At 47.5% G+C, this 114,563-nt stretch overlaps 1 protein-coding gene and 1 non-coding gene across 4 annotated transcripts; both read right to left on the bottom strand.

Moving 5' to 3' along the window:
• Positions 1–8,065: 8,065 nt before the first annotated feature.
• Positions 8,066–93,199, bottom strand: LOC132567104 (transducin-like enhancer protein 1). 3 transcript variants are annotated; one of them, XM_060232722.1, is made up of 21 exons: positions 93,079–93,199; positions 91,136–91,233; positions 89,744–89,904; positions 87,631–87,694; positions 85,850–85,894; positions 71,022–71,084; positions 69,919–69,993; positions 62,367–62,562; positions 59,975–59,991; positions 58,521–58,625; positions 57,722–57,766; positions 55,712–55,870; positions 48,244–48,379; positions 46,949–47,130; positions 46,783–46,862; positions 23,985–24,234; positions 21,858–22,105; positions 20,204–20,351; positions 18,167–18,317; positions 12,179–12,255; positions 8,882–9,347 (listed from the first exon to the last, which is right to left on the bottom strand). In XM_060232722.1, exons 2-21 carry the CDS (start codon positions 91,157–91,159, stop codon positions 9,240–9,242), a joined length of 2,334 nt encoding a protein of 777 aa, XP_060088705.1. In that variant the 5' UTR covers positions 91,160–91,233; positions 93,079–93,199; the 3' UTR covers positions 8,882–9,239. The 3 variants fall into 3 exon arrangements, with proteins under 3 accessions (XP_060088706.1, XP_060088705.1, XP_060088707.1); XM_060232724.1 differs by having other exon boundaries at positions 69,952–69,993; XM_060232723.1 differs by lacking the exon at positions 59,975–59,991 and having other exon boundaries at positions 8,066–9,347; positions 62,350–62,562.
• On the bottom strand, positions 87,215–87,281 carry TRNAN-GUU (transfer RNA asparagine (anticodon GUU)). Its single transcript has one exon. It is a non-coding gene; the product is annotated as a tRNA-Asn (tRNA).
• Positions 93,200–114,563: the final 21,364 nt, after the last annotated feature.

The raw sequence follows: 114,563 nt of genomic DNA, 5'->3' as shown, positions 1-114,563 counted from the left end.
CCACCAGCTTAAGGAACAAGTTCTGACCGTATAACAGGAAGGTCAGATGGCTTTAAATGGATTCTCTTTACCGGATGCAGCAACGAGTGCTTTCACACATGCTGAATAATGTAGTTTCACGGCACTTAAGTGACCATTTGCAAGTGGATTTTGCGAAAATCCAGTTGCAAAGTGGATTGAAAGTGCGCTATTTAGTGTGGGTAAAAGCACGCAAATTTCTGGTAGGAATGACTTCTATGCTGGGATGGAAACAGAGGGTGGTGTTTTTAAAATCTGCCCTGACTTGGATGGCCCAGACTAGCCCAATCTCATCGCACCTTGGGGACTAAGTAGGGTTGTCCCTCAATCAGTCCAAGATCATGGGATCATCAGATCGTTAAATAAAGGATTCTCCTCGAGATTTTGGTGGTGGGGTTAGGGAGGAAGAGAAAATGAATTGGGTCAGATGGGGATAGGAGATGAATGTCTGGGCTTTACCATAACATCTCCATTTGGCACAGGACACTATATGAACAGGCCTGTGAACAGATTTGTCTTCACTTACCATGAAGCTTCTTTCTTGGTGGTCCAACAGCAGGGCAGTCTTTACTCCTGGGATCACAGTTCCTTCTCTGAAGCTAGGGCTGGCCTGGCTGACCATTTCTGGTGCCTGAGGGGAGGAGCTTGTCCTCTGCTTCTCCAGTTGTTGTCCAAGCCATGACTCCATGTACCAACTACATAGAAAAGAACACAACACGCTTCCCCCCGAACGGGGGTGCTAAATGGCCAATGGGACCTTTCATAACCCAGTTTAAACAGAGGTTCTAGAAGACACAATGTATATGGCCATCCTACACAGACCCCTATCCACTATTCCATTCCAGCACTCCCCTCCCCTCTTTTTAACTATGAAAAAACTTATCTGGGTACCCAACTCTCTATTCATAAAGTAGAATCCGACGGCTACTCGGGTGGGAAGGACTGCCCCACTCCCTAACCACTAAGAAGGAAGCTTCATGGTAACTGAAGACAAATCTTTCATTCTCTGGTGGTCCTCGGAGGGGGCAGTCTTTTGGAAATTAAAAAAGCAGTCCCAGGAGCTTCCTAATCTGAACAGCGTGCTGCAAAACTCTCCTACTGAATGCTGCCTCTGCAGAGGCTAATTTATCAATTCAGTAGTATCTTGTAAATGAGTGGACCGACTTCCAGGTAGCCACTCTTCAACCTGTCTCTACAGATAGAAAAGCCCTAGAGGCGACAGGTGCACTTGCCCCCTTCAAAGAATGTGCTATAATCAACTGGGGCAGCCCTAAACCCTGGGCCTTGTACGCCACTAATACCTGAGCCGCCTACTCAAGACAAGAGGTTGAAATTCTCTTGCCCAGAGATGCTATTCAGAAGGAAACAACCAAAGGATCAGCAGTTCTTTGCCGTTTAGTTCTATCCAAGTAAAAACTAAGTGCTCTATGCATGTCTAGGCAGTGCCATTCCTTTTCATAAGAACATAAGGGAAGCCATGTTGGATCAGGCCAACGGCCCATCAAGTCCAACACTCTGTGTCACACAGTGGCAAAAAATTTTATATACACACATACACTGTGGCTAATAGCCACTGATGGACCTGTGCTCCATATTTTTATCTAAACCCTTCTTGAAGGTGGCTATACTTGTGGCCGCCACCACCTCCTGTGGCAGTGAATTCCACATGTTACTTCCTTTTATCCGTTTTAACCTGTCTGCTCAGCAATTTCATCGAATGCCCACGAGTTCTTGTATTGTGAGAAAGGGAGAAAAGTACTTCTTTCTCTACTTTCTCCATCCCATGCATTATCTTGTAAACCTCTATCATGTCACCCCGCAGTTGACGTTTCTCCAAGCTAAAGAGTCCCAAGCGTTTCAACCTTTCTTCATAGGGAAAGTGCTCCAGCCCTTTAATCATTCTAGTTGCCCTTCTCTGGACTTTCTCCAATGCTATAATATCCTTTTTGAGGTGCGGCGACCAGAACTGCACACAGTACTCCAAATGAGACCGCACCATTGATTTATACAATTTCCTCCTCATGGGGGCAAAAAGATGGCAACACTAAGTCTTCCAACCTATGGAACACTGAATTCACCTTAGGGATGAAAGCTGGATCTGGGTGGAGAACCACCCTGTTGTTATGAAAAACACACATTTCCTCATCCATTGATAATGCCCTTAATTCAGACACTTGCCTGGCTGACGTAATCCCTACAGGAAAGGCTGTTTTAAAGGAAAGATCCTTCAGACTGCAAGAAGCCATAGGTTCAAAAGGTGCTTTGCATAGAGGTCTTAAAACCACATTGAGATTCCAAGTCAGAAAACTTTGGGGGGGAATGGATTCAGCGGCGATCTCCCCCTTAAGAATAATTTAACTTCAGTGTACTGGTACTGAGCCCTGTTGCAAAAAAGGACAAGATATTGCCCACCGGAACTGTCAGAGAATCTGATCCTCTCCCAGTACTGTCCAGGTACTGTTGTATACCCTATTAGTAGACCCCTTTCTGGAGGCCAACATCGTCTCTACCACCTCCTGCAAATAAATCATAGAACTCGATTGTTTCCACTCAACCTCCAAGCAGTAAAGCTGAGCATCTCTGGTCGAGGATGAAGCGCCTCCCCCGAGACAACAGATTGTCTCTCTTGGCAGCCACCATGGTTCTGAGTCTCTTAAAATCCTGGAAACATGCTCTCCATGACCAGAATGGTGCCACCAGTATAATCTCTGCTGTTATCTTCTGTATTACTCTCTGTAGCAGCTGGAATGGAGGAAAGGCACGCAGCAGTGTTCTTGGCCATTCAGCTTAACGCATCTGTTCCTATTGCACTTGGATGGCTTGTCTTTTGACATGAATCGAGGCAGTTGTCAGTTGTTTCCTATGGCAAACAGATCTACTTCCACCTTTCTAAACCAATGGCAAATCTGGAGAAATACTTCTCTGCACAACATCCATTCCGGCTGATTCACCTTCCAGTGGCTCAGCTGGTCCGCTATAATGTTGTCTCGACCTGCTATGTGAATTGCCTTCACCGATCACAGGCATTTCTCTGTCCACTGTATCAGGAGAGCTATTTCCTGGTGAAGAGATTTGAACTGGGTCCTTCCCTGTCTGCTGATGTATGCCTTGGCAGTTGTGTTGTCTGTCATGATGCTCTTTCAGGACATCTCTGAACCAAAATAGGGCTAGATGTATAGCCCTGAGATCGAGAAAATTTATACTCCTGTGACCAAGTCCCCAAGGCCATCCTGTATGCATTCCCCAGTTGTATGCAGTCCTAGGAGGAAGAGACTTGTATCTGTCATCACTACCACCCTGTGTGGACCCTGTAGAGGTTCCTGTTTTAAGGACACTGTGCCTTCTCTTGTGTGCAATCATGTCCTGAAAAGACAATAAGAACCTCCGGAGAACCTGGCAAGATCTCCAGGTACAACATCAACACAGTTGATCACGATTTTTATTGTCATTTCCCCCAGGACCTGTGTCGTCAGGTGCTGTATCTTCTGTTGTCTTTCACACGAAAGGAACACTCTGTCTTTTACCATGTCAATCTGAACACCCAAAATCAACGGTGCTGGTAGTAGGTTGCTCTTCTCAAGGTTGATGACAAAACCATGCTCCCTGAGCACCTTCATTGTAAGATCCAACTACTCTAGTTTGATTAAATGAAGGAGCCTTGATTAGAATGTCATCTAGGTACAGGTATGTGACACCAGGACCCTAGTAAAGACGCCGTCTGATCTGATCGGTATATGCAAATATGTCTCGGATAGGCTGATGGAACTCATGCAGTCTCCATGTTGGATGGCTGATACTATGAATTTTAACGTCTCCATTTCGGTTTTTTTGGTTTCTCCCCCTCCCCCCAATATTTTTATTATCATGAAAATCAGAGATACAGTGAATACTGCAATATAACTTCATAACAAAGAAGAGCAATAACGAAGACACAGTATACTTCAATGCAAATATAAAAGGCACAAGATTGCATACATACAATTGATCATTAAAGCTGCACTAAAGAGCAAAAGCATAACCGAAAATATACAGTTATATATCCTAAGCCAACTGAAGTATTAAAACTGTACAGTAAAGGCATTAAGAAGTATAATTCCATACTCACAAAATCCCAGGCAATCCACAAACATTAAGAAAAGTAGACAAAAATAATTGAAAATAAGTCTGTCAAGACTAGCAAGTGAGAGATAAATAAGAATCGTGACTAGAAGTGAAGCAGGTCATGGACATATGAAGCTGCCTTATACTGAATCAGACCCTGGGTCCATCATAGTCAGTATTGTCTACTCAGACTGGCAGTGGCTCTCCAGGGTCTCAAGCTGAGGTTTTTCACATCTATTTGCCTGGACCCTTTTTTGGAGATGCCAGGGATTGAACCTGGGACCTTCTGCTTACCAAGCAGATGCTCTACCACTGAGCCACCCTCCCTCCTCTGATAGTATCTATTTTTTTTTTTAAGAATATCATGGTTGGTAAGATATTCTACTATTTGGACCAGAATTTTTTTTCTTGAGCGGATGAGCGCTTTCTATCCTGTTAACATTGTAGGGGGAGACCTTACTTAGCAGACAGTAATCCCAGAGGGAGTTCCTCCAGGAGTATATTGAGGGCAAAGCTTGATCTTTCCAATGCGCAGCAATCTCCAGTCTGGCTATAGCTTGCAAGAGGGCAATTCTATCTCCAGCAATTTTATTTGCAAGGGCAGAAGGCCATCAACCTAATAAGACAGGAAGGAGGTTAACCAGTGGGAGGCAGGGAGGAGGTGATTTTTAAAAACTTCTTTAATGTTGTGTTGGAAGCCACCCTGAGTCCACTATGGGAAAGGGCGGCCTATAAATCTATGGAAATAAATAAAGTTTCCAAAAGGATTGGATATCAGGGCAGGACCACCACAAATGAAGGAAACTCTCCTCTTGCCCACGATTTTGCAAGCAGGAAGGATTATCTATGACTTTCATTTTGTAAAGTTATGTTGGAGTATAGTACCATCTAGTAGCCATTTTCAGAGTCAGAAACCTGATATTAAATATTTTAGATGTGAAACTATATGTATTCTATAAAGAGTCCCAGTCTCCTGCTTAGAATCTATGTTGGCAATCAGATTGTCAAAGAAAATGCTGTGTTTTATCTTTAGTGTCTTCCCTGAGTATTTCGTATAATTTAGATACCAGACCAGTATCCATAGAACTTCTATTTTCCAGTAATGCTATCGGGGCCTAATGGAGTTTTCATGGAGCACAGTTGAAGTGCCTAAATCCCGAAGCTGAAGGTATTTGTACCAAGGAATTGGTTTTCAGTATCTCCATTTTGAACTTTCTTGTAGGATCCGTTGTAACTTTGTCTGGAGTGGCGGCTAGAGTCGTGAAAGGGCTGAAAATGTTTCTTGAATTTACCCCCTTTTCTTCGGAGGAAAAAAATTTCTTATCTTTGTCTTCCACTAGGTATCTCTTGAAACTCTCACTGAAGAGGTTGCTTCCTTTAGATGGAAAACTGAGATCCCAAGTCAGAAATTTTTGGGGGGAGAGGTGGATTCAGTAGTAATGTCCCCCTTAAGAATAATATGATGTGTGAATAGTGAACTAAGGACTTTCCTTTGCTCTGGGCCAGTTTTGAATCCATGTGCTTTTGAATCCATGTGCTTTTTTCAGTCATTGCCCTGGCATCTACAGTAGTTTCTGCTGCAAAAGTTGTAGCCAGGGCAATTTTCTTGAGCTCGTCCTTCAGTTCTCTAGGAATTTTTTTCTATTTGTTTCTGCCAGGTTTGAAGCCCAACCGTAGGCTGCTCTTGGTGAAGAGAGATTCTGTGACTGATGCACAAAGAGAGTTAGCAGAAGCATAAAAAACCCTGCCATACAGCCTGCTCAGTCCATTTGTCACTGTGGTCTTTTGGCGTACCATCAGCTTCCATGGACGCCAGTTCACTTCTGGGAGTTTAGTCTTCTCCGATGCCTCTAGAATAAAGGAGTAGATGTTTGAAAATGTAAGATGGTTAGCTCCTGCAGGTGTAGCAGGATGTTTCAGCTCAGCTTTCATCAGTGAATAAAAAGAGGCTGGCAGGGGTACCCTCGATGATTTTAGCCCCCGTTTTCATTATAATCTGTTCTGATCCTGCTGGAAACCCTGAATCTTCCATGTCTGTGTCTTTAGCAGTATATGACAGTTCAACTTTCCTTTGGCAATAACTTGTGATATACCTCTTGAGGAAAAAGTTTAAACTGAGCCGAGTCTTGCCTTTTTCTCAGAAAATTCCTTTTTTTTTTTTTAATGGAGACAAAGTCTGTAGAATCTGACTCCCCTTCCTGCTCACTCATCAGGGGGCTTTAGCTTCTTTCCTGTCTTTTTTATTTTTGAGCGGAGTGAAGGCTCTGCCATGACTCGTGTCTTTTGTGTCCTGGATGTCTATGGAAATGTCTATTCCACTCAGGGGACGAATCAGGAGATTCACTGCAATGTGACACCTGCCGTAATTCCCTACATTCCTTCCTCATTTCAGATTTCAGCCACAAGAGGAGCTGAATTTTGCATCCTCTCCTGAAAGATCCATGGTCTGACTCTCTGAGTGGGGTTAGCAGTTGGTGAATTGTCCAAATCAAATTCACAGGTTCCACTATCCAGAAGAGAACTGGAGAGGTCCGTCTGTGCTGCCATTTTCTCTCATTGTGACAATGAAAGTATCACATAACAAAATGGCTGCTTTTCCCACCTTTCCCCCCCTCAGGATATACAGAAAACCTGAAACTACCGGATGGAAGCATTGCAGCCACCAACTCACAGCCTCAAGCCTTCTCATTGCTGGAAAGAGGACCTTGTGTGTGTGGGGTGGCTCCCAGGATGAAAACTTTCTCACTTAAGGTACCCTGTGATTAGGGCCCATATATCGCCCCCCCCCCCACACTCAATGTAGCCTCACCATGATTCAGGTGGATGGCTCTGTTTGCAGAGGTGCCTCGCCTGCTGTTGACAAAGCACTGGAGTCCTCAGCCACCTGGAGAATCGCTGTGTATTTGCATCTCCCCCAAGCTTGACCACTTCCCAGCCTTTTCTGGCTGTGAAGGAGTGGAGGGATCCTGCCAACATGAAGGCAGGCAGTCTCCACGGGAGCCGGTGCATATTCATGGTGGTGTCAGAAACAAGTCCTGGAGAGTTATACCTAGAGAGGGCACTTCTGATGGTTTTGCTGGTGTTATTATCTTTGCTTACTAATGATCTATTATTATGTTGTTGCCATTGCATTTATATGCTGTACTAACTCCATACTGTGACTGTGTCCATGATTTTTGTAGCTATTTAGTATTTTGTATTTTTGTAGCTATTTAGTATTTTGTTGCGCTGTGGGAGGCTTCAGGCCTGTAGGTAGAAGAGGAGCACAATGCTAGTCTCCTGGGTAACGCTGATAGGAACGTTGATATGGGAAGAGTACGTGGAAGGTGACCTTGGCAGGAAGTCACACTGAGGCATCGGAAAGAACTTTATATTAATTCCAAGGATTTTTGTCGTAACCTGTAAGTGTTAAGGGTCTACCAATTCATTTCAGTCTGGCAAGACCTGGTCTTACAATACAGGCCAGTAATGTTTGTTTTGAGCCACATCATTAAAGCTTCTTTTGAACCAACTCAAGGAGCCTTGTGATTTAACTTGGGCAAAACCTTACCAGCAGCTGTGTGTGTGTGGCGGGGGGGTCTTCTGATGTTGGATCAAGAGGGTCATCCCTGCCACACACTCAGTTCAGCCATAGTCTTCTGAAAACTCCTTTGCCTCCCAGCCTGTTATAGTCTCTTCTTCTGTTCCTGTTTTGTAGACTGTGCTTTCAAGCACCATCGACCTGCAGCCTGCTCCAAAGATAGGGCTGGAGAAGCTGAGGACAAGCCCCTCCCCATCAAGGACCCCAAATGGTCAGCTGGTCCTAGCTTCAGAGGAAGAGCTCTAATCCCAGGAGTAAGGACTGCCCTACTCCCAGGACCACCAGAGAAAGCCAAGTTTACAAGCCAGATATTCAGGTCAAGTGGATGTCAGTTTTAGTCAAATTAGAGCCAGCTGGCAATAGCTCAAAGCGAACACAAAAAGAATCTTTAATTGCATTAAGGATTGTCTGTTTACAGGAGAGGAATCTAGGGTCTAGCATGAACCAATCACCCATTTCTTGGCACTATACCTCAGTGGGGTCTCCGAGCTGTTGTAAGCAGGCAGTTTTCCTCCTCAACAGCAATGTTCTTAAGAGATTTTAAACTAGCTGCCCATCTCTTGGAGTCTAACTAATGGTCAATTGCCACAGACCCTCTGTGCCTTGCCTGCAGCTAAAAGACTTGTATCAGAGCACTGGAGATAGAAATGCCCGCCTCCTGACACTCAGTGAACCTAGCACCCTGCAATTTCATCAGCGTTTGAGGACATGGCATGTAGATGACAATTGTGTATGGGTGAATTGTAAGATATTTAGAAACCATTCACAGAACCTTATGTGTAGATCTGCCCCCAAAGATATAATATTTGTTTATATGTTTCTCCCCTTTTTTAATTAGTTGCTGGATTCTGAGTCTCCTCACTTGGTCTTTTCCCATTTTTAAAAAGAAAGACATAATCTTTTCAAAATGTTTAGAAAACTCTCCTAGGAGAAATAAAGCCCCAGATGAAGGGGAACAGCAGGCCTGTGGGGACAGCTCTCAGGGCTAAGACTCCAGCCAGCTCTTTTTCCCAGCCTGCTTCCCCCTCCTTTTCAGACCTTTCTTCTAAGAACCGAACGCTTGGCTGCCTCACACCGGAAACTCTTTTAAAAAAAATCTCCTCCTGTGAGAGTCATAGCTGCGGCGGACTTTTAAAAAATTAAATACACCTGTCAAAGCAAAAAAACCCCACACTGCAATGGTACCTTTCCATCACAACTAACCCCTTTCCCTTTTTTATTGGCCAGAGCTTTTAAAAAAAAATCAACACACAAAAAAACAGTCCCCCCAAAGATGAAAATGCTCCCGAGGAAAACGAAAACAAAAGACAGGGAGAAACAAAACAGCAGCAGCAGCAGCAGTCCTTTTTGTTTTGTTCTGCAACGAGTGCTTTCTCTCCCTCTCCGGGGTAAAAGGAGGGTGCTCAGCCTGGGGTGGAGTTGGGGCTGCCCCGTTCTCACCGGCCAAGTTCCTGCAAGCTTTATTCTTTGGCTGGAAACTGGGGAGAGAGTGATTAGCTCCTGTCCCAGGAAGGATTCCTGACAAGGCGGCCGCCCTTCTTCAGTAGATGACCTCATACACGGAAGCTTTCTTGTCCCCGGAGCCTGTGACGATGAACTGGTCGTCCATTGAAACATCACAGCTGAGGACGGAGGAGGACTCCTTAGACTGAAACAGCAAAAAAAGCAATGTTAGCTACCCACAAAGGCCCCGAGACCTAGATAGCCAGGCTAGTCTGGTCTTGTCAGATCTCAGCTGCTGAGCTGGGTCAGCCCTGATTACAACTTGGATTGGGAGACCACAAAGGAAACTTGCTATGCAGAGGCAGGCAATGGCAAACCACCTCTGCATGTCTCTTGCCCTGACCTGGTCTGGATGGTCCAGTCTCATCAGACCTTAGAAGATGAAACAGGATTGGCCCTGATTAGTACTTGGCCCGGGCTAGCCCAATCCGGTCAGATCTTGGGAACTAAACAAGGTTGGCCCTGGCAAGTACCTGGAGGGGAGACCACCAAGGAAGTCCAGAGATGCTGTGCTGAACCTCTGAATGTCTCTTGCCTTGAAAACCCTGCCAGGTCACCCTTAGTCATGACTAAGACCACCACCATCCACCTTGGGCGGTCCTATCCTGCCCAGCACCTGCTCCAAGGACAACCAGCCACCTTCATTGAACAGGGATCTCCTCACTCCTAGACCGATAGCTCTAATTATGACACAGTCTTTCTCCAACGTTAAAACTCCATCAGAAGCAAGAATTTCAGCATGGTCTAAAGGCTGCAATCTCCAAAGGCTCTTGAAATGTTCTTGGTCATTGTGATCTCTGCTTGAGAACAAGTTTGGGGGGAGACTTCAGCAGGTATCATAAGCAGCCATTTTCTGCAGGGGAACTGATCTCTGTCACCCGGAGATCAACCGTAATAGCAGGAGAATTCCAGGTGCCACCTGGAGATGGGCAACCCCAAGTTTCTGCACCGATCCCACAACAGACTTCCCTGGAGCCACTGCATTCCATCACAGAATCATAGAGTTGGAAGGGACCTTCAGGGTCATCTAGTCCAACTCCCTGCACAATGCAGGAAACTCGCAAATACCTCCCTCTAAATTCACAGGATCTTCATTGCTGTCAGATGGCCATCTAGCCTCTGTTTAAAAACCTCCATGGAAGGAGAGCCCACCACCTCCTGAGGAAGCCTGTTCCACTGAGGAACTGCTCGAACGGTCAGGAAGATCTTCCTAATGTTGAGCTGGAAACTCTTTTGATTTAATTTCAACCGATTGGTTCTGGTCCGACCACACCATCCTCTATATGACAGTCTTTCAAGTACTTGAAGATGGTGATCATATCGCCTCTCAGCCGGATCCGCATTGTTGTCAGATGGCCATCTAGCCTCTGTTTAAAAATGGTGAACATATAATCTCTCAGCCGCCTCCTCTCCAGGCCAAACATGCCCAGCTCCTTCAACCTTTCTTCATAGGACTTGTTCTCCAGACCCCTCACCATCTTTGTCACCCTCCTCTGAACCCATTCCAGCTTGTCTATATCCTTCTTAAAAGGCGCTGCCCAAAACTAAACACAATATTTCAGGTGAAGGCTTACCAAAGCAGAGTAAAGTGATCTGTACTTTACTTCTGTCAATACAGCCCAAAATTGCATTTGCCTTTTTAGCCACCAAATCACACTGTTGACTTACGTTCAGTGTAAGGTTCACTAAGACTCCTAGATCTTTTTAGCACATACTACTGTCAGGACAGGTCTCCCGTTTGATGCTTTTGATTATTCCTACCTAAATTCATCTTATTGGTTTTAGCCCAGTTTTCCAGCCTGTCAAGATCATCCTGTATCCTGTTTCTGCCTTTTACTGTATTTGCAATCCCTTCCAGTTTAATATCATCTGCAAATTTAATAAGCATTCCCTCTATTCCTTCATCCAAATCATTTATAAAGATGTGGAACAAAACAGGCCCCAAGACAGATCCTTGAGGCACTCCATTTGTCATTCCTCTCCAAGAGGATGAAGAACCATTCACAAGCACTCTTTGGATATATTCTGTCAGCCAGTTACACCTAACGGCAACAGGATCCAAACCACATTTTACCAACTTGTCAACAAGGATATTATGTGGAACCTTATCAAAAGTCTTACTGAAATCAAGATAAACTATGTCTACAGCATTCCCCTGATCCAGCAAGGAAGTAACTTTAAATTCTCAAAAAAAGAGATAAGGTTAGTGTGACATGTCTTCTGAAACCCATGTATTTATTTATTTATTTATTTAGAATTTATATCCCGCCCTTCCCACAAGTGGCTCAGGGCGGCTTCCAGCATTAGATCCAACATAAATTAAACAATATTTAAACATGTAAGGGAATAACTTTAAAACAGATAAAACCATAAAAATTAATAAATATTCCAATATATACAGAGATCTGGCAGGTTGCATTAAAATTCTCAAGCTAGGTGTAGGCTAACCGGAAGAGGGTTGTTTTACAGGCCCTGCGGAACTGAACAAGGTCCCGCAGGGCCCTCACCTCTTCCGGTAGCTGATTCCACCATGTAGGGGCCATAACAGAGAAGGCCCTTTCTCTTGTAGCTTTCAAGCGGGCTTCTTTCGGCCCAGGGACAGTAAGGAAGTTTTGTGATCCCGACCTCAGTACTCTCTGGGGAACATGCGGGGAGAGACGGTCCTTCAGGTAGACAGGTCCCAAGCAATATAGGGCTTTAAAGGTGATGACCTAAAGGTAATCAAAGTTATCAAAGCCATCCTTTCTAAATATTCCATGACTGTTTGATTATTTGTTCTAAAACTTTTCCAGGTATAGACATGCATCTATGTACATCACCTTGTCTGATCAGAGACATCCACAGGTCAAATACAACATGCTTGTGCAAACTGTGAAATGCAACTGTTCTCAATCCACTTTTGGCTGTTCAAAAATATAAGCCCACCAGGGCCAAAGCGTACACTCCCCCCGCCCCACAGTGGTGTCACTCACTTACCTGGAATATACTGGCTCCATACGGGGTTCTCCACGCATTCAAGAGGTTATCCTTTCCCGTACTGACAAACCATTTCCCTTGATTGGGGTACAGCAAAATGAAGAGATTACCCCAAAAGAATTAGTTCATCTCATACACACATACCCCATCACAGAGAAACAAGTTTACCAAGCAGAATTTGCCAATTCATTCATTCCTTTTTACCATCCTTTCCAGACTTCTGAAGCCACTTTATTTAACAAAGTTTGAGTCCAGTGGCACCTTTAAGACCAGCAAAGTTTAATTCAGGGCATAAGCTCCTGTGTGCATGAACACAAAAGCTTATATCCGGAACTAAACTTTGTTTATCTTAAAGGTACATTTGTACTCAAACTTTGTTCTAGAGCTACAGATCAACACAGCTCCCCATCTGATTCTTATTTATTGAAAACATTTATTAGGCACATTTATTCCTTATGAAGTTCAACTCATATAAAATACATTAAAACATAAAAAGCAAAATTATAACTACATCAAATGATCATAGAGTTGGAAGGGACCTCCAGGGTCATCTAGCAACCCCCTGCACATAAGAACATAAGAGAAGCCATGTTGGATCAGGCCAATGGCCCATCCAGTCCAACACTCTGTGTCACACAGTGGCCAAAATTTTTTTTATATATATATATATATGCACACACACACTGCGGCTAATAGCCACTGATGGACCTCTGCTCCGTATTTTTATCTAAACCCCTCTTGAAGGTGGCCATGCTTGTGGCCGCCACCACCTCCTGTGGCAGTGAATTCCACATGCACAATGCAAAAAAAAAAAATCACAAATACCGCACCACCACCACCAGTGAGCCCTGCCCCATGTCCAGAAGATGGCAAAAAACCTCCAGGAGAGGTTGTTGCCGAGAGAGGAGGGACTGTTTGCCTAGGGGTGGTAGCTGGTGGGCTTGAGCCTTTAAATTGCAAGGCTCCTCCTCACCAGGGGCACAAACCTTTGGTGTGAGCCGAAGGGTGAGAGCTAAAGGGCTCTTGGCCTGTGGCTCTTAGCCTGGGGGTCTAGCCTTGGGGTTCTGTAGGAAGGAGAGTAGTTCCTCACAAGTAGCCTCAACAGGCAGTTGGCAGTGGAATTTACAAGGAAGTCAAGAAAAGACTTTGAAATGAATTGCAGCAGCATGGCTGGTGAAGGAGCTGTAGCAGTGACATGTAAAGTCTGTGGGATGTTTGTATTTTTACCCAAGAGTGGCAGCAATTACACTTGCAGAAAGTGTAAGTTGGTAGCACTTCTGGAGAAGATACGGGGACTTGAGGCATAATTGAAGTGCTCTTGAAAGGAGAACAGGAGGAAGAGGAAAAGATATCTTAGCAAGTGGAAGAGAACCCAACTCAGGATGAGGGTGTGTGGAAATATGTAACCCACGGGAGCAGGAAAATCAGGAGATGTTCTGAGCCTCTGCTGCTCAGCAATCAGTTCCAGGATCTCCCTGCAGATACTGATTCTGAACCACTGGAACAAGGGCTACTTCCCCAGCCTCCGCAAAGCTTGAAGGAAGTTTCTTCAGATCCTGTGGTTAAGAAGCCTGGAGCTTCCACTCCCCAGTATAGGAAGAGGAGGGTACTGATCATTGGAGATTCCTTGCTCAGATGGGTACAGCCCAAAGTGTGCCGACCAGACTTGTCGTCTCGAGAGGTCTACTGTTTACCAGGTGCACGCATCCATGATGGGACAGAAAGGATAGAAAGACTTGTCAAGCCCACGGATTATTATCCTTTCTTGCTGATCCATGTGGGAACAAATGAGACTGCCTGGCACAGCCCTAAACCATGTAGCTCTGGGTCAGAAGGTGAAGGAGCTGAATTGCAGGCTATGTTTTCATCAGTTCTTCCTGTTGAAGGCCATGACTTAGGATGAGAAAGAAGAATACTTCAAATAAACAAATGGCTACGTCGATGGTGTAATCAGGAAAGATTTGGATTTCTGGACCATGGGTTATGCTTTCAAGATGGAAGTCTTCTATCAAGAGATGGTTTGCACCTTACAAAGGTAGGAAAAAAGGTGTTTGGTAACAGCTTTGCTAACCTAATAAGGAAGGTGTTAAACTAAATTGTATGGGGGAGCGAGACAATAATTCAAAGCCTCATATGATGCCAATAACTGCAGATAAGAACACTAAAGCTTTGCAGAGAGTGGCACATATGTTAGGTAACATTAACTTGCAGGTATGTACAGAAAATAAACCCTCAGGATGCATAAAACATGGATTCTGATGTCTTTACAGAGTATGGGAAACAAACAGGAGGAACTGGAAGTCCTAATACAGGAAGGAGACTATGACATAATAGGCCTTACTGAAACTTGGTGGGAATATTAGGATTCAACTGGAATATTAGGATTCAGGGGTTCAACTTATTTAAAAGGGACAAATAAGAAAGGGCGGAGGCATAGCATTATATGTGAAAGGGGTATATACTTGTGAGAAGATACATGAATCTGAGCATGGTAGCTCAGTTAAGAGTTTCTGTAAAAAAATAAAAGGAGTAAGAAATAACAGTGATATTATGGTGGGGGTCTGCTATAGACCACCAAGTCAGGCAGAGAACTTGGATGAGATATTCCTAAAACAGATTGCAAAGCTCTCAAAGAGAAGGGACACTGATCGTAGATTTCAATTACCCAGACATCTGTTGGAAGTCCAGCTCTGCTAAAAATGAAAGGTCAAATAAATTACTGACTTGTCTTGCTGACAACTTCCTTTTCCAGAAAGTGGAGAAGGAAACAAGGGGATCTGCTATCTTGGACTTGATTCTCACCTGCAAGGAAGAATTGGTTGATGAGATGGAAATAGTGGGCCCTGGGCACCCCGGGCAGTAGTGACCATGTGATTTTGGAATTTACAGTCTTGGAGAAGGGAAAAGCTGTATGTGGTCAGACATATAGGTTAGACTTCAGAAAGGCAAACTTCCACAAACTTAGAACTATGCTGGGTAAAATCCCATGATCAGAAGTAAAGAAGAAGGGGGTTCAAGAGGCGTGGGAGTTCCTTAAAACTGAAATATTGAAGGCACAATCACAGATGATTCCTATAAGGAGAAAAAAATGAAGGAAGCCTAAAAAAGCCAAGGTGGCTCCATAAATAGCTCTCTAAAGACTTGAGAAATAAAAAAGACTCATTTAGGAAATGGAAGGTGGGCCTTATAACCAAGAATGAATATAAACAAAATAGCCAGTGCTTGTAGAGAAAGAGTTAGGAAAGCTAAAGCTCAGTATGAGCTTAGGCTAGTGAGAGATGCTAAAAACAACAAAAAATCAGCATAGGAGTAGTACATAAACACCTAGTTTCTTTAAATGAAACAAAGTCCTCAGGGACAGATGAACTACACACAAGGGTACTAAAAAAGCTTGTGGATGTAATTTCTGAGTCTCTGGCCTTTATTTTTGAGAATTCTTGGAGAACAGGTGAGGTGCCAGAAGACTGGAGGTGGGCAAATGTTGTCCCCATCTTCAAGAAGGGTAAAAAGGAGAACCTGGGTAACTACCGACCTGTTAGCTTGATGTCTATACTTGGAAAAGTTTTAGAACAAATCATCAGTCAGTCAATCCTGGAACATTTAGAAAGGATGGCAGTGATTACTAAGACCTAGCATGGGTTTCTCAAGAACAAGTCATGTCAGACTAACCTGATCTCTTTTTTGAGAAAGTTACTACCTTGCTGGATCAGGGGAATGCTGTAGACATCATTTATCTTGATTTCAGTAAGGCTTCTGATAAGGTTCCACATACTATCCTTGTTGACAAGTTGGTAAAATGTGGTTTGGCTCCTATTATTGTTAGGTGGATCTGTAACTGGTTGACAGATCACACCCAAAGAGTGCTTGTGAATGGTTTCTCATCCTCTTGGAGAGGAGTGACAAGTGGAGAGCCCGAAGGATCTGTCCTGGGATCCGTTTTGTTCAACATCTTTATGATTTGGATGAAGGAATAAAGAAATTGCTTATTAAATTTGCCGATGATACTAAATTGGGAGGGATTGCAAATACAGTAGAAGAGAGAGTCAGGATACAGGATGATCTTGATAGGCTAAAACTGGGCTTAAACAAAAAAAAAGATTTTGAACAGGGATAAATGTAAAGTTCTGCATTTAGGTAGGAAAAATCCAATGCATGGTTATAGGATGGGGGAGACTTGTCTTGGCAGTAGTTTGTGTGAAAAGGATCTAAGTGTCTTAGTGGATCATACACTGAACATGACTCAACAGTGTGATGTGGCGGCTAAAAAGGCAAATGCAATATTGGGCTGTATTAACAGTAGTGTCCAGATCACGTGAAGCAATGGTATTGTTTTACTCTGCTCTGGCAAGACCTTACCTGGAGTATTGTGTTCAGTTTTGGGCACCACATATGAAGAATGAAATAGACAAACTAGAATGGATCCAGAAGTGGGCGATGAAGATGGTGAGGGGTTTGGCGACCAAGTCCTAAGAAGAAAGGTTGAAGGAGCTGGGCACGTTTAGCCTGAAGAGTAGGCGGCTGAGCGGGGATATAATCACCATCTTTAAGTACTTGCAGGGTTGTCATATACAGGATGGTGTGTGCTCCTTCCTTGGAGGTTTTTAAGCAGAGGCTGGATGGCCACCTGACAGCAATGGTGATCCTGTGAATTTAGGGGGAGGTATTTGTGAATTTCTTGCATTGTGTAGGGAGCTGGACGAGATTACCCTGGAGGTCCCTTCCGGTTCTATGATTCTAAGTGATTGAAGATGGTGATCATATCACCTCTCAGCCGCCTCCTCTCGAGGCTAAATATACCCAGCTCCTTCAACCCTTTGTCATAGGACTTGGTCCTCACAATCTACCTTGCCCTCCTCTGGACACATTCCAGCTTGTATATATCCTTCTGAAATTGTGGTGCCCAAAACTGAAACACAATACTCTAGGTGAGGTCTTACCAGAGCAGTGTAAAGCAATCTGGACATGTGATCTGATCAGTCTAGCTCAGTACTGTCCATTTCAGTCCCAAGGAACCCGCAAGATCTTTCCTGGCACCCATGTCTAGTGATACTTTTAAGTGAAGATGCCCAGGACTGAACTGCAGACCTCCTACATGCCCTTGAGCCAAAGCCCCTCCAGTGATCCCAGCATCATAATTTAGTCAAGTCAATGCAACCTCACCCTGTACAGATCACAAAGCGCCACAGTCTTAAGTTCTGAATACTCCAAATGCCACATATTATTATAACCCCCTGCCAATGAACGCTTGTGGAATGCAGGGGATTTTGAGGTACATTCTATAGTGCACAGTTTATCCAAGGTGTGGTCCTAGCCTGCTGTGCCTTTCTCTGTCACTCTACGAGGGCAAGATGCCCTGGAACTGGTCCAGACTGCCCCTGTCTGAAGCTCATAGAAGAAGAGTAGAATTTGCGGCCAAACTCTTATTTGTGGGGAGAGACCTACCCTGACAGGCAGCAGGGGCATATGGTTCCTCCTCCCCGCTCTTCCCATGAGTACTCTGACCACCTCTGGAGCAGGCCAGGCAGTTTATTGGCAAGAATTCCCAACCTTTTGGAGCTTGTCAGCACCTTTGAAATTTTGACACAAGGTTGAGGGGGGGGGGGGCACAGCCACAAAATGGCTGCCACAGGTAAAACTAACACAAAATAGCAGGGAGTGAGGTTATACATAACTCTAATAGTAACTCTTCAATATTTCAGAAGGTCTGTTTAACAGGATGCCTTTTAAAATGGACGTATTGTTTTAAAATATTTTGTGAATAGACATCCTTCTGTTTTGGTGGCAGCTGCTGCCAAAGCAAAACCAATTAGATCTTCAATGGACAATCAGAAGCCTGCTGGGCAAAGACCAGTTCTATCCACTTTCTAAAAATACTTGGTGGGTACCCCAGTGCCCTCAGGTATCATGTTGGGGACCCAAGTTTAGAGCTTCTGTGGAAGCTGCATTTCCTACCCATGCCCCCCCCCCCCAAAAAAGAACACCACCTACCGCAGGAGGCAAATTTGAGGGACAAGACGCAACTCTCATGAAGGTGGAGCTGGTACTTCTCGGGCTTCGATACATGCAATATTTCTACATTGCTGCTCTCCATCCCAACAGCCAACCATTCACCTGTGGGACAGTAGCCCAGGGAGAAGATCTGGAGAGAGGGTGGAGAAAAAAACGGGGCTGAGAAAGTGGGCAGAGATCTCCTTTGCTGGGGCTGCCTGGACCTGGCCATTCTGTAGAAGCACAGAGACATACAATTCTGAAGAAAGTTTCTAGCTCTCAGGGATGTGCTGTGTTGCTAATTTTTCCAGGAGAATCAGTAGACAGTGGAACTAACAGAGCCATGGAGCAGAAAGAAGGCTTTCAGATCCCTGGCCACCTGCAAACCCAGCACAATAAAAGAGAAAAGTGTGTCAAATTTCGGCAAGCTACATGGCACCATTTTGGTGGCAAGTAGAACATCTTTGTGCCAAAAAAAAAAAAAAGGCTTGGGGTTTTATGACAGCAGGAGCAAGGCTACACACTGATGGCAGCTGAAAGAGGCAGCCAGCCCCCACTAACCCCCAGGTCACAACCAAAGCCCATATTTGCCCCCCACCCAAGTCTCTGCCCCTTGGGCTGCCAGCAGGGTCAACCTCTTCCTTATCCAACAAGCTAACAAGTTTCCATACCCAAGCCCGGCTATAGAGACTTAGGCGCCCCAGGCTGGTGCCTGCCCCAGTGCTGCACTGCTGCCCGCAGGGATGGCAGGTGCAGTGGTGAAACAGGGTAGGGCTGGGTGGGCTCTGGGCGAGCTGCACCTGTGCAGTGCACTCTCTGAAGCACTCCAAGACAGCCCTTCTGAGTTGCAGTCTTGAGCGCCTCCAAGAGTGCACTGAGCAGGTGCAACTCACCCGCAGTCCCTGTTCGGCCTTCTCAGGTAGACCAGAGAAGCCTGAGTGGGGGCTGAGTGTGTGTGCTAACGTCTCACCCAGCTGCTCTCACCTTCAGGGCGACAGCAGCCAGATGGGGCAAGTTGCAAGGGAGGCCAAGCTTGGAGGAGAGCACACGTCCATATGCTGTCCCACCACTCTCAGCTTCCTCAGTGTGCAACCCGGGAAGCCGAGTGTGGCGGGGTGAGGGGAGGGTGCGCCCAGCAGCACCCCTGTAGGCGAGGTGGTGCCCTAAGTGGCCACCTACCGTGCCTACTCCCATGTGCCAGCATTGCCCCCCCCAACAGTCCTTTTCTGTCACTGCAAACAGGTTCCCAGTGCATCTTTCGCTTTATTTTTAAAAAGTTGTATCCCCCCCCAAAAAAAAGAACATTAAAACCAGCAGCACAACAATTAAAAATAAATAAAAGCAGGAACACTGCAAGACAGACTATCTTGCAGCAGAAGATCTACACTAACGAGACCCGGGGTAGGGCACTCCTATCCCTTTTTGGTCTGCCAAGTATTAACCTCCAGGTCACCCAGAATTATAAGATCTGCCAGAATTACAACTAGTCTCTAGATCAGGGGTCCTCAAACTATGGCCCGCGGGCCAGATGCGGCCCGCTGAGGACATTTATGTGGCCCGCCGGGTTATGGCAAAATCAGACTGGAAGTGACGTTCGACCTAAACTTGCGTTAGCAACGCACACTTCCGGCACTGGGCTGAGGCAGCGGAGACAGAGTGTGAGGTGATACCGAGGTGAGGTGAGTTCCCAGGCCGGGGTGTGTGGTGTGGGGAAGGGAGAGAGATGCAGAAGACGGAGAACTGACGGCCTGCGGCCTTGTACAGTAACGGCAGTCCGGCCCTCCAACAGTCTGAGGGACAGTGAACTGGCTCCCTATTTAAAAAGTTTGAGGACCCCTGCTCTAGATGACTGAGATCAGTTCTCAGCCTCCACTTTGCCCTTCCTTCTTACATCCTTCCAGGTTGGATGATAGCCTTAAAGGGTCCCTGCCAGAGAATGGCACAAACTGTCCCCTACCTCAATGGCTCATGTTCATTGTCCAGACTTCAGAGAACCCACCCCTTCCTCTCCTCACAGAAGCCCGGCTCCATTCTCACCTGGGAGCTGAAGTCATGCTGCTGAAGCTGCCGGCCTTCCCTCAGATCCCAGCACCGGACAGTGTTGTCCAGCCCCCCTGTCCAGAGCTTGGTGCCATCATTGGAGATGTCGATGCAGCTGGCGCCATCTGTGTGACCCTGGAACTGTCTGAAGAAGAGGGGAGGTAGGGGGGCACAGACACAAGACTGTAATCAATACAAAATACTGGCATTTCTGAAAACTCCTGGTTGCGTGTCAGGCCAGAAGTTAGGGCTGGAGAAGAAACAAACCTGAGTGGTCTTCAGATGAGGCAGACCCCAGAATATTTCTTCCGAAGACCCAGTTCTGGTTTACAGATATTGTGGGCCACAGAAAAAGCCTCTATGTTCTAAAGATGTGGACGGATTAATAGCTTCCCAGCTTTTAATACAAAAGTCTTCCAAAAGCAAACTTATACCAATTTCGTACGAGGCTTGTTCCGGGTGGAGAGCCCTTTTGCTCCCAGGGCTTCTCTCCGTTTTCGCACCAGTTGCCCCAGAGCTGCGAGTTGTCGCAGTGCTCTTCCGCAGCAAGCAGGATCCTCTTCCGAGTGATTTCTGCTTGCTGCGGGAGAACGGTGCACCATCTCATAGCTCCAGGGCAACTTGTGTGAAAACAGAGAGAAGCGCCGGGATCAAAAAGGGCTCTCTACTCGGAACAAGCCCTAGTTGTGAAATCGGTCTTAGATGTGATACAACATAGGGGATCTTAAACCTAGAAAAAAGCACTGCACAAATTAAACCTAAATAAAAATTCTTATTTCATTAACTATATAGATAACTTCCATTTATGGTTGACTTAAATGCAAGACCCAGCACACAGTTTTAAAGTTTACTATAATCCAGGGGTGGCCAACGGTAGCTCTCCAGATGTTTTTTTGCCTACAACTCCCATCAGCCCCAGCCATTAGCCAAGCTGGCTGGGGCTGATGGGAGTTGTAGGCAAAAAAAAAAAACATATGGAGAGCTACCGTTGGCCACCCCTGCTACAATCGATGTTAGCTTAAAAAGGAGATTAGACAGATTCATGGAGGAGAGGTCTACAAGCCTCTGAATCCCAAAGCCAGGAGACAACATCAGGCCTTTCTGTCCTATTGCTGGCCCTTCAGAGGAACTGGTTTGCCACCGTGTGATGCTGAACTAGATGGACCCTCATTGCTCTGATCCAGAAGGGTTTTTCTTACGTTCTTAACAAAAGATGGTCTTTGTAAAATTTACTGTGATGAACAGTACAATGCAAGTTTCACTAATTATCACAACGTAAGAGTGGCCTGCTGAACTTGTGCTTCTTCTACTGCACTGTGACATCTCATCTCTTAAATCAAAGCTTGAGTTCAGTCACGTGGCACCTTTAAGACCGACAAATTTTAAGCTGGGCGTAAGTGTGTGAAATGAAACTTTGTCGATCTTAAAGGTGCCACTGGGCTCAAACTTTATTCTGCTACTTCAGATCAACAGGGCTACCCATCTGAATCTATCCCATCTTTTAGTACAGTTATGAAAAAAAAATTAATAGAAAAAGATCCAGCACCAGCTGCAAAAGAGGAACTTCCTCAGCCAGTGAACTGGACTGAGTTCTGGAACACCAAGGGTGACAAGGACGTGACCCCCCCCCTGCCCCCTGCACAGTGCTTACCTAACCAGCGTCTGGTTCTGCAGGTCCCACACCACAATGTTCCCATCACTGCAGCAGGAGAAGCAGACCTTGGCGTCGGGGCTGATGGCCAGGGCGTAGCAGGCCGGGGCGGAGGAGGTCAGCTCGGCCTTGATCCGGGGGGTGGGAGATGCCAGGTCCCAGATGGAGAGGGTGCTGGCCTCCCCACCCACAATGAGGCTCCGGCTGTCGGGGAGAAGCTTGCAGGACCGGATGTAGTTCTCACGATTCTAGGGGGAAAAAACAGATACCGAAGCTCTGGCCACCTGTGGGTGCTTATGGGAGTGAGCCTTCCCCTGAGAGTTCAGGCCCCTTCCTTGAATTTAAAAAAAGTATTTTCAAAGTGCATTTCTACACTTTTTTTTCTTAAAAACCAAGTTTCAACTAACAGTGTTTCTTAACCCAATGTGGTGCCCAGGGCGCCTGCTGACACCTTTCCTGGCACCAACCAAGTGTTTCTAGAAAGTGGTGGTGATGGCGGGAGGCAGTTGGGGCACTTGCCCAGCAAGGCTTCTGATTGGCCACTGGAGATGATCAGATGAAAATAATTGGGCGCTTTCACACATACTGAATAATGCACTTTCAATGTACTTTGGCAACGGTTTGCAAGTGGATTTTGCCATTTCACACAGTAAAAGCCAGTTGCAAAGTGCTCTGAATGTGCATTGAGAATGCTTTATTCAGTGTGTGTGAATGTTCTTATTGTTTCAGTGGCAGCTGCCACCACAGTGTTGGGTTTTATTCTCTTTCACACTCCTTTTTCCCCAGAGCATTTTTGAAATTATTCCCCCTTCCCCTCTGCACTTGGACTTCCTCTATGGGTGTGCGGCTCCATCTTCTAAGTTTGCAGATAACACTAAATTGTTCAGAGTGATGAGAACCAGGGAAGATTGTGAGGCACTCCAAAGGGTTCTGTCAAAGCTGGATGAGTAGGCATCAATGTGGCAGATGAGGTTCAACATGGCCAAGTGCAAAGTAATGCACATTGGGGCCAAAAAATGACGGGGTCTGAACTGTCGGAGACTGACTAAGAGAGAAAACTTGGAGTCATGGTAGATAACTCAATGAAAATGTCGTAATCGTGTGCTTCTGCTATAAAAAAGGCCAACGCCATGCTGGGGATTATTAGGAAGGGAACTGAAAACAAATCAGCATCATAATGCCCCCTGTATAAATCGATGGTGCAGCCTCATTTGGAGTACTGTGTTCAATTCTGGTCACCACACCTCAAAAAAGATATTATAACACTGGAAAAAGTGCAGAAAAGGGCAACTAGAATGATTAAGGGGTTGGAACACTTTCCTATGAAGAAAAATTTAAACTCTTGGGGCTCTTTAGCTTGGGGAAATGTCAACTGAGGGGTGACAAGATAGTGGTTTACAAGATGGGATAGAGAAGGTAGAGAAATAAGTACTTTTCTCCCTTTCTCACAATACAAGAACTCGTGGGCACTCAAGGAAATTGCTGAGCAGTCAGGATAGAACAGATAATAGGAAGTACTTCTTCACCCAAAGAGTGATTAACACATGGAATTCACTGCCACAGGAGGTGGTGGCAGCTACAAGCATAGCCAGCTTCAAGAGGTGACTGGATAAACATATGGAGGAGAGGTCCATCAGTGGCTATCAGCCACAAGATATAGATAGAGCTCTCTCTGTCTGGGACATGTGATGCTCTTTATCCTTGGTGCTTGGGGGGCTGCAGTGGGAGGGCTTCTAGTGTTCTGTCTCCACTGGTGGACCTCCTGATGGCACCTGGGTTTTTTGGCCACTGTGTGACACCAAGTATTGGACTGAATGGGCCATTGGCCTGATCCAGAATGGCTTCTTTTATGTTCTTATGTTTATGTACTTCTGCTGCAGCCATTTTGTGGTTGGCTTTTCCTCCTGTGGCTGCTGCTTTTTGGCTGGCACCACGTCCTAAAGCAGCCATCTTGTAGGAGTGTCCATCACCCTATGCCCGCAGGCTCAAAAAGGTTGGGGACCCTGACATAGGTTGTCACTTTTCAATGCCCAACTGTAGTCCCCAGTAGTGCACTTCCCACACTGGCTGCTGAAGTTTCCAAAGCAAAACCTGCCTGAAAGGCCCTGATCCCTTTCCTCCACTTACCAGGCAGTCCAACTGCGCGACAGGTGTCTTGGCTCCAGGCTGCCCCACGTCCCACACCTTGACACAGCCCTTCCCTCCCGTGTAGACATGCTGGGTGGAGTTGCTGATGGTCACGGCGCAGACCACCTCACCGTGGGTCAACGTGTGGAGCTGGCGCGCGTGTCGTGGGATGCCGGAGCCGATGAGGGCATCAGGGGGGAAGGGGACTGGCTGCATTTGACCGTCGGCACTCACGTGGAAGGAGTAGGCACTGGATATGGGGTGGGCAGAAATTTTAAAAAATGTGCTTCAAATAGAACAGCCAAGTTTGCAAACCAAAAAAGACCCTACAGTAACCAGGCAAAGCCTCCACAAATACCAGCAAATTGTCTGAGCTGCTTTGGCAAACAGAAGGTTTGGCATTCTTTTGAAGAAGAAGAAGATAAAAGATATTGGATTTATATCCCGCCCTCCACTCCAAAGAGTCTCAGAGCGGCTCACAATCTCCTTTACCTTCCTTCCCCACAACAGACACCCTGTGAGGTGGGTGGGGCTGGAGAGGGCTCTCACAGCAGCTGCACTTTCAAGGACAACCTCTGCCAGAGCTATGGCTGACCCAAGGCCATGCTAGCAGGTGCAAGTGGAGGAGTGGGGAATCAAACCCGGTTCTCCCAGATAAGAGTCCGCACACTTAACCACTACACCAAACTGGCTCTCATGCTTCCTCTAAAAACATCTCTCCTCATTCTCTCTGCTCCTCACAGATGTAGTTTCCATTGCCCTGGTTCTCTCATACCTTTTTGCATGCCTAGCAACCAACACCCTGGGGATAAAGATTGCTGAAGCACAGTTAAAGAGTTAATAACAAAAGTACACACAGAATCAGAACAGTCATGCTTCTTGTACTTTACATTTTGGTGGACAAAACACATTAGTTTCAATCTCTGTCTCAACACACACACAGCAGTTCTGTAAGGACTTTGCATAGCTTTACAACAGCCTTGTAAGGCGGGCCACTATTATCAGCTTCTCCTTGATTGTGCAAACATGCGGCTGTGTATGCAAAAGGAAAAAAAAAACTTTTTTTTCAAAATCAACAGGGAGTAAATCCAACTGTCCCCTGTGGTTTATTCCATGTTCACCCCCCTTTTTGCAAACACAGCCTCCGTGACTGCTTTATCAAAGGGGAGGGATAAAATCATAAGAGCTGGAAGGGATCTCCAGGGCCATCTAATCCAAGCCCCTGCACAATGTAGAAAGTTCCCAAGTACCTCTACCACCCCACCCCCAATGACCCCTGTTCCATGTTCTGAAGATGGCAAAAAAACTCCAGGATCCCCGGGCAAAACGGCCTAGAGAAAAATTGCTGCCTGATCCCAAAGTAGCAAACAGCATTTCACTAAGGATGTAAGGAGGAGCCACAAGAACTAAGGACTGATGCAACCTTTCCTCTCATGAATTATTAGGAAGGGAACTGAAATAAAATCAGCCAGTATCATAATGCCCCTGTATAAATCGATGGTGCGGTTTCATTTGGAGTACTGTGTGCAGTTCTGGTCGCCGCACCTCAAAAAGGATATTATAGCATTGGAGAAAGTCCAGAAAAGGGCAACTAGAATGATTAAAGGGCTGGAACACTTTCCCTATGAAGAAAGGTTGAAACGCTTGGGACTCTTTAGCTTGGAGAAACGTCGATTGCAGGGTGACATGATAGAGGTTTACAAGATAATGCATGGTATGGAGAAAGTAGAGAAAGAAGTACTTTTCTCCCTTTCTCACAATACAAGAACTCGTGGGCATTTGATGAAATTGCTGAGCAGACCGGTTAAAACGGATAAAAGGAAGTACTTCTTCACCCAAAGGGTGATTAACATGTGGAATTCACTGCCACAGGAGGTGGTGGCGGCCACAAGCATAGCCAGCTTCAAGAGGGGTTTAGATAAAAACATGGAGCAGTGGCTATTAGCCACAGTGTGTGTGTATATATAAAATTTTTTTGCCACTGTGTGACACAAAGTGTTGGACTGGATGGGCCATTGGCCTGTTCTAACATGGCTTCTCTTATGTTCTTATGATCTTCACAGAATCAGCATTGCTATAAGATGGCCATCTAACTTCTCTTTAAAAACCTCCAAAGAAGGAGAGATCACCATCTTGTGAAGAAGCCTGTTCCACTGAGAAACTACTCTGTCAGGAAGTTCTTCCTAATGTTTAGTCAAAAACTCTTTGAGTTTTTCTTTTCAACCCACTGGCTCTGGTCCAACCTTCTGGGGCAACAGAAAACAACTATGCACCTTCCTCTATATGACAGCCCTTCAAGTACTTGAAGATGGTGATCATATCACCTCTCAGTTGTCTCCTCTCCAGGGTAAGCATACCCAGTTCCTTCAGGCTTTCCTCACAGGACTTGATCTCCAGACCCCTCACCATCTTTGTTGCCCTCCTCTGGACACATTCCAAGTTGTCTATATCCTTCTTAAATTGTGGTGCCCAAAACATCTACTTTCTTAACAAACACCTTCTATCCACAACTGAAGAGACATGAGGACCCAAGCAGTACAACAGTTTTATTATAAGTGTTCAGGAAGAAACAAGTGGGTTGTAAAAACTTTTAGTGCAACCTCAACCTAGGTGAAGCCTAACCAGAATATACCATCACTTTGTGCGATCTGGACACTATACTTCTATTGATACAGCCCAAAATTGCATTTGCCTTTTACACTACTGCATCACACTGCTGACTCATGTTCAGTATATGGTCCCTCTCTCTCGGCTTGGCTTCGCGAACGAAGATTTAAGAAGGGTGCAATAGCCCACGTTTGCTGCAGGCTCGCTGGTGGCTGACAAGACCAATGCGGGACAGGCAGGTCCGGCCACAGCGGCTGCAGGGAAAAGTCTGATTTAGGGTTGGTCCTGTAGCAGTGCGATTCTTCCTCAATCTCCTTTTGTCCTCAAGACCAGCTATGCGTGCGTTCTCAAAGGAAGAGACAGCCTGGTGGATGGTGTGCCTCCATGCTTTGCGATCTGAGGCTAGGTCAGACCACTGGTGATGGTTGATGTGACAGGTGCTAAGGGATTTCTTCAAGGAGTCCTTGTACCTCTTCTTTGGTGCCCCTCTATTTCGATGGCCGGTGGAGAGTTTGCCATACAGGGCAATCTTGGGAAGGCGGTGGTTTTCCATCCTAGAAATATGCCCTGCCCAGCGCAGCTGCGTCTTCAACAGCAGTGCCTTATCAAAAGTATATGGTCCACTAAGACCCCATAGATCCTTTTCTCACAGACTACGGCCAGGACAAATCTCCCCCATCCTACAATGATGCGTTGGATTTTTCCTACCTAAATGAAGAACTTTACATTTATCCCTGTTAAAATTCATCTTATTGGTTTTAGCCCAGTTTTCCATCCTGTCAAGATCATCTTGTATCCTGTTTCTGTCTTCTACTGTGTTTGCAACCCCTCCCAATTTAGTATCATCTGCAAATTTAATAAGCATTCCCTCTATTCCTTCATCCAAATCATTTATAAAGATGTGGAACAAAACAGGCCCCAAGACAGATCCTTGAGGCACTTCATTTGTCATTCCTCTCCAAGAGGATGAAGAACCATTCACAAGCACTCTTTGGGTATATTCTGTCAGCCAGTTACACCTAACGGTAACAGGATCCAAACCACATTTTACCAACTTGTCAACAAGGAAAGTATGTGGAACCTTATCAAAAGCCTTACTGAAATCAAGTTAAACGATGTCTACAGCATTCCCCTGATCCAGCAAGGTAGTCACTTTCTCAAAAAAAGAGATCAGGTTAGTCTGACATTACTTGTTCTTGAGAAATCCATGCTGGGTCTTAGTAATCACAGCCTTTCTAAATGTTCCATGACTGACTGTTTCATGATATGTTCTAAAACTTTTCCAGTGATAGACATCAAGCTGATGGGTTGGTAGTTACCTGGATACTCCTTTTTCCCCTTCTTGAAGATAGGGACAACATTCACCTGCCTCCAATCTTCCGGCATCTCTCCTGTTCTCCAAGAATTCTCAAAAATAATAGCCAGATGCTCAGAAATTACATCCGCAAGCTCTTTTAGAGCCCTTGGATGCAGTTCATCTGGCCCTGAGGATTTAGTTTCATTTAAAGAAAGTAGGTGTTTAAGTATTACCCCTACACTGATCTTAGGTTGGAACTTCATGCCCTCATTATTTTGTTTTTGCCATGTTGAGCACTGTTTCCCTCAGAAGAGAAGACTGAGGAAAAGTAGGAATTGAGCAGTTCCGCCCTCTTGTCATTACCTGTTACAATTTCACTTTCCTGCCCTTGCAATGGGCCTACCATGTCCTTGCTCTTTTTCTTACTCTGAACATAAGAACCCTTTTCTGTTGTTTTTAGAATCTTTGGTCAGCCTACGCTCATACTGAGCTTTAGCTTTCCTAACTTTTTCTCTACAAGCACTGGTGATTTGTTTATATTCATTCTTGGTTATAAGGCCCTCCTTCCAATTCCAAAAGGAGTCTTTTTTTATTTCTCAAGTCTTAAGAGAGTTTTATTTCTCAAGTCTTTAGAGAACATGGCCACATTTGCAGCCAAACTGTAAGCTGTAGTAAAACAGCAAGGGAGGAAAGTCTTTCATTCAGCCAGCTGGGCTGAGCCAAGGGTCTGCTCTGACCCAGTTATGGGAATTTAGCATGGGTGTGGTCAGAGGCATGCACTGAAGGGATCTTGGCGCCAGGCTCACATCCTGTGGCCCTGCATGGCCGAGCCCGGAAAATCTAGCACCACAGTGCCTTTTCCTTCCTTTGTTTATAGTTTTTCTAACCAATGGAGAGAAAAGCAATACATAAATATCTAAAGAAATAGACAAAACACAGTTGAGGAAGCTCTGGACAGGCGTACTGAAGACAGACGGAAATGTTCTGCAGCGCCTCAACCCTATAACCCAAATCCTGTTGACTTGTCTGCCCTTCTGAAACATCAATTTATGTATTTTTTTCCATGAATGGACTCAGGGCAAGTTTCAGTATTGATTTTAAAAAGAATAATCAAATCATTACAATCGATAAACAGTAAAAACTTAAACTTCGGCTCACCGGTGATGAAGTTGGTAAGATCCTGGCAGCTGTAAGGCCTACCACATGTTCTCTTGACCTGTGCCCCTCCTGGGTCATTAAAACTTGAGGGGATGGAGTTCAGGTCCCCTTGGGAGACACTGTCAATTTATCCCTTTCTTCAGGAGTATTCTCAAAGAGTCTGAAGAAGGCAGGGGTATGTCCACTCCTTAAAAAAACGATCACTTGTCAACTACTGTCTGGTCTTGAATCTTTCATTTCTGAGAAAGATAGTTGAGCAGGTGGTGGCTGAGCAGCTACAAGTGTCCTTAAGAGGATGCTTCCATGCTGAACCCCTTCCAGTCCGGCTTCTGCCCTAGTCATGGGGTGGAGACTGTGCTGGATGCCCTCACAGATGACCTCTGCAGACACCTGGATCAAGGTGGTTCCACGTTGCTTTTAGACCTGACAGCGGTGTTTGACACTGTTGACTATGGCCTGTTCATCCACTGCCTTGCCGTTGAGATATGTGGGACTACTTTACAGTGGCTTCCCTCCTTCCTTCCTTCAGTGGCTTCCCTCCTTCCTACTATTGGAAGCCGCCCTGAGCCACTTGTGGGAAGGGCGGGATATAAATCTTAAATAAATAAATAAATAAATAAATAAATGGTCTGTGGGAGGATCATGCAATCAGCACACCAACCTGCTTCCCTATAATTCTGATAACACAAGAGCACAAGATCCTTACACTCGTGTTCAAAACCGCATTTCTGCTTCCTCAGATAAATCTATTTCTGACAACTGCTGAGCTGGTATTAGTTTTCGTAGATGCAGACACGACCTCATGGTAGCTGGGGTGAGGTCTTCCTGTTAGTGCTTTGTCTGTTGCGATGCGGTAAGCTGAATTATTTTTGGTGCGAGTGGAACAGGAATAAATAAACCCTTGCTCAGAGAGGCAAGGCAGAACTTTTTCTTCTCCCAAAACACTCGTGTCAGTGATCATTCCTACAAGTGGCGCCCCGAAGCAGGGGCAGCTCAGCTCCCGGGACAAGGGAGTGCTCCTGCTTTCAGGTATCGCCTGGCACAGCCCAGCATAGGCCCCGAAGTGCTCACTCCGTTGTTCTCAATCGACCCCTTTCATTTGGTAAGTAATGGGTGGACACTTCTCTCAGGCTGAGCAGAAACATTTAGGGGAGTTAAAGTTTTTGCTCTAAAAGTCCGGCGGGTCCGTGACTTCTGGCCAACTTAAGACTCGGTTACAAGAGATCAGTAAGCAATGCCCCTGGTATCCGGAGGGAGGTTCTCTTAAACTTCGGGACTGGGAGAAGATAGGAAAGACCTTTCACACAGAGCCCCGAGCTTCTATTGAACTGCTGCAAGTCTGGCATAAACATAGGTATGCAGTAGAGAAATGTATGCCCGTTTCTAACCCAAGCCAGCTCTCCAAAGATTGTCCCTTAAAAGGCACTGTTGTCCAACTTGTGCCCCCTGCCCCTCCTCTTCTTCCTCCTCCTTCTCCCCCTCCTCCACCAACAGATCCACCCGTGGGCCCACCATCTAATGCCCCGGGACGCATGGTCTGTGAAGTTTTGGAGAAGGAACTTGATCAGGCTAAATTGGAAAATGTCCCAGAATTGGCAGAAATGTTATCTATTTGCCCTGACAGGGGAAGAGTTGCCTGACCATTTATCGGTAAAGGCTATCAGAGATATGGGCATAGGGGGAACCAATGTGCAAAGTCTTTTAGAAGGACTCTCTAATGGATACACTGTGAAATGTGCTTTACAGGCCTTTGTCAAGGTACCTACAGAAGGGAAACCAGCCCATAGTTTTGCAACTGTCTGTCAAAAGCTACAAGAGCCCTACTTAGACCTTATCAATTGTCTTCAGGCGGCAATCAGAAGACAGATTGATAATCCTGATGCAGCAGCAGAATTGATGATAAAATTGGCCAAGGAAAATGCTAATTTGGATTCAAAAAGAGCCCCGTGGTGCAGTGTTAAAGCTGCAGTATTGCAGTCTTGAGCTCTGCTTACGGCCTGAGTTTGATCCCGGCGGAAGCTGGATTCAGGTAGCTGCCTCAAGGTTACTCAGCCTTCCATTTTTCTGAGGTTGGTCAAATGAGTACTCAATTTGCTGGGGGGAAAGTGTAAAAGACACACTTTACTTTGCGGCAGTGCTCAGTGCAGCAGGCTGAAATTGTTATTATTCACATAGGCTTTCAACTTAATAGGCTACCTTATATGCACTTAATTTGATTCATCAACTTCCAGGTGCATGTATCTCTCCAAATTGACCTTGATTTGATTGGCTATATTTTTAATCTTGCAGGTTTTAATTTCTTGTTGTTACTTTTTCTCATTGCTCACTATTTAAAGCCATTTTAATCTTCCTGGTGTGATTGCTCAGGGCAATGCATTTGCTGATAAGACTTTGAAAGATGTTATTTCTCTATTTATGCTGTTAACCTGTGTGGTTTGCAAACTAACATAAGAGAAGCTGTGTTGGATCAGACCAACAGCCCATCCAGTCCAGCACTCTGTGTCATCCAGTGACCAATAAATGTGTCAGTTTGGTGTAGTGATTAAGTGTGCAGGCTCTTATCTGGGAGAACTGGGTTTGATTCCCCACTCCTCCACTTACAACTGCTGGAGTGACCTTGGGCGGTCATAGCCCTCTCAGAGGTTGTTCTGGTTAAGAGCAATTTCTGTCAGTGCTCTCTCGGCCCCACCCACCTCACAGGGTGTCTGTTGTGAAGGAGGGCAGAATACAGATCCAATATCTTCTTCTATGCATACACACATGCACATATATATGTATATCTATACTGTGGCTAATAGCAACTGATGGACCTCTGCTCTATATTTTTATCTAGTCCCCTCTTGGGACTGGCTATGCTTGTAGCTGCCATCACCTCCTGTAGCAGTGAATTCCACATGTTAATCACCCTTCTGGTGAAGAAGTACTTCCTTTTATCTATTTTAGCCTGACTGCTCAGCAATTTCATTGAATGATCACAAGTTTTTGTATTGTGAGAAAGGGAGAAAAATACTTCTTTCTCTGCTTTCTCCATCCCATGCATAATCTTGTAAACCTTTATCATGTCACCCTGCAGTCAATGTTTCTCCAAGCCAAAGAGCCTCAAGTGTTTTAACCTTTCCTCATAGGGAAAGTGCTTCCTAACAAACTTTGGCAAATGGATTTCTGCCTTCGTGGTAATGGGTCATCTACAACTGTTGAAAACTGACAACACCCCAGCATATAGTTTTTCTGAATCTATTGATCTTTATACACAATGGGACATTCAAATCCAACATAGCATTGCATATAATTCCACAGGTCAAGCTATTGTGCAACATGCTAATCAGACATTGAAAACCACTCTTAAAAAACAATTAAAAGGAGTGAAAATGAAGGTTCCTATCCAAATGCAGGTTCAGGAACAATTGAATTTGGTCTTTGGGCTTATTAACTTGGCATGGTCCAGCTCCCCTTACCTGGGGGTGCAGGCATGCTGCTGTGTTTTCTCTTTCAGGTCTTTTGTGGGTTCTAGCACATTGTATTCACCCGGCTAAAGATGGCATGGCATCAGGGTCTCCCAAATCTGATTCCTAATTTCAATCTCAGCCTCAAGCGCTGGAAGAGGCTGAGCAAGAGCCTTCTCCAGAGAATTTGGTGGCTGCTGTTTTTGCAACTCACAATGAAACTTTTAATTTGTTGTAATTGGTACCACTTAAGCTTGTCCTGCAATTCTTCTGCCGGTTTTAGTTCCAACTTGCCTCCCTGTATTTTTAGCAGTTGTTTATATGACGACCATTTGTCTTCCTGTGGATCTAAGGACAACTTTATGACTTCAGTTGGCATAATCCATAATGGCTTTCTCTCATAACCATATTTAGTGTATTTTTTCCAAGTATTCAACAGATTTCTTCTTATGTAATGGTGTGCAAAAAATCCATCCATCTTCCCTTTTCCATAATACATATAGGCATGCCAACCAAAAACATTCCCATGGCTTTCTAATGCCAATAACGTCCTGTTATGCAAGGTTATCCAGTCCTTAATCCATGCCAAACAAATTGCGTCATGATATAACTTAAAATCAGGCAGCTGGAAACCACCCCTTTCTTTCGCATCTGTCAGAATTTTCATTTTAATTCTTGGCTTTTTCCCCACCCATACAAATTCTGAAATCTTTTTTTGCCAATGATTAAATTGTTTGTTATCTTTCACTATTGGAATTGTTTGAAAAAGAAACATAATTCTTGGTAGAACATTCATTTTGATTGCAGAAATCCTACCCAGCATAGACAAATTCAAGTTATTCCACTTTAACATATCTTCTTCAATTTTATGCCAAAGCTTTTCATAGTTGTTTTTGTACAAATCAATATTTTTCATCGTAATCTCTACTCCTAAATATTTTACCTTCGAGGTAACTTCACATCCAGTTATACTCTGTAGTTCTTTCTGTTTGCTCAATGACAGATTCTTGCTTAAAATTTTCGATTTTTCCTTATTTATATGGAAGCCTGCCAGCTCTCCATATTCATTAATAACAGGAAGTACTTCTTCACCCAAAGGGTGATTAACATGTGGAATTCACTGCCACAGGAGGTGGTGGCGGCCACAAGTATAGCCACCTTCAAGAGGGCTTTAGATAAAAATATGGAGCACAGGTCCATCAGTGGCTATTAGCCACAGTGTGTGTGTATATATAAAATTCTTTGCCACTGTGTGACACAGAGTGTTGGACTGGATGGGCCGTTGGCCTGATCCAACATGGCTTCTCTTACGTTCTAATTTTATTTAACAGCAAGGGCATCACTTGTAATGGGTTTTCACTAATGAACATCACATCATCTGCAAATGCTCTATATTTATAAGAAAAACCTTTCAGTTTCAGCCCCTCTATTTCTTTGTCCTCTTTAACTTGCATCAGCAAAATCTCTTACATCATTATGAATACCAATGGAGATAGATGGCAACCTTGTCTTGTTCCTTTGCTAATTATCATTTGCTCTGTCAAGTCTGCATTTACACAAAGTTTCGCTTGTTGTTCTGTATAGATTGCCTTGACCATTTTTATAAAATCACCTCCCAATTTCAGTTTCTCCACCACCGCAAACATAAAGTCCGAATTAAGATTGTCAAAAGCTTTCTCTGCATCAGCAAAAAAACAATGCTACCTCTTTTTCTGGATGCTTTCCGTAATACTCTACAATGTTTATTACTGTTCTGATGTTGTCTCTTATTTGCCTTCTGGGGAGGAAGCCTGCTTGCTCCTCTTGAATAAAGATGTTTAAGTGCTGTTTGAGTTGTTCTGCAAGTATCCTAGCAAAGAGTTTATAGTCATTGTTAAGCAATGAAATCGGTCTATAATTTTTAACATTCGTGGCATCTCTGTCTTCCTTTGCTATCAATGAAACAACTGCTTCCTTCCATGTATTTGGCACTTTCCCATCTTGTCTGATATTGTTAATCAGTTTTTGGAGTTTCAGTACTAATACGTCTGCCAGTACTTTATAAAATTTTGCTGAAAAACCATCAGGACCCGGTGCTTTACCTAATTTTAATGAGGTAATTGCTGCTTCTACTTCAACTTTTTCAATTGGTTCATTTAAAGTTTTTTCCCATGGTTTCTGTTAATGGCTTTACTTTTATTCTCTGCAGGTATACTTCAATTTTCTCTTTATCTACTTGTTGGCCTTTAAATAGTTTAGCATAGTATTTATAAAATTCCCTTTTAATTCCTGCTTGATCCACAATATCTTTGCCTCCAACTATAATTTTATTAATAAATTGGTTTTCCCTTTTTTTCTTCATTTGCCACGCCAGATATTTCCCAGGCTTGTTCGCACCCTCAAAAGATTTCTGCTGCAGTCTTTTTAAGTTCTATTCCATCTCCTTATTCAATAGATGTCTCACTTGACTCTGTAATACTGTAATCTCCCGCAAGATTTTTTTCTTTCCTGGTCTTTTTCTCAGTTTTCTTTCTTTTTTGCCAATTTCTTTTTGTAAGTCCTTTTTCTTTATCCCTTCTATCTTTGTTGTTCAATGTAATTAAAATTCCTCTCATTACTGCTTTATACGCGTCTCACACGGTTTGATATTGAACGTCTGGATTTTCATTTATTTGGAAGAATGCTTTAGTTTCTTTTTCAAGAGAGGCCACTATTTCTGTATTCTGCAGTAAGTCCTCGTTTAATCTCCATCTCCTCACTTTTTTCCTGTCTTTAGCCAACCATAATAATGGATTATGGTCTGCACCTATTTTCGGAAGAATCTCTGTCTTATTTGTAATGTCCCAGATCTTTAGTAGTCCATAACATATCAATTCTTGAGAAGGAGTTATGCCTTGCTGAAAAAAAAGTATAGTCACGTACATTGGGATTGAACTTTCTCCATACATCTTCCCGAGTTTCTTGTTTTATTAATTCAAAAAATGACTTTGGCAGCTTGCCATCTGTATTTTTTTTCCCGGATCTATCCAAATAACTTTTAATAGTTCCGTTAAAGTCTCCCATTAACATTATTTGGTCATATGTCAGTTGGTCTATTTGTTGCATAATATCTTTGAAAAAGGATTTGCCCCACGTTTTTTTCTCATTCATCAACACCTCCACTGCAACATATCTGCCTTCACTATCCTTAAAAATCAATTTTGGCTCCAATTCTTTTTTGATATAAAAAAATCACTCCTTTTTTCTTTTCCTTAGCCAATGAAAAAAATTCTTCACCCAAGGCTTTGTTCCATAAAAATTGTTTAATGTGTACTTCCTGTAAACAGATTATATTACATTTTTGATTTTTAATCCAATGAAATATTGCTTTTCTTTTTTGCGGTGAATTTAGTCTATTTACATTCCAAGAAATTAATTTGTAATCCATATTGATTTTTCAATTAATCTGTATCTCCAAATTCTTTATTGTCCGTAAAAAACCTTTCCATGCCTTGAGTATCTACTATTGTGATTCTCAGTCTATTATACTCAAAGCTAAGACCTTCAGGTAGAATCCATCTGTATCTTATTCCCTTCGCCCTTAGCTTGTCTGTCAATTTCTTAAATTGTTTTCTGTCACTTATGACCTTCCTTGGAAGCTCCTTCATTATTCTTACTCTGCTTTCCTCCACCACCATTGCTTTTTCAAATTGTTGACTTAAGATCCTTCCCACCATATCTCTTGTAGTAAATTTTACTACCACATCTCTTGGGAGCTTACGTTTTCTGGCAAATTCAGAATTAACCCTGTAAACATAGTCATATAAATGTCCCGTTCCCTCAGGGTCTTCTCCCATATACTCAGCAATGACTGTTGCAATGTACTTCTTTAAATCCTCTTGCTCATTCTCAAAAACACCTCTTAAACAAATGAACCAGAGTTCAATAGATTAGGGCATGCCCTTTCCAACAAGCCCAAAATCGCCGTCCTCTGAGCTTCCTAGCTCAAGATATTAATTTTTAAAGTTTGTATAAAATCCAAAATGGCGGCCGCAACTTTTCCAAGCTCCCCCCCCTTTTAAAAAAAGTTTTCCTTTTTTCAATAATGCTTAAAATTAAATTTTACTCATATAGTCCAAAATGTGTCTCCTTTTTAGAATGATCCTGCCGGTTTTAAAAACTTTTAAAGTCCTGTTCTTTTAAAAAAATATATAAAACCTTTGACCTTTCTTTAATGGCTGCCGGTGTTTCTCTATGGTTTTTGGCTCTAGAGGTGTTTCTGGAGGCTTGAAAATTTCCCTTCTTCCAGCTTCTACTTTCTGACTCTCTAGCCGTGAAGTCTCATTCTCTATGATTTAAAGTCTCACGATAGTAGAACGTCACTTCCTGTTTCGTCTTGAAGAACAGCAATTCTGTTATGTCGGGTCAGTATTTGATGATACACATTCCATGTGATTGTAGGATCTATTTTGATCCTATTTGCAGATTAGGTAACAGTCTAGAGGAGTGACCCTGTGAGACGTTAAGAAGGTTGCCTGCATCACTTTGTCCAAGGTACCAGACTAGTCCTTCGAAGGAGGAGGGGTCCAGGCATAACACTGCTGACAGTGACACCTGTGCAGGCACACATTCAGCCAACTGCATGGGCTGCCAATCTAATACTGGATCCAGTTCAAGGTTATGGTTTTGACTTTTGAAGCTCTATATGACCTGAGACTATCATACCTGCAGGATCGCCTCTTCCTGTATCAGCCCTGAAGAGTTCTACCCTCTTCTGACTAACATCACTCTTCTGATTAACATCAGAAACCATGGGTGGTTACTGGCCCATGGGACATCTGTTTAGCCTCAACCAGGGTGAGGACTTTTTCAGCCTTTGCCCTGGAACATGCTCTTGCTTAAGATCAGGGCCCTGCAGGAATTATTACAGTTTCACAGAGTCTGTAAAACAGAGCTGGTCTGCCAAGCTTTGGCTGAGGTGACAGATGTCAAAATTACTTCAGCCTCACTTGTCTTATAGCCCCTTTCCAGTCCTTTGCTGTCTCCTAATATTTCCAGACGTTGGAGTTTTGAAGGTTTGTCAAGCATGACTAATTCTAATCAATAACTGATGGGTTTATAGTCTGACAAAAGCAGGCCTGGGTAAGATTCCAGAGAACCAAATGCTACTAGTTTATTATTGTTTCCTGGCTCCTCTTTGCTTTATGACTGTTAATTAGAGGGAACAAAGTAATCAGCACCTCCCCATGAATCCTCCTATGGGAGGATGAGCCATCTGGGCAATGCAAGGCCGAATGCCTGATAACGCCCCGGGGATGTATGTAGTTTTGATATTCTATGTGTGAACGCTCCCCTGCTTCCCCTCCCCATAGGAATCCCTTTGAAGTGTGTCTTAAAGCTGGTGTATCCATGTATTGGTTTCATTCTTCTCAAGCCATGGCTTGAGCCAAAGTATCGGTCTGTCAATAAACATAGTCTTTGTAGCAACTCCGACTCGTCATTGAACCCGCATGCTTGACATTTTGAGAAGAATCCTTTTTGAAGCGTAACCGTCCTGGCTACTTTGTAACCGAATGGCTAAAAAGATTCTAGGAGGCAGTGAGCTTCTCGATCCTGAAGACGGGGCGCCTGTACTCTGGCATGTACTGGACACCCGGAGAGGAACAGGCTCGCCTCTCCAGATCCAACAGCTCCTGGTCACCCCCCGACAGTGGCAGCCGCGGACCTCTACTACCACGATGGACGAGGCACCGGTACGGAGAGAGGCCATCCTAACCCAACACATGCGCCGGGTGAAGATGGCTAACGAAGGGGCCGGTAACCCGGGACCGATGGAGCCGGAGGAGATCTATACCATCGTGGTCGTTCCCCTGCCAGATGGAGATCCCGATCCGGGGGAGAGGGATCCGGAGGCCCCAGCCCCGAAGGAGGAGGAAGACGAGATGGCCTGCGAGTTCCGTGCGATGGTCCGCAAAGAGGTAGAGGCCGTAGCCAAGGGGCTGTGGGACGAGATGCAAGCGATGACCACTCGGATGGGGGGGGGGGAGATCACCAGAGAGATCACCCGATCCCTGGGACTGCCCGGACCCCGGAGGGCTCAACCACTCCCTCCGGCCCGGCAGCCCCGGGGGCATCGGCTGCTCCACCACCGGCGGGGCCGGCACCTAGACCAGCAGCACCTCCGGTGCCAAGGGAAGGGGGCCGTGGGCGGGAGCTGGATGCCACGTTCGATGGGGACCCAGAGGAAGTGGAATACTTCACGATCCAGGCTAACAGCTCCATGCACTACTGGGGGAACACGTTCCCCGACGAATTTAGTCGGTGGACTATTTGGGATCGAAACTGAAGGGAGCCGCCAAGAGATGGTACGTGAGCATGTACGAAGCCATGAGCCCGGAACTGGACTATGTTGCTACGTTCCTCCAGGTTCTGATGGCCCAGTACGAAGACCCCCTCCAAGAGACCCGGGCATTAGCGGCCTTGCGTGACATGCAGCAAGGATCAGTTGATTTGAGAGTACGCTGCAGAGTTCTGGGCCAACGCCGCGAAGGCGAGAGGGTAGAGCAAGTTGATGACTATCGAGCACTTCACCAGGGGGCTGAATGTGGGCAGACTGGATTGGGCCCTTACCCAGGCCAGACCCACCACGCTGGTGGGATGGATCCAATTGGCAGGTGAAGTCGAGACCAACATGAAACGGGTGGCCATGCAATGCTAGCAGCAAAGCGGCAAGGGGAGCCGAGATCCAAAGATGGGCACCAAACTGGAGGTGAAGAAAGACCAAGGAGGGGGCGGCGGTGGAAAGGCTGCGGGGTCCTGCAAGTGCTTCCGATGCAGGGACCCCAACCATCTGGCCAGCAATTGCCCCAACCCCCTTCGGGCACCCCTGAATGCATCCAAGCCAGGCACCCCAGTGCCGAAGAAAACACTGGGCCGCCCTACGGAAGCGGCGAAAGGCAGTGTGGCAACCGCCGGGGAGCTGGAGGACGACGCCCTCATCACGGACGAGCTGAGTGAGCTGGTGTGGATGGACAAGCCGTCGGGAAACGAGCACGACCGGCTCTAAAGGGTGCCAACCAGCAGGTCGCGGAGGAACCGGCACCACGCAGGGTGAGAGTAACGGGGTTGCTGTATTTTGTACCAGTGAAACTGTTGAACAGTAAACTCAAAAGATTTGTGCAGGTGAGAGCCCTGATTGATTCAGGATGCAATCGGGACTTAATCACCCCCAAGCTGGTGGACACCTTGGGGTTGGCCACTATGGCCCTGCCCTCTCCCATACAATTCGAACAAATGGACGGGTCAGTGATGCAGGGAGAGCCCTGCGTGCTGGAGACTCAGTTGGTACCCGTAGGGATCGAAGGGCATTGGGACCAAGAGACGTTTGTAATCGCCCCCACTTGCTCTTATGATGTAGTTCTGGGAGTGGGGTGGCTAGCTAAACATGAACCAAGCATCCGGTGGGGGGACCAAACCATAAAGTTTGTTGACCCACTGTGTAAGTCCCATCTTTGGAGTCTGGACTGGGGCCCACAGCCCCCTCCTACGAAGGAGAAAGTCTGTTTGACAATGGAGGAGCTCCCAGCTGTTCCTAAAGCATACCGGGACTTGATGGGGATGTTTAGTGAGCAGGGAGCAGACGAACTCCCCCCCACCACAGGAGCACCGACTGCGCCATCGAACTAATACCAGGGCAGTCGCTGCCTAAGGCTAAGCAGAGGTGGGCAGAGAAAGTGGAGTTACGGAAATTTCTAGACCGGAACTTGAAACGGGGTTTTATCAGACCGGCGACGGCCCCCCATGCAGCCCCCGTTTTATTTAGGAAAAAGGACGACATGCTCAGGCTTTGCACGGACTTTCGTGGGATTAACAGGATTTCAACATCAAATGGCTACCCCATCCCCCTCATCAAAGACTTATTAAGCACGATGTCCGAAGGAAAGATTTTCACCAAACTGGACTTGAGGGATGCGTACTTTAGAGTGCGCATAAAGGAGGGGGATGAATGGAAGACGGCTTTTAATACTCCCATGGGACAATTTGAGTACTTAATGATGCCGTTTGGCTTACAGGGTGCGCCGGGGGTGTTCATGAATTTTATCAATGATGTAGTGTGGAAATTTTTGTTCAAGACGGTGGTGGTGTACCTGGATAACATCATTATCTATTCACAGGATGAAAAGTCTCATGTAAAATTGGGTGAGGGAGGTATTGAGCACCTTATTGGAGCATAAGTTATATGCCAAACTGTCCAAGTGTGAGTTCCAGAAGACTGAGTTAGATTACCTTGGGTTTTGGGTGTCCACACAGGGGCCGGCTATGGATCCAGCAAAGGTACAAGCCGTATTGGATTGGGCCCCCCCGAGGACACGTAGAAAGCTACAATCTTTCCTCGGATTCGCAAATTTCAACAGAAACTTCATTGCGGGATTCGCCCAGATTATGCTTCCCCTCACAGAGTTGTTAAAAATGAAGGGGAAGGGGCCTGAGGCAAAGCGGCTGGGGGCCCGTCTAAATTGGACACTGAAATGCCAAGAGGCGTTCGACAAACTCAAACGGCTGTTTACTAGCGAACCGGTCCTGAGCCACCCCAATGAGTTGTGGCCCTTCATTGTGCAATGCGATGCCTCCAAAGTGGCGGTAGGAGCCATTCTCATGCAGAAAGACTAGGAGGGGAGGCTGAGACCCTGCGCATATATTTCCAAAAAGTTCTCAACAGAACAAAGGAACTGGTCGGTGTGGGACAAAGAGGCGTTTGCTGTAACTTATGCTTTGAAAACCTGGCGGTCATGGTTAGAGGGGGCCAAAATCCCTTTTGAGATATGAACAGACCATAAGAACCTCGAGGCTCTCACTGGTAGAAGGAAACAGTGAAAAGCAGATCAGGTGGGCAGGGTTTTTCTCCAAATTTGACTTTGTGCTGAAGCATATTCCTGGAACCAAGAATTTCCTGGCTGACGCTCTCTCTCGCCTGCCACAGCACAACAGCCAAAGGGAGGAGGTAGTAGATTCCCTAGTTTCCCCCTCCCAAGTAGCTGCTGTAATGACAACCTGGTCACAGACCAAGCGTAAGCTGGAGGGGTGGGGAACCGAAAGGATGGCTTTGGAGACCGAAAAGGAAGGTGACGACCGCCCAGGGGAAATTCAGAAAAAAGAGGATGGGTTGTGGTATAAGGGGGAGAAGCTGTATGTCCCCAAAACCATGAGGGCGGAGGTCCTACAATTTTGCCACTCAAACAAACTGGCCGGGCGTTTTGGGTACGTGAAGACGCTCCATCTAATCAGTAGGCAGTTCTGGTGGCCCTCCCTAAAGAAGGATGTGTCCGAATTTGTGTCCTACTGCCCCATTTGTATAAGGGCAAAAAGGAGTGGGGGGGAAGCCACCTGGACTGCTAAAACCACTAGAGACAGCTACCCGACCCTGGTCGGTAGTCTCAATGGACTTTATTGTAGAGCTACCGCCCTCACATGGCAAGACAGTAATTCTGGTGGTAGTGGACACCTTCTCCAAACAAGCCCATTTCATTCCTTGTGCACAATTATCAACGGCAAAAAAGCTAGCCTATTTTTCAATCATGTTGTTAAACTCCACTCATTCCCGGACAAGGTAATTAGCGACAGGGGCCCGCAGTTCGTTGCCAACTTCTGGCAGGAGTTTTGTAAATTGTTAGGAATGGAGCAAGGCTTGAGTTCTGCCTACCACTCTCAAACCGACGGACAGACGGAACGCGTGCATGCTTTGCTAGAGCAATACCTGCGGTGCTACATAAATCACCAGCAATCAAATTGGGTGGACCTACTCCCCTTCGCTGAGTACGGTTACAATAACAGTGTGCACAGCTCTACCAAGACCTCCCCCTTCCAAACCGTAAACGGGTACAAAGGAAGGCCAGTCCCAACGCTACCAGGGGGGGAGCAAGTAAAGGAGCCCAGCTCATTTGAGCAGTGGTGGGAAAAACTGAGTGAGGGTTGGAAAGGGATTCAAGAGAATCTGGAGTCTGCTAAAGAGGTGTACAAAAAACAGTATGACAAGTCCCACGTGCCCGCCTGGGACTTCAAGGTGGGAGATTCGATGTTCGTATCAACCAAGAACTTGCCACTGAATCAGCCCTCCAAAAATTTGGCTTATCGATATCTGGGTCCCTTTAAGATCAAACGGGTGATTAACAGGGTAACTGTAGAATTGGAACTACCTAAAATGTTTAACAAAGTACACCCTGTCTTTCATTGCAGTCTGCTCTGAAGAGACCCTGGTGCTTCCCTTTGGCACCCTCGACCGACAGCTCTGCATCCTATCCAGATTGGGAATCACAGTCACCATGAGCTCCAGGAGATTCTGGACTCAAAAATGAAACAGGGGACATTGTATTACTTAATCAAATGGAAACACTTTCCTCCTAGTGAAAATGAATGGGTAGCACAAAAAGATGTATTAGCCCCGGATTTGGTCAATAAGTTTTCACAGAAAATTCCCTCAAAGACCGAGGGGTTAAACTTAAGGGGGGCAGTATGTCAAGCATGACTAATTCTGATTAATAACTGATGGGTTTATGGTTTGACAAAAGCAGGCCTGGGTAAGATTCCAGAGAACCAAATGCTGCTAGTTTATTATTGTTTCCTGGCTCCTCTTTGCTTTATGACTGTTAATTAGAAGGAACAAAGTAATCAGCACCTTCCCATGAATCCTCCTATGGGAGGATGAGCCATCTGGGCAATGCAAGGCCGAATGCCTGATAACACCCTGGGAATATATGTAGTTTTGATATTCTATGTGTGAACGCTCCCCTGCTTCCCCTCCCCATAGGAATCCCTTTGAAGTGTATCTGAAAACTGGTGTATCCATGTATTGGTTTCATTCTTCTCAAGCCACGGCTTGAGCCAAAGTATCGGTCTGTCAATAAACATAGTCTTTGTAGCAACTCCGACTCGTCATTGAACCCGCATGCTTGACAGGGTTTCTTATATGTATGTTTCTTTCTGACATAAGGCACAGAGTTTTTGTTATTTTATTCATTGTTGATTCTACTTATTGCTTTATCCTGCTAGTTTATATGATGTAAGCTGCCCTGAGCCCATTTTTTGGGTAGGCCGGGGTATAAATTGAATAATTATTCAGTCCTGGTCCCTACCTGGTGGAACTCTCCGCTGGACGATTTCCGGGTCTTGTGGGATCTTTAACATGCCACAGGGCATGTAAGGCAGAGATGTTCCACCAGGCTTTCAATAGGGACTCTTGATCGAGGCAGTGATAATCTGACGCCTCTTCTTCTGTCCACCCCTTCAGAAGTGTTTTCTCCCCCCCTCCCCACCCAAATATGCTCCAACATTCTGATAAGAATGAGCATAATTAGCCAACTGTCATCAGAGGTCAGAATTCTTATTGTTACTCTTTTATTGTACTAAATTATGTATTTGTTTTATTTTATGTATTTTTAACTGATGTACATCGCCCAGAGCTTGGCTTGGTTGGGGAGATAAATCAAATCAAATCAATAATATGAAATAAGATGGCATTCCAGCTGTTTAGACTATATCCATGGTGTCCAACGTTATTCAGTTACAAGAAGCAGATGGTAAATGCCCCACTCCTGGCTAAACCAAGGCAGGGGTTGTTATCCAGAGTCCTCAGAAGTAGACCTTGTAAGCAGTGATAACAAGACTGCATAAAAGATGATAACAACTGATAGATTCAGGTGGGCAACTGTGTTGGTCTGAAGCAACAGAACGAAGTTTGAGCTCAGTGACATATTTAAGATCAACGGAGTCTAGTTCTGGGCACAAGCTCTCATGTGCTCACGCTTTGAATATTAAACTCTGTTGGTCTTAAAAGGTGTCACTGGACTCAAACTCTGTTTTATGTCTCACAGTTGTACAAATAAGTAGCTTTAAACAGCTTTGCAACCAGACAGATCAGCTGAAGGCACTGCCTGCTCTAAGGAACCTGGACTCTTCAAGATCTGTCACCACATCTCCCGATAGATGGAGAAGAAGCACCAATAAGAGCTATCAAACCAACGACACCCCCACAACCCAGCGAGATCCAGCAGACACTTTTGTCAGATCGGTACCCACTTGATCACAATTTCAAAGGGGCAGGTGTAGCTTATCGTTACCTAAGTGACAGGTTATAAAAGGGCAACAGAGAGAACATGACAAATCAAATCTGCAAAACAAACCAGATGAATTGCAGAAGTCTGGGGTGGTTCCCTGGCCAAAACACTGGCTGAATTTTATGGCTTCGAATCATAAAGCCTGGCTGAATTGGCAAGGCCCAATGACCTTCCTTTACAGCCCATGAAGATAGCAGCTCCCTGCTGGTGAACTTTCAGATCTAGTAAGGTCATCCAACAGAGCGAGCAACACAACTACTGGCAGGAGGAAGCCGATGGAGGATTGGGGTCACATGTCAATGATGGCTAATTCAGTGCAGCTGCCACGTCTCCAAAGGACACCAATATTTGAAGTCCTATCTTCATTGCAGGGTCCCGTGTGACTTTGGGGATGTCACTGAAGAAGGTGTTACAATGAAGTGGCTCAGAGGCAGAGCATCTGCTTGCCATGCAGAAGGTTCCAGGTTCAATCCCTGAAATCTCCAATGGAAAGGATCAGGCAGGAGGCGATGTGGAAGACCTCTGCCTGAGACCCTAGAGAGCTGCTGCCAGTCTGGGTACGTAATACTGACTTGGATGGACCAACGGTCTGATTCGGTACAAGGTAGCTTTATGTGTATGTACTTAATGATGATTCAGTAATGGTGCTGGTATGCTCTCGAACAACAATCTGGTGCATCATCACATCCCATGCACCGGATCACTCCCAAACGATTGTACTGGAAGGTTTTCTGAGAGAGCCACTGCCTGCTTGGTCATCTGGGTACAGGGCAACTGACCAATCAAACCATCACACTGGCCTAGAAGTTTGTATGCAGAATACACAACACGAAGGAAATGGTTCTGTTGTGTGCCACACAATATCAACTTGTTTTCCAAAACAGAACCAGAAATGTTGCCACAGACAAGTGTTATTCACGGGTTCCTTTTACCTATCCCAGAGACAAGTTTGGAAGTAATCTCTTGCTGATGGCAAATGCATCACCCAGCTGTGAGACACAATGCCACAAATCTGGATTCTGAGGTAAGTTCATGGGATCCAGCATACCGCTGACCCAAACACACATGAATATAATTGAGGTCAAACACCTGTTGCAGATAATGACTGCCAAAGGAATGAGCAGGCAAGTTGGTACCTTGAAAGCATTTGAAAGTTTTACAATTACATCCTGATTTTACATAATGTACTTTCTTCACTAAATCCAGCTGTAACACTGGCAAGTTACAGTTAGATGGTTAAGAAATTACACAATTAAACTTCTGAAACAAATGTGAATAGACAGGTGCGTGCATGACACATACAAAAATTAAAAAAATGATCTATCTTAAATGCTTGATTCCACCCCCCCCCCCCCAAAAAAGCTTAGATTTCAGTTTTGAAATCCACCTTGTCAGACTCGGCATACCCAAATTTGTTAGCTAGTTTGGTTCTCTACTTTTAGAATAACAAGAATAGATTGGATTTATGCTCCGCTGTTCACTCGGGAGTCTCAGAGAAGCTTACAACCACCTTTGCTTCTACTCCCCATAACAGACACCCTGTAAGGTAGGTGGGGCTGAGAGAGTTCTGAGAGAACTGTGACTGACCCAAGGCCACACAGTTGCTGTGAGTGGAGGAGTGGGGAATCCAACCCAGTTCTGCAGATTAGCATCCATTGCTCTTAACCACTAAACCAAACTATCTCTCCAGTTTTACCCCAAAATGCCTGATTAGGGTTCCTATATTTTGAAAAGCGAAAAAGAGGACATTTCCCAAGTGACTACTCCAAATAAGTGATCACAATGACCAATCTCATTTGAAAGACCCAAGCTATTTAAGCTGTGATCATTCCTACTAAATAGGAATATTCCTAACCTCAAAAGAGGACATTTTCATCTTTAAAAAAACCCCAAAAGACGATGGACGCCAAAAAAAGAGGACATGCGGTAACCCTACTCTTGATACACACCCACCTCTTTTAGAAAAAACCCAGCTACTAGACAATACTGAGCTGCTCCCTCTCAGCTTAGCCTACCTTCCAGAGTAAAATGCAACAGCTGCCAAGTACCCAAGCCCTGAGCTCCTTGAGAGCAGTATTGGATGTAAACAGAAACTACCATTCATCAACTTCAGATGGCTATAGGGGACTAGCCAAGAATATGACTTTGCAAGCAATGGGGCTGCCCTTCTCCTTCCACAGGCTCCTCTCTCACTCCCTCCCTCCCCAAGCTCCTTCCCCACTTACGGTTTCCCTGAAGACGTTCCGGCCTGCATCCCTGTAGAGAGTCCTGGAACCCGCAAGTGTGAATGGGGATCATAGGTAACCTGGCCAACGAAGAGAGTTTAATATATTGGGGAGTCCCAAAGATTACCTCAAGACCTTCTAGGCTGCCCTCCCCCAAAGCACTTACCAGTGGGGAGCGTCCGTAAGTGCCAGCCCCCACAACAGCCGCCCCATTAATCTGGGGAGCCACGAGATGCAGTCCAGCGTAAGCCCCAGCACTGGCTATTTCTCCATTGACAGATGCGTGGGTTACATTGAAGGTAGCTGGATAGGTGCCTTGGAGAGCAAGCGGGTTTCGCAGGCCGAGTGCTGAAATTGGGGTAAGGGGGTGGGGAGAGAAAGAGATTGCAAACACACACACACACAGAGAAAATTAGAAGGAACTTGAAGGAGAAGCAAGAAATATTCTTATTTTGTGTTGATTTGTCATCATCAAGCTTGTATTAAGAGCTCATCACTTTTGTGCCTTTATTTAACAACTCGACTTCCTCTTTTAGTCTAAATCCCACTGGATTTCCTTTGCCCCCTCCCCACTTTTCACAGCGGTGCTCCCCCTAGTCCCTGTTTTTTTTTTTTGATAAACTGTCAGGTTTCTTTACTCCTCACCACAAGTTCTTTCTTTTACTTCTTTGAAAAACAACCCCTTGAGAGAGAAAAAAACCATTCTAAGATTCTAGTCCTCATTATTGACAGACAGAAAGAGAACCAGTTCCCCACAGGCCAATAGCCATGAAATTTTCAGACCCACTGGGGAAAGTGGGGGGGGGGGGGGATGAGATCACAAAATAAACAAATGCAACAATAAAAGGGCTCCTTTCCAAGCAGTCATGGAGAGGGTGAGTGTGGGTAACTGAAAGGCACAGTGACAAATAAGGAAGGCGGGAGGAGATCAGGTTGCTTGATTTCTCTCCAAGGTTATCTGGCAGGCCAGCCGGGGAGCCCCTTGGGGAGAGCAGCCTCCATCATCACCTCCACATCAGCCAAGAGAAGCCTCACAGCAGGGCATTTCCGCATTCTGAAGTCACGGGGCGCCGGCAAGGCTAATGGGTGAAATCACTGTCCAGCAAGGCATGCACCACAATTTCAATGGACCTTAAATTTAAAAGGGTTTTTGAAATGGATAAAAATGATGATTTTCAGGAATGTGAAGTTGTGGGGCATAGAGGGGAAACTTGGGGGCGCAGCCATGAGATGCACCACCACGGCATTCCCACCTTGACGGGGTGAGGTTTGTTCTGGTGACAGCCAGACCCATATTCAAGTTTCTCTCTGAATGCTGGGGTGAAAATTCAACAGACTGACTCATGCAGAGAAATCCAGAACAGCAGAAAGCAGACGGGTCTTAAGAGAAGAGATTTGTTTTTGCAACCCTACAGGCCTCCCTCCCTCCCTCCCCAGATGCTAGGATTGCCTCCTAGTTACCAAGCGATTCCACCGTCTGCTTGGCCACGCCTGGGCGGAGCTGCGGGGTGCTGCTGCTGCTGGAACCTGCGCCCATCCCTTCGCCTTGGGAGGTTGGGGTGCTTGATTTCAAGCCTGGGGTACCATCCTTCTCCACCTGCAAGGGAGCCATTCAGAGCTGGGCATCAGTGCTCACTATTGGCGTTCTTCCCTTCCCCAAAGCTCAGCGGCAGGGAGGAGGAAAGAAGGATTAAAATTCCTCATGAGACATTTAAAAAAAAAATGCTTATGTAAAGCTGCCTTATGCTGAATCCACCAAGCTGCAAATTGCATACGCAAAGCTGCCTTATACCTGGTCCACCAAGGTTAGTATTGTCTACTCGGGCTGGCAGCAGCTCTCCAGGGTCTCAACGAGAGGTTTTTCACATCACCTTCTGCCTGGTCCTTTAAACGGTTGAACCTCGGACCTTCTGCATGCCAAGCAGAATGTCTACCACTGTGCCACGGCCACTAGCAGAGAGAAACACTGGTGGGCTCGTACAGAGGCCAGGGAAATGTTTGTATCTGTTACACTGCCTTTGAACATGGAGGCTCCATTTAGCCTGACTTCCACCGGGAGCCTCTTATGCAGCCCACTGCTACAGCTGGTGTACCCCCCCCCCCCCAGCAATGGCTTTTCAGAGACACATTCCTCTCCCCAGAAGATTTAGGTTGTAAGCTACCAGATCATAACGAGGTCACCTCTCCACCTTCATTCCCATGCTCCAGCACCTACCATGATACTACTTATCCTGCAAGTAGAGAATGGGGCAGGGTGGGGGAGACCACCACTCTGTAAGCAAAAACCTAGCACCTGATGTTGAATAAGAGGCAGAACAAACTTAAAGATCTTCATATTTCTGTTGTTCTCTCCACCCTTTGGTTGAAGTGATGAAGCCAAGTTTCTCTCACCCAACCCCAAAAATGAAGAGCAAAACAAAGAGGGTGACCTCCCCCCGCCCCCAACATTCCAGACTCCATTCTCCCAGACCCGGAAAATGAGGGAGAAGGGCTCTACTGTAGGCCCACCAGTAGCAGGGATGGGCACAGAACTGAACCCAAACAGGTTTGAATAAAGAATGCCCCCTGGGAGCCTAGAGGGGCATCTCCAGATGATTCTCCTCTACATGCTCACCAAGTTTGGTGAAGATTGGACATCAGGGCCCTGAGGTATGGACCCCCATACAAGGTCCCCAGGAAAGTGCTTTTCAATGAGAGATCAAATGCTGGTTGAGGAGTGTACAAAGTAAGCAAGAAAAGACGACGAAGACTGCAGAGTTATACCCCGCCCTTCTCTCTGAATCAGAGACTCAGAGCGGCTTACAATCTCCTATATCTTCTCCCCCTACAACAGATACCCTGTGAGGTGGGTGGGGCTGAGAGGGCTCTCACGGCAGCTGCCCTTTCAAGGACAACTCCCACGAGAGCTATGACTGACCCAAGGCCATTCCAGCAGGTGCAAGTGAAGGAGTTGGGAATCAAACCCGGTTCTCCCAGGTAAGAGTCCGCACACTTACTGGCTCTCCACCAAACTGGCTCTCCACCTTGCAGAGTGTCTCCTGGGGATGTCCCTCCAGATGCCCAAGTGGGTTGGATTGGGGGGGGGGTCCAAGTAATGGATATCCAAGCAAGGAGCCCCCTGGATTCTGCTTTTTGGAGAGAAGTTGGGTGTGGAGTGGGAAGACAGTGTAGTGTATGGGAGCAGAGGAAAAAAGAAACTTCAGGCAGTAGAACCCCAGAAAGCGGAGGGGTGGGGTGGGTATTAGAGAGGCAACCCCAAGGCAACAACTGTGGAACAATTAAGGCAGGAAACCCTGAAGAAAGAGGGTGTATTGGAGGACAGCAGAAATGTAGCCCCCGGAAGCAACTCTGGAAAAGTAGTCAGCAGAACCCCAGAAAGGGATGTACTAAAAGATCACCCCCATAGTCTCTCTGCGGAAAATCCCATCCTGTACCCTTAAACTCAGGGGTCCCCAACTTTCTTGAGCCTGTGGCACGTTTGTAATTATGACACAGCATAGGGAATGCAGACACAAAATGGCTTCTGAAGGAGGTGAAGGCTGTCACCCTAGTCCCAGAATGCTTCTGCTACCCCCAAAGGCTGTCATTCCACTCTGGGGCCTGTCATTCCAGTCCCAGAACACTACTTCTACATCCAGAGGCTGCCATTTCACTCTGGGGCCTGTCATTCCAGTCCCAGAATGCTTCTGCTACTCCCAAGGGCTGTCATTCCACTCTGGGGCCTGTCATTCCAATCCCAAAACACTTCTGCTACCCCCAGGGCCTGTCATTCCAGTCCCAGAATGTTTCTTCTACTTCCAGGGGCTGTCATTCCATGAACGGAGTGCAAAGAGACCTTCTTTTAAACTGATTTGAGAGAACATCTTGGAGAGAACTGTGGCTAACCCAAGGTCACCCAGCTGGCTCCACGTGAAGGAGAAGTGTGTTCTCCCTTATTACAGTCTACACTCTTAACCAATAAACCAAACTGTCTCTCCAACTGAAACCATCTGCCCCATGCAATTCCTATGTAGATGTAGTTTGGTGATAGTTATCCTCTTAAAGAACAACATGCAGCATATAAATTTGCCTTCTAACAGCAAAAAGACTATATTCTGACACAATCACAAAAGCAGCAAATCATGCCCACCAGAGACAAAGTAGGAGGGTCTACAAACACAGGGGTGGGGCGCTCTCCAGGTATGAAGAAAAATACAACTTTTGCAAATCAACCAAAAGGAGGAGGAACAGTCTCTAAAACTGATTGAGGCTGAGCAGAAACCAGGAAGTATAGGGTGCCATGAACAGCTGAGAGTCAAATAAAGGGAGGGGGGAATGGAGAAATCAAGATCCTGTGAGTTTAGAGAATCCTGAGTGGAGAAAGATTTGAGAAGGGATTTCAAATGGTCCCTCCCCTCTCACCCAGAAGTTCCTTTTAGGCCCAGTGCTTGTATTTAACAGGTTTTTATTCTTTCCCATTAAAATCCAAAATCAGCAATGAGATTTTTGCCCCTTCAAGATTTTTAAAGTTTCATCACACAACGATATTTTAACAGATTTCCTAAAACCATATTATTTATCCTATATATTATATTTGTAGATTCTCTCCCCACCGGCAATATAGTTAAAAGGAGCTTTTAATTTTTTTTTTAAACCCTCAATTGTGTGCTTTTTCTTTCTTTTCTTGCTCTGAAGTAAACTTTTCCAATTCATGAACGCTTGTCGGTGGCTCGGAGTGGAGACTGCTATCTGCCCTAGCTATTTACACGCTTCGGCTGTAGCCGAAACACAGCCAATAATTGTGCCGAGTGAACTGTGTTACAGCGCAATATGAAAAGCTGACATAAGATGGTTCAAAGAACAGAAAAAAACCTCAGATCTTTGCAGTTGGCTCTGTGTTGAAGCTTCTGTTTGTAAAGAGAAATGTGCAGTGGTCAAGTTATGCACTGAGGGGGCAGAAAGTGCAAGTTAGGAACGGTGGGGGAAGAGGAGAACGAACATGAGCTCCTTCCTTCCTCTGCTGGGACCTCTGAAATGAATTTTTCAAAACCTGGCAGCACACTTGGCTGCCTTTCCCAGAGGCCTCTTGCTGCTCTCTTCCCAGCCCACAGCTGCCGCAGTTGGCATTGGAAAGAAAAACAGGAAAACCTCACTCCCCAGGAGAGCAATTTGAGAGAGGAATTCTTTCCCCCCTCACCCTCCCCCCCCATGCCACAAGGCCACTATGCAATGCCATTCCTTCTTGTGGCACAGCCAGGCTGCAAGCATAGCCTTGGTCCTTCTGGTCTCTGTTATAACAAGGAAAGGGATCTTCTGATGAAACTACCCAAAGGAGTCTCGGAGCAGCTTACAATCACCTTTCGTCCCCTTCCCACAACAGGCAGCCTGTGAGGCCTCAAGGATCTGTCCTGGGACCTGTTTTGTTCAACGTCTTTATCAATGATTTGGATGAAGGAATAGAGGGAATGCTTATTAAATTTGCAGATGATACTAAATTGGGAGGGGTTGCAAACACAGAAGAAGACAGAAACAGGATACAGGATGACCACGACAGGTTGGGAAACTGGGCTAAAACCAATAAAATAAATTTTAATAGGGATAAATGTAAAGTTCTGCATTTAGGATAGGAGAGACTTGTCTTAGCAGTAGCATATGTGAAAAGGATCTAGGGGTCTTAGCGGACCATACGCTGAACATGAGTCAACAGTGTGATGTGGTGGCTAAAAAGGCAAATGCAATTTTGGGCTGTATCAACAGAAGTATAGTGTCCAGATGGTATCGCTTTACTCTGCTCTGGTAAGACCTCACCTGGAGTACTTTGTTAAGTTTTGGGCACCACATTTTAAGAAGGATATAGACAAGCTGGAACGGGTCCAGAGGAGGGCGACGAAGATGGTGAGGGGTCTGGAGACCAAGTCCTATGAGGAAAGGTTGAAGGAGCTGGGGATGTTTAGCCTGGAAAGGAGGCGGCTGAGAGGTGATATGATCACCATCTTCAAGTACTTAAAGAGCTGTCATCTAGAGGATGGTGTGGAATTGTTTTCTGTGGCCCCGGAAGGTAGGACCAGAACCAATGGGTTGAAATTAAATCAAAAGAGTTTCCATCTCAACATTAGGAAGAACTTCCTGATCATTAGAGCAATTCCTCAGTGGAATAGGCTTCCTCGGGAGGTGGTGAGTTTCCCTTCCTTAGAGGTTTTTAAACAGAGTCTAGATGGCCACCTGACAGCAATGAAGATCCTGTGAATTTAGGGGGAAATGTTTGTGAGTTTCCTGCATTGTGCAGGGGGTTGGACTAGATGACCCTAGAGGTCCTTTCCAACTCTATGATTCTAGGCAGATGGGGCTGAGAGAGCTGCTCTGGAGAGAACAACTCTAGTAGAACTGTGACTGGTCCAAGGTCACTCAGCTGGCTTCATGCGGAGGAGGAATGGGGAATCAAACCCAGTCCCCTCCAGATCAGAGTCCTCCACTCTTAACCACTACACCAAACTGGCTCTGCTTGTGAAAATTCTGTCACTGCCCCATATATTCTCAAAGCCTTTGTTCAAGCTCAGCCAACAGGAGCCCAGGAAGTCTTGATCCTTCTGGCCTCCATTATAGCAGGGTAAGGGGATCTTGTGATGAGAGAGTGTTCGTGAACATTTCGTCGCTGCCCAATCTATTTCACTGCTTATGCAAGCACGGACAACAGCATCCAAAAGGATCCCCCGATTCTCACCCACCAGCACTCCAAAATACTTAACTTTGTATCCTGACTGTGCTGCCCCGACACTCAAGGCAAACCACCACATTACTTCCCTGAAGTTGGTTTACTCATTCAGCTACATCCTGTCTGGATTCTGCCCTGTCCATGGGATGGAGACTGCACTGGTTGCCCTCACAGACAACATGTGGAGACACCTGGATCAAGGTGGGTTGCTTTTGGATTTAACAGCAGCGTGGTTGACCTTCTGACCCACTGCCTCACTGAAGTAGGAAATCGGGGGACAGCTTTACAATGGCTCTCCTCCTTTCTCCATGGTCAGGAACAGAGGGAGAGGATATCTCATGCTGCAGGGGGTGATCCTGACCCCAATGTTGTTTAACATCTACATGTGCCCCTTAGCTCAGTTGGTCTGGGCTGGATTGCCATCAGTATGCTGATGACATCCAGCTTTATCTGTTGACAGACGGATGATGCCCCAGACATTCTGCATAGGGCACTAGAGGTCGCGGCTGGAGACAGCAGAGCCGCCTGAGACTGAATCCAATGAAGACGGAGGTCCTGAATCTGAGTTGTGAGGGTCTGCCACTGAGAATCCAGCTCCCAGCATAGAGTGGGGCTTTGCTGACCCCAGCACCAAGGGTGAGGAGCCTTGGAGTGATCCTGGATACCTCCCTTTCAATAGGGGCCCAGGTCACTGCTGTTGTCAGATCTGTCTTTTATCACCTTCAGCAACTGGTTCCCTATTTCGCCTCCCAGGACATAGCTATAGTGATTCATGTGATGGTCACTTCCAGGCTGGATTACTGTAATTTGCTGTATGCAGGGCTACCCTTGAATCTGACCTGAAAACTGCAGCTAATTGAGAACGTGCTGGCATGCTTGCTGATGGCGACGTCTATGTGGGCACGCATTCAGCTGGTGCTCTGCCATCTCCCTATAGAGGACCGGATCCAGTTCAAGGTTATGGCATTGACCTTTAAAACCCTATGCAGTCTGGAACCAGCATACCTATGGGACTGTCTCTTCCAATATGTACCCCAAAGAGCCTTGCGCTCAGCTGAACAACATCTACCCTTAGTCCCTGGTCCAAAAGATGTCCACTGAGCCTACCTGGCTAGCTTGGTAGAACATGCTCCCGTGTGAGATCAGAGCCCTGCAGGGCCTGTAAAATGGAGCTGTTCTGCCAGGTCTTTGGCTGGGGTGCCAGGCATTCAGTTTAGTCCCTGCCCCACAGAGCTACTGCTCATAGACTGACTTTCAGAAACAACGTGAAGAAGAAGAAGATATTGGATTTATATCCCGCCCTCCACTCCGAAGAGTCTCAGAATGGCTCACAATCTCCTTCACCTTCCTCCCCCACAACAGTCACCCTGTGAGGTGGGTGGGGCTGAGAAGGCTCTCACAGCAGCTGCCCTTTCAAGGACAACCTCTGCCAGAGCTCTGGCTGACCCAAGGCCATTCCAGCAGGTGCAAGTGGAGGAGTGGGGAATCAAACCCGGTTCTCCCAGATAAGAGTCCGCACACTTAACCACTACACCAAACCAGCTCTCCACAGGAGTTATTGAGGAGTTATTGAGGACTGCCCTGAGTCTTACTCTGGTTTATTGTCATTCTGTTTACTGTTGACGTGCTTATTTAGATTGTGAATTTTAACTAGATTTTAACTTGTTTTTGTCACTGTTGATACCTGAATTCTGTAAGCTGTGCTAAGCCCTCTATTGGGATAGGGTGGGATATAAACCTAATAAAATAAATAAAATTTGCGCAAGATTCATGCACACACAAACTAGCTAGGGTTGCCAGCTTTCCACGTGGGGAATTCCTGGAGATCTTGGGATGCAGCTAGGGGAAAGCAGGATTCGGGGATGGGAGGGGCCTCGGCAACAGGGCACAAGGCCACGGAGTCCACCCTCCACAGCAGCCATTTTCTCCAGGAGGACTGATCTCTGAAGAACACAACTGGAAGATATTAAGGCTGCACCTGGAGGTTGGCATCCCTAAAACCAGCCCCAGTGTGGCTTTAGAGGGAAGCTATGGCATTCCCATCCTTATTAATTGATACATTTTAAAAATTCAGCCCTCCAAAACCGAACACACTCAAAAGTCCCAACTCCAATTTTCCATTTCAAATATGGAAGGAGCAAAATCACTGCCTCGTTCCCCAGTTTGTTCTCACACTACATACACTCTCTTGCACATGACCACGCAACACTTGCACACCACGAACCACGTGACACTTACTATGGCCACATCCTTGGCAATCCGTGGCGGGGAGGCACTGCTGGAGGAAGCCATGGAGGTGGGGCTGAGCTGAACGGGCTCCTTCCGCTGCAGGGACACTTTGTCCACTCCGTTCTCTCGGGAGGAGAAGGAGTGGACGCTGCGGGGGGAAGAGGGGTCCTGTGGGGGCAGGAGGGAAGAAGAGCATCACGGGGTGGAAACTGACACAAGACAGCTTCCCTGGGGGTAAGACCTGCTTTGCCTGCAGAGGATTCCAGGTTCGATCTCTACCTCAGTGGTCCTCCCCAGGGTGGTGCCCATGTGTGCCACGGTGCCTACTGACACCTTTCCTGATACATACCAGGTACTGTTAGAATGTAGGTGGGACAATTAAAAACAAAACATCATGTAACTTTCTAAATTCACAATGCACTGAACACTTCAATACTGTAGTATATTATTTAACTTCAAATCAAAATAGAATCAGCGTGCGCTTAATACACTTAAGCAGAATGCGCGCGTGGTTGCATCTTCCTGTGGTAGCCATTTTGCAGTTGGCCCCACCTTCTGAGGCATCCATTTTGTAGCTGACACATCACTCTGCGTCAGAATTCCAATGCCCACAGGCTCAAAAAAGGTTGGGGACACCTGTATCTAGCTAATGACTTTAATCACTTTCCCTGCCATTTAATTGCTTCGGAAAGTTCCCGAATTGCCTGGAATCAGATGTTTAGTTTCAAGCCTTTTTATGTTATAGAGCGACTGACTAGATTGCTAACCCACCAATCCTCCAAGGAGCACCGGGCAGTGCACAGAATACCTTCCCGGTTTATCCTCCCTGATTTGTTCTCAGAATAGCAAGGGCCGGGCCTGTAGCCTGTGAGGCACTGCCCCCTTCTAGGCAGGGCCCCCGACTTCCAGGGGGCCTCTGGCATGCAATCTGCTTTTTTTTCGTTTTCTTTTTGCCATGGCTGAGCCAGTGAAGCATCAACAATGGCAGCCAGAGCCACGAAAGCTGAGAAGGGCACAATGCAGAGTCGCAGGAAAAGCAACAGGTGGAGAGGAGGGAGGCAGAGGGAGCCATGTGGCGATGGATGGAGCTCCTGACTGCAAAGTGCCAGGGTGGGGGAGAGGGAGGTGGAAGGAAACCCCCCTGCCAGCATGCAAGGTGCATTTCCCTTCTTGACTTCAAAGTTTTAGGATCGGCTGCCTCAATTTGGCCACATTCAGAGCCTCCAGTTTTTGCCCCTACCATAGAAAGCTTATGAGAAGCAGCAAGCCCCACAGTGGATGGGAAAGAGTGCCCCTTTTTAAAAAGCCCTCCCCCCCCCCGACTTGTAAAATCTTGGCTATGGCCCTGGCAAGTGCATGACTGCCCACAAAGCAACTGTGACAAATGTCTTCCAAGTCAGTCAGACATTGAAGCCATTGCATTGGCTCTTGGATTTAATGACAGCCCCTCTACCTTCAATCACAGCCTTATCCATTATCAATCCATTATTCCACCAAGGCAGCTGCTCTCCGGGGTCTGAGGTTTTCCGTATCACCTATGAACTGATCTTTCAGCTGGAGATGCCAGGGATTGAACCCGAGACCTTCTGCACTACAAGCAGATGTTCTGCTACTGAGCTACAACCCCTCTCATCCCAATCCTGACATCCGTTGCTGAGAGGTTTTTATTCCCACTCACGAGCTGTGTATTTTATGCCCCGGTTCTTAAAACAAAATAGGCTTCTAGGCTTCACGGGATGTGAAGACATGCTCAAAATGGTGTGTGTCTGCTGATCTCTCTGAAGCCAGAAGCAGCCATTGGATTTGGGGCTCTCTTTCTTTTTCGTTGGCAGCTCTGCTTACAGATATTTCACTGCCTGGCTTCCCTCTCCCAATTCAAATTCTACAAAATGGAAATATGTTACCCCACATGCACTGCAGGACAAAGCGGTTTTAATCTTCATTCCCATATAGAATGCTTAGGCCTCCTCATGCATGACACACACACCCCATGCCAGAAAGCAACACCTATTCTCCTACCTCATCCACCACAAGGCTATCGTCACTCTTCTCTCCATCGCTCCCCTGAAAACATACACGTAAAGGGGGGAAAGAACAGCAAATATTACTCCACAAATTCATGAAGCTTCCTTCTCAAACCCCACAAGGATTCCCTCTACTGCCCTCCCACCCCCCCGTCTTCAAATATCTTGCAAGGATTCTGAGCATATGCAAAGCACGACCTCCCTTCATTTTAGCTTGCATTTTCAGCAGTGTTTTAGAAAATAAAAGCAGAGGCCGTCTGGAAATACATCTGATCTGGACATTGCTCCTATTAACCCAAACCAGTACCACTGAGGACTTCACAAACTGAGTGCACCCCTCCCCCTGCAGACCACACCAGTGGGAGATTTCCAAACAGGCCACAAGGTATGGCTTGTGTGTGGGGGGGTCTCATCCATAGCCCCCCCTCCTAACATTATATGGCCAAGTGTGGGAGATGTGCTGTATGCCAGAGGAAGGAGAGAGCATAAATGAGATTGGGGGGCAGGAAATCTTCATTGTGTAATTCCCACATCCGTAGCTCCAGTATTTAAAACTGGAAGTCTATTTCTAGCTATAACAAAGTGCAGTGAGAAGGAAAAGAAAGTTCCAAGTGGACTAATTCACTAGGCAAGGGGGGCGGAAAGACACACCGCATGTGCTCAGAGGCATTCCTTTTTTGCCATTCTCCCCCCTTTTGATGTAGCAAGACCAAAGGGCCTGAAAAGGTTTTCTGGAGAACACTGCCCACCCTGAAGCTTCCCTCACACGCCCACCCCCTTCAACGGAAACATACATAGTCTGTGCCGTAATCCTTCTCCTCAGACTTCCTCTTTTTGCCACCAGTCAGATAGTCCGAAATGGCCCGCATCCTTTCTCCGTTGGACAAGGCTAATGAACTCTGGAGAAGGGAGAGGGGCGAAGAGGAGACCCCCCCACCCCCATTTAAAGGAAACACATCAGTGACAGCAGGTCAATTTTCCCAACTGCCACACACATGTCACTTTTGAAAGAGGAGGCCCCGGGAAATACGTGTCTCCATCCCCTACTCTGACTATTCACAACCACATCTTTCCCTCACCATAACCACAAGAAGATATTGAAAGCCTGATGGTGTCTTTGAGCATGTCAGGACCCTTAAAACATAGGTTCTGGAGCTCCATGGAAGGGCCAAGCGCTCCAGTCAGGTAGCCCCAAGCACTTAATCAAGACCAGGAGTTGCAACACATATCTGGCAGAGTGCTGTGGCTGAGATCTGGCCAGAGGCCGAGCTCCCCAACATGTTAGCCAATAGAAAAGCCATTCAACCCTTGATGGGGCATTCCCTATCCAACTTTATGCCAACCTAGGGACCAAGAAAGCTCAGACATTGGGGCTTCTCATAACAAATTATGTTGTCAGACATGAAGCATCTCAAGCAGGAAGGCTGCTGAAACCAGAAGGCTTTGGGATTTCTCGCTTACTGTGAGAAATGAAAAACATTAACATTCCCTGCATGTAGAAATTTAGCATGTCAGCTATACTATGTTTCTAGATACACCAGTTTTATTTTTTTTCAGTCCTGGGTGGAGAAAACATTTAGATTTGCTTTATAGCCAATTTTTAAAAGTGCCACAAGCTCTGTGTTTTATCATGCAATACTTTTGATTGTACAGAAATGTCCTTTCGAACAGGGTGCAGGCAGAAGAATGACCCAAGGCTGCTAGCCAACTAAACTGGATTAGAGGATCAGCCGCCCCATCCTATCCAACATCTTCTCTGCATCCTAAAGGAGACAGCTTTTCATCCTGTTAAGAACCCTGCAAGGTAGACAAGATGAAGAGCTGGCCCCAAATCAAACAGGCTTTGAATGCCAGACATGTGTATTGAAAGCCTGACACTCAAGCACACTGCTGTGTCAGGATCATGCCCACCAAAGCATAATGGGAGGCTGCACACAACCTCCCCCCATCCCCCACACCCAAGTGAGGAACAGAGTGGCCAGCGTGCCAACCAATGGGACAGACTGGTGCATTTGCTTCTCACTCTGTTGCTGAGAATGTCCCCCCACCACCACCACACACCAAATATGCACAAAAGCAGCTTTAAGAATACACACACACAACAAGAAAAGCCAAGACATACATCCAACCAGCTCTTTCTGCATCCCTCCACCTCCTTTTGGCCAAAGCTTTCTCTCCACTAAGGAGCCCAAACAACTGGGAAACAGGGGAGGGAAAGCAAGAAACGGAAAGGAAAACAGAGACTTACGGGACCCGGGTCTCTCTCTATCGCCATAGCAACACCGATCAGTAACAGTGCAAGGAGGGGGGAATACAAGAGAGGATGAGATTTTAACAATGCGCAGGACACACACGCTTCCCAACATATTCATTTGAAATTTGCAAGCAAGACACTGTCAGTGTGTATGCGTGGGGAGGGCTTTCATCCCTCTCCTTCCTTATTACTAAATGGGTTAAGAATGGCCTTTATTGCTAAGCTGCAATTAAAATTTTAAAAGCCCAAAACTAAGTTGCATTGCTGCCGTTTGTTTGATAGCACCCTGGCAAAGCTAAGTGCAGGATTTGTTTCTTCTCTGCTCCCGCTTTTCCACTCACAAATTATGAGGCTTGAATACAGCCTACGGTGAGAGGAGAAATCTGCTAAACTCTCCTCCCTCTTTTAGGCCATAAACAGGCACACTGGGGGACACTCAAGGTGTTAACATGGGTTTACAGCTCCAGAGAATGTATCTGTCGGACTGCACATCTATTTGATTTGATGGCTGTTTTGACTATTTTGTCCTGTACACCCGCAATGTTTTTAAATTTAAATTGTTATATTGATCTTAATGTATATATTGTTTTTTATATTAACTGATGTAAATCGCTCAAAACCTGGCAACGGTTGGGGTGGGGCAATCAATTAAATCAAAACAACAACAAAATTTTATCCTCCTGGGCTTTCTTAAATGTTTCTCTTCAACAGCCCTGCAAGGTATATTAGGCTGAGAAAAAGAGCAGCTGGCACGTAGGCACCTGGGGATCTTCACAGCTGAGTGGGGATTCAAACCCAGGCCCTCCCAAGTCCTTGTCCAACATTTTAACTACCATAACCACACTGGCTCAGAACAAACTGAAAGACCGAGGATTTTATTTTTTTTATTTTTTTTGTTCCTTAGCAAAAATGGATTTTGATGGGTTCATTTCCATAATAGCCATCTTGCATAGACAGTATTTTTTTTCAGATTATACCTTCCCTCCCAAGATAAGATTCTGGGTATGGAAGTCGCTAACTCGCTCTTTGAAAACCCAGTGTTTTACTTCACTGTGTCGCTAAACTGAACCTCCATGGACACAGGCATTCTACCACCCAATTCTGGATGCTGGGATAATCTGTTTCACTTCTAGGGGCCATTTAATGTAACAGCAATGCTCCTGCTGGACCCTAATAGGCAGCGATAATTAGAGCCAAGCCCCAGCCACTTCCAGCAGCCACTTCCTGCTCTTGTAAGGTCTCAACTGTTCCTGCAGGGCTGGCGGCGCTATCAGGATACTCAGCTGGGCTTGCCTGGGTGAGTGACTGAAACTCCCCAGTCACTTCCTCATAGAAGAAGAAGATATTGGATTTATATCCTGCCCTCCACTCCAAAGAGTCTCAGAGCGGCTCACAATCTCCTTTACCTTCCTCCCCCACAACAGACACCCTGTGAGGTAGATGAAGATATTGGATTTATATCCTGCCCTCCACTCCGAAGAGTCTCAGAGCGGCTCACAATCTCCTTTACCTTCCTCCCCCACAACAGACACCCTGTGAGGTGGGTGGGGCTGGAGAGGGCTCTCACAGCAGCTGCCCTTTCAAGGACAACCCCTGCCAGGGCTATGGCTGACCCAAGGCCATTCCAGCAGGTGCAAGTGGAGGAGTGGGGAATCAAACCCGGTTCTCCAGATAAGTGTCTGCACACTTAACCACTACACCAAACTGGCTCTCATAGGCTTCCTAAAGGCATTTCATTGAAAAGATTAATGCCCCCCCTTCTCCCAACACTAAGAATTCTTTAAAAACATTAAAATGGTAAAAACAAGGATAAAAACAGTGTGAGAGAGAGAGATGCAATCTATTCTAAAACTGGATCATGTTTATTTATGTTGCTTATACCCTGTCTTTCTCCCTAATGGGGACCCAAAGCAGCTTACCATCATACTCCTCCCCTCCACTTTACCCTTACAACAACCCTGTGAGGTAGGTCACACTGACTGGCCCAAAGTCACCCAAGCAGGCTTTCGTGGCAGAATGGGGCTTAAACCTGCACATTTCAGATCCTAGTTCAAATTCCTTTAAATCAGCCAAGGAAGTACCTTGCTGGATTCAATCAAATCTGTTATCTCAATCTACCATCCTGGGACCCACAGGTAGATGGCCAAGATGAACATGCCTGTTGGTGAAGCCTGCGCATTCAGCGCAAGTGGACCAGGGCCTTTTTAGTGGTGGCACCTGGGCTCTGGAACCCCTTTCCTACAGAAGTTTGCCTAGCACTGAATTTACAAGCCTGATCAGATGAAAATGGAGCGCTGCTACCTGTGCTGTATCACTGACCCACTTTTATCCCCTTGTTCTCTTAACAGGCTCTCCCATGTCACTGCTACAAGCATCTGTCCCATACCTCTGTGCTCTGCATCATGAAGTCCTCGATCATCCTTCGGGACAAGCTGGGCCTGAGCCCCCAGTGCCCCGGAGAGCGCCAAGAGTCCGGAAGCACTGCTGATGGTAGCCAGACTTGCCGACTGCACGCTGGAGGGGTGAGGTGTCAGCGGAATGGGGGGTGCATGATGGGAGAGGTGCTGGGCCTGAATCTGGTGCTGGTGAGAAAAATAAGAGGTGGGGGGACAGAGGCACAAGCGGTTCTGAGATCACACCAAGAGTCCAAGAGCCCAGCACTCAGAGGCACGAGGGGTGGGTGCATATTATTTAACTTGCTTGGGATATCAGCAGACTCAAGAACTTGAAGTCAACAAACAAGACCAGAGGTCCCCAACCTTTTTTGAACCTGCGGACATCTTCAGAATTCTGCCACAGGGTAGCGGTGCAACTACAAAATGGCTGCCACCAGAGGTGGAGCCAAGTGCCAAATGACTGCCACAGGAAGTAGTTTAGTTTTAGTTTAGTTTATTTATTATTTATATCCCGCCCTTCCCACCAAGGTGGCTCAGGGAGGCTCATAGCACATAGGGCGGCTCACAGCAAGTAGAGCCAAGCACAAAATGGTTGCCACAAGAAGTGGAGCTGCACACACAGAGGACACCAAAGGACAAGGGAAAAGAGGGTGATTAAAAATACCCTGGGAAACAGGTGAAGGAGAATAAAACCAACACTGTGGCGGCAGCCATCCCTAAAACAATGTTATTTTAATCTCCACAGTCAATTGGATCTCCAGTAGCCATTCTAAAGCCCTGCAGTAGAGCATATGAACATATGAAGCTGCCTTCTACTGAATCAGACCTTTGGTCCATCAAAGTCAGTATTGTCTTCTCAGACTGGCAGCGGCTCTCCAGGGTGTCAAGCTGAGGTTTTTCACACCTATTTGCCTGGACCCTTTTTTGGAGATGCCAGGGATTGAACCTGGGACCTTCTGCTTCCCAGGCAGATGCTCTACCACTGAGCCACCGTCCCTCCCCAATTGGGCCCCATTTGGCCCCACCTATTTTGGTAGAAGCCAAGAAAGGTATCGGTGGGCATCATGTTGCTCAGAGGCACCACCACACGTTGGGGACCTCTGAACTACTCACTGCCAGCAAAAGCAAAGGACAGATTTTTCCCAGCTGGAATGATAGCAAACCATACTTCAGTTCTATAAATATTTCTAAAAGCTGCATCAAGCTTCCCCTAAAAATTACAGCAAAGCTGGTCATTACCAAAATTTTCAGTAGACCCCCATAGGTCAGTCAAGAATGGGTGATATTTTTGTTCATATTACATCCAAGCCCCACCAGCTATGAAGGGTCACAAAGTCTTCAGAGACAAGCAGTTTTGGAAGCAGAGAATAGCAACTTCGAAGAGTCCCGTTTACAGGAGTTACAAGGAAAAGATTTTTCTAAGACTATTTCCAAAATCCAGATTCTGGGACCATCAAGGAGCAAGTTTGACAAGGGACGACACATCATCATCATCTGTTATAATTGTTATCATTATTTAAATTTATGAATAGTCTCATCCCGGCAGACGTCAGGCTCTAGGCGATGTACAACAGGAGAGAAACATATAAAATCCATAAAACCAGTTAATTAAAACAAGTTGCAACCCAATGACATCCTGTATAACGTGCTACAGTTCAGCTTTCTAGACACTGGGAGCAGGGAATCCCCCCCTTAGGGGGAGGGGAGGGGGATGCCAACTTGGCAACTTCAAGTTTTAGTTCAAAAAATATATTTCTGAGAGTCCTCCTGCTGGAAGAAACAATTGGGTTGGTCACTGCATGAGGCAGTGTTGCGAGACTTTGCGGCTGCAAGCTCTCCTCGGCAAACGTGCGCCAAGGCGATTCCTTGAGCGGCTGCTCCTTCGGCAGAACAGGCCAGCGTGGTCCGGTTGAGATGTTGCCGCCCTCCGAGAGCAGACTCAAAAATCCATGACTGCATCAGCCCAACCCAGCTTAAATGCTTCCAGGTTTGAGATCAGAAGTGCTCAATCAATAGTGCACTTCTGGCTCGAACGAGATCGCTTCGCCAGCTCTGTTTTTTTGTAGGTACCAGGCTTCAAACGCATGTGGAAGACTGGGGGTTCCATTTTGTTGCCATTCGGGGCCTGTTTGTTATTGCTGTGCATTGTGCATCTATGTATTATGTATATCTGAGCCACTTCAAACAGAGCCCAAATTATAGGAGAACCAGATTTGGGGGGGGGGGGGGGCAGTGGACTCACCCCCCCCCCCATTGCCCATTGACTCACAGCCAAATGAATGAATTTTTGGCTTTCACCCAAAGACCTAGCATATCACCAACTCCCATATTTTTTTTTAAAAAAAATCCCTTTATAATTTATCCTGATTATGAACGGGCTCGCCCATCATTCTGTGAAGCGAGATACATCCATAATCTGGGCACTCTGGGAGACTGTTCTTGGACTGCTAACAAGGCAATATTTTCTTTGGAAACGTAGACACTGCGGAGAAGAAGAAGACCTGGGCAGGAACAGAAAACTGGTCCCCAGGAGCCATAGGACGAAGCTAAACTGGAATCTATACTAGGTGGAAGAAGACCTGGGGACCCGTGCCCTGGCTGCTGGCAAACAACAGAACTTCTGGAACACTGGGAAGGAAATATTCTGAACTGCATAGACAGCACAGCTGAGAGACAGAAAGGTAGGAGACACCATTTCAAAACCGCATCCCTCTGAGGAAGGGTGCTGCGTCATCCCTCTACTGAATCAGTCCATCAAGGTCAGTTTTGTCTACTCGAGCTGGCAGCAGCTCCCCAGGGTCTCAGGCAGAGGAAGCTCTTTCATATCACCTCCTGCCTGGTCCTTTTAAACTGGAGATGCTGCAGGGGGTTGAACTTGGGACCTTCTGCATGCCAAGCAGAGGCTCTACCACTGAGAAGAAACATGTCATGCTTTGGGGGGGCTTTTGATCTGGGATACCCAGCTTCAAACCCCAGCTCCTTGCAGAGGTTCGAGGTGTGCTGTGCTCTGCTGCAACCTCGGATTCCTCACATTGAAAACGGAAACATCCCCCTCAGGGCTTTGGGCAAGGCCAAGTGCAAGAAGGTAGGCAAAAGCACTTTGGAAAGTTAGGTATTGAAAGTTTGGCAGGTGCCACGTTAAAAACATATACATATGCATTTCCATGCATTAGAAAGCTGCATGCATTTATGCAAAAGGAAGCGCAATCAAAGTCAGTCTGCAGAATTTCCTCTGCAGGCCAATAAGAGGGATAAATGCGGGAGCAGCAAAGTCCCAGTCGAAGCTATTTTAGCAGGGCTGAACTGGCAGAAGGGGGGAGGCAGAAACACCTGGTAAAGGTAGGTTTGCAAGGTCTCCACTGGTCCCTGGTGGAGGGCGGGGGACATAGGGTTGCCAGCTCCGAGTTGGGAAACTCCTGGAGATTTGGGAGTGGAGCCTGAGGAGGACAGAACCTCAGTGGGGTATGATGACATTGAGTCCACTCTCCAAAGCATCCATTTCCTCCAGGAGAACTGATCTCCATAGTCTAGAGGTGAGCTGTAATTCTGGGGGATCCCCAGATCCCACCCTGGAGGCTGGCATCCCTAGGTAAGGGGCACAGGCTCCTTCTTCCCTTGGTTGGGGAGGGAAAGATCCTACCCCTTGTGACTCTGAGCAACATGTATGTCCTATGCATAAGTTGCTTGGCTGCTTGTGACCCTCCAGGAGCACCTTAAAGACTAACACCATCTGTGGCCGCAGGGGAGGAGCTTTTGTGAGTCACTGCGGTCACTTCCTCAGATGACCAACAAAAGCTCCTCCCCTGCAGCCACAAATTGTGTTAGTCTGGAAGGTGCTGCTGGACTCTTGCTTTTTTCTGCTACTACAGACAAAACATGGCCGCCAGTGTTCCCTCTAAGCTGAGTTAGCGTGAGCTACCTCACAGGTTCTTAAGTCTCCAGCTCACACGTTTCTTGTCTTCGCTCAGGAAAGATGACCCCAGAGCACACTGATTTGTGCAGTCGCTCACAACTTTAATGCCAGTAACTCAAAGCAGAGTTTTTGCTCACAAGACTCTGCAGCTTAGAGGGAACACTGAAAGCCACCCATCTTGATCTCTGACCTTCAAGTAACACAGGTACCAAACTATAGGTTTCCAGGTCTTGAGGAAGTACCCAAACAAAATGCTCCTGGGGAGCAAGGATCAGTAAGGGTGGGTCACAGTTTTAAAATTAAAATGATCTGGTTGCTTTCTTACTCTTACTGGTTGCCTTCTCTGTTATGGCCCCTTCCTGGTGGAACCAGCTGCCGGAAGAGGTGAGGGCCCTGCGGGAGCCTTGCTCAGTTCCGCAGGGCCTGTAAGACAACCCTCTTCTGGCTGGCTTATAACTAACCGGCACAAGAAACTAAGTGTGGTTCTATTAGACTTCTGTTATTCCTAATGTTTTAAATGTTTTAACTGTGTTAAATGCTTAAACTTAATCTTTATGTTGGATTTTACGTTGTGAGCCGCCCTGAGCCACTTGGTGGGAAGGGCGGGATATAAATCATAAATAAACTAAAAACTAAACTAAAATTACTCTAAGGAGTGCATTCCCAATGACCTGGAGACCCAAAACCTGGAGCAGGTGCAAAGCTCCTCTACTACCTGACAGCTGAATGCTCGTTGCAACTCAGCCCTGCTGGGATGCGGGTCCAGACTCTCTCACTCGATGGAAAACAAAGCCATTCTGAGAGCGAAAAAAGAATTGAATTGTGCATGTTGTGCTGATCAGATGCCCCGGCTCCCACTTGCATTGGCCCGGCAGTTCAGGCTGCGTGGGCGTAATTTCCAGGAGCGGTCAGAGATGTGCAACGTCACTTGCAAAATACAAAATCAAATTTGTGCTACTGCATGTATCGAAGGGGCTGCGCTAAACAACTTGATCCTGGAGGAAAGCTTGGCCTTCCCACCTCCTATCACAGGGGTCTTACAAGCAGCACACCCTCTCCAGGACAGATAGGTTGCCCCCCTCTCTAAACACAGGCAAATATCACACACCTCTCCTTCCTGTCTTTGGAGAATATCCTGGACAGCTTGCAGCCCCAGAAGTAGGAAAAGAGCTGATCTGACTGAGAAATCCTCTTGCCTAGAAGGGTGGGTTTATTCCGCTTTTCCACTCCCCCTCCCCGTATTTTTTAAGTACATGGGTTTTGACAGAGCCCCAGAAACTGGGTCAGCTTTCCCTTCCCTGGCCTTTTAAATTAAATATCACTGTTCATACTCAAAAAGCTTTCAGGAACAAGCCAATCGCTTCTCCTCATTGGTTAACCCAATCCGACTCCCTGCCTGGATTGTCTTCAGCCTCCACACTCAACACTCTCATTCCTGACAATGCAAACACAGGCACTGATTTGTTTTTTTAGCACTCCAAAGTCACCTTCCCAACTGCTCATGTCCCACAGTAATTACGTTTGACAGAACCAGAGTTATGAAAGGGCTTGTTGGCCCAGGGGCGTGCTTCTGTCTGAGCACACCTTTGAAGAAGCCCGGCATCTGGAGCTGGGTGCAGAAATTAGCAGACATAAAAACTTCCTATTTTTTATAGTCAGGTTTCTAGCCCTCAAGACTGTTTCCCAAACTTCTGACTCATAACTCCCCTGTTCTCCTGCACTGCATTTGGATGCACACTTTAGTCTGATCACCTGTTTTCAAAGGTCCAAGAGTTCAGAATTACGCACCCTCAGGAAAGAAATCACCTTGGGGTTTCTATATGACTCCGCCTTCAGGGGGTGCCTCTCAATAGGAAGAAAAGTAAGCAAGCCCAAAGCTATGATTCATGCACAGATGCAACAGGCAGCCTCCTTAGTAAGTGCATACTTTGGGTTCAGTGGAATCTTTAACTATCCCATTAGAAGAAGAAGACCATAGATTTGTACTCTTTGACTAAGTCTTAGAATGGCTTACAATCTCCTTTACCTTCCACCCCCACAACAGACACCCTGTGGGGTAGGGGTGGGGTGAGAGAGCTCTCCCAGAAGCTGCCCTTTTGAGAACAACTCCTACGAGAGCTATGGTTGACTCAAAGCCATTTCAGCAGCTGCAAGTGGAGGAGTGGGGAATCAAAAAACCTGCATCTTACAGATAAGAGTTCACACACTTAACCACTACCCCAAACTAGTTCCTTTCTGTTGGTACACTGACTGTGACTCACAGTATCAGTATCCTGCTCCTCAGTTTGGGGATAAGTGTGATTTGGTGACCAAGAATCAATCAAATGCCCCCCCCAAAGTTCTGGGCCCCCCACAGCTCAGACAGCCCCTCCGCAACAGACGCCAAGCTCTCCCAGCTGTTGAAGGCTCGCCAAAGGTCAAGCACCTCTGAGTCTCCCCAAAGAGGCATGGGACATTTTCATCAGGCAGGGCTCCCGGGGAAGGCGGCAAGGCCAGCTGGACAGATCCTGATGAACCTGCTTGAATCTGCGGGCCATTCTTAGTGGGAAAAGAAAAAGCAGTAGGATTGGCTGGAAGCGGGGTAGAGCATCTCCCGTTCTGGGTGAATAAGGCTGGATTCCTCTCAGTCCAACCAGCTGCTGCCTGCAGAGACTTGTTTTGTTCCTGAGGGTGCGCGGTGGATCACCAGCCCTCTCCAGCCCACTGTAACGAATCTCATTACCCACCGCCGTTCCAGTCACATCCCTCCCTAATCCACCAGCAATACACCCATTGCCTCTCTCTCTCTCTCTCTCTCTCTCCCTGCTTCCCACTTGAGCCACACTGGGCTTTTCAGAGGTCTGGGAGGGGGACCGTCTGCACCTGGGCAGCTTGCCTGCAGCTCCCCCACGGTGGTCATTCCATAGGGCCCCAAGTGCCAGGAAGTGCCAAATAGCCAATCAATAAAAAGGAGACAGCTACAGACCTCCAACAAGATCTTGGGGATAAAAAAAGCTTCCAAGAGTCAACGCTCCCTTCATCTCACGGGAACCTCCACTCCCACAAGGGGAGCTCTTATGTGTGAAAGCTCATACCTCAAAAATCAGAGGAGGAGATGGAATTTAAACCTCAGCCTTCACTTGGGAGTCTCAGAGGGGCTTACAATCTCCCTTCCCTTCCTATCCCCACCCTGTGAGGCAGGTGGAGCTGAGAGAGATCTGACAGAAACTCCTGTTTCCAGAAGGAGCTCAGACAACTTGGGACTAACCCAAAGCCACACCAGCAGCTGCAATGTGGAGGAGTGGGGAATCAAACCCGGTTCTCCCAGATTAGAGTTTGTGCACTTAACCACTACACCGAACTGGCTCTGGAGGTGTTGCTGGACTCTTCTATTGCAGACTATCTCCCATGTTGAAATCTGGCACATGCAAGGCCTGAGGAATAGCAACCCCAACATAATGGATAGTTTGATATTCAGTAGCTTGCATTCAGTTAGTCAAGTCTCAGGCTCCAAATCCTAAGCCGATCAATCACGAGCGTCCTACATCTGCTCTGCTATGTCTGGGATCCCACCCCTGAGCAGCAGCCAAGAGTTTGGAGGATCCACCAACAAAATGGGATTTGGGGGGGGATGGAAGGGGTCCACATACCCCGATTGCCACGTTCAGTTCTGCCATAGTCACCTGCTTGGCACGTTCCACGGCTTGAACCACCTGCTGCTGATGCTGCAAGAGGTTAGAAGAAGAAAACAACAACACTCGAGTTAGCAGAAAGATGAAAACAGCCCCGTCTTCCTGGCCTCTTCTGCAGCCCAGAAACCTCAGAACTGACCACCCCCGGGGGACACAACACCCCTTATCCAACGCTCACACCAGCAGCTGCTTACCCTCATTCCCGAAGGCCAGCTCTCTTCCCATTCCCTCCAAAATGCCCCCCAGCCTTCTTCAAAACCCACTTCTCCATCCTTATTCTCAGCCCCACAGGAAACGAAGCCCCTGCTTTTCTTTCTCTCAGATATGAAGATCTCAGTCTCCAGGAGGCAGAGAGATGCTCCAGGGCTTCTCTCAGGCACCAGACTGAAGGTGCAGCAGTCATCTATAATCAAACCTGAATTCTAATGCTTGGTGACAATGTAGTGTGACCAACAGCAGAACGCTCCATGAAGCTATACAAACAGGAAGGGAGGGACTGCGGCTCACAGAGTGGCAGAGCATCTGCGTGGCATGCAGAAGGTCTCGGGTTCAAACCCTGGGATCTCCAATTTAAAAAGGACCAGGCAATAGGTCACGTGAAAGACCTCAGCCTGGGACCTTGGAGAGCTGCTACTAGTCAGAATAGACAATATTGACCTTGATGGACCAAGGGTCCGGTTCAGAAAAAGGCCGCTTTGTGTGTCCATGTCAACAGAGGCTTGTTCCTCCACGGCCACCAGAGAGAGGAGGTGGGGTGCAGCAAATAGGAGCAGGAATCTCCAGGGGCCACCAACAGACTTAACCCACACTCCAAGGGTGTCGCTGCTCCCTGTGCGTCTTCTCTCATGGCTGCTGCTCATGCTACAAAGTCCCCTCCTCTTCCATTAAAAACCCCCAAAATTGAAACGGCCATACTGCTGGCAGCACAACCATTCCAGCTTCTAGAGGGTGCTTCCTAATTTACCTGTATGTGCAAAGCTAGCGGGGTTGGGGGAATAACGCAACTATATCAACAGCTGCCGTGGATCAAGGGAGGGGGGAGCAGAGTTGGGGACACCCACCTCTTGGGACAGGAAGGGGATGAGCTGCGCACAAATGACATTGAGCCGCTTGGCAATCTCCGTCTGCAGGGGGAGGAGGAAAGACAGGGGGGAAAGAAAAAGTTATGGTCTTGCAGAGAGAGCGTGTGCCTCACATGCAGAAGGTCACAGCCCCCCAAGCAGAGGCGCAGAAGAGGGGCTGCCAAAGCAGAGTGGATAACTTCCGCCCAACTCCATTTGGACTGGGCTCAATCTATTACATTTTTATTCTCCCCTAAAGACCTCATGGTACGCCCTCCCTTTCCCCATTTTGTTCCCGCAACAATCCTATAAGGTAGGTTAGGCTGGGAGAGAAGAACTAGTAACTAAAGCAAGTTTTGTGGCAATCTGGGCACCTGAACCCAAGTCCCCCACCTAATAAGCAAACAACATTCACATCTCCAATCTGTTTTCCCAACATCTGACTCACCTGCCAACAGAGGGCCTGAAATGTGGATGGAGGGGCATCCCTGCCAGACTTGTAACCCCTGCCTGGTCCTTTAACGGCCCTCCCCACATGACCATCCATAATCTTTGGCAGGCCCCCTTTAAGAAGAGATGCAATATGAGTCTGATATAACAAAGGACCTCTGAGCATAGACAAAGTCCCATCATCAGTAGAGGCTAGGCCTTTCTGCTGCAGGGGAATGAGCTAGGTTAGGTTATTTGAACACAGAACACCCTAATCCCCATGGACCTCTCTGGGAGACAATGGGCCAGTCACTCCCTCTAACCCACCTCACAGGGCCGTTGGGAGGAGAAACCGGGGAATCGAGAGCCACACCCACTCCTGGAGCTCCCTAGAGAAGAGTGAATTTTTTAAAAAGTGGTAAATTGTTAAGCTTCGATCAAAGCGAAGGGATCAAGGTGTGCCCATCATAGTTTGTATTCCAACTGTGCATTTGAAAGCACTGGGTTGGAAACCAAGGGATCTAGAAAAGGGGAGGGGGGAGAGACAGACAGAGAAAGGAGAGGGAAAAGGCTGGGAGGGGCAAATTGTGTGCATGGAATTGGCGGCAGGTATTTTCTGGGAAAGATTTAATTCTCTCCTGGGGCCTGCGGTAATGGATTCTCCTTTCTAATGCACTGATGGGCAGCTCAGCTCCTGGGGGAAGCACGGCCTCCGATTCACTCGGCCTCGTTAATGTTCAATTTAGTGGCACTTTAACGCTTGCGGTATGAAAAATGATCAGGTCTGGCTCACTGGCTTTCCCCTCCCCAACCTCCTTTCCTGTGCGTGAGGGGGGAGAGAAAAGGAAACACACACACACATGCACACACGCACAAGCCAGCCAGCTTTCACTCCACAGGCCTTTGTGCAGATGTAAGCAATCCTCATTTTCCAAAAGCTACCATTAAAACTGCTGCCACTGAAAAACCATGGATAGGCTGTTCCAGTCCCCAGCTGTTTTTACCCACCTGCTTTTACCTACATAAGGTATTTATAAGTCACCTTTCCCATTTCATAATCGCTTCAAGGGGCTTCCAATTAACATAGGACAACAACTAAAAAAAAAATCACAAGCGATAAATTTACAGAAGACGGAAAATAAAACACCTATTTGAGTTACCACAAGCCACAGTTTAAAGCCAGGGGGAAAATCCAGGTTTTCAAAGGACTTCCAGCATCCACAAAGGTCCCTTGCTGTGACCAGAAGGCCTCTGACCAAGGGGCCATGTGATTCATGGGGGAGGGAATTCCAAAGATTAGAGCTGGCATCTTTATGGCTGCCCCAACAGCAAATGGCACATGGCTTCTCACTTCTGACTCTTGGCAGACTTCACCTTTTTTTAAAAAAAGGTAAGGCACACCATAGATGGATATAGCAGCATTATTAAGGAAGACTCTGGTTTTAATCTTCCTAGTATTCTTTGTCTGAATTTGTCTTTTAAAAAAAATGCAACTAAAATAGTGCTGCTGTGATCTGAATCTCTCACACACACACCTTACACTTCTGATCAGTTTTCTACCTCGAACATGTCAATCTTTCGCAAATCGGCTTACGAAAGACAATCAACTTATGCTGGCATAAGACTGCTTTTGATGGGGACTTTCACAACAGAATGCGTCTGGTTTTTTTTTTTAAAAAATCCCTGCACATAAAAACAGGGTAAGGAGGGTGAGGTGTTGCTACCTAACTTTTCACTAGCTTTCTAGGTTCAGGGAACTCCTTGCATGTAGAAGCATTCAACCAGGTAAACCACCACCTAAAATGTTACATTCTGGACACCGTTTGACTGCTTGGCCAGACAAACTCCTACTTGGCTAATACAAGCCTGGAAGAACATGTAAGCATGTGCAGATTGCTGCTCCTCCCTCACGACGGACTTGGTGGTTGAAATTGTGGGATTATTTTGTTTTGGATAAGCTTACTTATGATTTAGACCCCCATCGTTCTCAACAAATTGCTTCCCTGAGTTTTATAGAAAAATGGCGTCCCTTTATAGACAAAGTGTTAGCTGATAACAATATTCCTAGTAACTCCTACCATGCTATACTGATGTCATGTCTGTTGTTGTAATTTTGCTCTAAGATGGCCTATGGTGTACGCACCTACTTCCCTGTTCTGTATTGGAACTTGGTGCACACTTACTGATTTGTTGATGTATTTGTACCGTGTTTCTCAATTCAATAAAGCATTTTAGAAATTGGGGAAAAAAGCATGTGCAGAGTACTCTTCCCTTACTCTTGAGCAGTGTTCCCTCTAAGCTGAGTTAGCGTGAGCTAGCTCACAGATTCTTAGCCTCCAGCGCACACATTTTTGTCTTGGCTCAGGAAGGATGACCCCAGAGCACACTAATGTTATGCAGCAGCTCACAACTTTTAAGGACAGTAGCTCACAAAGTAGAATTTTTGCTCACAAGACTGCAGCTTAGAGGGAACATTGCTCTTGAGCGACTGCAATGTATCGCCCACTAAAGTGAATAGGCCAGGTGCCAGGAAATTCCACTCTCAACACTGCTACAACCTAGACAAAGACGTGGCACAAAACCATTCTCTCAATTTCCAACTGAAACGCAGCCTCGCTTTACAGGGTTGTAGGAAGGACATAAATGATTCCATCATTCCTTTCAGTCGTTAACTTCCAGGTAAGGCCTAGAGGTCTCCCAGAATTACAGAGAATCTAGAGATGACTATAGAAATCAGCTCCCCCAGAGAAGATGGCTACTTTGGAGAGTGGAGTATATAATATGATACCCTGTTAAAGTCCCTCCCCTCCCCAAACCTCAGCATGGAGTCCTCGGCCCTAATCCAGCTCTAGTTGAATTCCAAGATGCCAACTGCACAGCCAACAGAAGAAGACAGTTCTGAAACATCCTTCTTATCATACTGAGAAAGCACATTCCCTACCCCAAAAACTCTTCTCAGCAAGTTTTCTATTGTTTAAGCAGCTGGCTTAAGGACCCACAATTTAAAAGAAAAGCAGTGTTAAGAACACAGGGGAAAACAAATAACATAAAACACCAAGTGCTCTGTATTATTATTATTATTATTATTATTAAAAGTAAAGCCCATTGTGAAAAAATACAACGGGCTCTAGAAGGCAGCTCTGGGCAAATGCCTGCCAGCCTTGCTTTCTTCCCATCCACCCAAGCGAAGACATTGACTCCCCCCCCCCCACCTCAAGGGGACCTGATCTCTGTCATCTAGAGAGCAGTTGTAAATCTGAGTGATTTCCAGTGGTTCCCCAGTAGGAAATGGCATTGTACCTGTCTGAGGTCCTATCCTTCCTCAAACCCCCCCTCTCCAGGCTCTACCCCTTAAATCTCCAGGAATTTTCTAACGTGGAGTTGGCAACCCTATCTCCTTTCCTTTATCTGCCCCTCTGACTTCAGGTTTCCATTGCCTTCCCCCTCCCTGCAGCCTCTCCACAGGAAAATGAAGTCTTTCTTCACAATGCGAGGGGGACAAAAGCAGGTTACATTATTCTCCTCTACCCACTTTGATCTGAACAACAATCCCGTGAGGCAGATTATGCTGAAAGTCTGTGACTGGTGTGAAATCATCCAGTCAGTTTCCACAACCCCCACAGCCCTGGCAACAGTGCTTCCCCAAGAGGAAAGGTCTCTCCCTCAGAGGCCTTTAGTGATACCTTAGGAATTTCCAATCAACCTGGAAAGGTATCACTAAAGGCCTCTGGATGAGTGTGCCCCCCCACCAGCCTTGCTGTCTTCCCACCCACCCAAGTAAAGATATTCACTCCCCCCTGCAGGGGACCTGATCTCTGGAAAGGGAGCAGCCTGTTTATCTGCTGCTATGGAACGGGTCCCTCCCGGCTATGAATGAACATTTCTATTGGTAAGTTGAAGAGAAGGAACTGCTACTGTTTTGTCTCATGAACACATCTTTCAGTTTACTGTTTGCCTCACTGTTTGTTTTGCAGCAGTGTTATTTGTGGCTGGGCGGGAGACAAACTATTCCGGACTTCCTAAAATGGGCCCTGAGGAGAGGCGGTAGATAGGCTGATAGACGGTGCTGGGGAGGAGCCAGTGGTCGTGGTGCATGTTGGCACCAACGACGTGGGAAAATGCAGTCGTGAGGTGCTGGAGGAAAAATTTAGGCTGCTAGGCAGGAGACTTAAGGCCAGGACCTCCAAGGTAGCCTTCTCAGAAGTGCTACGTGTTCCACATGCAGGGCTGGAGAGACAGGCACAAATTAGAAGTCTCAATGTGTGGATGAGATAATGGTGTATGGAGGAAGGGTTTAAGTTTGTTAGGCACTGGGATGCTTTCTGGAACAAGCGGGAGCTGTACAAAAGAGACAGTCTCCACTTGTCCCCAGATGGAACCAGGCTGCCGGTGCTTAAAATCAAAAAGGTGACAGAGCAGTTTTTAAACTAAATCTTGGGGGGAAGCCGACAGGAGATGAAATGTCTCTGGTGCGGGAGAACTCATCTCAAAGAGATGAAGGGTTAGCTGTTACTTTTCTACCGGATAATGGATCAGAGTTGTCCACTGAGATGATGACCAACAGTATGGACTGTCTGCCAAAGTCTCGAGGCAGCAGGAGGAAGGTTGTGGGCCTAACTTGCCTGGGAAATTATAGAAGTTTGTATACAAATGCTAGAAGAGTTCAAAGTAAAATTGGTGAGCTGGAATGTTTAGTGTTGGGGGAAAACATAGACATTGTGGGAATTTTAGAAACTTGGTGGAATGAGGAGAATCAGTGGGACACGGTGATTCCTAGATATAAGTTATACTGGAAGAATAGGGAGGGAAGGGTTGGAGGTGGGGTGGCTCTGTATGTCAGATAGGGTATACAGTCCAGTAAGACTGAGGTCAGAGAATTAGATTCCCTTCTAAAAATGCTTTGGGTCGAAATAGAGGGCCCAAAGGAACTTTAACTATGGGAGTTTGTTATCGCCCACCAAATCAAAAGATAAGAGGACGATTATAATATGATGGAAGAATTAAAGACAGTGGCTAAACGTAAAAATTGTGTCGTAATAGGTGATTTTAACTACCCGCAGATTGATTGGGTCAATGTGTTCAGGTCGAGAGAAAGAGATTGAGTTTCTAGATGCTCTCAATGACTGTGCTATGTGTCAAGCATATGAGTATCAATCTTGTTTTTTTTCTATAATGCTTTTCTGAATGTATTAGAAGTCATTGAGTGTTAAGACATGCACTCCCTCCCTGTTTCCTTTCTGTGCATTTCCCTCTGTCTCCTTTAATGTAACAAATGTAGGAATGCTTTGAAGGTAGAAGGCGCCAAACCTGTTCCCAAGCTAAGGCCTGGGAAGGCAGGAGATTGTAACCACAACAGATAGCTGAATGCATAAACTGTAGCAGTTCACACACTAGTGTGACATTCCTCTCTTATTTCCCTTTTCTTCTTTGAAGTATCTCTTAATACTGTATGCCTTCCATTGTCCTGCATCACTTTCAATAAGTCCATTGAAAGAGCAACACTGGATTATCAATAAACTAGAACTTTGCAACAATGTCTGAGTATTAGAATTTTCCATGCTTGACATTTTGAAAGTGATCCAAAAGAAAGCTTCAACTGAACTGGCAACTCTCTAACTGAATGGCGGAGGGTGCCCCAGACAACAGAGAACCTTTCAACCCATTGGAGAATGTAGAGGTGCAGACCCCTCCATGGCACAACTTGGACGCGAGGAGAGCCATGGGGCGCGGGTCCCCTCTACACATCCAACAACTGCTGGAGCGAGCTGATGAAGATTGAGCACTTCACCAGGGGCCTGAACGCCAGTGTACTAGACCAGTGCCTGCAGCAAGCTCGCCCCACTACATTGCTGGGGTGGATACAACTAGCAGGGGAAGTAGAAACCAACATGAAGCGGGTGGCCCTACAACGACAGCATTAGCAAGGGGGAAAGGGGGGACGTGAGTCTCGGTCAGGGGCAAAGTCAGAAGGGAAGAAACTGCAGCAGAGCGTGGGAACTACCAAACCCCCGCCAGTGAGGCGATGCTACCGATGTGGGGACCCGAATCATACGGCTATTAATTGCCCTGAAAGACCTCGAGCCCTCCCCCCGACCCCGAAGGTCATCGCTCCAGTTCCGAAGACGACACCGGGACACCCAAAAGAATCAGCCAGAGGGAACACCATAACGCCCACCATCACCGAAGAAGAGACCATCCTCCTGGACGAGTCGAGTGAGCTGTCCTGGGAAGAAGAGCTGGTGGGAAATGGGAACGACCTACACTGAACGGTGCCAAGCAGCAGGTCATGGATTTAACGGCACCACTGAGGGTGAGAATAATTGGATCTTTATTTTTTGTCCCTTTGACTTTGTTGAACTCTAAATTGAAAAGGTTCGTACATGTACGGGCCCTTATTGACTTGGGGTGCACGAGAGAGATAATTACCCCTAAACTAGTGGAGGTCCTAGGACTGCCCACGGTGCCCCTGCCCCACCCCATCTAATTCGAACAAATGGATGGGTCAGTAATGAAAGGGGAACTGTGCTTGGAACAAACCCAGGCAGTGCCAGTGGGCATAAAGGACCATTGGGACACAGAACTATTTGTGATAGCCCCTTCAGCATCATTCGATGTGGTGCTAGGAGTTGGCTGGTTGGCGAAGCATGAGCCGGACATTAGGTGGGGGGATCAAAGCATAGACTTCACGGACAGCAAATGCAAACGCCACCAGTGGATTAAGGCGTGGGAAGTAGAGCCACCCCCTAGAAATGAGAGACTGTGCTTGACGGTGGAAGAAGTTAGGTCCATCCCCAAAGAATACAAAGACTTACTAAGAGTGTTTGATAAGGAGGAGGCAGACGAATTGCCCCCCCACACCGTAGCACGGATTGCGCAATAGAACTGATCCCAGGACAACAACTACCCAAAGCCAAACTATACTCTATGGGGTGGGCAGAGAAAACTGAACTGAGAAAAATTGTAGACAAAAATCTGAAAAGAGGGTTCATCAGAACCGCCATGGCTCCACATGCTGCCCCAGTATTGTTTAGAAAAAAGAAGGATGGGGGGCTGAGATTATGCACTGATTTTAGAGGGATAAATGGGATATCTATTTCTAATGCCTACCCTATCCCATTGATTAAAGACTTATTGAGCACGGTGTCAGAGGGGAAAATATTCACAAAATGCGATCTAAGAGATGCCTACTTTAGAGTGTGAATAAAAGAGGGCGATGAATGGAAAACCGCCTTCAACACCCCCATGGGGCAATTTGAGTACTTAGACATGCCGTTTGGATTACAAGGGGCTCCAGGAGTGTTTATGAGTTTCATCAACGAAGTTCTACGAGAGTACCTGTACAAGAGGATCGTGGTGTACCTAGATGATATAATTATTTATTCTAAAGGCCTGCCCTCCCATGTGAGACTCGTGAGGAGGGTGCTCTATACGAGAACAAATTTTACGCCAAATTGTCGAAATGCGAGTTTCATAAAACGGAACTTGATTATTTGGGGTTCTGGGTGTCGGGCAGAGGGCTAGCTATGGACCCAGCTAAAATCCAAGCAGTGATTGGGAACCCCCCGAGGACACATAGACAGCTCCAATCTTTCCTCGGATTTGCGAATTTTTATTATAACTTCATTCAAGGGTTTGTCCAGACCTTACTGCCCCTCACAGACCAAGGGAAAGGTCTGGAGGCTAAACGGCCGGGCGCAAGACTAGCAGGGATGGCTGAGTGCCAAGAGGCATTCAATAAATTAAAAAGACTCTTTACCAGTGAACCGATCCTAACCCACCCGGACGAGCTGAGACCATTCATTGTCCAATGTGACATGTCCGACGTGGCCGTAGGAGCCATACTAATGCAAATTGATGAGGAAGATAAATTTCGCCCCTGTGCATACATTTCCAAAAAGGTTTTGCAGGAACAACGGAATTGGTCCATGAGGGACAAGGAAGCATTTGCAGTAACTTTTGCTTTGAAAACTTGGAGATCCTGGTTGGAAGGGGCGAGGGTACCCTTTGAGATTTGGACTGACCACAAGAACCTAGAAGCCCTAACTGGTCGTAGGAAATTAACTGAAAAGCAAATTCGCTGGGCGGAGTTCTTCGCCAAATTTGACATTACACTGAAGCATATTCCGGGATCTAAAAACTTTCTAGCTGACGTTCTATCGAGACTCCCTCAGCTTAACAGCCAGAAGGAGGAAGTGATAGACTCAATTATCTCTCCAGATCATGTAACTGGGATGGTGACTACCCGATCTAAAAAGAACCAGACTGGAAAGACATGGGGGGGGAGAGTGACTGAAAAAAGCCGTAGAGGCTGAGGGAGAGACCAAACCAGAAGGAGTGAAAAAAGGGGAAGGAGGGTTTTGGTACAGGGACGGGAAGTTATATGTGCCAGAACCCTTACAGAAAGAGGTATTGCAATCTTACCGCAACAGTAAACTATCGGGACATTTTGGGTATGTAATAACCCTACACTTAGTCAACAGGCAATTTTGGTGGCCGCAAATGAAAAAGGATATATCTGAGTACGTGTCCACTTGCCTGGTTTGTATCATGGCAAAAAGGAGAGGGGGAAAACCTGGACTGTTGCAACCAATAGAAACAGCCACTCGACCGTGGTCCGTAGTGTCCATGGACTTTATTGTAGAATTACTCATCTCGCAAAGGAAAACCGTAATTCTGGTAATAGTGGACACTTTTTCGAAGCAGGCCCATTTTGTTCCTTGTGCTAAATTACCAAATGCAAAGAAGTTGGCATATTTGTTTTTCCAGAATGTGGTCAAATAACACTCATTCCCTGATAAAGTCATTCATGACAGGGGCCCGAAGTTCGTTGCCAACTTCTGGTGGGAGTTTTGCAAACTGACCGGGATAGAACAAGGGCTGAGTTCTGCCTACCATCCCCAAACCGATGGTCAGACAGAACAGATTAATGTGCTTCTGGAACAATACTTATGGTATCAAAGATTCAGAACGCCTGCTCCAGCTGCAACGCCACTGAGGATGTTCTCCGCAGCTGAGAATGAAACGTCTGGAAGAAAAACTTTCTCCAGTAGAACATGGCACTTGAGCCTGAAAGACTCTACAAACCCTAATACTTATGGTGTTATGTGAATTACCAACAATCCAATTGGGCCAAGTTACTACCGTTTGCAGAGTATGGATATAATAACAGCCTCCATAGCTCCACGAAAACTTCCCCGTTTAAAATAGTAAACGGATATGAAGGAAAGCTTTTTCCCCTCCTCCCGGGGGGGGGGGGGGACAGAACCACCCTCCTCATTCAAGCAGTGGTGGGGAGAACTGGGAAAGGAGTGGAAGGTAATTCAAGAAAATCTAGAGGCGGCGAAAGACCATTACAAAAAGCAGTATGACAAAAAGCACACTCCAGTGTGGGACTTTAAAGTAGGAGAGACTGTATTTTTGTCCACCAAAAACCTGCCGCTACCACAAACTTCTAGAAAACTGGCGCACAAATTCTTGGGATCTTACAAAATAAAGAGGGTGATAAATAAAGTGACAGTGGAACTGGAGCTACCCAAAATGTTTAGTAAAATTCACCCTGCCTTTCATTGCAGCCTTCTCCGTCGAGATCCTGGAGCTACGAATTGGCACCCCCCCCCGCCCCGATACCACAACCTATTCTGATTGAGGGCCAGAGCCACCACGAAGTGCAAGAAATATCTGATGCCAAATTAAGACGAGGGGTGTTATATTTTTTAATAAGGTGGAAACACTTTTCCCCCCAGTTACGATGAGTGGGTTGACTCCTCTAATGTGAGAGCTCCAAGGTTAATAAAGCAATTTTACCTTTTGCATCCAGACAAACCCCAAAGTGGGTCCTAAGGGGGGCAGTATGTCAAGCATATGAGTATCAATCTTGGGTTTTTTTCTATAATGCTTTTCTGAATGTATTAGAAGTCATTGAGTGTTAAGACATGCACTCCCTTCCCTGTTTCCTGTCTGTGCATTTCCCTCATTTTCTTTAATGTAACAAATGTAGGAATGCTTTGAAGGTAGAAGGCACCAAACCTGTTCCCAAGCTTAAGCCTGGGAAGACAGGAGATTGTAACCACAATAGATAGTTGAATGCATAAACTATAGCAGTTCACACACTAGTGTGACATTCTTCCCTTATCTCCCTTTGCTTCTTTGAAGTATCTTTTAATACTGTATGCCTTCCATTCTCCTGCATCACTTTCAATAAGTCCATTGAAAGAGCAACACTGGATTATCAATAAACTAGAACTTTGCAACAATGTATGGTTATTAGAATTTTCCATGCTTGACACTATGGAGCAGATGGTCACAGAATCTATCAGGGGAGGGCAATCCTGGATTTGGTCCTAAGTAATGCCCATGACTTGGTGAGAGATGTAAAAGTGATCGCACCGCTTGGGAGCAGTGCCCATAACGTTATTGATTTCACCATTTGTATAAATAGGGAGTTGCCCCAAAAGACCAGCACAGCCACATTTAACTTTAAAAGGGGTACATTTTCTGAGATGAGGAGGCATGTGAAGAGAAAACTGAAAGGAAAGGTAGATACAGTCAAAACCCTTGGGGAAGCTTGGAGGCTATTTAAAACTACAATCCTAGAAGCTCAGATAAAATATATACCACAAGTTAGGAAAGGCACAAACAGGTATAAGAAAAGGCCTGAATGATTAACAAACGAAGTAATGGAAGCTGTAAAAGGTAAGAAGGACTCCTTTAAGTGGTGGAAAGCTAGTCCGAGAGATTAATAAAAGGGAACACAGGCTGTGGCAAATAAATGCAAGACTGTGATCAGGCAGGCAAAAATGGACTATGAGGAGCATATTGCAAAAAACATAAAGTCCAACAATAAAAATTTCTTCAAATATATTAGAAGCAGGAAACCAGCCAGGGAGGCAATGGGGCCCTTGGATGACCAAGGGGTAAAAGGATTACTGAAGGATAGGGAAATGGCTGAGAAGCTGAATGCATTTTTTCCCTCCGTCTTCACTGTGGAAGATGAGAAGTGTTTGCCCATTCCAGAACCACTAATTTTGGAAGGGGTGTTGAAAGACCTGAGTCAGATTGAGGTGATGAGAGGAGGTCCTACAACTGATTGAAGAATTACAAGCTAATAAGTCACCAGGTCAAGATGGCATACATCCAAGAGTTCTGAAAGAACTCACAGTTGAACTTGTGGATCTCCTGACAAAAATATGTAATCTTTCATTGAAATCTGCCTCCGTTCCTGAGGACTGGAAGGTAGCAAATGTCACCCCCATCTTTAAAAAGGGTTCCAGAGAAGATCCGGGAAATTACATGCCGGTCAGTCTGACTTCAATACTGGGAAAGTTGGTAGAAACCATTATCAAGGACAGAATGATTAGGCACATTGATGAACATAAATTATTGAGAAAGACTCAGCATGGGTTCTGTAAGGGAAGATCTTGCCTCCCTAACCTGTTACAGTTCTTTGAGGGGGTGAACAAACATGTGGACAAAGGGGACCCAATAGATGTTGTTTACCTTGACTTCCAGAAAGCTTTTGATAAAGTTCCTCATCAAAGGCTCCTTAGTAAACTTGAGAGTCATGGAGTAAAGGACAGGTCCTCTTGTGGATCAAAAACTGGCTATTTAATAGGAAGCAGAGAGTGAGTATAAATGGGCAGTCTTCACAGTGGAGGACGGTAAACAGTGGGGTGCTGCAGGGCTCAGTACTGGGTCCCACGCTCTTTAACTTGTTCATTAATGATTTGGAGTTGGGAGTGAGCAGTGAAGTGGCCAAGTTTGCAGATGACACTAAATTGTTCAGGGTGGTGAGAACCAGAGAGGATTGTGAGGAACTCCAAAGGGATCTGTTGAGGCCGGGTTAGTGGGCATCAACCTGGCAGATGAGGTTCAATGTGGCCAAGTACAAAGCAATGCACATTGGGCCCAAGAATCTCAGCTACAAATACAAGTTGATGGGGTGTGAACTGGCAGAGACTGACCAAGAGAGAGATCTTGGGGTCGTGGTAGATAACTCACTGAAAATGTTAAGACAGCGTGCGATTGCAATAAAAAAGGCTAACGTCATGCTGGGAATTATTAGGAAGGGAATTGAAAACAAATCAGCCAGTATCATAATGTCCCTGTATAAATTGATGGTGTGGTCTCATTTGGGATACTGTGTACAATTCTGGTCACCGCACCTCAAAAAGGATATTATAGCATTGGAAAAAGTCCAGAAAAAGGCAACTAGAATGATTAAAGGTTTGGAACACTTTCCCTATGAAGAAAGATTAAAACGCTTGGGGCTCTTTAGCTTGGAGAAACGTCGACTGCGGGGTGACATGATAGAGGTTTACAAGATAATGCATGGGATGGAGAAAGTAGAGAAAGAAGTACTTTTCTCCCTTTCTCACAATACAAGAAGTCGTGGGCATTCGATGAAATTGCTGAGCAGTCAGGTTAAAACGGATAAAAGGAAGTACTTCTTCGCTCAAAGGGTGATTAACATATTTTGGCCACTGTGTGACATAAAGTGTTGGACTGGATGGGCCATTGGCCTGATCCAACATGGCTTCTCTTATGTTCTTATGTTCGGTAGTGATCAGTAAGCCCCTAGGAGAACATGTCAGCAGAGAACTGTTTCCCTTAAAGGTCAGTGGCCTTCTGGTGGGGTTCTTGCCTTGGCAGGGCTGGCAGTGGGCGAGGGAGAGCAGAAATCAGCCAATGGCATGCCAGAGACAGAGTGTGAGCCAATCCTGCATAGGCCACATCCAAACAATGAGCATTCTCAGATTTGCCACCACAGTTGGGCTTCTATTATTATTATCATCATCATCATCTATTGCTTAGACTTAGAAGGATGAGCAGCTGGCCGAAAGAAGGAGGTTTAGGCTCCAGAACCTCTTGAATGCAGAAAGTAAAAATTAAAAAATGGGGAGGAGAAATTTACAAAAGCAAGTCAGGACCCACCTAGACCACCAAGTCTGTTGGGTGAATGTGACTTTTACGAGTTGATAATACAACATGCAATGGGAGGCAACATTCAAAGGAGCATGCGGGGGGGGGGGGCAGGATGGGCTTAATCCAGGCCCCAAGAGGAAGGGGCAGAGGAAAGGATCCATCAGGGTGCCAAGGTGATTAACGCCCCCCCCCCCCCGCGCAAGGCTCCGGCTGCTGCAGTGGCTCACATTTGTCACACCAGGGGGGCCGTCAGAGGCCAGAGTTATGAGCTCTTGTTAAAAAGAAATGGGAGGGGGAGAAGGAACCAAGCCCAGACAGCCGGTTGGCAGGCAGCCAGTCACACCTGAAGCCAACAGTAAATCCAGCCGTCTGCACAGCGCAAGGAGCAGCCAGAGGAAAGGAGCTCAGAGAGAGGCCCCGAATGGCAAATTCCACAGGGGAGCAGAGAAAATAAAATATCTACCCAAGGGGGAGGGATGGGCCAAAGCTGATTTGGCTCCCCAGCCTGGTTTTCCCTAGCCACGGACATAAAAGGCCACTAATTTGTTTCCAACGGGAGGGGGGGGCAAGGGGCAGCTTCTCAAGACGGCAGGAGGGTGACAGACCCCCCCCCCGTCTATTGATGGGAAATTAGGGTTGCCTACTTCCAGGTGGGGGCTGGAGATCTCCTGGAATTACAACTGAGAGCAGTTCCCCCAGAGAAAATGGTAGCTTGGGGGAAGGGGTGAATTCTGTGTCATTCTGCTGAAGTCCCTCTTCCCCTCCCCAAACCCCGCCCTTTCCTTTTTTTATAGAGCAAGCTCACCTATGTACATTTACTGGCAAAGGAGCCTGTACATTTTCCTCAACCCCTGCTGACAAGTTAGGGTTGCCAACCTCCAGGCGGAGTCCAGAGATCTCCCAGAATGACAACCGATCTTTAGATGACAGAGATCAGTTTACCTGGAGAAAATGGCTGCTTTGGGCCCTCTCTTTCCCAAATCCTGCCCTCCTCAGAGTCCACCCCCCCCCCAAAAAAATCTCCAGGAATTTCCCAACCATGGTGTTTTTAACACAAGAAACGAGCTGTGTCTACTCACATCTCTGCCTTTCCTCCTCTCCCCTGCCCACCCCCCCTTTTCCTGAGTTTAGACTCAGAAACCCTCAAGAAAGGATCTCTCTTTTGGTGATCAGGCTGAAGTACTGCTTACATAGAAGATTGATCATTTCATTTATCCTCAATTTTCACCCTCAATGGGGTGAGGGTGAAAACTGCGTAGATCTTTCTTCTCTTCTCCATTTTATCCAGACAGCAACCCTGCAAGGTAGGTTAGGTTCACAGCGTGTGACTGGCCCAAGGTCACCCGGTCAGCTTCCATGGCATCCCCCAGGTCCTACTCCAAGACTCTGACCACTATACTACACAAACTCTCAGTATCAGTGCTCTAGGGTAGTTAATTCCAATTTTTAAAACCCTTAAAAATATTCCTCGTACTCACCTGTTTGTGCATTTCGATGTTCAGACCATAGGACATTTCATAATACTGCGTGAGAGAGGGGAACAGGCAGGCAAACAGCAGTTATGTTTTTTAAAAGGTATTGCTAGGCATAGGAATCTTATGCTTGATCATCTAACCCTATGAGGGTTATGACTGATAACCCTAACCCTATTCCCCCTCTGCCTCATGCCAATCAAACCCAGAGCCAGAAGAAAGGCTAAAAACACTTCAAATCAAAGGGAGTGAGAGAGCCTTAGGTGAGCCCTCCTGGATCAGACTGGTGGCCCATCTAGACCTCACACATCGTGGCCACCACCTCACACTTCTCTTCCTCAAGAATTAACCACTGCCACCCCCCCCACCCCCGTTATCAAAAACGCAGAAAGATCCTGAAGAAATTCGTCTCTGGTTAAAGCGGGCAGTTCTGGGGGTCGGAGAACAGAGTGGGGAGGCCAGAGGGTACCTAGGTTGGTATCTGTGGGGGAGGAGTCATGGGAGTAGCTTGGTCTACCTCCAGCTGGGGCCTGAACATCTCCAGAAATTATAGTCGATCTTCAGAATACAGAGATCAGCTCATATGGATGTTTTGGAGAGTGGCCTGTACGTCGTTATACCCTGCTTGGTTCCTTCTTCTCCCCAAACCTCACTGTCCCCAGGCTCTGCCACACATTTCCCATAAGAATTTCCCCACCCGGAATCAACAACCCAATTTAAAAAAGCAAAGCCACCCCAAATTTAGAATAGTAAAGTACACACACACACACACTTGAACCCAGAGCCCAGCAGTCCTTGGCAGGAAGGAATCAGCAAATTGGCACAAAGGGGGGGGGGGAACCTCACCCATCTCTGCTCATGAATCTGTACCAAACATTTGGCTTCCCTTCTATTAATAAGAAAGGGAGGTGAAAGGAGCATCCATGATGGTCCCCCCAACTCTGGCTCTCTGTTCATTCAGACTGCTAATTGGTAAAGCCTCTGCTTGGCATGCAGGAGGTCCCCGGTTCAAGCCGCAGCAGCATCTCCAATTAAAGGCAGGAGGGGGTGGGGAAGACCCTTCTCTGCATGAGACCCAGGAGAGCTGCTGCCAGTCTGAGGAGACAAGGCTGACGGTGGCCTAATTCAGCATAAGGCAGTTTCCTGCGTGTTTGGCCCAGTGGTAGAGCATCTGCTTGGCATGCAGATTCAACTGCCGGTATCTCCAGCTAAGAGGACCAGGCAGAAGGTGATGGGAACATATGAAGCTGCCTTATACTGAATCAGACCCTCGGTCCATCAAAGTCAGTATTGTCTACTCGGACTGGCAGCCGCTCTCCAGGGCCTCAAGCGGAGGTTTTTCACACCTACTTGCCTGAACCCTTTCTTAGTTGGAGATGCCGGGGATTGAACCTGGGACCTTCTGCTTAACAAGCAGATGCTCTACCACTGAGCCACCGTCTCTCCCAAGACCTCCATCTGCCTGAGACCCTGGAGAGCCACTGCCAGTTCGAGGAGACAAGACTGATTTCAATGGACCAATGACTGACTCAGTACTGAGGCAGCTGGATGTGTTCATGTGTGTTCCTTCCCACCCCCAGAGGAAACAATTCCAGCAGAACGCTACCGGCGCTGGGATTATCGCCTGAGCAGGCTGCCAGGTTTCTTTGCCAAGCCAGGATGCAGCAAGGGCACTGCACAGTGAAAGGAAAGCCAGCCACACTGGCCTGCTTGGCTCAGGGTCACAGTGCAACACAGCCCTTTTCTCTCCCCACCCCCCACGCCAAAGAGCCAGGTAGGTTGCTCACCATGACATAATGCCGCTGGATTTCCGTCTTTTCCGTTGCCAACTTTTCACATTCGAGCTTCAAGCTATAAAAATAGAACACAGAGGGGCAGAGAAAACCCAGCACATTCCATGTACACAACAATACACACGCTACGCAAAGCTTCACAGCGAATTTATAGAACCAAACCCTTGGGAGAGATCTCTGGGGCACCGTCTCCCTGCTATGCCCTGAGAGGGGCTGTGAAGCTGAGAGAAAGCAACTGGCCCAAGGCAAGCTTTGTGGCTGAGGCAGGATTGGAACCCAGGTCTCCCAGAACTTAGTTCAGCCATTACACTAATTGTTCACTTTTCCATTAGGGGAAATTCTCCATTTGTTCGTGGGAAGCCAGTGACTAAAGTTAATTTTCTATCATCCATTATTTAGTGAATCCTCCCTTCCTCTAATGTACATTATCCTCCCCCGCCCCCATTTTATCCTCACAACACCACTGTGAGGTAGGTTAGACTAAGACAGAGACTGACCCAAGGGCACTTTACTGCCAGAGAAGTTCATAGACGTTAGTCAGACACCCTAACCCAGGGGTCCTCAAACTTCGGCCCGTGGGCCAGATGCGGCCCCGCTGAGGACGTTTATGCGGCCCGCCGGGTTATGGCAAAATCAGACCGGAAGTGACGTTCGACTTAAACTCGCGTTAGCAACGCACACTTCCAGCACTGGGCTGAGGCGGCGGAGACAGAGTGTGAGGTGATACCGAGGTGAGGCGAGTTCCCAGGCCAGGGTGTGTGGTGTGGGGAAGGGAGAGAGATGCAGAAGACGGGGAACTGACGGCCCGCGGCCTTGTACAGTAACGGCAGTCCGGCCCTCCAACAGTCTGAGGGACAGTGAACTGGCCCCCTATTTAAAAAGTTTGAGAACCCCTGCCCTAACCACTGGACCAGGCTGCTGCTTGGTATAGCCTTGGCTGTTGGGAGGGAAAGAGAGAGCACGGAGCCCACAATCACTATTGCTCATCCCATTCCAGGCTCACTATCAGGGACTGCTCAAACACTGCTAACAGCATGCCTGGCGCTTTGCCCGGCGGAAGAACAGCAAGTCTCTGCTCCAAAGAGATCCCAGTCTAAAAGCTGCTGTCAAGATTGCCAAGCCAGAGGAGGGGGAAGGAGGCAAGGATAAAGCCAAGACAGACTCTGCCCGGGCACAGCCATCCTGCTGCTCCTCGAAGCAGCTCGGATGGAGGACAGCTTTGCCTGACTCTCCCATCCCCCGTTCAACAATCCAATGAGGTCGGCTGGGCAGAGAGAAAGCAACTGGCCCAAAGTCACCAGGGAGCTCCACTGTCTGGCTGAGTGGGGATTTGAACCCAGGTCTCCCAGATTCTAGTTCAGCGCTCTAGCCCTCATAATTCCACTGGCTCATGAGAAACCCCCGAAGACCGCTTGAAACGGTAACTTCAAAAGACGCAGGGCTTTACACCCTGCCCTGCTAGTCAAGGCAGCTTCTAAATTTGCAAAATTGTCGTTGTTGTCATTCAATCAGCAAAACACACAACTCCCATCCTTGAGAACGCTTTGAAGGAGGTAAGCGGTCACAGTGAGGGTGTTAGGCTGAAACACCGGAGCTAGAGGTGAGAATTTGAAAAAAAAAAATAATGGCAAAAAAAGACATTTAATCTCCACGGTCATTCCCCATCCCCACATACAGATAAGGCTGCCCAATGCACCTCTGCACGAACCACTGCTCTGGTTTGTTTCCCACCAGCCTCCACTTGGACTGAGAAATTCTTTGGTATAGCTGCAGCGGGTGCAACAACCCAATTCCAACCAAAATTAGCAAAATTATCCTCCGAGGAAGTTTCCCATCGCCTCTGCACAAGTCATTACCTCCCGCTAGCCAGGAGACACATCCAGATCAGTGACTCATGCAGAAACACAAGAAACGGGATCCGCCAGGCCATGCTGCTCCCCCCCCCCTCTGATCCACACTCAGAACCGGGAGAGGACCAAGCTCCTAAGTTTTAATTCAGAAACCAGCTGGTCCCTATAATCATTGGACACTGGAGGGGCGGGGGCAGAACTTCTGCAGGACACAAGAATAAGACCAAGAACCATTAAACAACCAAAAGGTATTTTACCTGTGATATTGGTTCTGCAGGAACTGAAATTCTTCTTTGATGCGATCCAAGATCTCTGGGTACGTCAGCTTCAAGGACTGTGGGGTGGTTGAAACTACACTGGCTGCGGCGGCAGCGACAGCAGCTGCCGCAGTAGCAACAGGAGGAGCCTGCAGGTGAGCCTGAGATAGACAGCACCAATCACTACCCAAAGCACTATTTCATCACCCAAAGAATAATTAACGGGGGGGGGGTGGGATTTACTGCCATAGGAAGTGGTGGCAGCTACAAAAGGGGATTGGATGAACATATGGAGCAGTGGGTGTTAGCCACAAGGTATAGCTGGAACACTTTGTCTGGGACAGTGATGCTCTGTATTCTTGGTGCTTGGGGGGCAGGCAACAGTAGGAGGGTTTTGGAATTCTGGTCCTACCAGTGCATCTCCTGATGGGCCCTGGTTTTGGCCACTGTGTGACACAGGGAGTTGGACTGGATAGGCCACTGGCCTGTTCTAACACGGCTTCTCTTATGTTCTAGTAGACAGTGACATCTTTCTCATCTTTTTCCACTATAAGGCCACTTATTTTATCAACTACTGAGGTCTATCAAACCTCAATTGAACAAAGTAAATTTTTAAAAAGAACAAAAAAGAGAGATTTTTTACGTATTCTGTCCCTTTATTTGCCAGGATACCAGTTCATCTCCAGCCCTAATAAGCCTTGCATTTATTTTGTTCATAACAGTCTCTCTCGCTATAGCAATTTTTAGGTAAGGATCTTCTACATACTGATAGGTTTTGAACTTGTTTATCTTGGAAAGCTTTTTTGTGTGTGACTCGCTCTCCTATAAGAAGAAGGTATACACAAGGTAGAGCCAGTTTGTTGCAGTGGTTAAGTGTGCGGACTCTTATCTGGGAGAACCGGGTTTGATTCCCCACTCCTCCACTTGCACCTGCTAGCATGGCCTTGGGTCAGCCATAGCTCTGGCAGGAGTTGTCCTTGAAAGGGCAGCTGCTGTGAGAGCCCTCTCCAGCCCCACCCACCTCACAGGGTGTCTGTTGTGGGGGAGGAAGGTAAAGGAGATTGTGAGCCGCTCTGAGACTCTTCGGAGTGGAGGGCGGGATAGAAATCCAATATCTTCTTATCTTCTTTTTCTTACAAAATTTGTCGAAAGGGATGATTTTAGAACAGGCTTCTTGCTCCTAAGCAAAATCACTCCCCCTCCCTGTTTTTTACCCGTCCACCCAAAACTTCACCAAGGGTTTACAACATGTGAGATTTCCTCAACCAATTCAACAGGGAGTTAATTCAATTGAAAGAAAACTTTTAAAACAGTTAAGTCCCCGCCTACAGACTGAGAAAACTGAAATGTGCAAGGAATCTTAAACCAAGGGTGGGGGGGGAGATAACTCACCGGGGGACGGTTTTGGGGGAACATGTTTGATGAGACACCATATGTCCTCTTCTTGTGGTGTGACTTCTGAGATCAGAGTTGCATCCTAAGGAACAGAACTGGACAAGGCCACAGGTAGCAACAGATGGGAGAAAAGACTAGCATCACAAGAATTCCCAGTAATCAACTTGAAAAATGCCAACATAATAGTCTCACAGACAGCCCAGTTTCTATATAAGCAGAAGACCCATCTATGCTGAAATAGTTCAGTTCTTCCTTCCCTCAGTTTGCCAGAAAATATTAAAAAAGGCACATAAGGACAATATTAAAAGTAGAATCAAGTTGGTGGAAGTACCGAATGTCTTCACATGACACAATTAAGATAAGCCACAAGCAACAGCAACCACCATTGGTCAGGAGATATTCACAGGTCTGTCAACAGCACAACAAAATGGAACCTCCACATTCAGACGCCTAAACCACAGTGGTGTGCTGGATAGTTTCCTTTATGTCCTGTTTGAACACTACTGGAAGTAGAATCCTCAGACAGATGAACTTTAGGCCTGATCCAGCAAGATTCATCTCCCCAAGACACACTGTCTTGATACATGGAGGTTCTCCTTCACTATCATGGCTGTCAACACAACGGCCGTGTATCAACAAATGATTTTTAATCATTTTAACTTTTGATGAAGAACTACCGCAAGAGATAAGACATCCAGGTCAGACTGCGCAAGGCTGCATTCCTCCAGTCTTCATTAACCAACTCAGAAGGACAAGGTTTAAGATTCTCCATACAGCCCAAAGAACACAGGAATACAGATGTACAGCCAGGCACGGCGATTAAGAGATATCAAGTACCGAGTAATTCAGGAAGAGCAAAGTTGAGTGCTCATTACACAGGAGGCGCCAGAAAGCTCTCTACTCAAGGCAGCAGATTTCAGCGGGGATTTGAACTCAGCACTCCTCGACAGAAGCTGACCCAACAAGGAGCAAAGCAAAACAACTGACCACCGGCGTAACGGACTCTGAACGCCATTCAGGATAGATCCAGCCGTCAAGAAGCCCTCCTACACAACCCTCAACGCAACAAAAAGTGAGGGTGACACAACAATTTGGTACCAGATTCCAACAGAGAGAGTTTTCCTGGAAGTTCACACACCCCCTTATTAATCCACAGGCCAGCGGCACCCTTTGGACTTTCTGCGAAGATTTGGGCCCCAAAATATAGACACCCTCTACCCAGGCCAGCACACCCTGCTCTGAGATTAGGGAAAGATTTGCAGGGCATGGCCACCCCCACCAGCCCGGGGCTTTCTGTAAGGAAGTTGGCATCACCATCTCCACCCAGCCCGGGGCTCCTGCAAGGGTGAGAACTGGCCCAAACCGGCAACTGCAAGGAAGCATTCTGCCCATGTTCAGAGGTGACAGCCTTTGTGACAGGAAAAGGCCTGGGAGTGGGGGGGGGGGGGGGGGAGGTCAGGTGAAGTTATGTTTCCCTCTGGCCTCCTTTGAACTCTAAGGAAATCCAAGAAGGGAAGCAAGAGTGGTGGGGGGTGGGGGGCGCTATGAAGAGCGGGTGACCTAAACAGCACGCCCCCCCCTCGCCACACCTTCCACTTTGGGAACACCGCTCCCCCTCCGCACACCTCCCCTCCCCCTTCCTGACCCCCCCCCTTCCTTGAAGGTCCCCTCCTCCCACTGCAGCGCTGCCTTCCCCACCTCTAAGCCGAACCCCCCCCCCCTTTTCTCTCCCACTCTCCCTTCCAGCTTGCCCCCCGTCCCCATCCTAGCAGCCCAAACAATGGGGTCTCTCTCGCGCGCGCTTTCCTCCTCCTCCTCCTCCTCCGGCCCTAACGCAGCAGCAGGTAGAGAAATCAGTTCGAGGCTCCTCCTGCCTCTTCCCCACTGAGGACCCCCCTCCTCCCCAACTCGGGCAGATGGGGGGGGGCACAGCCACTCACCCAAGCGCCAGAGCCTGGATCGGGGCCCCTGGAGCCCAGCCGCCTCCAGCACGCCCAGCAGCAGGGTGGGTGGGTGGGCGGGCGGGGTGGGTCGCCGTCTTCTGTGTGCGACCGCCCCCCCCCTTCTCTTCTCCTCTCCTCTTCCCTTCCCTTCCCCCCCTCCTCCTCCTGGCAGGCAGCTTTGCGGGGGAGACCGTTCAATGAACGAGCGCCAGCTCCACGTGGGGTCTGGCTCCTTCTCTTTTGCCACAGCCGAGCGCGCCGCAGCCAATCGGCGAGCAGCGGAGGAGCGCTCGGCCCCCACGTGGGGGAACTGAAGGAGGACAAAGCCGAGAGGGCCGCTGATTGGTCCGCAGCGACCGCCCGCGGAAAATGTGTCAATCTGTAGGAACGCGAATGTAGCCGAGGAATGAAAAAGAGAGAGAGGAAGAAAGGAGGGAGCCGGGAGGGAGGGGGGGGGCGAGAAAGGGTTTTAACCCTTTAACGGAAGCGAGAACGCCGAGAGTGTAAACGGCTTAACCCTTAAGCGACCGGAGCAGGGAAACTGGTTAACCCTTTCAGAGCCCGGATCGTTGGGAAAGGGAGAAAGAGAGGTCTGGGGGGGCGGGGCAACCGTAGAAGAACGGGGGCACTGGAGGAGGGTGGAGGGTGGTTTTAACCTTTAAATGACTGGCTGGGATGGGTGGAGGGAAGGAAAGTTAGAGAAGACCTTGAAAAGGCTGGAAAGAGAATGAGATAATCCTCAAGGAAGGGGAGCGCGGCGGCGAGGTTAAGCCTTAAAGGATGGGAAGGCAAAATTGGTGTTGATGGCGGGGGGACGGGAGGGGGGGAGGCGGCGACCAAGGGTAATGTAATTATGCTCCGAGTGGCCCATTCCGGGCATGGCTTCCGAACTTTCAAAACAGGCAGAAGTTCAACAGGTGACGCTCCCCCCTCTAATAGGAAAGACTTCTACCGTTAGCTTTTTGACTGCGGGACTCTTAAAAAGGAGCAGAGAGAACCTGGGAAGGAAATGAGGATTTTCTTTTTCCCATGAAAGGAAGAGGAAGAATACTGACAAACTTTTATATTCGTTCTGCAGGAAACAGAGCTGCAGAATCGACGCCACAGGCGAAATGCTCACCGATTAAATTAATTCTAGCCTTAAGACAGACATATCCCGTCGTCAGTGTACCTGGTATTCTACAGAGAGAAGCAAGACTGACAGACACGTGTCTCCCCCCGTTTGCAGGTCGGGGTCAGTCGCTAGCCAGGCAGGCCAAGGGGGCGGGGGGAACACGTGCTAAGGCCTGCTGGATCATGCCCTGCTGCTTCAGATTGGCCTCCAGCTAGTCCAGTAGCGGAAAGCAGGCACCAGCCCTCGGGTAGATTGTCGGATAGATTGTGCCGGCCCATGGAAGCTCCATTTCGCCGTAAGAGTGCCTACCCTTTGCCACCCGCCCACGGCAGACGAGGATCCTGTGGCGTCAGACGGACTCAGTTCACTTGAACAAGTCCTGGAGCTAAATCTTGGCTATCTGCCCCCGCTTTAACCCTTTAGGTGCCGCTGGAGGAGGTCGGCTTCTTCCCCTACGCCCTTTAAAAGCCAGCGGTTTCCAAGAGCCCCCTGCTGGCAGCGAGAGGGATTCCACCACACCACCCCCCCTGAAGGATAAGCAGCCGAAGCTGTCTAGCCTCTCCCCCCTCCCGCCACTCTGCCATGTGTCAGAACTGATCTTTTCCAACTGATCTTCCTTGAGCACAGATAGGCTGGTGTGAGCCGGATTAAAGGAGGGGGAAAAAAAGAATTAATAAATCCGGCCTTGTGGTTAAAAACGCGGGGGGGGGGGGGAGGAGAGAAACATTCGAGTTTGATTTCTTGGATCTTCTGATGGGTTGTCTGGGAAGAAGCGAGGGAGGGGGAAAGAGGCTTTGCCGGGACCCAGAGACAGTCGGAATTATACAGCAACACTCCACAACACCGGGGGGGGGGGGGTGACTCCAGAATATTTCTCTCCCCACCAAATAGCAGAAAATCAATTATCTGGAATGACCCTCCCCCAAAGGGAGAGGAAAGCTGCCCCCCCCCCTCCGTTTAGCATGTAGGTTACAATGGAGCTCCTTAAGAGGACCTTCTGTATATCTCGCGTTTTGTTGTTTACGTGCTACAGTCTGAAAGGCAGGCTTCATAGGGTGACATTTTAATCCTATGACGTCAGGCTCCTGAATTCCAACCTGAGCCTCCCAGATTTGGACCCTCTCCACTCTACCACACTGGCTCTCAATCCCTGAATTAGGGAGAAAGACAGAATTTTTGCCTGGACAATTGGATGCTGTCTGGTTGCATGGATTCTTATATTTTGTAGTCCATTTTGTTTTACTGACACCCTGCTGTTCTCCCCAAAAGGGATCCAAAGGAGCTGATATCATTCTTATTTGCTTTATTATATCTTCAGGTTAGCTTGAGAGAAAGTAACTGGCCCAAGGATCACCTAGCAGGCTTCCAGGGCATGAGCAAGGATTTGAACCCAGGACTCTCAGATCCTAGTCCAAAACCCTAACCACTATACCACACTGCTTCCCAATCTGGCTTGAGGCTTTGTGAGAAAGACAAGGAAGGAAGGAAGAAGGGAGGGATGGTGGCTCAGTGGTAGAGCATCTGCTTGGGAAGCAGAAGGTCCCAGGTTCAGTCCCTGGCATCTCCAAAAAAAGGGTCCAGGCAAATAGGTGTGAAAAACCTCAGCTTGAGACCCTGGAGAGCTGCTGCCAGTCTGAGAAGACAATACTGACTTTGCTGGACCAAGGGTCTGATTCAGTATAAGGCAGCTTCATATGAGGAAGGAAGGAAGGAAGGAAGGAAGGAAGGAAGGAAGGAAGGAAGGAAGGAAGGAAGGAAGGAAGATAGATAGATAGATAGATAGATAGATAGATAGATAGATAGATAGATAGATAGATAGATAGATAGATAGATAGATAGATAGATAGATAATTTCAGGGTTTTGTCAAATTCTGCCCAAACCAAACTCCAAATCAATTCAGAATGTCATCCGAAAAGGGAAGCATTCAACAATCATCAATCCATTTATTAAAAGTCCAAGATGTCAGGTTTCTGATTTCCATTATATTAATTCAGTGAGATTGTTGGATGCTGTAAGGTAATAGCCACCTTTCCCTAACCATTGAAGGCAAGTTTGAACAATTCGATCCTATAGGCCCTGGGGAACTGTGGCAGGTCCTGCAGGGCCCTGATGTTTTCAGGGAGGGCATTCTACAAAGTGGGGGCTATTACCAAGAACACTGACTCTGGTGGTGGATAATTGAGCTTCTTTCAGTCCAGGGATCTTAAGGAGATTTTGAGATCCTGAATGTAGTGCTCTCTGGGGTACATATGGGGAAAGGCGGTCCTGAAGGTAGACAGGTCCCAGGCCATATTAACCCCAGTAAGAATATTTAAATATGACTTTACTACAAACTGCAGCCAAGCAGCAAGTTATAATAATTTAAAACAAAACACTGAAACTGAGTTATGGCCAATACGGCCCTAAGAACAGTTTGAGAAGTAGAAGCTTGGGAATTATATAGAGTAAGTCAGGCAGCTAGAAGAAGAAGAAGAATTGCAGATTTATACCCCGCCCTTCTCTCTGAAACAGAGACTCAGAGCGGCTTACAATCTCCTATGTCTTCTCCCCCCACAACAGACCCTGTGAGGTGGGTGGGCTGAGAGGGCTCCCACAGCAGCTGCCCTTTCAAGGACAACCTCTGTCAGAGCTCTGGCTGACTCAAGGCCATTCCAGCAGGTGCAAGTGGAGAAGTGGGGAATCAAACCTGGTTCTCCCAGATAAGAGTCCACACACTTAACCACTACACCAAACTGGCTTTCCTAGTTCATCTGACCAGTTTATAAAATTGATGGAGGTATATGATAAAGGTATCAGGGCCTGGGAACTGCTTGTGTGGACATTTCCACAACAGCGAGAAATAATATGCCATGAAGAAGGGTAGGCTGAATTGTTTCGCTGGACATGCTAGTTTTCTACATGCAGGGTTTGTTTGTATGTTGTTAAAATGTCTTTGGACAGCCTGAAGTAGCACCACCTAGGAATGCTTTACAACTTGTTTCTCCTATTTGTCCTTTACGATAACTAACAGTCAGCCCCATGGCTTTTTTTCCTGGAAAAAGAATTCTCAAGAGGGAGATGAAGGGGGAACACACAGGTGCCCCTCATGAACGTTTAAACATTTTTTGAGAATTTTGTTTCCATGAAGAGGTTCAGAGACTACATTCTGCTGCGTCTCCCCAGGGGAAAAGTTCTGGTTAATGCAGATGTAATTTAGGAGAAGACCAGCCTCTCAGCTTCAAATGAGCAGCCAATTCCCGGTCTTCTTTATCATCACCAACAATGCAAAAGAATGGTTGGCGAAATAGGCCAACCCAGACAGAGGGAGGGTTTTCTAGATACACAGTACACAACATCAATATGGACAAAAATATTGGCTTGCAGATTAGGGGAAATAACCCCCAGTGACCACTCACCAGATGAGGGGTAAAGTGGCTCCATGGCTACAGAAAGTCAAGAGCGTTCGAGCTCTCAGATGGTCCATGCTATTGCGGCATCTGACCTTCCTGAATCCGGGAGACTCTTTAAGGTAGGTTCTGAAAGTCCCAGAAACAAGCTGCGACTAGGTCGACAGCAGAGCGGAAGGAGGGCAAGTAGTGTGCCACTTGAAGATCATCAGTTACAGGTAAGCAACCTGTTTATCTTCTTTGTCACCAAGTTCCAGCTATCTAAAGCCCCCCCCCCTCCCCGGCCAATCACTCAATCAGCGGGTAAAACCATGCTGCGGGGCCATACCCACAGTCTGTCAGGATCAGCATCCTGAAAGGGCTGCCGCTGACTCCTCTCCCATCCAGGAAGTAGGGAGAGGAGGAGTCAGCAGCAGCGGGGCAGCTCTTTCAGGACGCTGGTCCTGACAGACTGTGAACGTGGCACTAGAGCCGGTTCCAGCATTGAAATTGGGGTGGGAAAGGGTCCGAAGGGAGGGCGGAGGGGGAGGTGCGGCAGGGAGGGGGGAGGTGACTAAATTAAGTCATATTATCTATCTTATTATAATCTTTTAAGAAAGAACAAAATATTTTCTCATACTCTCATTTTAACTATCATTCTTATCTCAGTAAATTAAAAATAGCTGATAAACAAGTTATCCATTATCAAATATCACCAAGTGTCCTTTCACTCTCCAATGTTCTTCCACATAGTTCTGAAACTTTCGCCATTCATTATTAAATTTTTCCATATCAGGTTCCTTTAGTGTTCTTGTTAATTTGTCCATTTCACTCCAGTGCATAGTTTTCATAACCCAGTCCCATTTTTCTGGAATTTTATTTTGCTTCCACAACTGCGCATACAATGTCCGTGCAGCTGAAAGCATGTGCCAAAGTAATGTTCTGTCTTGCTTCAAAAAATTTTCTATTTGTAATCCCAACAAAAAGATTTCTGGTGCCTTCTTCACTTTGTATCCCAAAATCTTTGACATTTCTTGCTGGATCATTTGCAAATATCGTACAGCCCTTTCACAAGTCCACCACATATGGTAGAAGGACCCTTCATGTTTTTTACATTTCCAACATTGATCAGACATCTGATTATTTGTTTTCAACAGTTTTTTTGGTGTCATATACCATCTATACAACATTTTGTAACAATTTTCTTTTATGTTATTACATGTCGATATTTTCATAGAGTTCTTCCACAAATATTCCCATTGTTCCATCTGAATTTCCTTGTTTATATTAATTGCCCACTTTATCATTTGAGATTTTACCACTTCTTCCTCTGTAGACCATTTCAGTAACAGTTTATATACTCTTGAGATCAATTTTACGTCCTCACCAAACAGCATTTTCTCCATTTCTGTTTGTTCTTGTCTTATTCCTTTTTCCTAATATCTTGCTTCAGCAGACTTTTCATTTTTAACCATTGAAACCAATTAAATTTATAATCCAATTCTTCCACTGATTTTAATTCTGCTTTGCCTCATATTTTTAACAATTGTTTATATGGTAACCATGCCTCTTCCTCAATATCCGAATATAACTTTATTACTTCCGTTGGCACAATCCACAGTGGTTTCCTCTCATCTCCATATTTTTGGTATTTCAACCAAGTTTTAAGCAAACTACTTACATAATGATATGAGAAAAAACCATCCATTTTACTTTTCCCATAGCACAAATATGCATGCCAACCAAAAACCTTTCCACGGCCTTCTAGTGTTAATAATTTTCTGCTTAATAACACTATCCAATCCTTAATCTATACCAAACAAACTGCATCATGATATAGTCTTAAATCCGGTACTTGGAAGCCTCCCCTTTCTTTAGCGTCTGTCAGGATCTTCATCTTAATTCTTGGTTTCTTGCCAGCCCATATAAATTCCGAAAGTTTCCTCTGCCATTTATGAAATTGTTTATCTTCTTTCACTATTGGTATAGTTTGAAACAAGAACATTATTCTTGGTAATACATTCATTTTTATTGCCGATATTCTACCCAGGATAGACAAATTCAATTTATTCCATTTTTTGTAAGTCCACCTCAATTTTCCACCAAAGCTTTTCATAGTTGTTTTTAAATAAGTCAATATTCTTTGTTGTAATTTCTACTCCCAAATTCTTTACTTTAGAGGCCACTTTACAGTTTGTTAAATTTTGTAATTCCATCTGCTTAGATTTTGACATATTTCTACACAAAATTTTTGTTTTCTCTTTATTTACATGAAAGCCTGCCAGATCACCATATTCTTTTATTTTTTGGAGCAGCAACGGTGTAACTTGAGTTGGGTTTTCATTTATAAACATTACATCATCTGCAAACGCTCTGTATTCGTAAGAAAAGCCTTTTAATTTCAAACACTCTATCTCCTTAATCTTCTTGAACTTGCATAAGCAGTATTTCCAGCGTCATTATTTGATCGTCTTGACCAACCATTTGGAGAGCCTCTGGGAAGACAACTTGAATCCCTGGTGGTGATCTGCATATGAGATAAATGGTGCAGCAATTTTCAGAAGGGCCACATTCTGTAGAGGTAAAATGATAGAGCTCTGGGCACATCCAATGAGTGCCATCAGTGCTCCTCATCCAAAGTTGAATTCGGAAAGAAAGTTGGTAAGGCAACTTCAGACTAAAGATGAACAACTTTGGGAAGGAAGTTGTTGGAACCATTCACCATCTGCTACCAAAATGTTAGGAAATACATGTTAAATTCAGAGATTTGGAGTGGCAGTAATTGGAAACAAGGTTTAAGCTTAGGAAAAGAAATAAAGTTTACTAGAAAACATCAGGATAGGGTACTTGGGATAAAACAGAAAAAACAATCTAGCTTACCAGCTAGTCTATCTATGTCTGACTACATGGCTACGTTCTTTGTCTCAACGTTCTTCTCCTCAAAAAGCATTTCGCTGGGAAGAAGAGCAATAAAACTTGCATACAAGATCAAAGCATTTCACACCTAACATCCTCTCTGACCAATGTTGTGTTTACATCTTTCCCGGGCAAAGTAAGAACCATCCCACAATTGATTTTAGGTCACAATACATCACTTCCTTTATCAGGTAAACAAACAGTTAACTATATAATGGCTGGAATGTACATAGCTTGTATTCCAACAGAAGTTGATGTCAGGGGTCAAGAGTACTCCCTCTGCTGAAAAGCGCAGGTATGGAAGGTCAAGTCTAAGGGCCATCAGTTCACTGACCCATTTAGCAGAGGTGATGGTCTCTAGGAAGGCTGTCTTCCATGATAGTAAGAGCACATGTGGCCAGAGATGCAAAAGGTTTTCATGTGAGCATGTTAAGGACCAGAGGAAGGTTCAAGGCAGGAACAGGTGTTTGATAGGAGGGCGTATGCCAAAGAATACTTTGAGGAATCGTTTGCTTTCCAGATGAGTGAAAACTGATACCCCTTGAATGGGATCATAGTAGGCTGAGACTGCAGCTAAATAAACTCTAATGGAAGAGCAGGCTCATGCCTCTTTCTGATAGCGACAGGAGGAAGGAGAAGATGTCAGAGAGTGGAGACTTATGAGGTGGAGTTGTGGATCCGGAGAAAAACGATCAAAACTTTCTCCACTTGCTTGTGTATAAACCTCTTGTGGAAAGTTTTCCACTGTTTTCCGGAACTTCATAGATTTGAGGCGTCAAAGAGCCTATGGGATCAGCCAAGCTGCTAACTTCAGGTGGGGAACGTTGTGGTACAGAACTGATCTCCTGTGGTTGAGGCGATCTGGAGGGAACTGGTGGTGGCAACGCTGGCTGAGATGCAGGTGAATGGGGGGCCATGGTTGGTGGGGGCACCACGGGGTCACCAGTATGCATTTTGACCATTCCCACAGGATCTTGTTGAGGTCCTTCATGATGAGAGGAACTGGGGGGAACATGTATAGAAACAGGCTCAACAATTCGATAAGAAGTCCATCCCCCAGGGACAGAGGGTTCCTGCCACCCCGAGAGCAAAATTGTAGACATTTTTTGTTCATTCGTCTATCATGATGTCTATCATGGGAGATCCCCCTATGTAGAAGACTAGTTGCAAGTACAGGTCATTTAGTTCCCACTTGTGAAGGATCGCACCCCCATGACTCAAAAAATCTGCCTGGGTGTTCAAGTCCCCAGGAAGGTGAGCTGCTACCAGGGTGATACCGTGTTTCAGGCACCACTCCCATATAGTGATGGCTAGAAAACAGAGTCTCATGGAGATGGTGGCCCATGCTTGTTGATGCAGTTGAGGGCTGTCGTGTTGCTGGCACCACCTTGTTCTTCACCAGGGGAAGGAAAGAGTGGAGGGTGAACTGAATGGCGAGTAATTCCAGGAAGTTGATGTGGGAGTTCCAGTGTCAGAGGTGGGGCACACTGCACCCACAGAGGTGTGCTCCCCATCCCCAGAGTGAGGCATCTGTGGTAAGAGTTTCTGTTGGTGATGGGGATGGAAGGGAGGTGTTCCTCCTGATCCCACCAGAAGGTGTTCCTCCTGATCCCACCATGTGAGGGAAAGGAGAACCTGTTCTGGTATCAACAGGAGCATATTTGTGGATGTTTCATTGGATTGAAGGGGACCAGGAACCATAACAGTTGTGGTCTCATTCACATCTTGAAGAACTGGATGACAGATGTCATGTGGCAGCATTAAGACCCAAAAGACGGTGAACGGTGTAAGCTGAGACCAGCTGATTTGAGGTTGGATTTCTTGCAGTTCACTTGACGGCCCAAATCCTATAGAAAGGCTAGTGTCCTTTGAATGTCATGAGTGAGTTGCTGTTCTGAGTTGGCCACCAGTAACCAGTCATCTATACAGGGGAAGATCGTGATTGTTTGCAGAGGCACATGGGCAGCTACCCCTACCATAGTCTTTATGAACACCTGTGGAGCAATGGATATTGTTGGGATTTAGATATACTATTAGCAGAGTAACGTGGAGATAAGCCAGGCACATGGTTTAGCTTAAGAATCAAAGTAGTTTACTTTGCTCATGAGGAAAAGGTATGACTGGGATTTCTAGAAAACAAAGAAGGATTTAATATCCTGTCTAGCTTCTAGACTACATCTCAACTCTCTTAAGTCCTAACTTCAACTGCATGGAGATCTAAGGGCTTTACACAAAGGGCAATAAACTGACCAAATGGTTTCCCTTAGACCACCACTCAAATATATGGATTAGCCTATTAGGGCTCTCCCTGAATGGTCACTATGCATATTGATACCTAGCCTTGGCGGGAAGTACGTGCATACATTCTCATTGGCTCTACCTACTCACTGGCTAAACATCGGCATGCATATACAAACATTTAATTAACTCATGACAACAGGAAGTGAAATTGCATCAGAAACCCAACACATATTCCAAAGGGGAGAGCAGTATACTGAGAATGGTGGTACCCGACTGCAAAGTGTAGGAAAATTCTGTGGTCTGGATGGATGGTCAGGTGGAAATATGCATCCTGGCAATCTATAGTCACCTTCCAGCATCCCTTGAAGAGCAGGGGTAGGATCTGTGTTAAGGTAGTCATGTGGAACTGCTTTGACGAGATGAACTCATTTAGAACCCTGAGGTCCATAATTGGTCTGAGACCTCCAACTTTTTTGGGCGTTGGTGAAGTAACGGGAGTAGAACCTGCAACCCCACTCTGTAGGAGGTACAGGTTCTATGGCCCCTTTGTTTAGAAAGGATGAGACTTCATCCCAAAGAACCACTGATGGACGGGTAATAACTACCTTCGGTAGAAGTGGTAAAGTGTGGAACTTGATCGCATACTCCTGGGCAATGAGGGAGAGAACCCACTTGTCTGTGGTAATTTGTTGCCAGGATGGTAGGTAGGGGTGGAGGTGGGTTTGAGATGTTGCAGATGTAAGTGTGGTGGACCAACTTGGAAGGAGTCAAACGCTCTGCTTGGGGCCCTTGGATGTTTTTTGTCTTGAACTGATGTTGGGATCCTGAAAACTCAGATTTCAGCAGATATGTTGTCCTCTGCTTGGAGCTATAGGATCAAGACCACCAAGATTGATCAGAAGAGATTCTATTAGAAGAACGTTGGGACCAATATCATGACCATGACCTGGATGTGTACAGTTTAGAGCAGGGGTGTCAAACATGTGTCCCGGGGGCTGCATCAGGCCCCCGAGCAACCGGCTGTCATCTGCTTCCTCCTCCCTCTCTCTTGCTTCCTTCTGCATCACAGCTTGCTTTGCAAGGCTTGCTCAGTTGCGCATGAGATACAGAGTAAAACTTCTATTTTCTCCAATGGCTAAGGCTCTTCCCTTGGTGAGGAAGGGGCAAAGCAGAGCTTGCTTTTCCAGGATCTCTCAATTGCACAGTAGGGCTACTGGGCCAAGCCTTCTAATGGCTGAGGCTACTCCCCCCTAGTCCCCTGCAGAAGGAAGGAAAGAGCCAGAGCTTCCTTTCCCCAGTTCCCAGCAGGCCAACATGGCTACCCTCTGAAACATACAGAGTGTTGACTGGCAGAGGGCTAATCTGGGAATTGGGGGTCTGCCAACGTCCTGGGCATGCCAGAAGTGCCCACTACTGACCCTGAGTCTGGGCGTAGCCAACAAAGAAAAAGATTAAGAGAGTTCCAGCAATCCTCAATCCCTCCTCCCTGTCTCTTTCCCAGCCTGTCTCCGCCAGGGGCAAGACATCTCCAACCCAAAATATTGGTGTTTTATTATGTCAGACTTTTTAATGCTGTATTTGAATGTTTTATTTTTGCTAAATTGTTTTATTTTTTATTATTCTTTATTTTGCAAGCTGTCATGCAGAATAAATATATATTATGCCTATTCTTGGAAGAGGCGGCCTGTTGCTTCTCTGTAGGAGTCACTGCTTTGGGCTCACTCCCATCCAAATAAAGAGGCACACCTAGGCTGGGTCCAGAACGGCAGCTTCGGGCGCACGGGAGGTGTCTCAAATTGGGCCGGTTCAAAACGGAGCAGTCGGATCCTGATCAGACGCTCCTGCCCAAGTTGCCCATTTCCTATGCAGGAGGTGCCCTGGCACAGTCAGACAACTGTTGTACACCATCCCCTTGATACAGTTTGGGTTTCTTTTCTCCATATATGTTTAGTGGACATGCGCACATGTGCTCATGCGCTCTGAGCATTTTTTTAAAAAAGAACACCACCGATCTGCCTCCGTTGCACACTCCTGCATTCAGATGGCCAGAAAGACGGATGGTGTGCAGCACAATGATTTGCTACTACAGGGCCATAGCCAGGATTTGGAAGGTCAGGGGGCATTTACATTTTTCGGGGGGCACTGATGCCCCCCAGGGCCCCACACGACCTTCCCTCTAGTGAGAGGCAGGGCTGGCCCTAGCCCTTCTGGCTAGGTAGCACAGCTTCGCCCTACCCCAGTCACCGGATCGGCTGCCTACTCATGAGTAGCCCTCCGAGTAGATGGCAGGTATGGGGCTAATCGCAGGAGCAGGCAGGGGGGAAGCAGGCAGCAAAGGAGAGGAGAAGCAGAAGCGATCGGGGCTGGGAGGGAGGGAGAAGGGGCGAGGAGAAGCCGCTGCTATGGGGTTGTGTTTGCGGGGAAAGGGCAGGAGAAGTGGCTGCGATCAGGGTTGGTAGGGGAGAGAGGGGAAAGGGCAGGAGGAGTGGCTGCTGTGGGGAGGGGAAAGGGAAGGAGAAGCGGCTGCGATGGGGCTGGGAGGGAGTGGAAGGGGCAGGAGAAGTGGCTGCGATCAGGGCTGGGTGGGAGGGGAAGTGGTAGGAGAAGCGGCTGCGATGGGGCTGGGAGGGAGTGGAAGGGGCAGGAGAAGCGGCTGCGATCAGGGCTGGGTGGGAGGGGATAGTGCAGGAGAAGCCGCTATGATGGAGGTTGTAGGGAGGGGAAGGGGCAGGAGAAGTGGCTGCGATCAGGGCTGGGTGGGAGGGGAAGTGGTAGGAGAAGCGGCTGCGATGGGGCTGGGAGGGAGTGGAAGGGGCAGGAGAAGCGGCTGCGATCAGGGCTGGGTGGGAGGGGATAGTGCAGGAGAAGCCGCTATGATGGAGGTTGTAGGGAGGGGAAGGGGCAGGAGAAGCGGCTGCGATGGGGCTGGGAGGGAGTGGAAGGGGCAGGAGAAGTGGCTGCGATCAGGGCTGGGTGGGAGGGGAAGTGGTAGGAGAAGCGGCTGCGATGGGGCTGGGAGGGAGTGGAAGGGGCAGGAGAAGCGGCTGCGATCAGGGCTGGGTGGGAGGGGATAGTGCAGGAGAAGCCGCTATGATGGAGGTTGTAGGGAGGGGAAGGGGCAGGAGAAGCGGCTGCGATGGGGCTGGGAGGGAGTGGAAGGGGCAGGAGAAGTGGCTGCGATCAGGGCTGGGTGGGAGGGGAAGTGGTAGGAGAAGCGGCTGCGATGGGGCTGGGAGGGAGTGGAAGGGGCAGGAGAAGCGGCTGCGATCAGGGCTGGGTGGGAGGGGATAGTGCAGGAGAAGCCGCTATGATGGAGGTTGTAGGGAGGGGAAGGGGCAGGAGAAGTGGCTGCGATCAGGGCTGGGTGGGAGGGGAAGTGGTAGGAGAAGAGGCTGCGATGGGGCTGGGAGGGAGGGGAAGGGGCAGGAGAAGCGGCTGCGATGGGGCTGGGAGGGAGTGGAAGGGGCAGGAGAAGCGGCTGCGATCAGGGCTGGGTGGGAGGGGATAGTGCAGGAGAAGCCGCTATGATGGAGGTTGTAGGGAGGGGAAGGGGCAGGAGAAGCGGCTGCGATGGGGCTGGGAGGGAGTGGAAGGGGCAGGAGAAGTGGCTGCGATCAGGGCTGGGTGGGAGGGGAAGTGGTAGGAGAAGTGGCTGCGATGGGGCTGGGAGGGAGTGGAAGGGGCAGGAGAAGCGGCTGCGATCAGGGCTGGGTGGGAGGGGATAGTGCAGGAGAAGCCGCTATGATGGAGGTTGTAGGGAGGGGAAGGGGCAGGAGAAGCGGCTGCGATGGGGCTGGGAGGGAGTGGAAGGGGCAGGAGAAGTGGCTGCGATCAGGGCTGGGTGGGAGGGGAAGTGGTAGGAGAAGCGGCTGCGATGGGGCTGGGAGGGAGTGGAAGGGGCAGGAGAAGCGGCTGCGATCAGGGCTGGGTGGGAGGGGATAGTGCAGGAGAAGCCGCTATGATGGAGGTTGTAGGGAGGGGAAGGGGCAGGAGAAGTGGCTGCGATCAGGGCTGGGTGGGAGGGGAAGTGGTAGGAGAAGAGGCTGCGATGGGGCTGGGAGGGAGGGGAAGGGGCAGGAGAAGCGGCTGCGATGGGGCTGGGAGGGAGTGGAAGGGGCAGGAGAAGCGGCTGCGATCAGGGCTGGGTGGGAGGGGATAGTGCAGGAGAAGCCGCTATGATGGAGGTTGTAGGGAGGGGAAGGGGCAGGAGAAGCAGCTGAGATCAGGGCTGGGTGGGAGGGGAAGTGGTAGGAGAAGAGGCTGCGATGGGGCTGGGAGGGAGTGGAAGGGGCAGGAGAAGTGGCTGCGATCAGGGCTGGGTGGGAGGGGATAGTGCAGGAGAAGCTTCTATGATGGAGGTTGTACGGAGGGGAAGGGGCAGGAGAAGTGGCTGAGATCAGGGCTGGGAGGGAGGGGAAGGAGAAGCCGCTGCGATGGGGCTGGGTGGGAGGGGAAGTGGTAGGAGAAGTGGCTGCGATTGGGGCTGGGAGGGAGGGGAAGGGAAGGAGAAGCGGCTGCAATAGGGCTGGGAGGGAGGAGAAGGGGTAGGAGAAGCGGCTGGGAGGAAGGGGAAGGGGCGAGGAGAAGCCGCTGCTATGGGGTTGTGTTTGAGGGGAAAGGGCAGGAGAAGTGGCTGCGATCAGGGTTGGTAGGGGAAGGAGGGGAAAGGGAAGGAGAAGCGGCTGCAATGGGGCTGGGAGGGAGGAGAAGGGGTAGGAGAAGTGGCTGCGATGGGGCTGGGAGAGAGGGGAAGGGGCAGGAGAAGCGGCTGCGATCGGGGCTGGGAGGGAGGGGAAGGGGCAGGAGAAGCTGCTGCTATGGGGTTGTGTTTGAGGGCTGCTTCTGGCCCCAGTCGGCCAAATTGCTGGTGGGTCCAGCGGCAGCCTCCAGAGCTATGGCAGTCAGGGGGCCTCACCCAGAAGTTTGGGGGCTGTGCCCCCACAGGCCCCCTCGTAGCTACGGGCCTGTGCTATTACTTCGGTAGTGGTAGCTTTTTGAGCTGCCTCAGAGATGCTAGAGGATGGGGTGAATATGAGAGCGGGACAGGAGGCCGATGTGCAGGTTTGGACTTGATTTTTCAATCTGTCTGCAAGCCACCCCATGTCCTTTTAAAATGCTGGTCTGGACCCAGCCCTTGTGTAATAATCTGCATGGAAACATAAAGTAGCCCCATAGGGCACAGCAGCAATTCATGCAGAAAGACAATGGGCAGTCTCATCTCAAAGAAAGGTGTGTGGTGTTCAGGGTTAAATTCCCCTTCACACAGAGGTTAGGTCAGGGGTCAGCCACATCAAGATGAGGCCCACCCTTTCCCCAAACTGAAAGCGGCCATGTCCTCAGGCTCCAGATGGGTTTCCTCAGTAGGCCCAAGAGCTCCCCCTGCTGGGAGGGCTTTGGGTTGGGAGAATGGGAGGGGGAGGCCAATTCCCTGCAGAATGCATGCAGTTAAGCTTGTGTCCCATCTGGCACGGAGTAAGAGCCCAGACTCAGTACAATGTCTGAAGAGACAAGAGTGTACAGAAAGCCACAAATATCCCCCGGGCAGCTGCAAATGCCTTCTTTGCTAGACATGTCCCCCATCCCCTGCCCCCTCCAGCAGAGGATCCTTACCCCCCCACCCTTGCTGGAAAGAACACCTTTCCCATCAGACCCCCAGGAGAATACCCTGCAAGTACAACAGCTCCCACCCCAACTGATTTCCACTCTTCTGCTTCCATTGAGATAGCTGTGCTCATGCTGCCCTCTAATGTCTGTTCCAATTCTTCTGTTCCCAGACTTTCAACAGCTGGGGAAAGGTGGAAGTCCGCCCCCCCCCCACCTTTCCCCAGCTCTCTTAACATAATTTTTGAAAAATTTCCAGCGCGTTCTCGGGGGAGGGGGGTTGCTTGGATTCCCGTGTCAGCTGGTATGCATCTGGTTCTCTCAGCTGACCCTGGGCCTCAACATCTGCCACAAAAGCCAACTTGGAAGATGCAGAGTACAGGTCATTAAATCCCCATGTGAGAAATAAGGAGGTGACTGGTCCTGCTAGGGATGCCGCCTCCCGGTGGGGACTGGAGAGCTCCCATCGCAGCGGATCTCCGGACAACAAGATCAGTTTCCCTGGAGAAAGTGGCTGCTTAGGAGCAAGTATGACGTTACACCTTGCTGAAGTTCTTCCTCTCCCCATACCCCAACCTCCTCAGGCTCCATCCTCCTCCCCCCCCCCCAAATCTCCAGGGATTTCCTAACTCGAGACTGGCAACCTTAGGTCCTGCCCAGGGGGGAGACTCTGTCCCCCAGTCTCCCAATCAGGGCTGGAAACCCTCATCAGAACTGGTTGAGCTAGAAATATTTCCTCTTGTGCTGACTGGGTGCCAGAGCCAGAGGAGTCCAAGGAGGGGAAGAGACACCATTCCAGCCAAGCTGTTACTGCTGCTAGCGTGCAAGTCCATGTGCTTCACACCTGTGCACTAAGACACAGCTTGTTTGTGCTGGTGGAACCAGTTACCGGAAGAGGTCAGGGCCCTGCGGGATATTGGACAGTTCCGCAGGGCCTGTAAGACAGTCCTCTTCCGGTTGGCTTATAACTGACCGGCACCAAAATACTGAAGGAAGTCTATAGATAGTTTAGTTTATTTGTAATTTGTATCCCGCCCTTCCCACCAGGTGGCTCAGGGCAGCTTACAGCATATAAAAGCTAACATAAGAATATAAAAATTTAAACATTTCACACAGTTTACATAGTTAAAACGTTAAAAACATACAGCAATCTTATAAAAACTACACTCAGTTTCAAGTTTCAAGTGCCGGTTAGTTGTAAGCCAGCCGGAAGAGGACTGTCTTACAGGCCCTGCGGAACTGAGCGAGATCCCACAGGGCCCTTACCTCTTCCGGCAGCTGGTTCCACCAGGAAGGGGCCATTACGGAGAAGGCCCTATCCCTAGTAGATTTCAAACGGGCTTCCTTTGGCCCGGGGACAACAAGGAGATTTTGAGTTCCCGATCTCAGTACTCTCTGGGGAACATGTGGGGAGAGACGGTCCCTCAGGTAGGCAGGTCCTAGGCCATATAGGGCTTTAAAGGAAATGACCAGCACCTTGTACCGAACTCGATAAAGTATTGGCAGCCAGTGCAGAACCCGAAGTCCCGGCTGAATGTGCTCCCATCTTGGGAGCCCCAATAACAACTGGGCGGCGGCGTTCTGCACCAACTGTTGGATTGCACACTGTTGGATTGATGTATTGATATTAAATCAATTAAATTAAATATTGGTTTTAATTATGTAAATTGCTATTGTATTTTTTGTATTTTAATGCTATTGTATTTTAATTCTGAATTTTATTGTTAGAACTTTTATGCTGTGAGCCGCCCTGAGCCCGCTTCGGTGGGGTAGGGCGGGATATAAATCAAATGAAATAAATGAATGAATGAATGAATGAATGAATGAATGAATGAATGAATGAATGTGTACACATTCACTGGGGACTCCAAAGAGAGAAACATGGAAGAATCATAGAGTTGGTAATCTAGTCCAACCCCCTGCACAATGCAGGAACTTTACAAATACCCCCCCCCCCACACACACACACATTCACAGGATTCACACTGCTGTCAGATGGCCATCTAGCCTCTGTTTGAAAACCTCCAAGGAAGGAGAGCCCACCACCTCCCGAGGAAGCCTGTTCCACTGAGGAATCGCTCTAACGGTCAGGAAGTTCTTACTAATGTTGAGTCGGAAACTCTTTGGATGTAATTTCAACCCATTGGTTCTGGTCCTACGTTCTGGGGCACCAGAAAAAAATTCCACACCATCCTCTAGATGACAGTCCTTCAAGTATTTGAAGATGGCAATCATATCACCTCTCAGCCGCTTCTTCTCCAGGCTAAACATGCCCAGCTTCTTTAACCAGAAGAGTTCGGTGTCACTTCCCAGGGTGCATTGGGCACATGCAAGATTAGTTTCTAGCCATTTCTCAGACAAAATGGCCAGCTCAGAATCAAGGCATTCAAAAGGCTTCGTCTGCTCCCCCACTTTCAGGCAAGGGTTGGTCAAGAGAACGGCACAAGGCATCAGCCTCCACAGCACAACATCTTCATGCAAATGCTTAGAGTGTGGGAATAGGATTGGGGAGACCCAGGTTCGAATCTGTCATGGAAGGTCACTGAGGGACTTAAGTGAATCATATTCTCAGCCTAACCCACCACCAAGGGCTGCTTGGGTCCCACTAGGGAGAAAAACAGGTTTCCTACCTGTAACTGATGATCTTCGAGTGGTCATCTGTGCAGTCACACTGATGGGAGTAAGGCGCCTGCGCCGATCTCGATCGGTAAACTAAAAAGCTGCGGATTTCCGCGCCGACGTCCCAGTGCGCATGCCCAGGAGCCCCCACCACGCATGCTCACTGAGACGGGCACGGACATCCCGCCAGTTCCTTCTGACCGCCACGTCAGCCCAGTGATGGACCGGTCGCAGCGGGGAAGGAGGGCGGGGAGTGTGACTGCACAGATGACCACTCGAAGATCATCAGTTACAGGTAGGAAACCTGTTTATCTTCTTCGTGGTCTCTGTGCATCACACTGATGGGAGACTAGCAAGCCAAGACCATACCTGGAGGCGGGTGCCACGGTCCATCAGCAGGAAGCAGACTCTAACACCGCTCGGCCCAGCGCCGATTCGCGACGGCTTCGTAGGTCCAACGCGTAGTGGCGTACGAAGGTATGTCCAGAGGACCAGGTTGCAGCCCTGCAAATGTCCTGCAGTGGGACGCCTCGCATGAAGGCCGCTGAAGTCGCCATCGCTCGGGTAGAATGGGCCTTGATGGGCCCAGGTAAGGGCCTCTTGCGCAGCAGATAACAGAGCTTAATAGTCTCCGTTATCCATTTGGACAGCCTCTGGGCCGATATTTTATGCCCCAGGGAAGGCTGGGCGTAGGATACGAAGAGCCTAGGGTCTTTCCGGAAAGGCCTGACGCGGTGCAGGTAGAAGGCTAGCGCCCTCTTTACGTCCAGGGCGTGCAGCCTACGCTCGTCCTCATTAGACGGGTTGGGAAAAAAGACTGGAAGGCACGTCTCCAGGTCCAGGTGAAAAGCCGACACTACCTTCGGGAGGAAGGTGATATCGGGTCGCAGACGAACTCCCTCCTCAGAAAAACATAAGTAGGGGGGATCGCAGCGCAAAGCTGCCAGCTCCCCCACTCGTCGAGCCGAGGTTATGGCCACCAGGAACGCCGTTTTCCAGGCTAGCAGTTGAAGAGGACACGTAGCCATGGGCTCGAAGGGTCTCCCCGAGAGGGCTTGCAGAACCAGAGACAGTTCCCAGGCGGGCGCCAGATGTTTAACAGCTGGATACAGTCTGATAGCCCCTCTGAGGAAACGTTTAGTGTCCGGATGGGCAAACACAGTACGCCCATCCACTTGCGAGTGGTGAGCAGAAATGGCCGCAAGGTACACGCGAACAGAGGATACCGAGAGCCCCTTGTCCAGTAAGGAGAGTAGGAAGTCGAAGACGATCGGCAGGCCCGCCGTCATAGGGTCACCCGTACGGGAGGAAGAGAAGCGGACGAACACTCCCCATTTATAGGAGTACGCTCTACGAGTGGAGGGTTTCCTGCTATTCAGCATCACAAACTGGGCCCTTTCCGACCATGACCTTACTGGAGCCGCCAAGCCGTCAACTTCAGTTGCGGTATGTCGTGGTGTACCACCTGCCCTCCGTGCAGTAGCAGCAAGTCCGGGGCCTGCGGGAAGTGGTGGTACACCCCGCCGGTCAGGCGAAGGAGCAGGGGGAACCAGTGCTGTCTGGGCCACCAGGGAGTTACAAGGATGCCCTTCGGCCGCTCCCGGATGACTTTCTGGATCACCCTGGTGATCAGGGGCAGCGGGGGAAAGAGATAAACCTTGTGCCTCGTCCAGGGCACAAGGAGGCCGTCCCCGAGGGACAGCGGATCCACTCCGCCCCTGCAACAGAAGAGAGGGCACCTCCTGTTCGCCCTCGTGGCAAACACGTCGAGCTCCGGGAATCCCCACGTCAGGAAAACCGGACGCAGAAAAGTCCAATTGAGCTCCCATTCGTGCCCGGCGGCGCCCCCCCGACTGAGGAAGTCCGCCTGGGTGTTCAGGTTCCCAGGAAGGTGGGTGGCGACCAGCGAAGCCCCTAGGGCGATGCACAAGTCCCACAGAGCTACGGCTAGGCCACAGAGTCGGCGGGAGACCGTGCCGCCCTGTCGGTTGACGTACGCCATAGCTGTAGTATTGTCCGTAAGAACTGCCACCGTTCTGTTCCGCAGGAACTTGTGAAAGGATCTCACTGCGTGAAAGATCGCCAAAAGCTCCAGGAAGTTGATGTGATTGCCTGCCTGGGATAAAGCCCATCGGTCCCCCACACAGAGTCCGTTCATATGCGCCCCCCAGCCCCACAGGGAGGCGTCCGTGGTGATGGTGAGGGTCGGAGGTTCCTTGTGAAAAGGAGCCCCTTCTAATAGATGGGCCTTCCGCGTCCACCAGTCGAGGGAATGCAAGATCTCTGGGGGAAGCGACAGGCGGCGTTCTGGCGAATCCCTCCCGGTCTTGAAATGAGCCAGAAACCATAGTTGAAGAGGCCTCATGCGAAGCCTCGCGAAGACCAACACCGCTGTGGTGGCGGCCATGAGGCCTAGTAGGCGCTGAAGCTGGCGAGCGGTGGCCACAGGGCACTCCTGGAGAGCCCTCACCGCCCGAATGATGTCTTCCGCCCGGTCCGGTGGGAGGAAAGCCCTGCAAACCCTGGAGTCCAGAATGGCACCGATAAACTGGACCCTCTGTGAGGGTTGGAGACGGGATTTTTTGTGGTTCACCTGCAGGCCCAGGTTCTGCAGCAGCGTGAGGGTAGTGGTGATGTGACACAGCAGAGTCTCTCGAGACGGAGCGACTAGCAGCCAGTCGTCGATATACGGAAACAGGGTGATGCCCTGAAGCCGTAGAAACGCTGCAATCACGACCATAGTCTTTGTAAAGACCCTGGGGGCCGTAGAAAGGCCAAACGGGAGGGCCCGATACTGGAAGTGATCTGAGCCGACAGAAAAACGAAGGAATTTTCGGTGGAAGGGATGAATAGACACATGAAAGTAGGCGTCCTTCAGATCCAGTGTGGCCATCCAATCCCCTTGGTTCAGGAGGGGGAGGATGTTCGGCAAAGATGTCATCCGAAACTTGAGGTAGCTTATGAACAAATTTAGGGCCCGGAGGTCCATAATGGGCCGCAGGCCACCATCCCGCTTGGGCACTATAAAGTATCGGGAATAAAAGCCTAGGCGGTGCTGGTCTGAAGGTACGCGCTCGATCGCATCCTTCTGAAGGAGGGATACGACCTCTTCTTTCAACACGTCCGTAGGGGTGGTGGAAACGAACGTCGGTGTGACCGGGCGTTGACAAAACTCGATGATATAGCCTCTTCGAACGATGCCGAGGACCCATTTGTCCGTCGTAATAGTCTCCCAAGCTTCCAGATATGGGAAGAGGCGGGTACGGTACAAGGAGGGGGAAGGGAGGAGGGCCGGGAAGCAGTCAAAGGCCCTGCTTGGGTTGCTTGGAACCCTTCTGCCTAGAAGACTGTCCAGCCGGAGGAGAATACTTTGGCTTGGGCGTATATTGCTGTTTAGAGTACGGGGAGGCAGACTTGGGGCGCCATGATTGGTCCGGCGACTTGGGAAATGGTTTCCGGTTCCAAGGTTTCGGTGTCTGTCGTTTGGACTGAGGTCGTGCCGCAGAGACTCCCAGGTTCCTCGATGTTTTGATACTCTTATCTATTTCCTGCAACACCGAGTCGGTGGTTGCACTAAACAAGCCAGAGCCGTCGAATGGTAAGTCCTCTATATAGGCCTGGGTAT

The sequence above is a fragment of the Heteronotia binoei genome, chromosome 2 (assembly GCF_032191835.1).
Source record: "Heteronotia binoei isolate CCM8104 ecotype False Entrance Well chromosome 2, APGP_CSIRO_Hbin_v1, whole genome shotgun sequence".
Classification (NCBI taxonomy): domain Eukaryota; kingdom Metazoa; phylum Chordata; class Lepidosauria; order Squamata; family Gekkonidae; genus Heteronotia; species Heteronotia binoei.
Note: the sequence above shows the minus strand (reverse complement) of the source record. Positions and strands in the feature narration are given on the sequence as shown.

Coding starts and splice junctions, on each gene's coding strand:
- LOC132567104 (XM_060232723.1), bottom strand. CDS start 91,159: ATGTTCCCCCAAAACCGTCCCCCG. Junction 89,905..91,135: donor TCCCCCAAAACCGTCCCCCG/GTGAGTTATCTC, acceptor TGTCTATCTCAG/GCTCACCTGCAGGCTCCTCC. Junction 55,871..57,721: donor ATAGCCTTGTGGTGGATGAG/GTAGGAGAATAG, acceptor CTGCCCCCACAG/GACCCCTCTTCCCCCCGCAG.